This window comes from Elaeis guineensis, chromosome 1 (genome assembly GCF_000442705.2).
Source record: "Elaeis guineensis isolate ETL-2024a chromosome 1, EG11, whole genome shotgun sequence".
Classification (NCBI taxonomy): domain Eukaryota; kingdom Viridiplantae; phylum Streptophyta; class Magnoliopsida; order Arecales; family Arecaceae; genus Elaeis; species Elaeis guineensis.
In genome coordinates, this window is record NC_025993.2 from 133,692,300 (window position 1) to 133,836,478 (window position 144,179).

The following is a 144,179-nucleotide window of genomic DNA, read 5'->3' on the forward strand; positions in this document are numbered from 1 at the left end:
CAGAGAGGAAGAACCAAATCTTTCCCAATATGGTAAATGTCATGTTAGTCTATTCTAGCCTACCGAATAATTTTTTTTTTTGGTGGGGGGCATTGTTAACAACCTGTAAAATTTTGAATTGGATTCCTTGTAAGAATTTTGATAAGTCTTCTTATGAGTTGTGAAAAAAATCAAAAGCCTAATCTTAACTTTTTTAGAGTGTGGGGGTACCTTGCGAAAGTAGGGGTACCACCTACTAAGAAGAAAAGTTAGAATCTAAAATACTTGATTGTGTATTTATAGGCTATGCACAATATAGTATACCTGATAGATTTTTTATAATAAAATATGAAATAAATAGATTTGATAATAATATTATAATTGAATCTGAGGAAGCCATTTTTTAAAAAAATATCTGTCCTTTGAAAGATAAAATTAATCAAATACCTACATACTTATTTACCATCCAATCATATAGGATCTAAGAGAAGTAAAAAAGGTAAAATTAAAAAGAAGTTTAGTAATGATTACATTACTTTTCATATAGAAAATAGTCTATTAACCTGTAGAGATGCTCTATCCTCTATAGGTGCTGAACTTTGGCTTAAAGCCATAGAGAGTAAAATGGACTTAGTAATTAAGAATAAAATATGGATTGAAATGGACTCAATAATTAAGAATAAAATTTAAATTCTAATAGACTTATCTCCTAGAAATAAACCTATAGAATGCAAATAGATTTTTATAAGAACATTGAATTTAGATGGCACAGTTGATAAGTATAAGGATAGACTTATAACTAAAGGATATGCACAAAAAAAAGGATTTAACTATTTTAACACATGCCACTATTGCTAGAATTACCACCATCTGAGTACTTCTAAAACAAGCATCCATATATAATCTTGATATACATTAAATGAATGTTAAAACTATCTTCTTAAGCAGCAAGTTAGAAGAAGAAATATATATGAATCAACCTAAAGGATTTGTGGTTCGTGGATTAAAAAAAAAAGATTTGTAAATTAGTCCAATCACTCTATGACTTTAAATAAGCCTCTAAGCAATGGCATGAGCAATTTAATAAAACTATAACGACCTTTGATTTTAGTGTTACTGAAATAGATAAATGTATATATTGTAAAATCCATAATAGCCAAACAATAATTTTTAGCTTGTATATGGATGATATCCTAACATTTGGCTTTAACACTGAAATTATAGTTGAAACCAAATAGTTTTTATCTAAACACTTTGATACAAAAGACTTAGGTATTACAAATATTATATTAGAAATCAAGATTAATAAATCTTCAAATAACTTTGAGATCTCTCAATCACACTATATTGAGAAAGTCTGAAAAGATTTGATCATATTGATTGCAAACCTACGAGTACTCCTTATGACCCTAGTATAAATTTAAGAAAAAATAAAAAAATAAAATTTTATAATTAAAATATGTTCAAATAATTGGCTGTTTCAGACATCTAACACTGTTGGAATTCGAATTTGGTGCATGCATATGTATTTCAAAACTTTATTTTCTAAACACCATAGCGAAGAATAAGATTAAAACACTTTTAATCTGAATTATGCATGCATGAAAACATAAAATCACATAGATCTATCTCATATGTTAAATTGATATATGCTGAATTTAGATTGTGATCAAATCACATATCTATTTTGCAAACTTTTTCTTCGAATCTGGATCTGAAAAAGAAGAGGTTCTCTCTCAACCACACAAGTATCCGACCTCTACGAGTATCCACTTAGGATCAACCTGGAACAGTCCTCTTTAATCTGAATTTTAGTTCTTCAAAATTCAGTCTACTGAATCTGAATGAAGCCTGGATCACGATCAACGCTTGATCTTTCTCCTTGATCTTCTTCTTCTCCTCTTCTCTAGAGTTTCTCCTTGCTTTGTGCTGCTATAAAACACCAGCAACCAGCTAATTATGGGATGCCCAACACCTTGGATGTGGAACTCCTTGGGACTCGCATCCCAAGGGATGGGCGTGTAGAACGCCTAAGAGAAGAGAAAGGGAGAGGAAGAGAGGGCATGGGGAGAGCCTTTAGGCATGAGGGGCTATTGGTTTAGATGCTCTAGGGACCTTAGGAGAGGTCTCTTTAAATAGGCATGAGGATTGAATCATATTTAATCTCATAATATAAGTTCTACTTGCATTAGAATTCCTATTAACTTAAGTTATCCAACTTACATTAGGAAGTCCATGGGGTGCCACCAATTAGAGCCCTTACATCTATAATTATGTGGGGAAATTCAGTGCAGGGGTAAAATGATAATTTTAAAATCTTTTCAAAATTATGATTTTACAGTAGAAAAATATTAATTAATCTAATTAATTAATATAAATTTACCCTACACTAGGATCTAAATATGATATATGGCATGCATGCATTTAAATTTAAATTCAATTTAACAATAAATACTTTATTGTAATGTGTTCAGAACACAATACCTTTATACGGATAGTAGATCGCCGCAATCTGATCACCGTCGGAAAAGTCTGATCATCCGACGTAGCACACAGCGTGTCTGACCTCTACGGATCGTTTACATGAAGCTTTCGATCTGATCGACTCCTCACGAGTGCTAGCTCGTTGTAGAGCCCTTTTGACGGCCGATGCTGATCAAACTCCTTCGATCGATGTCTGTCAATTCTTCGGATGCTCTAGATCATCAACAGATGTGCTTGAGAGGATGTTGAAGATCTCTCTAGATTTTGTGAGCTCACGACACTTGTAGCTCACTTTCTCACTTCCCGAACCCCAGACTAAAACTCTAGGAAACTCACCAGAAATCTTGCACCCACTTTTCTTTCTTTTCTTTCTTTTTCTCTTGCAAGGATATGGACTTCCTTCTTACGCACAAGACTTCTCACGCCCCATAATTTTTTCCAAAAATCTTCTTCTTGCACGCCCCATTCTTCTCCTCCTTTTATAACAACGTCAAACATCTTATCCAAAAGAAAGGATAAAGATGAGTAATTGCACATTTGAATTCAAATCAAATTTTGAATTCAAATAGATACCAACTCATCCCTTATCCACTAAAGGCATGAGGTGTGGCTTAAATTGTGCATGAGTGACTTCATGAGAAACCTTTTCTCATGTAATAAATGGGACGTAAAAAAAGGGATAAGGTGCAAAGATTGATTGCCCATTCAAATTCAAACTTTATTTTGAATTTGAATGGCCAACCAATCATCCTTATCCATTCATTTGGCACATTAAAGTGGGCATGGAGAGGACTTGGCGTGAGGAAATAATTCATGAGAAGTTCCTTCTCATGAATTCAAATGGGTGCAATGGAAGTGAGGTGGCGCATGGAGATTGGATCAAGGTGGTTTCATTATTTAAACCAACCTAATTGAACCAAATAAGTTAGGTCCAATTAGACTAATTTAAACTAACTTAATTAGGCTTAATTAGGCTAATAAAATCTTAATCAAATCAAAAATTGACTAAGCCCAACCCCTGATCAAATCAGGGACCAAACCATCTCGATGATTAGGTCAACTCTTAATATAATGGGTCAAACCCAACTGAATCCAATTCAATTGGACTTGATCTAAAAATAATTACGTAATCAAATTGAGTTAGTTAGCGATCAAATCACTAATTAAATCTCTCATAAATATTGAGTCCAAATCTGATGGGCAATCGAGCATCAGAATTCATCGATATGTAATCCTGATCGAAAAATTCCAACCAGTGAGACTCTTGACCCCGTAACCATAATGTGTGGAACTCGTGATCAGAGAATCCTGATTCTCGATCACTGAGTCCCAAACATGTAGAATTCTATACCAGTCATCAGATCAGATAGGAACCTCTAATGTGTGTGACCCTGCAGGTTCGAACCTAAGCCGATAGCATAGGAACCAATTCTGTACTAATCGAAGTGACCATCTAGCAATGGTACCTGACGTCCAGATAGGTCAAAGAGTCGCAATCGCAACACTCAGAACCTACATGAATATGGTTACTGTATAATTCATCCTTTTGACCCCTGTGTTTAGGATGACTCAGGGTTAAACTATCAACCCTGATCCGATCATCCGAATCGTGCTCAACTCAAACAGTCCTGTGACTCCTCACAAGGACTACCCTGGCCAAAGTTTTGCTAAATTGAAATACGACTGTACACAGCTCCTAAACTGGAGTGGTCAAACCCATCTTGACACACGCATCGACAAGTCAAGTACTTGACTACACCCAGCAGTCTTCCATCACTGAATTAAAATTCAGATAGTCCAGTGCCTAAGTGCAGTGAGTTGCTTGCAAGTCACCGTGGCGGTCTCAGGTCAGAGAGACATTTATACCCATATTCCATCGGAAAAAATTTTGACAGTAGAAATAGCTCCAGAGTCGGTCACGTTCAGTGCAGATGTACCCTTACATCTCACCTGTATGCCATACCAGTGTCTCCACACTCATTGATTAAGAGGACAACCAACCTATATGGCACACAATGACCTATGCTTGATAAACATTATCGTCCTTGGTAACAACGTATCATTTGGTCATGAACAGATTTAAGAACTAAACGACAAATCCTCCTTTGTCGAGTCTAAATAGTCCTAAGGACTTCACCACAACATAAGAGTTCATTAGAAGATGAAACATTTTGTGTTGAAAAATACTAAAATAATTTTTATTAATTCATAATTCATGTATAAATATAAAAATGAGCACAACCATCAACAGGCTGATGATTGGCTTTGGGATACTATTCCCAACAATCTTCCACTTGGCCTAAAGCCAATCGGTGCAGTATCTAATACCCATCTTCGACTTGTAGTTATCGAACTCCTTCACCGCAATGGCTTTAGTGAATGGGTCAGCCAGGTTCTCCTTCCCATCGATCTTCTAAAGATCGACGTCACCTCGATCCATAATTTCTGGATGAGATGGTAGCAGCGCAGAATATGCTTCATCTGCTGGTGTGCCTTTGGTTCCTTCGCCTGAGCAATGACTCCAGAGCTGTCACAGTAGAGCAGAATTGGACCAACAAGGGAGGGTGCTACTCCGAGCTCTGTAATAAATTTTCTCAGCCACACCGCTTCTTTGACAGCATCTGATGCGGCGACATACTCCGCCTCACAAACTGAATCAGCCACTGTGTGCTGCTTGGAACTTTTTCAACAGACAGCCCCACCATTAAGGGTAAAAATAAATTCTGATACACTTTTGCTGTCATCGTGATCAGACTGGAAACTAGAGTCTGTAAACCCTATAAGTCTCAAGTCTGATTCACCATAAACAAGCCACTGATCCTTAGTATTTCTTAAATACTTCAGGATGGTTTTAACAATCTTCCAGTGATTCTCCCCTGGATCAGATTAGTATCTACTCACTACCCCTAGTGAGTATGCCACATCTGGTCGTGTACATGTCATGACGTACATGATAGATCCCACTGCCGAAGCATATGGAATCCTATCCATACGCTCTCTCTCTTCAGGTGTTGTCGGACAATCCCTCTTCGAGAGAGAAATTCCATGGCCTATAGGAAGATAGCCTTTCTTGGAATTCTCCATACTGAACCTCTTCAGCATAGGATTAGTGTACGTGGACTGAGATAAACCAAGCAACCTTTTAGATCTATCCCTATAGATCCTCATCTCTAGGATGTAGGAAGCTTCTCCCAGATCCTTCATGGAGAACTGTGATGACAGTCAAATCTTTATTCCCTATAATGCAGGGATATCATTCTCGATTAAGAGAATGTCATCCACATACAATACAAGAAATACTACTACTGGACCATTAGCTCACTTATAAATGCATGGCTCTTCTCCATTCTTAACGAAGCCATACGTCTTGATCGTCTTATCAAAACGTATGTTCCAACTCCGTGATGCCTGCTTAAGTCCATAAATGGACCTCTGTAGCCTACACACCTTAGACTCATATGTGGATGTGAATCCTTCAGGTTGTATCATATACACCTCTTCATCCAGCTCTCCATTTAGGAAATCTGTCTTCACATCCATCTACCAGATTTCATAGTCCAGATGGGCAACTATCGCAAGCATAATCCGAATGGATTTGAGCATTGCCACAGAAGAAAATATCTCGTCATAGTCTATACCATAATGTTGACGATATTCCTTGGCAACCAGACGAACTTTATAGGTTTCCACCTTTTCGTCTGCACCTCTCTTCCTCTTGAAGACCCACTTACACCCTATGGGTTTTACTCCTTCGGGTGGGTCAACCAATGTCCACACATCGTTGACCTTCATGGACTCTATTTTGGATTTCATGGCTTCTAGCCATTTTTCAGAGTCGGATCTCTGCATTGCATCCATGTAGGTGATCGGATCCTCATCGTTTTCATCAAGTTCGATAGGATCATCGTCCCGGACCAAGAAACCATAGTATTTGTCCGGTTGACGTGGTACTCTACCAGATCGCCTTAAGGGTGCTTGAACAATGGGCTCTGGATCTGATCTAATCAAATCCGGTTCAGGTTCAGCAACTTGTGTCGATTTTTCCACCTGTCGAACTTCGTCAAGTTCGATCTTAGAGGCAACAGTCCCTTCACCAAGGAACTCCTTTTTCCAAAAAGATTGCCTTAAGGCTGACAAACACTTTTTGCTCATCAGCTAGGTAGAAGTAATACCCTTTGGTCTCTTTTGGGTACCCTATAAAATTACACTTGTCAGACCTAGGTCCAAGCTTGTCCGTAATTAAACGTTTAACATAAGTCGGACACCCCCAAACCCTAAGGTGCGAGAGTACTGGCTTACGTTCTATCCATATCTCATATGGCATTTTGGTTACAGACTTACTCAGAACTCTATTTAGAAGGTAACAAGCCGATTCGAGTGCATATCCCCAGAGGAAGATCGACAGACCAGCAAACCCCATCATGGATCGAACCATGTCCAACAAGATCCGATTCCTCCTTTCAGATACACCATTATGTTGTGGTGTTCCAGGAGGAGTCCACTGAGAGAGAATCTCATTCTCCCCAAGATATGTCAGAAAATCATTGGAAATGTATTCACCTTCTCGATCAGATTGAAGAGTTTTAATACACTTTTCAGTTTGTTTTTCTACCTCATTTCAGAATAGTTTGAACATTTCAAACGACTCCGATTTATGCTTTATTAAATAGATATATCGATACCTCGATAGGTCGTCTGTGAAGGTTATGAAATAGAAATATCCACCTCTTGCATTTGAACTCATGGGTCCATATACATCAGAATATACCAGACCCAAGAGTTCACTGGCTCGCTCACCTTTTCCAGTAAAAGGTGACTTGGTCATTTTACCAAGAAGACAGGACTCACAGGTTGAAAGTGATTCACAATCACCTACTTCAAGAATTCCTTCTTGAGCCAACCTGTTTATCCTGTTTTTATTGATATGACCTAGCCTACAGTGCCAAAGGTAGACTTCTGACACATAATCTATTCTAGGACATTTACCGAAGGTTTGAACCACATTAACAGGTTGTGACAGAAAGTAAATTCCATTATTAAGTTGTCCAACAAACATTGTAACACCATTCAAAATGATATTGCAAACGTTTCTTTTATTAAAAATTGATAACCGTTCATAGCCAAAAGGCCTACAGAAATAATATTTAATAAAAAGCTTGACAATAGTGACATTCACTCAGAATTATGTTTCGAGAATTGATTACAAGGTTCATGATTCTTAATGCTAGAACTGGAACTTTGCTTCCATCTCCAACGTTCAGGAATCTCTCGCCTTCATCAAATCTCCTACTGACCTGCAGACCCTGCGTCGAATTGTAAATATGATAAGGGCTTCCGGTATCCAATACCCAAGCAGTAGTATCACAAATGAAAAAGTTGCAAGGTGTTATCATATAAGTACCTTGCTTCTTCTTCGACCTGTTCGGGTCCAGGGAGGCAATGTATAGAGGACAGTTCCTCTTCAGTGCCCCTGCTTCTTGCAAAAGAAGCACTCCGCCTGACTCTGGTCAGGCTTGCGCTTCTTGGTCTGACCCTGTGCAGACGTCCCAACATGCAGCTGCACCTTCTTATTCTTCTTCTTCTTGTTCTTCTTCTTCCCTTTCTTAAAGGATCGATGACCAGAAGAAGACCCTCCCACAACATTCACCGACTCCTTATGGAGCTGGTGATCCTTCTCAAAGTTCTGCAGCAACCCCAACAAGCCATGGTAGTTCACTGCAGGCTTTATCATCCGAAAATGAGTAAGGAATGGGAGGAAGACTTGGGCAATGAATTAAGGATCGCATCCTTACCGAGCTACTCGTGCTGGGAAAGCTCAGTTTACTTAGTCGCTCAATCATTTCGATCATGTACAGTACATGATCAGTGACTGAGGCTCCATCCCTCATCCGAGCATTGAAAATGGCACAACTAGTTTTGTGCCTTTCAACATCGTTAGGCATGCCAAAGAAGTCGTTCAACATTTGAAGCATCTCCTGTGGTTGGGCATTCTCAAACCTGCGGCTGAACTTATCATTCATTGCCGCCAGCATAATGCACCGAATGGTGGTGCGGTCGTTGAACCACTTCTGATAAGTGTCTCGGACCGTCCCTCTAACGTTTGGGGCTGGCTCTCAGGTGCCGGATATGTTACTACATAAAGATCCGCTCATGCTCAAGATGATTTTTAATTTTCGATACCAGCTATCAAAATTAGTCCCATGAGCTTGTCATTATCTAATAATGACCGGAGGGATAGGGCAGTGGCCATAGCTGCATAAAAGAAAATCAGACCTCTATTAGTACATAAATTATAAATACTAAAGACTTGGACTTTAGTCTAAAGTTTCTCCCATATTTTTACGAACTGGTAGCCTCAACCTCCAATTCGAGAAATTACTTTAATTCCTTAGTGGGTACTAGAATCCACACAGACTACACACGAGCCCAACTTTGGTTGGTCAACCCATGTGCATCTATGGGTAGGTTCATAACCAGTTGTTTCTCTAAACAACTTCTAGTAATTGGTTTTGCCCCAGAACCTAATCAGTAGGTTTTGGCCTCCACTGAAAAGATCTGTTAGGTCCAACCATTAACATGATTTGATTTGGTGAATCGGATCAATAAATGATCAGGCCCGACTTTGGCCGGCCAACCTGATCACCATCAGAAAGACTCAAACCAAATTATCATATTATGAATGATAATTCTATTAGTCAATAAGCACTAGGCCTTTGGCCTCCAATGATTATTAAACTAATGGACTCATTATCACTCACTTAATGGAGGCTATGACTTAGTTATCAATATAACTTAATCATTTTTAGGGACTAATAATTTTTGAGCATTTTATTAAAGGATAGATGAGAAGAAAATATCCAGCCAATTTCAATCCCCACTGACTTCACCAAGTCAGATTAAAAAAGATTTAATTAAAGCTAGCATTAGGAGCACCTAAATCAGTCAAACTGATTTATCTAATGACATGGGTGAGCCCTAATCACCAAATGATCTAATCAAAACCTAATTCATCAGATTGGTCAGGTAAGTGAGATCAGTGGTGGGGATAAGCCATTAACTCGTCAGAGATCGAATCACTGCGAGTAGCTCCCGCTTAAAAATGATCGGTCAAACTGCCAAACTTACCTTAGACACCAACCGGTTCATTAGTTTTAATTTGATCAACTTAGTAAATAGGGTTCCACCACGTAGCCATGAATTAAGTCCATCTTGGTCTAGTTAAAGACATGGACCCATTCAACTACAACTATTGGAGTTGAGTCTAGAGTATCCTTGACCTAATCTAATTCAACTTTTGATTAGATTTGATCAATTACTTTAATTTAGTCCATTTCTTTTAGCTAACCTTCGGTCTAACCCAATTATGGACCTAATCCATCTAACCCATTGATCCACAAGTTTATGTAATTATCTTAGGTCTTAATTCACAATTCTAGACCTATTAGACAACACTTAATTCTTTTAATTAAGTATTTGGACTGAGGGGTCAGGGTTTGGCATTTCGAAAATAATTTTTAAATTTAAAAGATTTTATTTTCTGTTCACCAAATATGTTGACTCATTTCATAGATAGATCAGCACATTTCATAAATAGCAATCCTATTACTAATTACATAACAGAAAATAACTCCATCAAAATAAATCATGAATATTCCTTTAGATCTAATCTAACGCATTCATAATAAATTTCACAATTGAACCTATACAATTAATTCCTTTCGCTACTTCATCTGTATGGGATATAATTGCAGTGACACCCCTACCGCCATAGGAGACCCCATCGAATGGGAGGAGAGGGCCTTTAAACCCTACTTTTTCCTATGACTAGACGGCCATGGCAACCAACCCAATTCGATTACTTGCTACTTGGATCAAGTATATCTAAATATACCAATTTCAAAATTTAAATTTAAATTTTAAATTTTAAATTTTGAATTTCAAATTTCAAATAAATTTCAAATTTCAAATTTTTGAATTTTAAATTTTGATTTTTAAATTTTAAATTTCAAATTTGAAATTTTAACCAAATTTCAAATTTCAAATTTCAAATTTTGAATTTTAAATTTTTGAATTTGAATTTCAAATTTTAAATTTCAAATTTTAAATTTTGAATTTCAAATTTCTTTGAATTTTGAATTTCGAACAACTTTCAAAATTTAAATTTTAAATTTTAAATTTTAAATTTAAACTTTTAGATTATAACTTAATCTATGCATGCAAATATATATATCATATCTAAGAACCCGCTCTGATACCATTTGTGAGAAAATTCAGTGCAGGGGTAAAATGATAATTTTAAAATTTTTCAAAATTATGATTTTACAGTGAAAAAATATTAATTAATTTAATTAATTAATATAATTTATCCTACACTAAGATCTAAATATGATATATAGCATGCATGCATTTAAATTTGAAATTCAAATTTGAACAATAAACACTTTATTGTAATGTGTTCAGAACACAATACCTTTGTGCGGGTAGTAGATGGCCGCAATCTGATTACCATTGGGAGAATCTGATCATCCGATGCAGCCACACAGCGTGTCTGACCTCTACGAATCATCCACACGAAGCTCCCGGTCTGATTGACTCCTCAGAGTGCTAGCTCGTTGTAGAGCCCTTTTGACGGTCGATGCTGATTGAACTCCTTCGATCGATGTCTGTCGATTCTTTAGATCTTGGATCATCAACAGACATGCTTGAGAGGATGTTAAAGATCTCCTGAGATTTTGTGGGCTCACGACATTCGTAGCTCACTTTTTCACTTCCCAAACCCCAGGCTAAACTCTAGAAAACTCATCGGAAACCTTGCACCCACTTTTCTTTCTTTTCTTTTTTTTCTCTTGGAAGGATATGGACTTCCTTCTCATGCACAAGACTTCTCACACCCCAAAATTTTTCTCCAAAAATCTTCTTCTTGCATGCCCCACTCTTCTCCTCTTTTTATAACAACGTCAAACGTCTTATCCAAAAGATAGGATAAAGATGAGTAATTGTACATTTGAATTCAAATCAAATTTTGAATTCAAATAGACACCAACTCATCCCTTATCCACTAAAGGCTTGAGGCGTGGCTTAAATTGTGCATGGAGTGACTTCATGAGAAATCTTTTCTCATGTAATAAATGGGGCGTAAAAAAAGAGATAAAATGCAAAGATTGATTGCCCATTCAAATTCAAACTTTATTTTGAATTTGAATGGCCAACCAATCATCTTTATCCATTCATTTGGCACATTAAAGTGGGGCTGGAGAGGGCTTGGCGTGAGAAATAATTCATGAGAAGTTCCTTCTCATGAATTCAAATGGGTGCAATGGAAGTGAGGTGGCGCATGGAGATTGGGTCAAGGTGGTTTCATTATTTAAACCAACCTAATTGAACCAAATAAGTTAGGTCCAATTAGACTAATTTAAACCTAACTTAATTAGGTTTAATTAGGCTCAATAAAATCTTCATCAAATCAAAAATTGACTAAGTCCAACCCCTGATCAAATCAGGGATCAAACCATCTCGACGATTAGGTCAACTCTTAACCTAATCAGATCAAACCCAACTGAATCCAATTCAATTGGACTTGATCCAAAAATAATTACTCTATCAAATTGAGTTAATTAGTGATCAAATTACTAATTAAACCTCTCATAAATACTGAGTCCAAATTGATGGGCAATCGGGCATCAGAATTCATCGATATGTAACCCTGATCAAAAAATCCAACCAGTGAGACTCTTGACCCCGATACCCATAATGTGTGGAACTCATGATCAGAGAATCCTGATTCTCGATCACTGAGTCTCAAATATATAGGATCTACACCACCATCAGTTCAGATAGGAACCTCTAATGTGTGTGACCACGCAGGTTCGAACCTAAGCCGTAGCACAGGAACCAATTTCTGTACTAATCGAAGTGACCATCTAGTAATGGTACCCGACATCCGGATAGGTTGAAAAGTCGTAATCATAACACTCAGAACCTACATGAATATGGTTACTGTATAATTCATCTTTTTGACCCCTGTGTTTAGGATGACTAGGGTTAAACTGTCAACCCTGATCAGATCATCCGAATCGTGCTCAACTCAAACAGTCCTGTGACTCCTCACAAGGACTACCCTAGCCAAGGTTTTGCTAAATTGAAACACGACTGTACACAGCTCCTAAACTGGAGTGGTCAATCCCATCTTGACACATGCACCGACAGTCAAGTACTTGACTACACCCAGCAGCCTTCTGTCACTGAATTAAAAATTCAGGTAGTCCAGTGCCTAAGTGCAGTGAGTTACTTACAAGTCACCATGGCGGTCTCAATCGGAGGGACATTTATACCCATATTCCATCGGAGCAAATCTTGACAGTAGAAATAGTTTGGAGTCGGTCACATTCAATGCAGATGTACCCTTACATCTCACCTGTATGCCATACCAGTGTCTCCACACTCATTGGTTAAGAGGACAACCAACCTATATGGCACACAACGACCTATGCTTGATAAATATTATCGTCCTTGATAACAACGTATCATTTGGTCGCGAACAGATTTAAGGACTAAACGACAAATCCTCCTTTGTCGAGTCTAAATAGTCCTAAGAACTTCCCCACAACATAGGAGTTCATTAGAAGATGAAATATTTTGTGATGAAAAATGCCAAAATAATTTTTATTAATTCATAATTCATGTACAATACAAAAATGAGCACAACCGTCAATAGGCTGACGATTGGCTTTGGGACACTATTTCCAACAAATTAGACATCCCAAAATACACCCAAGAGACACCCCATAAGAGAACTAAAAGCTCTCTAATCAATAGACATGCCCAACTTGATCAAATCAAGGTGGCGCCCCAGAATAACTATCAAAAAAACTAATTAGGGACTTGCATCCTTAATTAATATGATCCATAACCTTAAACAACACCCAACAATTAGAGTCTTATGAATCTAATTCATATAGATTATTAGCAGATAATTAAGTTAGAATTATCTTATCAAATAAGTAATCCCAATAGAAAGAAGAATTGGATCTAACTATGTGCTAGCAAGGTTATCATAACCCAATAAATTTCTCTAAACCCAATTCATACTTCAAAAGCTCAATTACTTATTTCAAGACTAATCCCTTATTGTATAACCCATAGATTTAATTCTATTTGGTAGTGAGATATACAATGATTTCTATCATTGTATCATTGAAACTCTTTTCAATGGGTTAAAACAATTCTACTTCTAACTCAGCAAGGATTGTCGATCTAGAACGATCCAGTGAGCTCTCACAATCCATCAATGATACCTAGCAGTATATAGTGGCAACCCAATAGAACTGAAATGAACCTCTAGGTATAGCTAACGTGTGATTCAGTCTCTCTATCGTGAGTTTCGACTAGATGGTAGGTCATGGATAAATCGTCAAACCTCAACATCAGTTATATGATAGATTCGATTAGCTCAAGTCCAGTTGTGACTTGTATGGAAACTCCTTTCTATCAATCACACTACTATGATCATTGTTGGATATAAAATACCCCCAGCTGAAGTTTGTAAAAGACCGACCCTTTCAGGGCTTTTTTGGCTTCCGACCTTGTGTAGCGTCTCTCTGAACCCCCTCGACCGTCCGAGCTTCCGGACTTCTCGACAATGAGCTTCTCCATCCATCTACCGGGCCGCTCCAAAGGCTCTCTAGGCCTCACTATCAGCCGACCTTCTATAGTGATCAACTATTCTCCGAACTTCTTTCGAACTTTATCAATATCCGAGCTTCTTCGACAATGAGATTTCTACAGTAATCAGACTCCATCCAAGCTTCTACGACGGTCGACCGCCTTTGGGATTCCAATCGAGCTCCTGCGAGAACCGAACTTCTACTACGAGCGGTCTACTCCGAACTTCTACTACGAGCGATCTACTCCGAACTCCCGCAGTAGGTGGTCTACCCCAGATATCTATTGTAAGCAAATTTTATTCGAGCCTTACTGTAAACATATTTCTTCCGAACTTCTATTACAGGTAGACTTCAGCCGAGCTTCTTCGTAGCCAGATCCCAGACGAGCCTCTATGATGGGATAGGACCCACCGGCCAAGCCGCTACTCCGAGCTCCCACGACAACCGATCTTCGACCAAGCTTCTACCATAAGCGGTCTCCTTTCAGCCTTCTATAAGAACCAAATTCCATCCGAACTTCCATAATGGATGGATATCGGACGAGCTTCTATGACGGACGGACTCCGACAGCTAATTTCTACAACGACCGATCACCTTCGGTGTCTGTCGAACCTCCCCAATGCCATCCGAAGTCCACCGCCGGCCGGCCCTCCACCAGATTCTTTACGAAATTGGACTTTTTCGATGGATAATCTTCAGATGAGCTTCCACATCAGGCGAATTCCAGATGGATTTCTCTAGCAATCGGACTCCTACCGGACTTCACCAACGAAAAGTCTCCATCTGAGCTTCTACAGCAGATGACTCCAACCTGTGGCATCAGCGCTTGAGGCATCGATAATAGTAGACTCGTCAGCAGCCTTAAAAATATCCGAGCTTCTCCTAGATCGACGGGATAGAGAGTCATTCCACTCCATCAGACATCCCAGCCGAGCTCCAACCGATAGATCTGAGCTCTCCGATAAGTCACGACAACAGCCACTACCCTACTCCACTCTCTGCAACAGATTCTGCGTGGCTCCACCACTCTCTGGCAAGTCACGATAATGGACACCACTCCACTTTCTGTAACAAACTCCACGTGGCCCTGAACGACCCTGACGCCACTACTCTCCGTAACAAACTCCGTGCTCTGACGATCCTACCAGGGTAGATGTCGCTATCAATCGATTACGCTCTCCATCTATAAAAAGGGACCCCCAAATACTTCTTCTCTAAGCTCTAAACTCTATCCCAAAACTCTGCTAAAATTTTACTCGAGCACTCTATTTCTGTTGAGGCAGAGTACTGACTTGAGCATCGGAGGTCTTATCGGAGCACCCCCAACTCTATTTAGACTTCCCTTGCAGGTTCCGATGGCTATCGCGGTCATCTCAACTCCAGCAACTCTGGCTTCGGGGAATTCTACACCAACATAATTGGCGCTAGAGGAAGGAGGCTGTGTCTTCGCAGTACCCTTGTTCTTAAAGGAGTGCTCAACGGGACTGTCTCCGATCATCTTCTCTGACATCCTCTTCTCCTTCTCCTATTAGATCTCCACCAGATGCCTCCTCGAAAGGCATCCATCAGGTGATCCACGGCCTCCGCGGCCAGATCTCAGGCTCCGACCTCGCCTCCATTTTCCAGGCTCCTCCTCCCCGGCAACGGTGGTCGGTATGGAGCAGTTCGACCTACTGGTTCAGCGGGTCAGAGGCCTCACCGAAGCAGTGCAGGCCATGCAGCAGCAGCAACAGCCGCAGGCATCAGTGCGGTTGGAAAGAGCATCGTCGGGTTCCAAGATCTGGTAGTAGGGCGGGCCACCTGGGCCAGTCGTCCTGTCTTCCCCGGAAAGGAGAATCCGAGGGTGGAGAGTCCTCAGTCTGATCACGATTCCACTCCCGGAGGATCCTACCTCCACTTTACCGGAAGACCCTCGAGACTCGCAACCGAGAGGACCTCCTGGATCGAAGGCTCCAGGAGATGAACCAGTAATCGAAGAGCTCTGCCATTCTCCCCTTAATTATGGTAAGGATATCTGTACTGACCCTTCTTTCTCTCAAATGACCATCAACACCATCTCTGAAGGGCCCCGAAAGGGAGCGGTCGGTGGATCGACCGAACCGCTCAAGCGGTAAAGAACTGAAGGATCTATAACCTTTACTGAAGAAGATGCCCGGGAGATCCAATTCTCCCATAATGATACGGTTGTAGTTTCTTTAAATATTGCTGATTATGATGTACGCCATATTCTTGTTGATAGTGGAAGCTCGATCGATATTTTGTTTTATGATGTATTCTCAAAAATGTCCATCCTTGATGGTCGGTTAGGGCCGATTAGCTCCCCATTGGTAGGGTTTACTGATGATGCAGTGCCAGTGGAAGGAGTAATAACCTTGACTTTAGTTGCAGGTCGGTATCCAAAACAATCTAGAGCGCTGGTGGATTTTCTAGTAGTGAGGGCGTGGTCTGCCTACAACGCAATCCTCGGCTGACCTAGCCTCAATGCCCTCCGAGCTGTAGTATCGACCTACCATTTGAAGTTAAAATTTTCTACTAGCCAGGGGGTCAGAGAAGTCAGAGAAGATCAAGCCCTGGCAAGACATTGCTACAACATAGCCCTTCAGAGAAAGGGACAATCCGACCCCTACCCGGTTGATGGATTTGACACTCGCGACGATCTTGCTGAAGAAAGGGGTAAGCCAATTGAAGATCTTGTCTCAATTCTTTTGAACGATGGGAATGAAGAGCACGTGGTGAAAATCGGCTCCAACTTGGGGGAAGAGGTACAGACACAGCTTATCAACTTTTTACAAAAGAATACGGATGTTTTTGCTTGGGCTCCGACGGACATGCCATGGATCGATGCTGAAGTTATGGAACACCGTCTAGCTGTTGATCCCGAACACCAGCCAACGAAAGAAAAAGTTTGAAGTCATGCACCGGAAAGGCAGATGGCAATAGCTGAGGAGTTGATAAACTCTTGAAAGTCGGGTTCATCAGAGAGGTCAACTATCCAAGCTGGGTTTCCAATGTGGTCTTGGTTAAGAAGGCGAACGGTAAATGGAGGATGTGCATAGACTTCAAAAAGCTAAATAAAGCCTGCCCGAAGGACAGTTACCCTCTGCCCAGAATCGACCAATTGGTGGATGCAACCTCGGGCCACGAGCTTCTCACTTTTATGGATGCATTCTCCGGCTACAATCAAATTCGGATGGTGCCAGAGGATGAAGAAAAAACTACTTTTATTACTAACCGTGGCCTTTATTGTTACAGGGTCATGCCTTTTGGCCTCAAAAATGCAGGGGCGACTTATCAACGGTTGGTAAACAAGATCTTCAAAGAGCAGATCGACCGCAACATGGAGGTCTACGTGGATGATATACTCATAAAAAGCAAATCCTTGATGAACCACGTCGTCGATCTTGAGGAGACCTTCAGCGCCCTCCGAAAATACAAGATGAAGCTGAACCCAGCCAAGTGTGTTTTTGGAGTAACCTCAGGAAAATTTCTAGGCTTTATGGTATCGGGGTGCGAGATCGAAGCAAATCCAAAAAAGATTTGCGCCATCCAGGAAATGACCGCCCGAAGTCAATAAAGAAAGTTCAGCGCCTTACTGGGAGAGTAGCGGCCCTAAATCTCTTCATCTCAAGATCGGCCGAACGGTGCCTGCCTTTCTTTCAAACTCTCAAGCAGCCGAAGAACTTCTGTAGGACCCTGGATGTCAGCAAGCATTCGAAGAGCTGAAGAACTATCTCGGCTCATCTCCACTATTGGCAAAGCCCAAGCCAGGAGAGGAGTTGTTCTGTACCTAGTGGTCTCCCCCGTGGCCCTTGCAGCAGTTCTGATTAAGGAAGAAGCAAAAGTTCAATGGTCGATCTACTACATAAGCGAGTATTGAGAGACGCCAAAACCAGGTATACTAAGTTAAAGAAACTAACTTACACCTTATTGGTTGCAGCTCAGAGGCTCCGACCTTACTTTCAGGGACACACCATAATACTGCTCACCGACCAGCCGATCAAGGGGTTTTGCATCGAGCGGATGCCTCTGGGAGGATAGTGAAGTGGGAAGTCGAGCTCACGGAGTTCGACATCGACTATCGACCTCGGCCAGCAATAAAAGTCCAGATATTAGCAGACTTCATGGTGAAATGCACTATCCCGAAAGAGGCCGAACTTGGACGAGATGAAGCCGACAACCCAGGGCTTCAGCCGAACTCCCTTGAAGAAAGAACAGATCTCCCTAATGGTTTTTGGGCCCTCTACATGGACGGTTCTTCCAACATGTCAGGTGTAGGGCAGGCCTGGTCTTGGTCAATCCAGATGGAATTATCGCGGAGTATGCACTGCACTTCAATTCCTGCGATAAATAATGGAGCAGAATATGAAGCTCTGATTGCAGGACTAAGGATCGCCAAAGAGTTAGAGGTAGATCGGCTTCAAGCCTACAGTGACTCCCAATTAGTAGTGGGACAGGTCAGCAAAATTATGAAGCTGGAGAACAGTATGGCCAAGTATCTAGAAAAGTAAGGGAGATCATCCCTACCTTCGGCAGCTTTAATATCAGGCAATCCCAAGAGCAAAAAATATCAGGGCCAACCTTCTCTCCAAGTTGGCTACACTGGCCCTGGCCAAACTGCCTAGGGAAGTCTTCTTCGAAGTTCTGACGTGCCCAAGTAGGGAGAATCACAGCTTGTGATGGAGATCAGTCATGAACCCAGTTGGATCGACCCACTGGTTGCATACCTCAAGGACGGGGTTCTTCCTCCTGGTGCAAAAGAAGCTCAAAAGCTTAGGAACCAAGCCTCTCGATATATCCTTTACGAAGGCAAGCTATACAAGAGGTCTACTCTTTGCCCCTCCTGAAATGCTTCCGGCCTTCTGAAGCCAACTTCACCTTGAGGGAGGTACATGAGGGAGTCTGTGAAAGTCACCTGGGGGCCAGATCTTTATCCCACAAACTACTCCGACAAGGTTATTACTGGCCTACCATGTACCATGACTCCGTTGAATATGTCAAAAGGTGTGATCGGTATCAGAGATATGCAAATATCCAAAGACAACCTGCCTCCGAGCTTACACCATTGAGTGCCCCATGGCCGTTTGCACAATGGGGGATGGATATCCTCAACCTTTTCTCATGAATTCAGGCAGCGGAAGTTCCTTCTGGTGGCAATAGACTATTTCACCAAGTGGGTGAAGCTGAGCCTTTGGCAAAAATCACAGAAGCTAAAGTGCAGAACTTCGTCTGGAAGTCAATTGTCTGTAGGTTCGGCTACCCAGAACCCTCATTACTGATAATGGGTGGCAATTTACTGGAGCAGGGTTCGTTGAATTTTGTGAGGACCTAAATATCTCCCATAACTTCACTTCGGTAGTGCATCCGTAGGCAAACGACGAGGCCGAGGTGACTAACAGGACTCTGTTGCAAGGAATCAAAGCGAGACTTGAAAAAGCAAAGGGAACTTGGGCAGATGAGCTTTATCATGTGCTGTGGGCATACCGAACCACCCAAAGATTGCCCACGGGGGAGACCCCCTTTGCCTTGACCTTCGGGATAGAGACCGTGATCCTGATTGAACTCAAGCTTCCATCGGTGCGAGTCGTGGCATTCGATGAGTAGCATAATCCACAGGACCTCAAGGCCAACCTCGACTTGTTAGAAGAAAAGTGGGAGACAGCTCAAGTTCGGATGGTGGCTTACAAGCAGAAAGTAGCTCGCTACTATAATTTTCAGGTCAAAAGCAAAGCTTTCAGAGCGGGGGACCTAGTACTTCGGCGAGCCGCTGTCTCACAACCTCAGAATCAAGAAAACTCACCCCGAACTGGGAAGGCCCGTATGAAGTTAAGGAGGTAGTTCGGCCCGGAACATACTATCTAAAAGAGCTTGGGGGAGTGGAGCTTCCGCGACCATGAAATTCAAAAAATCTATGGATGTATTACCAATAACTTTGCCTTCAATAAAATTTTATATTTGCATATTATCCTTTTAGCATGAGCTTATAACGATAGGAAGTAACTCCCTCATTCAGTCGAAGTTAAGCGTGTTAGGAATAGGAGGAGAACCTCGTCCTAACACGAGCAAAGTCGAAAGCCTGATTACTTAAAGATCGGATGGGGGGAGAGGCCCTCGCAACGGCCCTTATGTGCCCCCACAGTCTTATTAAGAATAGGAGGAGAACCTTGTCTAACATGAACAAAGTCGAAGGCCCGGTTACTTAAAGACCGTATGGGGGGAGAGGCCCTCGCAACGGCCCTTATGCGCCCCCACAGCCATGTTAGGAACAGGAGGAGAACCTCGTCCTAACATGAGCAAAGTCGAAGGCCCGATTACTTAAAGATCGGATGGGGGGAGAGGCCCTCGCAACGGCCCTTATGTGCTCCCACAGCCATGTTAGGAATAGGAGGAGAACCTCATCCTAACATGAGCAAAGTCGAAGATCCGGTTACTTAATGATCGGATGGGGGAGAGGTCCTCACAACGGTCCTTATGTGCCCCCACAGCCTTGTTAGGAACAGGAGAAGAACCTTTCCTAACATGAGCAAAGTCGAAGGCCCGATTACTTAAATATCGGATGGGGGAGAGGCCCTCGCAACGGCCCTTACGCGCCCCACAGCCCTGATAGAAACAAAGGAGAACCTCATCCTAACATGAGCTGAAACTGATTGTCGGGAACAAGAGGAGAACCTCATCCTGACACAAACAAAGACCCGATCGATCAAGATCGGATGAGGAGGGAAGCCTCCTCAATGGCTCCTCTACACTCTCATGACCCCGTTAAGAGCAGAGAAAAATCCTCACTCGAATACAAAAAAAAATAAAAAAAGGGGGGAGATGAAAAGAAAAAGCGACAAGCTACACCAGCGATAAGTGAAAAACAAACTACATCGAAGACCCGAGGGACCTCGTCTCAACAAGGAAGGATACTCCTATCAAAAATCCCTCAGCCACTAAAAGAGAACTCGGCACAGGCCGAGGAGAAATCGACTTCCTCAAAGTAACGAGAAGTTCGGGTCCCCAAGCTCGAGCACCGGGAGGAAGCATCAAACTCAAATGGCCTCGAAAAGACCTACGATCACGAATAAAAAAGGCAAATCAACGTGGCGACGATCGAAAACCTTCAAACAATGTTGGCATCGAACAAGACAAAAGATAAAAGAAGTTCGGTAAACAATGACTCAAAGCAAGAATAGATGAGGAATCACAAACAACGCCGATGCCAAACAAGATGGAAGACAAAAGAAGTTCGGCAAACAACAATTTAATACAAGAATGGACAAGATAATGGAAAATTTTCTTTTCATTTCATTAGTGAAGTGTACATTACAAAGCCTTGAAGGCCAAAGAGAGAAACAACAAGAAAAAAGGAATACAAGGTGAAAGAGCTCCAAGGAAGCTCGGTACCATCAGACTTCGAACTCTTGATTTCAACCATCGTCAAGGATTGCTTTAAGTACCCGACTTCTTCTTCCAACTCCCCTTTGGATTAGCAATTACTCTAGCATTATCTTCGAAGTACATGTAGATGCCGTCCTTTTTGCGCCATGGCATCCGCTGCCTCACAATGACGGCGGGCATGACCTTCTTCCTGAGATCGGGTTCTCCCTTCTTTCTGACTTCTTCTTCCATCCCCCTTTGGCTTCCCCCCTCCGCAGGATCGGAAAGTACTCGTGCTCGAGGATGTGTCACAAATGCGGGCTCTGGGTGATCAAGGCGAAATGTGGTCGGATTTGTCTCTTCTACCCTCGCCTTCTTCGCCAACCCAGAAGCTATAGTGCCTTCCCTCTTGTGGGCTTTGGGACTCTTGGCTGACATCCAAGCCGCATCCGCATCCATGTCGGCAACGAAGGAGGGACCAAAGGAACTCCCATGCAAAGTGAGATCCCCGAAGGGGGGAGACGGGTTTAAATAGGCGATGGGATCTGGTGCAATAATGACTGCAGGACTCCTCTAGCCAGTCTATAACCGCCGCGTGGCCCACTCACTGTGGCAAGTGGCTGGAGGTGGCTGACAGTTGGTAAAACAATTATTGCACCGTACCTGGGGCAGCGCTCCAGCAAAAATTTCAAAAAAAAAATCTTTTCTGAAGAGGCTCCAGTACCAGTGTGCCGAACGTCAAAATATCTGGCAACCACCGAGTGCAAAAATCGAGGGGGCAACTTCGGTCGTGAGAATTTCTCTGTACTTCCTTCATTCAGAATCCGAACTCAGAAGTAGGGGGACTGGTTTGGGTATAAAATACCTCCTGATCGAAGTTTGTAAAAGACCGACCCTTCCAGGGCTTTTCCAGCTTCCGACCTTGTGTAGCGTCTCTCTGACCCCCTCGACCGTCCGAGCTTCCGGACTTCTCTGACAATGAGCTTCTCCATCCATCTACCGGGTCACTCCAAAGGCTCTCTAGGCCTCACTATCAGCCGACCTTCTACAGTGATCAACTATTCTCCGAACTTCTTCCGGACTTCGTCAATATCCGAGCTTCTTCGATAATGAGATTTCTATAGTAATCAGACTCCATCCAAGCTTCTACGGCAGTTGACCACCTTCGAGATTCCAACCGAGCTTTTGCGAGAGCCGAACTTCTACTATGAGCGGTCTACTCTGAACTTCTACTACGAGTGGTCTACTCCGAACTCTCACAGCGGGCGGTCTACCCCGGATATCTACTGTAAGTAAATTCCATTCGAGCCTCTACTGTAAACATATTTCTTTCAAACTTCTATTACAGATAGACTTCAGCCGAGCTTCTTCGTAGCCGGATCCCAAACGAGCCTCTACGATGGGACAGGACCCATCGGCCAGGCTGCTACTCGAGCTCCCACGACAACCGATCTTCGACGAGCTTCTACCATAAGCGGTCTCCTTTCAGCCTTCTATAAGAACCAGATTCTGTCCGAACTTCCATAGCGGATGGATATCGGATGAGCTTCTACGACAGACGGACTCCGACAGCTAGATTTCTACAACGATCGATCACCTCCGGTGTCTGCCGAACCTCCCCAACGCCATCCGAAGTCCACCGTCGGCCAGCCCTCCACCAGATTCTTCACGAAATCGGACTTCTCCGATGGATAATCTTCAAATGAGCTTCCACATCAGGCAAATCCAGACGATTTCTCTAGCAATCGGACTCCTACCAAACTTCACCAATGAAAAGTCTCCATCCGAGCTTCTACAGCAGATGACTCCCACCTGTGGCATCAGCGCTTAGGCATCCGACAACAGTAGACTCGTCAGCAACTTTGAAAACATCCGAGCTTCTCCTAGATCGACGGATAGAGAGCCATTCCGCTCCATCAGACATCCCAGCCGAGCTCCAGTCGATAGATCCAAACTCTCCGCAAGTCACGACAACGGCCACACCCTACTCCACTCTCTGCAACAGATTCCGCGTGGCTCCACCACTCTCTGGCAAGTCACGACAACGGACACCACTCCACTTTCTGTAACAAACTCCACATGACCCTGAACGACCCCTAACGCCACTACTCTCTGTAACAAACTCCGTGCGGCTCTGAACGGCCCACTACCAGGCGGTTACAGACGTCGCTGTCAATCGGTTACGCTCTCCATCTATAAAAAGGGACCCCCAGATATGTTCTTCTTTAAGCTCTAAACTCTATCCTAAAACTCTGCTAAAATTTTCACTCGAGCACTTCATTTTTGTTAAGGCAGAGTACTGACTTGAGCATCGGAAGGTCTTACCGGAGCACCCCCAACTCCAGTTTAGACTTTCCTTGCAGGTCCCGACGGCGATCGCGGTCATCTCAACTCTAGCAACTCCGGCTTCAGTGAAATTCTGCACTAACAGTCATAAATTTTTAGACTTAACCTTTCAAATTTCATAGGACTACTCCTCTCTATCAAGATCGATAAATCCTATCTTGATGCGCACACCACTTCTATGTGGACCAACTGTCGCCAACATTCACTAAAGGGCTCATTGAGATCCATGTTTATGTGTCAGTCAAACTTCAGCAGTCTCACTGTGAGTAGCAGTACCATCTCAAGTCAAAGGACTAGTCATACAACTATAGCATTAAGACAATCACTAATGATTGAATAAAAATCCAAGTGATCTCTCGTATGGTCACACTCAGTACTAGTTATTTTCTAACAACCATTTACACTCATCACCCTGTGTCTCTACACAGTAGATCAGAGACTCATCTATCATGAAGGAAGTAATTTGTACACTAGTCTATCCATATCTATCACCGTCCTCATGATGATCCTATGATCGAAGTATTTAGAATTAAATATATATCTTAATTCTCAATATTTTGAGAATATGTATCCAAACTAATTTCATGGACGATTCAAAGACACATCACACTTGAATAACAAAGAAATTATCATTTTATTGATCATATCAATATATTAAGTATAAAATTGTATCCTAGAATTATTACAATGTGTCAGCCATATTGACTTCTAGGACATACATCTAACAATCTTCTACTTGGACTAAAGTCAATTGGCCACAAATCTAAGTCTCATCTTCTCAAGGTGGACTTCTATTTTCGGTGGCTCAACTGCTTAATTAGCAGGTCTGTCATGTTGTCCACGGAGTCTACTCTTCGCACCTCGACATGTTTCTTTTCGAGGTAGTTGCGTATAATATAAAAATGCCGCTCGATGTGCTTAGATTTTTTATGAGACTCAGCTCCTTAACAAGTGCTATAGCTCCATTATTGTCGCAATACAGCAGTATGGCATCTGATGTCATAACCCTAAATTCTGCAACAAACTTTTTGAACCAGAAGTATTTCTTTGCAGCATCCAAAGCAGCGACATACTCAGCCTCCGTGGTCGAATCCGCTATGATGGGTTGCTTGAAACTCTTCCAGCTAACTGCATCATTTTTCAAATAAACACATACCCTGACGTAGACTTTCTATCATCAGGATCAAACATGAAGTCTGAGTCAGTATAGCCCTTGACTCACAACTCAAAATCACCTCCAAAGACCAAGAACAGATCCTTAGTCCTTCTTAAGTACTTAAGGATATTCTTCACAGCTATCCAATACTTCTCATCTTGATTTGACTGATACCTACTCGTGACATTCACGACAAAGATAATATCAAATCGAGTACATAGCATAGTGTATATAAGGATTCCTATCATCGAAGCATAAGAAATCCTACTCATGCACTGTACCTCCTCAGATGTGGTCGGACACATCATCTTGGAGAGACTAATACCATGCCTAAGAGGTAAGAGACCTCTCTTGGAGTTTTTCATACTGAACCTCTTCAGCATCTTCTCTATGCACAACTTTTGTGATAGGTCAAGTATCCATTTAGGTCTATCCCAATAGACCTTTATTCTGAGAATATAGGATGATTTTTCTAGGTCTTTCATGAAGAATTTCTTAGACAACCATCTTTTGATCATGGTCAGCATGGGAATGTCATTCTTAATAAGGAGAATATCATCCATGTACAATACGAGGAAGATGATCGCACTCCCACTGACCCTCTTGTATACACAAGGTTCCTCTTCATTTTTGATGAAATCAAACGATTTGATTGCCTCATCAAAATGATAGTTCCAACTCCAAGAAATTTACTTTAATCTATAAATGGACTTTTGCAGCTTGCAGACTCTATGATCACCATCACTGGATGTGAAACCCATAGGCTGCTCCATATAGATATCTTCCTTAAGATATCCATTCAGAAAATAGTTTTCACATCTATCTATCAGATTTCATAATCATAGAAGCTGCAACAGCAAGCAAAGTGTGGATGGATTTCAGCATGGCTATGGGTGAGAAAATTTTTTGATAGTCAATGCCCTCGCGCTGACTATAATCTTTTGCTACAAGCCTAGCTTTATAGGTCTCTACCTTACCATCAGACCTATCTTCCTTTTATAGATCCATTTACACCCAATGGGTATGATACCCTCAGGTGGATCCACTAAAGTTTAGACTTAATTCGAGTGCATCGAGTTAATTTCTGACTTCATAGCATCTAACCATGTCTCAAAATCGATGTCAGACATCACCTCATCAAAGGTATTAAGGTCATCACTATGACCTTATCTCCATAAGGAATATTTTCTTTACTTCTTCCGTAAGCATACCCATGTACCTTTTTGGAGGTCAGAAGATCCTGCTAGATCTATGAGGTGGTAGAGGAACATCAACTAAAGGCTCATGGACTACGAGTTCTTGAGGATCTATAGCTCTAGGCTCTTCAGAGACTTTCTCTTCGAGCTTCACTAACCTCCCACTGCCGCCATCCTGGATAAACTATTTTTCTAGAATATATGTTTTGACTCATAATCACATTGTGATCTTGTGAAAAGTAGAAGTAGTATCCCATGGATTCTTTTGAATATCCTATAAAGTGAGTTATAATAGATCTATCCTCTAGCTTATCTATCATTTGTCTCTTGACATAGGTCGGACATCCCCAAGTCTTGAGATGACCCAGCCTCAGCTTCTTATCGAACCATATCTCATACGGTTGGTAGGAATGGACTCTGATGGAACTCTATTCAACAAGTAAATGGCAGTTAACAAGGCATGTCCCCAAAAAAATAAGGGTAGATCAGTGAAGCTCATTATGGACGGACCATATCCAATAGGGTCATGTTCCTCCTTTCGAATACTCCATTGAGCTAAGACGTTCTAGGAGGGGTCCACTAAGAGACTATTCCGTTGTCTTTAAGATATCTCAAAAATTTTCAACTAAAGTATTCACCTCTTCGATCAGATCAAAAAACCTTAACAGATTTGTTGTCTGCTTTTATACTTCATACCTGAATTTTTTGAACTTTTCAAAGGCCTCAGACTTGTGTTTCATAAGATACACATATCCATACCTAGACACATCATCGATAAAGATAATGAAGTAGGTATAACTATCCTGACCTGCACATCAAATGACTCACACACGTCGGTGTGTACCCTAGTAGCTCTGTGGCTTTTTCCCCATGTCCCACAAAGGGCAACTTGGCCATCTTTCCTCAAAGACAGGATTCGCAAGCTGGATATAGTTCTGGGTTAAGAGAGCCAAAGATCCTATCCTTCTCCAGTCTGTTTATCCTGTCCTCTCCAATATGGCCTAGTTTACGGTGCCACAAGTACTTCTAGTTTATTCCATATCTGGGTCTCTTTTGGCCTACGTACTCACTATTTACTCATTTAGGTTCATATTCGCATCAACATGCAGGTGATAAAGACTGTCAATTAAAAAATTTTATGCAATCAATTTATTTCTTAAATAAATAAATAAAAATCTTTATTGAAATAAATTTCAAAATTTTTCTGTGCTAGCATAGACACGGAAATCAAATTTCGACTAGCTATAGGAACATAATAACAGTCTTTTAAATCTAATCTAACATCAGATGGTAATCGAAGAAGGTAAGTGCCAACAGTCTTTGTAGCAACTTTTACTCCATTATCGATCTGAAGGATCATGTCACTTTCCCTCAACCTCCTACTTTCTATCAGACCCTGCATTGAGGTACATATATAAGCACTCGAGTCAGAGTCCAAGACCCAACTAGAAGTAGAAGAAATCATAAAGTTAGATTCAATTACGAGCATACCTTCAGAAGGCTTATCACTCTTTTTGGTCTTTAGTTTTTTCAGGTATTTAGGATAGTTTCTCCTCCAGTGGCCTTCAGCATGACAGTGGAAACACTTTTTCTTTGCCTCGACCGCTTTGGACCATCCTTCTTCGGCTTGCTCTCTTTCTTCTGCTTCTTCGTGGATTTAACCTTCTTCCTTTCAGTAGACTTTCTCTTGGAGGAAGAGATCCGCTCCACAGCGAGAACAGTGCTCTTAAACTCTTCAAGGTACCTTCTGTAGTGACCAACATATTGACGAGTTCGAAAATAGTGCAATCAAATTTGTTCATATGAAAATTCACAATGAATTGACTATATGAACTAGTAAGAGATTGAAGGATCAGATCCATCTATAATTTTTTTGTATTTTTAGTCTGTGCTTCTCAAGCCCCTCAATGTCCTTGATCACTGTCATACAGTGCTCATAAACAGACTGCCCTTTGTTCATCTTCAGATTGAAGAGTCCCTTGGATACTTTGAAGCGCACAGTACGGCTCTGCTCACCATACACTCTTGTAGGTGAGTGATCATGGCTCGAGCAGTGGGCATATGCTCATGCTGGCTTTGCAACTTATTTGACATAGATGCCAGCACATAACACTTGATCTGACTGTCTTTATCTGTCCACTTCTCAAAAGTAGCTCTTTGCTTAGCAGTAGGATAGTTTGGTAGCACTATGGGATCCTGATCGAGAATATGGCTTAATTTTCTAAGATCAGGACAATCTTGAGGTTTTTGAGTCAGTCTTTGTAATTGGTACCAGTTAAACGATTGGTTTCAAAGATGCAGGCTAGAGGGTTTGAGGCTGACATTGTGGATTAACTGCGAGAGTAGAGATTCAAGTTAGACTTTTGTACTTAATATTTATATTTGCTTCTAGAAACTTTAAGATGCAAACAATGGCTCCCATTAATTTATCGAATCCCTCCACTCTTCGAAAAGAAACAAAACTCTAATGTGACAAAAGATTCCTCATGGATGTTGCGATCCCACCGATGATATGCACCTCACCTAACAGTTATTGGTAACATACACACCGATGCGTAGGCAACTCTTTGCCCAGATGCTTCACTAAGCAAGTTGTAGCAACTTGGTCTCTAAGTCATGTGGGCTCACCTAACAGTTATTACCCATACTTCTTAGTTAAGCCTGACCATCATTCACAAGCAGGTGCAAGGCCATTATTGGGTCCCTCATCTAACAGTTATTGGGCCCAACCCCATCCTTATCCTGGAGCAACTCTTTGCTAATAGAATGATTGCATGTTTTCGATACAACTAAACTACTGTAACCAGCCAAGAACAATCAACGTCGGTAGCACGCTCACACATCTACAACGGTAGAAGACTATGGACTTAATATTTGTGAGGAGGTTAGATTTAGTCTTATTTAATCAGTCATCATATGATCGATCTAACTGGCATGGGCTAAACTAGATCGCTAAGCAACCTAATTCAAGATCCAATCTTCCAAATTGATCAGGTAAGTGGAGATCGGTAGGGTCCCCCCGTTGCCTTCCTAAGACACCAATAAATTGATCAGATCAGCTAACAGAACTAATTAAATAATCATATCTCATTAACTTATCTTAGACACCAATAGGTCAATTGATCAGAATTGATTAGCTCAAACGAATCGGGCTTAAACTAATGAGCCAAATTAGATCCTTAGGTTAATCGATTCTACATATGAGATTCAATCGATTTGATCAACAATAATTATATGATCATTAACTTAATTGATCTAATCTTTATTAACACTTGACTTGGTTTGATCAATTACTTAATCGAGTTAGACCCATATGACTCAAATCAAAAATCTTAAATGCAATTCTATTACATGACCTAATTTATGATTTTTTCATAACCAAAATCCTCATGCACAAACACAAATTTCAGATTCTAAAATCATATTTTAGATCTAAATTTATTGTATGAAAGTAAGTTTTAAAATATAAAAATAATTTTTAAATTTTGTCATACAAACATATATCACATATATGCATGTAAAAATATATCTAAACCAAATTTCAGATCTAAGCATGATATCATACATCTCATATACTAATCATAGATCAAATTAAAAATAAATTTATGATCTAGATATATAATTATATATCACATATATGAATCAAAATTTAGATCATATAAAAATTTTAGATTTTATGCATGCATCTATATATCACATGAATATGAACTAGAACTCTTTCTATATCAAAATTCAGATCTATGCATGCAATTATATATCAACTATATATTCTAAAATTAAACATAAAATTAAATTTTAGATTAGAAGATCTATCTATACATCTCATATATCAAAAAAAATTTGATTTTAAAATCTTTTCAAAAATATATATATCAAAATTTAGCATATGAAAATCCATGACTCTGATACCACTGTTGGAATTCAGAGTTTGGTGCATACATATATATTTTAAAATTTTATTTTTTAAATATCATAGTAAAAAATAAGATTAAAATATTTTTAATCTAAATTATGTATATATGAAAATATAAAATCATATGGATCTATCTCATATACTAAAATTGATATATGCTGAATTCAAATTATGATCAAATCACATATCTATTTCGCAATCCTTTTCTTTGAATCTGGATCTGAAAGAGAAGAGATTCTCTCTTAGCCATACAAGTATCCAGTCTCTACGAGTATTCACTCGAGATCAGTCTGGAATAGCCCTCTTTAATTTGAATTTTGATTCTCCAAAATTCAGCTTGCTGAATCTGAACGAAGCTTGGATCATGATTAACGCTTGATCTTTCTCCTTGATCTTCTTCTTCTTCTCTTCTCTAGAGTTTCTCCTTACTTTGTGCTGCTACAAAATACTAGCAACCAGTAAATTATGGGCTGCCCAACATCTTGGGCATGGAACTCCTTGGGACTCGCTCCCAAAGGATGGGCGTGTAGAACGCCCAAGAGAAGAGAAAGGAAGAGGAAGAGAGGGCGTAAGGAGAACCTTTGGGTATGAGGGCTGCTGGTTTGGATGCTCTAGGGACCTTAGGGGAGGTCCTTTTAAATAGACATGAGAATTTATTCAATCTCATAATATAAGTCCTATTTACATTAAGATTTCTATTAACTTAAGTTATCCAACTTACATTAGGAAGCCCATTGGGTGCTAACAATTGGAGCTCTTGCACCCATAATTAGACATCCCAAAACACACCCAAGAGACCTCCCATAAGAGAACTAAAAGCCCTCTAATCAATGGACATGTCCAACTTGATCAAATCAAGGTGGCGCCCAAAAATAACTATCAAAAAAATTAATTAAGGACTTGCACCCTTAATTAAAATGATCCATAATCTTATACACCCAACAATTGAAGTCTCATGAATCTAATTTATATAGATTATTAGTAGATAATTAAGTTAAAATTATCTTATCAAATAAGTAATCTCAATGAAAAGAAGAATTAGTTTCAACCATGTGCTAGCAAGGTTATCATGAACCCAATAGATTTTTTTAAACTTAATTGACACTTCATAAGCTTAATTACTTATTTCAAACCTAATCTCTTTATTGTGTGACCCCATAGGTTCAATTCTATCTGGTAGTGAGATATACAATGATCTCTATCATTGTATCATTGAAACTCTTTTCAATGGATCGAAATAATTTATTTCTAACTCAGCAAAAATTATCGATCCAGAACGATCCTAGTGAGCTCTCACAATCTACCAGTGACATCTAGCAGTATGTAGTGACAACTCATAGAACTGAAATGAACCTCTAGGTGTAGTTAACATGTGATTCAGTCTCTCTATCATGAGTTTCGACTAGATGGCAGGTCATGAATAAATCATCAAATCTTAACATCAGTCATATGATAGATTCGATTAGCTTAAGTCCAGTTGTGACTTTTATGAAAATTTTTTCTATCAATCACACTACTATGGCCATAGATTCTTGAACTTAGCCTTTCAAATCTCATAGGACTACTTCTTTCTATCAAGATCAATAGATCCTATCTTGATCGCACTTCACTCCTACAGTGGATCAACTGTCGCCAACATCCACTAAATGACTCATTGAGACCCATATTTATATGTCAGTCAAACTTCAGCAGTCTCACTACGAGTAGCAGTACCATCTCATGTCAAAGAATCAGTCATATAACTACAACATCGAGATAATCACTGACGATTGAATAGAAATCTAAGTGATCTCTTGTATGGTCATGCTCAGTACTAGTTGTTCTCTAACAACCACCGCACTCATCGTCCTGTGTCTCTACACAGCAGACCAAAGACTCATCTATCCTGAAAGAAATGATTTGTGCGTCAGTCTATCTGGATCTATCACTATCCTCATGATGATCCTATAATCGGAAGTATTTAGAAATTAAATATATGTCTCTAATTCTCAATACTTTGAGAATATGTATCAAAACTAATTTCATAGATGATTCAAGGACACATCACACTTGAATGAAAAAGAAATTATCCTTTTATTGATCATATCAATATATTAAGTATAAAATTATGTCCTAAAATTATTACAATGTGTCAGCCATATTGACTTCTAGGACATACATCTAATACTAACAAATAATTCTAAACCAAATATAGTATATGTGGTCGAAAGACTTGGTAGATATACCAATCGGCCTGACCAAACTCATTAGAGTGCACTTATCAGAGTGCTTAGATATATGAAGGAAATCATTAACTATATAATTTCCATTATACTAGATATCCTATTGTCCTAGAAGGATACAGCAATGCAAATTAGATTTTTGATAGTGATCAAACTAAAGTAATGAGTGGTTATGTCTTCACTTTGGGTGGAGCTGCAGTCACTTGAAGATCATCCAAGCAGACATTGATAACTCATTTAACTATAGAAATAGAGCTACTTGCCCTAGGAAGCTATCAAAGAAGTTGAATGGCTAAGGAGTCTACTATTAGACATTCTTCTAATGAAAAAGTCAACATCGGCTATATCTATTCATTATGATAGCCAGGCAACTATAATGAGGGTACACAGCAAGAAGTACAATATCAAAATATTAAGATTCATACAAGTCAGATTAAAATGATCAAAGATCATGAAAAGAATAGCATTGTATTACTCAATTTTGTTAAGTCTATGAAAAAGCTTACTGACTATTTCATTAAAGTCTCTCTAGAGCTTTAGTAATAGATACATCAAGGAAGATGGGACAAGCCTGTAGATTAGATTATCTTCAGTGACAACCCATCTATATCAGTGGAGATCCCATGAAATAGGTTCAATAAATAAAAATAAAATTGAGTAATCAGAAGGAGCATTTGAGGACATATCTCTCGGGCCTATCCTATTGATATTAGTGCTCATTATTGCAACTATCGAGATTGAGTCCAATTCTTAATGAGATCAAAGCCATAAATATAGTAGGATATATTGTTGAAGATATCCTTGGAGATGCCTATATGAGTATAGTTGTCAGATCACAATCGATGAGAATTAAGGCTTATTCTCTATCGCACTCATGAAATGAGATATAAGCACATGGCCATAACACGCACCCTGATTGAACTTGCATATTGTCTATGCAATGTGTGCTTTAAGTTGAGATTGTGATATAAAGATCCTAAGTTCAAAGTTTCAACTATTGTAAGATTCTTATAAGCAAAATTTGACACCACTAAGTGTAGGTTCAAGTCCAAAAGACATCTTTGCCTATTACAGTGAACAAGTTACTTAGATAAAAATTTATTTATATATTTTTCTTATTTTAAAAAATCTTTGAATCTTGTGGGTGATTGTTATATATGGAATAAAAAATTTAAAAAATTTTGACTATTTTTGACCATTTCAAATATTTAATATATGTTAAATACTTTAATTGTTATATTTTCTTAAATTATATTTTTAAAATTTTGACCCATGTTTTGACCGTTGGAAGAGAGTTATTGGGCTGATTTTATTGCTAGATGGTAATGGATCTTAATAGACCTATATAGAGGTCACACCTTTAGATGTTTATAAAAAAAACCCTAACTAGGCTATTGGACATAACATCCTCTTCTTCTTCTATCTAAAGTAGCTCGAGAAAAAGAAACTACTTTTTCCTCTACTCTCTCAACTGTATTCTCTCCCTTTTCTATCTCTTTATCTGGATAATTTCTGACCAACTATGAGTTCATTGAGGATTTATCAGAGTCATAGCACCTTTAGTAGATCAGATCTATTATATCTTAGACAGAAATCGAGCTTGAAGTCCATGCTAAAAGGAGGATGGCTAAAATTTCTCTAAAGGTCAATATCTAGTATGCCTTGGATCCTGTCAAGATAGTGATCGGATTATTTTGCAGTATTCTGATAATAAAATTTTATCATTATTTTATTATTTATTTCTAACAATTACAATAGTAGCTTGCCAAACTATATATATGGATGCATTATATATTAGTTAGCCTGAAACATTAACAAATAGAGGTGACAACGAATCAGCTATTGTAATTACAAAAAATCTAATATGTCATCACTACATAAAAAATATTAAGATTCAACCCCACTTTATTAGAGAGTAGACTGCTAATGAAAACATTTAGTTGATTTGCTGCACGACCGATGAGCGCTTCCTAGACATCCTTACAAAACTTTTGTCACTAGAAAAATTTGTGCTTTACTCTGACAACCTTGGTGTGAAGGATGTCAGCATTGTGATGGTGTTGAAGATAATGCCGATGAAAAGTCCTCCAAGCATGCTATCAAGCTTTTGTTGAACTTGAGTTCCCACACATGAGCAGATGTGTCAAGTATTAGAGTCCAGTTCCCACACATGAGTAGATGTGTCGAGTATTAGAGTCCATGCTCCACAAAAACAGTCCAGTTTCATGTTTAACATCAGAGTCAGCAATGCTTCTCGTTAGGTGAAGACCAACTTTATGAAGTTGTTGAACATAAATTGTTAAGGTATTAGAATATTATATTATATTATATTATATTATAGAAAAATCTAGTCAAAAGATAGTCTCGAGAGGGCTCCCACATACTTCGGGTACCTTTAGAATTAGTTGCCTGTGCTATAGTAAAAGTCAAATTCTTATCTCTTTTTACACTAGTCTTAAGAGTGTCTGTTCATATACGAGTGATATATTATATTTATGGGTGAATAAACTTTATATACATCTTCCACCATGAGTCCAACAAGAGGCATCCCCCCCTCTCTCTCTCTCTCTCTCTCTCTCTCTCTCTATATATATATATATATATATATATATATATAGGGGCAGACTTAGGATGGGTTGATCAGATTTAGGCTCAGATCCGATCAGATCAAAATTGGATAATGAGGGTCCTATATCGATGATTCAAACTGTTAGATGTGATCTACTATTTCAAAATTATTTGTACGCTAAAAATCATATAATTTAAAAACCCTAGTCTATGCATCAAGTGATCAGAAAATATATCTAATTCAACTTTATTTAGGCTGTCCAATTTTTAACTAATTGATGCATAAGCTAAGGATCTCCAAATCATATAATTTTTTATGTGCAAGCAGTTTTAAGATAGTAAATTATATTCAACGGCTTGAATCATTAATGTAGAACTTCTATTATAGAATTTTGATCTAATCGGATTTGAATCCAAATCCAATCGATCTGGCTCTAGCTTGGCTCTATATATGCGCGCGCGCGCATACGTTGGGTATTAATTTTTTTGTTAGTCTTGCACATAATAGCCGGTGTATCATGACATCTTATTATTGATCCAGTCTTAACAATCACATGATGGAGATCTTGTGATAGCTGAATAGTCCTTGGGCTTTTAATTTGGGATGGATTGAGGCCTAGCAAATCTATATGATAGACTCCCAGTAAGGATTAGGTAAATGACATCTTTTACTCAATAAATATAGCATACTCATGCTTGCTAAAAAGGAGAATGGATCCTTTGCGGTACTCAAAAGGTACCGTAGGATATTGTGCATGCTTTGGAGACATCCATCAAAAGATGAGTGGTCGCGCGCTTATGCACGGGGTTAAAATACTAAGAAAAGAAAAATGGATAAATTCTAGGGATATTTGAATAATTTAGATAAATATCACATAACCGTTCTTTTTTTTATGGATATTTAATATGTGCACAGCATCGTACGGTACTTTTTGAGTATCGTAGAGGATCCGTTCCGCTAAAAAGATCCATAGTTTGCTTTGACTATTTCACGTGGAGATGATTTGTACATAGGATGGCCACAGTCCGGTGCTAGATTTAGCCAATTAGGTGATAAAAGGCACCCAGCATCCCATCCTTCATTTGATTTGCAATTTATGTTTAGCCTAAGCATGATTAGTATTTTGTATTTGTCTATATAGTTTGGGCTTATATTTTCTATAAAATTATACTTGTTATTGTGAACAATTATCACTAGGCCAAGATTAAATATATATTGAACATTGGAACCAATAACCAGATATAAAAAATTTTGATCTAATAGGGATAAAATGTAAAATATCAATGTAATTTTTGACCAAGAAGATATTGATGTAATTAAGCTAGAGATTGAACTTGATCTCACAAAACAAACCTAAAATAACCATAGAAAAGGGAATTTTGTAGGTATTATCTGAAAATTCGTTAAACTAAATGGGTAAGATAAATCTAATTGGTCGAAGTTCAAGAATAAAGCAGATTAGCAAACAGACAGGGGCATGATGCAACAGGGACCAAGCAATTAAGATTTGCTAGCCATTTTGACCTTTTCTTCATGAAAGCATTGAAGGCACGCAATCCTACCTAGTAGGGCTAGCTAGGTTGATATATTCCCGTTGTCTGGAAGACCACTTCTTTTAGCTACATTCCATTCCCTTCTCATTAATTGGACGGTTAAAAGATCACGGATCCGAGGCCTTTTCAGACAAGAAAAATAGAGCAGACTTTAAGTAGAGTAAATAGACAGTGTACTCAGTGGAGGCAGGACAAGGTCTCATTATAACTCTCTCCATACTTCCCTTGAAGCGTTCCCTTTGCAACAAGAAAACAATTTGAATCGGTTCCTCCTGTATCCAACATTACTCTTATATATTCATTGCAAACCATAAATGGATCCCCCTTAAAGGGAGGCACTCCTTAACCACAGCAGCAAGAGTGCTGACATAATTTGAAAGACAAGTTAGTGGATACGGTCAAGTAATATTATTCTTATTGAAATAACTAAAGCGTAACTTTCTTGAGAATATAGCGAGAATGTACACTAGCAATCATACAATGGAGAGCACACAACGGCAACCTCTAAATTGGAGGACTGCAGAATGGTCTCAAGCAAAAGGTGATGGGACCTCATCCGTTTCAGATCTTTTTGTACCTCTATACACAGCGTTGAAATGATACCCCTTCACTGTAATGCACTATGTCCTATTTTTTCTCAAGGAAATATAAAGCTGTACCAAAAAAATAGTGGTACGAAAAAAAGGGAAAATATAAAGGCAAACGAAACAAAAGGATGAGATAAGACCCCTTCCTTTCTCGTATTTTTGGCAGCACCAAAACCCACGCACGGGCTTGTGGATCTAACTTTTTCCTCGAGAGAGCAAATGCAGAAAGCTAGCGAAGTGCTAAGCCGTATGCACAAGCCTAATGCGGCACCTATTCCGCATGGCTACTGATGGGACTTGACCTGTTTCTTTTCGTTCTTATGTGTTGTGATTAGAATCCCATCTATCAAACAGCATCCATTTGATCTTTCCCATGTAGCCTTGAAAAAAGGGCTGATGATGGGGGTGACACTCTCTGTCTGTCTCTCTCTCTCTCTCCCCCCCGGGGAACCTAGAGAGTAGCGCACCATCACCGTCATGAACACCAAAAGATATGCATCCGGAAACCCCATTCTATTTCACGCTAACCATTCCAAGCAAAAAAAATATGTCATCAATTTCAACTCAAACTGTAGCCATCCCTACTACCTGCCTACGTACCCCTCTACATGCACTACTGCATGCATGTGTACGTACGAAAACGCAAACATCCATCTGCTGTATGTATGAACCTTCTTATGTGCCTCCGCATATATATACATATATATATATAATATATATATATATATATATATATATATATTGTGAAAAAGATTGCTTCCAACAAGTACTTATGGCAATTATTAAACTTCTGCCATGAATCTAAATGCCCAGCATCTATCACAGGATAAAGATAGATAGATGCATAGAGAGAGAAGAAAGAATCTTATTAAAAGATCAAATGGCAGTCATCTTCTGGTGTTATAGTACGACTTCCATTTGGTCGTAATGATTTTGGACCCACCATATTTAGGTTCTACATCAGCTTTGGGCGTGTTATGCCGCAAGGTCTGAACTTTTATAAATACGATTTTTTTTTTTTTTTCTAAATTTTTGCTTTTTCTTCTCTATTTTTATTTATTTATTTATTTATTTTTGTTTGTGTGTGTAGCCCTCTTCCGGTACTTTCCTACCATGTTAAAGACCTATCTCCGACATCTTTAACCACACCATTCCATCCCACCAAATGCCAACAAGAAAAGTCTCACTCCTTTCTTTCCCTCTGCATCTTGTCAGCATGTGGCCTCCCACATGACAGTACACCGCAATTCCCACCACCACAAAAAAAAATAATGAAAATAAAGAAAACAAAACATGATAAGATGTTTGAGTTCAGAGCAACTGATCCTGTTTCTCTGCAGAACATAATTTTCATAGAAGATCTTGTGGACCACGTCTCCTACCATTCTCGTCAACCATGCTTTCTACAACGACACATCACTATAGCTGTTTTGTGGGACTCTTTTTATTTTTTTAAATTACAACCCCCCTTTGTGTTGGATCATTTGGGGACTATAAACATATTAGGTTTTAGGAGTACTTTCTGCTACTGACTTTATCTGCGCTGGATCATTTGGGGACTATAGACATTATGTTTTAGTAGTATTTTCTGTTACTACTAACCCTTCTTCCTCTTCTTCTTTGGTTATTACTATATATAGGTAGGCTCGTGGCCTTAGCAGACTGGAAGCAGTAGTATTACCGGCCATCCTCACATGAGAATGATGCCCTTGCTATTGGTCAGACAATTTCACAGGAGCAGTACATGAGTGTTTGGTTTGAATTTTGATTTCTGATGCAAAATGTAAAAAGGTTTCTTTTTCCATCTTCTTCAGTCGCAATGATGATTGCTTGCAATGATCCACATAGAATATAAATCCATCTGACCTCTACACAGACACACAGAGAAAGAGAGAGAGAGAGAGCAGTGACAAGACATAGCTGACCTAAGATCAATCTGCAAAAAACGTCTTATGCAATAAGAAATGTGAAATGTCTGCTTGCCTTGAGGTTTTTATGTGCATGATCATTGTGTCTCACGTTGGTGTCTGCAAGTAGTAGGTTATCATGAATGGTAAGGATTGGTTATTGTATTTTTGTTTGTGAGGTTGAAGGGAATACATGTTGCGCATCATTCTTTTTGTGGCCTTACAGAGATTGTGCTTCTTCACAAACAAATGCCGCGGGAAGTACCCTTCGTCTCAAAAAGCAGCAGTAAAATAGTATTTTGTTAGTGGTCATGTTAGACGAATTTAAAAAAAATAAAAATAAAAAATTTTAAAAATTTCTCTCAAAATATTTTAATTTTATTTTTAAATTTTATTATTTAAATATTTTAATCTCTTCATTATCATAATTTTAATTTTTTAACCGTTGAACTCCTAATTACAAATTTTAATGGACCAATAAAAATCCGAACAGTTGCATGTAATCTTATTTTTATTATCTTACTGTTAAGTTTTTTATTAAATATTCTGACTATTAGACTCTTTATTAAAGATCTTAATATATCAATAAAAACTTAAATGGTCATAAACAATCATATTGGACGGCAAGAAAAGGACTAATTTTTTTATAAAAAAAGAAAGTAACAAACTGTATAAAAGGTCCATCTTGAGATTTGATTTTACACATCTCATCTAAGCCTTTTCCTTTCTTCTTCTAATTTTTTCTCTTCAAATCTTTTTTCATTGTGATTATTTTTCTGGATACTGAAAGAATCTCTATCAACTTCCTCCATAATCATGCTCACAAATGGAGGATCTCGACCTTATCTCAGAGTAGTTTTTCTAGATTTTCCAACATGAGGAATGGGAATAGATCTCAAGACAGTGTCCAACACGTTTCCAGATTTGATTATTTTTATTTCTTGTTGTTTTATAACTCATTTATAATTTTTCTACAATAAAATTTTTAGTTTTGTTTATTATTTTAAATCACATCAGGAATTCTTTAAGTCATGTTCCAATAGGCATGGTTGAGAAGGGTTAGTCTTACCTTAATGCTCTCAATTAATTATGCATATATGGACTAAATTACAGTACCACCTCAAATTTAGTGTGTGAACGTTTTGAAGGTCTGGTTCTTAATAGGAAAGAATTGTTGAGTTTGACGTCTCGAATTCGATCTTGATTGGTTAATAAAAGTTCAAGACTCAAGAATAAATAGAGAAATCATAAGCTTGAGCTCAATTGGATTTGAATCAAAGGTGAACCAGTCAATTTGAAAGTGAATCGATGAAGAACCAATAATAAATCGACTAAACTAGTGCAGAATTAGTTGAAAATCAATTGAACTGATCCTAAATCAGATTGAATCGGTTGAGCCAGGCTGAACCAGCCTGAATTAGTGCTGAACCGACTACTGGACTAGTTATGGCATCCAGAACCGACCACCGGACAACATTTGTGGCGGGAGGCTTTTGAACCTTTCGATTAGTGCAATCAAATAGCTGGCGATTGGGGCACACTATGGAGACGGATCGATGCATAGGCCAGCAGAAAAAATACGGCAATCAATGGTATTCGCGCATCAAAATGGTGATCAGATGGCTAAGAGTTATTTCGATTCAAATGAGCATAACTTGGTGGTTTCTTATCCATTTAGGTATTCTTGGGCTCTGTAAAAAGCTTGGGATGAGCTCTATGATTTGATGGTGGAGTATACAATGACTGGTGTTGGAAAATATATCCGAATGCTAATCGTCAGCCTGTTGACGGTTGAGCAATCAAGTATTTAATTGATTTGTTAATAAATAAAATATATTTTTGATATTTTCATCACAAGTTTTCATCTTCTAATGAACTCCGTTGTTGTGATGAAATCCTTAAGACTATTTAGGATCGATAAAGAGAAGATTTATCGATTAGTCTTAAAACTGTTCACGACCAAATGATAGGCTGTTAATAAGGACGACAGCTTCTATCGAGCATAGGTCGCTGTAGGCCATATGGTTGGTTGTCCTCTTAACCAAGAAGTGTGGAGACACTGGTATGGCATACAGGTGAGATATAAGGGTACATTGTCATTGAACATGACCAACTCCAGAGTATTCTCTGTAGAGAATATCTTTGATGGAATATAAGTATAAGTATCCCTTAGACTTGAGATCACCTCAGTGACTTGTAAGCAACTTACTGTGCATTGATACTGGACTAACTGAATTTCTAATTCAGTGATGGAAGGCTTCTGGACACAGTCAAGTACTTGTGAAGTCAAAATGTGATCGAGATGGGATTGACCACTCCAAAAGTTGGAGAAGAATGAGTCACTGTATTTCAATTTAATAAAATCTTGATCAGGATAATCCATCAGATGGATTTGATATTTTAAAATATAATATGGACAACTTGATCAGAATTGACAGTTGAACTTTGAGGTGTCCTATGAGTATTTTGATCAAGGGGATGAATTATATGGAAACTATATCCATATGGGTTCTAAGGATGTTGTTCTACATTTCGACCTATCCGATCGTCGGATACCATTGCTAGATGGTCACTTCGATTGGTACAAAATTTATTCCTGTGCTACCGACTTAGGTTCGGACCTATGAGATCATACACATTAGAGTTCACGATCTAATTGGATGGTTGATCAACGATTAAGAATCATTCTAGGATTAACGATCAATACGATTGACATTTAACCTAGTGCAAGTGTTGCAGGAGGATCGATTAGCAATTCGATTGCTAATTGACTTGATTTGATTAAGCCAAAGGGCTGAGATTAAGTCTAATTAAATATGATTTAATTAGATTTGATTTGGACTTGATTGAATCAAGTCCAATCAATTTATTGGATAAGCCAAGTGCAAGAAAAAACTAGTCCTAGTTCAAATAGGACTTAGGTCAACCTAATTTCTAATTTGATTAAAAAATTAAATCAGATTTGAATCTAATTTAATCTGATTAAATTAGACTCTTAATTGGGTTAAGGCCTATTTTAATTAGGTTGATTTGGTTTTGGTTTAATTTAGTTTGAGAATCCAAATTTGAACAAGTGATAGATTGAATCCTAGTAAGACTAGGATTCCACCTTGCACCACCTTAGCCCCCCATGCCCACTCTCTCTTATGTTGTATGACAAAACCCTCTCTCCCAGGTCTTCACGCATGCCCAAAACTTTCTTCTCTTTTCTCTTACATGGAATGTGGTTGTGGATCAAGTCAAAGTAGGAATTAGTTTGGATTTTAAATTCTATGAGATAGAGTTTTAGAAAATCAAAACTCTTTCCTTATGGTATTGATTTTATCCAGATTTTTTTTAAAATTTTTATGACTTTTATGGCACATAATATGACCCTTTGTTGGTGTCCATGACAGAAAAAGAAAGAGGGGACACTCAAGAGTTGGGCGCCCCTTGTCTTGCCTTGTTTGGATAATCTTTGACTAGGTATTTGACCTAGACAAGGACTCTTCATATCTCTCTATTTAAAATAATTTTTTTCATAAAATTTTTGTGGAACACAGAGCATTGAGAGACCTTTCGGGTGTCCAAAATCAAGGAGAAAGAGTCTTAGGGCATGGAGATCTAATAGACACAAAACTAGGTGTCTGGTTAGAGCAAAGAGAAAAAGAAGATGGTCTTCTTCTAGAGTTGCTGGGTTCATCTCTTCCCTTCCTCCATCTGTAAGTTTTCTGAGAATGTCTCATCTAAAACTTCTTCTCCTACTTCTCATCTTTGCTGGAGCCCAAATAAAAAAAAAGAGGTATCTGATCGACCATCGAAGAAGGATCAGCGCAGTACTAGTATACTGTGCTGATTTTCTGGACCAGAACTTCTGATCGTGATTCGTAGGCTCGTGTGGACACTCCTAGAGATCAGATGCATGTGCGGCTCACAACATTATTCTCAAGTCTGAATCAGCAAAGTTAAAATGTCTAACTTATAAGGTAATAGATCCGATCTATTATATTTACATACATTAGATGCAGTATAGAAACATGTTGATATGATCAATATGTAGTTCTTGCTCTTTATATTTTAATTTTTAATTTAATACCATATAATAATCATGTAATAGGATCTTAGATCTAAAATTTTCTAATTTTATAAGATAAATTTTGATTTATTTTAGTTTTTCGCTGTCTGATCTTGAAAAGTTTGAAGATCTAACCCTGAAATCCTAGATCTGATTCCTTCAATTGATATCAGAGCCTAGGTTATTTATTACATGATTATTTATACATGCTTAGATCATTTCTTAGATTAGATCTAATTCATAATCTGATTGTTAAATCTGAAATTAAAATTTTTAGATCAATCATGAACTATAGGTTGTCCTGCTGTAAGGTTTACCCCTTATAGTGCAAAGGTTGTCCTAGTTCGTGTAGATCTATTTTTAATCATAAATTTGTTAGATGTGATCTAGATTAAATTTATAATTTATTAGATTTAAAAAATATTTAAATCTAAAATAAAATCTCTATGTTAATAATTTTTGTGTAAAAAACCATCATATATTTATCTGAAAAATTTGTGCAGTTTAAAGTTGAAATTGTTTCAATTACATAAACCTGTTTAGATTAGATCTAAAGTAGTTTCATGCTTTTTTTTTATTTGCATTTTGATTATGAATCAAACATGCAACTTGGTTGGTAGAACCATGTTGTAAAAATATTTTACAAACATGAAAATTATTTTCGAAAAATCAAACCCCAACCCTCAGCCCAAAACTTAATTGAGAATTAAGAAGTTATTTGATTAGGTTCTAGGATTGTGAATTGAAGAACCTAAGACACAAACTATAACACATTGGGTTAATGGGTTAGTAAAATTAGGTCCATTAATTGGGTTAGACCTAAGGTTAGTTAAAGATGGACTTAATTAGAGAATTGACTAAATCTAATCAATTGTTGTCTTAGATTAGGTCAAGAATTCTCTAGATCAATTACAATAGTTGTAGTTGGTCAATCCATATCTTTAACGAGAACCAAATGGATTTGATTTTTGGCTAAGCGGTTTAGCACGAACTGTTAGGTTGATCTAATCGGAACTAATTAAACTAGTTGGTGTCTAAGGTAAACCAGATCAGTGGTTTTTAATTGGTAGCCCGCTTATCTGGCCATTTCTGATGGTGTCTAAGGTAAGCTTTGGCAGATCCTCTCACCGATCGAACTTACCTGGCCTCTTGTGAAATTATATTTTGATCGGATCACTTGACTATTCGAGCTGACCCATATCAGCTAGATAAATCAGTGTGACTGATTTAGGTGCTCCTAGACCAGCCCTTTTAATGATCTCCCTTAAGCTGACTTGGTGAAGCCAGTGGGAGGATCATGATAAGCTGGTTCATCTGACCTCCTCCTCTAAATTAATTAAATCTTCTAAAATTATTAGATCCTTAAAATAAAATAGTTATGGTGATAACTAGATCATAGCCTCCCATTAAGTAGATGATAATGGGTCCATCAGTTGGATAATCATTGAAGGCCCAAAGGCCTAGTGCTTATCGGCTGATGGAATTATCATTCATAATATGATTTCTTGACTGCATCTTTTTAAATGGTAGTTAGGTTAGCCAACCAAAATTGGGCATAATCATTCATTGGCTAGATGGGTCAAGTATGGTCATGTTAATGGTTGGACTTAACCAGACCTTTTCAGTGGAGGCCAAAGCCTACTGATTAGAGACTGGGGCAAAAAAAATAAATTACTAGAAATTATTTAGAGAAATAATTGGTTATGAACCTACCTTAGATATACATGGGTTGGCCAACCAAAGTTGGGCTTATGTGCAGTCTAAGTGGATTCTAGTACCCACTAAGAAATTAGGATAATTTCTCAAATTGAAGATAGAGGCTACCAATTCAAATAAAATAGTGGGAGAAACCTTTTGATTAAAGTCTAAATCTTTAGGTTTAATGAATCAATTACTAATTATGTTATGATTTTTTTTTGTGCAGATATGGCCACTTCTCTATCGCTCCGATAATTGTTGGACAATGATAAGTTGGTGGGATCCAACTTCGGTAGCTGGTATCGAAAATTGAAGATAGTCTTGGAGCATAAATGGATCCTATATATGATAATGGATCCTGCACTTGAGGAGCCAGCTGTCAATGTACGTGGAACAGTCAAAGATACTTACCAGAAGTGGCTCTGTGATCGGACCACGGTATGCTGCATCATGCCGGCTGCCATGAGTGATGAGTTCAGTCGCAGATTTGAGATGACTCAGCTAAAGGACATGCTTCAAGTGTTGGATGATGCCTTTGTCACACCCAATGATGTGGAGAGGCACAAGACTAGTTATACCATCTTCAATGCCAAAATGTGGGATGGTGCCTCTGTCACTGATCATGTATTGTACATGATCGAGCTGATGGAGCATTTGCGCAAGCTCGACTTTCCCTTGCATGAGCAACTTGGGAAAGATGCAATACTGAACTCACTACCCAAGTCTTATCTCCCATTCCTCACTCATTATAGAATGACAAAGCTTGAAGTAAACTACCACAGGTTACTGAGGTTGCTTTAGAACTTTGAGAAGGATCACCAACTCCATAAGGAGTCGGTGAACTTAGTAGGAGGTTCGTCTTCTGGTTCTCGACCCTTTAAGAAAGGAAAGAAGAACAAGAAGAAGAAAGTGAAGAAGGTGCAAGTTCAGGCTGGGACATCTGTGCAGGGCCAGACCAGAAAGATCAAGCTCGATAAGAGTCAAGCTGAATGCTTCTTTTGCAAGAAGTGAGGGCACTGAAAAAGAACTGTCATCAGTACATTGCCTCCCTGGATCCGAATAGCAGAGAAAGAAGCAAGCTGTTGCTGGACAAGGTATTTATATGATAACTCCTTACAATTTTTCTATTTGTGATATAACTGACTGGGTATTGGATACCGGTAGCCCTTACCATATTTGCAATTCATTGCAGGGGTTGCAGGTCAGTAGGAGATTCGAGCAAGGTGAGAGGTTCCTGAATGTTGGAGATGGAAGACCAGTTCCAGTTCTAGCATTAGGAATCTTAAAACTTATATTTGAGTCCCATACCGTTGTTCTTAATGATTGTCATTTATGTACCAGTTTCTTTTTAAATGTCATTTCTGTAGGTCTTCTGGCCAAAAATGATTATGAAATTTCAATAAAAAAATAAGTTTGTAATACTATTATGAATGGTGTTACTATTTTTTATGGACATTTGAACAATGGTGTGTATATTTATCACAACCTGTTAACGTAGTCTATTCTACTAGCAAGTACCCTAAATTAGATAGTGTATCAAATATCTACTTATGGCACTGTAGGCTAGGTTATATAAATAAGAACAGGATAAACAGGTTGACTCAAGAGGAAATCTTCGAAGTCAGTGATTGTGAATCACTTCCAACCTGTGAGTCCTGTCTTCTTGATAAAATAACCAAGTCACCTTTTACTGAAAAAGGTGAGAGAGCTACTGAGCTCTTGGGCCTAGTACATACTGATGTATGCGGTCCATAAGCACAAGTGCTGGAGGTGGATATTTCTACTTCATCACTTTCACGGATGATCTATCCAGATATGGATATATCTATCTGATGAAACATAAGTCGGATTCATTTGAAATGTTCAAACGATTCTGAAATAAAATAGAAAAATAAACTGGGAAGAGTATTAAAACTCTTCGTCTGACCGAGGAGGGAATACCTTTTTGATGAGTTTCTCACATATCTAGGAGAGAATAGGATTCTTTCCCAATGAACTCCTCCAGAAACACCACAGCATAATGGTGTGTCTGAAAAAAAAATCGGACTCTGTTAGATATGGTCCGATCCATGATGGATTTTGCCAGCTTGTCGATATCCTTCTGGGATATGCACTCGAATCGACCTGTTATCTGTTAAATAGGGTTCCAAGTAAGTCTGTAATTAAGACTCCATATGAGATATGGACAGGGCGTAAGCTAGCACTTTCACATCTTAGATCTGGGGGTGCCCGACCTATGTCAAACGGTTAGTTACAGATAAACTTGGACCTAGATCTGATAAATACACATTCATAGGATACCCCAAAGAGATCAAAAGTTATTTTTTCTACCATGCTGATGAACAAAAGTGTTCGTCAGTCTTAAGGCAACCTTTTTAGAAAAGGAGTTCCTTAGTGAAGGAATCATTACCTCTAAGGTTAAACTTGATGAAGTTCAATAGGTAGAAGGACCGACACCAATAGCTGAACCTGAGTCGGATTTGATTAGATCAGATCGAAGCTCAATGTACCTGCACCATTAAGGCGATTCGATAGAATACCGCATCAGTCAGACAGATACTATATTTCTTGGTCCGAGACGGTGATCCCATTGAACTCGATGAGAACGATGAGGATCCGATCACCTCTATAGATGCAATGCAGAGACCTAATTTTGAGAAATGGCTTGAAGCCATGAAATCCGAAATGGAGTCCATGAAGGTCAACGATGTATGGACATTGGTTGATCCACCTGAATGGGTTAAACCCATTGGGTGTAAATGGATCTTCAAAAGAAGAGGGGCGCAGACGGAAAGGTGGAAACCTATAAAGCCGTCTAGTTGCCAAGAGGTATCGTCAACGTATGGTATTAACTATGACGAGACATTCTCCCCTGTGGTAATGCTCAAATCCATTCAGATAATGCTTGCAATAGCTGCCTATCTGGATTATGAGATCTGGCAGATGGATGTAAAATAGCTTTTCTAAATGGAGAGCTGACCGAAGAGGTGTATATGATACAACCTGAGGGGTTTACATCACAGATGAGTTCAAGGTGTACAAGCTTCAGAGATCCATTTATGGATTGAAGCAAGCTTCTCGAAGTTGGAACATGATTTTGATAAGGTAATTAAAATGTATGGCTTCATTAAGAACGGAGAAGAGCCCTGCATCTATAAATGGGCAAATGATCCAGTTGTGGTATTTCTTATCTTGTACGTGATGATATTCTCTTAATCAGAAATGACATCCCCGCACTACAGGGAATAAAAGTTTGGTTGACATCGCAGTTCTCTATAAAGGACTTGGTGAAGCATCCTACATCCTAGGGATTAAGATCTATAGGGATAGATCTAAAAGGATGCTTGGATTATCCCAGTCTACGTACATAGACACTGTACTGAAGAGGTTCAGCATGAAGAATTTCAAGAAGACCTATCTATCGATAAGTCATAGAATTTCTCTCTCTAAGAAGATTGTCTGACAACTCCTGAAGAGAGAAAGTATATGAGTAGAGTCCCATATGCTTCGATCGTGGGATCTATTATGTATGCCATGACATGTACAAGGCCAGATGTGGTATACTCATTAGGAGTAGTGAGTAGATACCAATTGATCCTGGAGAAAATCACTGAAAAGTGGTTAAAGCCATCCTTAAGTATTTGAGAAATACTAAGGACCAATGGTTGGTTTATGATGAGTCAGATCTGAAACTTGTGGGGTTCACAGACTCTAACTTTCAATCTGACCATGATGACAACAGAAGCATGTCGGGTTATATCTTTACTCTGAATGGTGGAGCCATCTGTTAGAAGAGTTCCAAGCAGCATATCGTGGTAGACTTTGTTTGTGAGGTGGAGTACATCGTAGCATCGAATGCAGTGAAGAAAGCTGTGTGGCTGAGAAAATTATCACCGAGCTCGAAGTAGCACCCTCCCTCGTTGGTCCGATTCTGCTCTACTGCGATAGCACTGGTGCCATAGCTCAGGCAAAAAAATCCAAAGCACACCAACAGACGAAGCACATTTTACGCCACTTTCACCTGGTCTGGGAGATCGTGGATCTAGTGACGTCGACCTTCAGAAGATCGACGGAAAGGAGAACCTGACCGACCTCTTCACTAAAATCCTGACAATAAAGGAGTTCGACAACTACAAGTCGAAGATGGGTATTAGATACTGTGCCGAGTGGCTTTAGGACAAGGAGAGTTGTTGGAAAATATGTCCTAAATACTAATCGTCAGCTTGTTGACGGTTGAGCAACCAAATATTGTAATTGATTTGTTAATAAATAAAATATATTTTTAGTATTTTCATCATAAGTTTTCATCTTCTAATGAACTCCATTGTTGTGATGAAGTTTTTAGGACTATTTAGGTTCGATAAAAAGAAAATTTATCAATGAGTCTTTAAAACTGTTCACGACCAAATGATAGGCTGTTAATAAGAACGACAGCTTCTATCGAGCATAAGTCGTGTAGGCCATATGGGTTGGTTGTCTTCTTAACCAAAGAGTGTGGAGATACTGGTATGGTATACAGATGAGATGTAAGGGTACATCATCATTGAATGTGACCAACTCCAGAGTATTTTGCTGTCGAGAATGTCTCTGATGGGATATAGGTATAAGTGTCCCTTAGACCTGAGATCACCTCAGTGACTTGCAAGCAACTCACTGTGCTTTGATACTGGACTAACTAAATTTTTAATTCAGTGATGGAAGGCTTCTGGGCATAGTCAAGTACTTGCGAAATCAAAGTGTGATCGAGATGGGATTGACCACTTCAACAGTTGGAGAAGAATGAGTCGCTATATTTTAATTTAGCAAAACTTTGGCCAAGATAATCCATCAGATGGATTTGATATTTTAAAATATAATGTGGACTACCTGATCAGAATTGACAGTTGAATCTAAGGTGTCCTATGAGCATTTTGGTCAAGGGGATGAATTATATGAAAACTATATCCACATGGGTTCTAAGGATGTTATTCTACACATTCGACCTATCCGACCGTCTGGTACTATTGCTAGATGGTCACTTCGATTGGTATAAAAATTTATTCCTATAGTACCAGCTTAGGTTCGGACCTATGAGGTCACACATATTAGAATTCATGATCCGATCGGATGGTTGATCAACGATAAAGAATCGTTCTAGGGTTAAACGATCAATATGATTGACATTTAACCTAGTGCAAGTATTGCAAGAGGATCGATTAGCAATTCGATTGCTAATTGGCTTAATTTGATTAAGTCAAAGGGTTGAGATTAAGTCTAATTAAATATCATTTAATTAGATTTAGTTTGGGCTTGATTGGATCAAGTCTAATTGGTTTATTGGATAAGACAAGTATAAAAAAAAACTAGTCCTAGTTCAAATAGGACTTAGGTCAACCTAATTTCTAATTTGATTAAAAAATTAAATCAGATTTTAATCTAATTTAATTTGATTAAATTAGACTTTTAATTGGGTTAAGATCTATTTTATTAGGTTGATTTGATTTTGGTTTGATTTGATTTGAAAAATCAAATTTGAACAAGTCATAGATTGAATCCTGGTAAGACTAGGATTCCACCTTGCGTCACCTTAACCCCCACACCCACTCTCTCTTATCCCATGCCCACTCTCTCTTATTTTGTGCGATAAAACCCTCTCTCCAGGTCTTCACGCACTTTCAAAATTTTTTTCTCTTTCTCTCTTACATGGAATGTGGTTGTGGATCAAGTCAAAGTAGGAATTAGTTTAGATTTCAAATTTTATGAGATAGAGTTTTAGGAAATCAAAACTCTTTCCTTATGGCACTGATTTTATTCATTTTTTTTTGAGATTTTTATGATTTTTATGGCACATAATATGTGCCCTTTGCTAGTGGTTCATGGCAGAAAAAGAAGGAGGGGATGCCCAAGAGTTGGGCGCCCCTTGTCTTGCCTTGTTTGGATAATCCTTGACTAGGTATTTGACCTAGACAAAGACTTTTCATATCTCTCTATTTAAAAAGAATTTCTTCATAAACTTTTTGTGAAACATAGAGCATTGAGAGACCTTTGGGGCTTCCAAAAATCAAGGAGAAAGAGTCTTAGGGCATGGAGATCTAATAGACACAAAATTAGGTGTCTGGATTAGAGCAAAGAGAAGAAGAAGAGGGTCTTCTTTTAGAGTTGCTGGGTTCATCTCTTCCTTCCTCCATCTGTAAGTTTTCTGAGAGTGTCTCATCTAAAACTCTTCTCTTACTTTTCATCTTTGCTGGAGCCCAAATCAAGAAGAAGGAGGTATCTGATCGACCATCGAAGAAGGATCAGCATAGTACTAGCATACTGTGCTGATTTCCTAGATCAAGACTTCTAATCATGATTCGTGGACTCGTGTGGATGACTCCTAAAGATCGGACGTATGTGCGGCTCACAACATCATCCTTAAATCCGAATCAGCAAAGTTAGAACATCTAACTTGCAAGGTAATAGATCTGATCTATTATATTTTACATACATTAGATGCAGTATAGAAATATATTGATATGATCAACATATGGTTCTTACTCTTTATATTTTAATTTTTGATTTAATATCATGTAATAATCATATAATAGGATCCTAGATCTAGAGATTCTCTGATTTTATAAGATAAATTTTGATTTATTTTAGTCTTCCGTTGCCTGATCTTGAAAAAGTTTCAAGATCTAACCCTGAAATCCTAGATTTGGTTCCTTCAACTGGAGTATCTCTTTAAGAGTTTTGAGAGTTTTTGTGAGGAATGTGTGTTTCTTGTTGAGAGATTAGTATATAAGAATTGAGTTTGTGATCTTCTCTTGTTTTATTAATTTCTCTCATAGTGAAGTTTGCATATCCCATAGAGGTAGTCTTAAGTCAATCCATATTATTTAATTATAGTTTGTATATTTTTCTTTATCCTTCCTCTTGTGGTATTGACATCATCATCAATGTTGCATTCTTAGGCAAGGATCTATATTCCATACTCATCAGAAATTTTTTAACAAGTTATATCAGAGCATGGGGTTGTTCGGATTGTGGCGGTATTGATCGAGGTTAGAGAAGATGGAGAAGACAGGCTCGATCAAGATAAAGATTAATCAGTTTGATGGAAAGAGCAATTTCTTCATATGATAAGTGAGAGTAAAAGATGTGCTCATCCAATAAGAGTTGATTGATGCTCTTTTGTATGAGGAGAAGCCGACTACTATGGAGAAGAACTATTGGAAGCACCTCCAGATGCAGACAGTGAGTACAATTTACTTATACTTGATGGATGATGTGCTGATTCATATGCTTAGTGAGATTTTTTGATGATGATGTGGTCGAAGCTCGAGAAGATGTATATGACGAAAATTTTTACCAATGTTCTCTTCCTCTGAAAATAGTTCTACCAGTTGCTGACGAACAAGGGACAGAGCATACAGAAATATCTCAGCAACCTCCAGAAGATCCTCACTAATATCCTCAGTATTAATGAGAAGATGAGAAGAAGATCAGGACATTGATCTTGCTTTCATTGCTTCTCCTTTTATATGAGTCTTTGGTGACTATTCTTCTTATGGAAAGAATACCATCAAGATAAATTAGATCACTTCTGTACTTCTCCAAAATGAGATTCTCAAATGAGAGAATCAAGCCTCGAGTTTCGACAGTGACTTGACTTGGACGGTGACTGAAGGTGGTGGTGGTAAAGGATGAAACGATAAAGAATCACATGGTGGGCGGTCTAGATCCAAGTTGAAGGACTTGAGCAAGATCAGATGCTATCGGTATGATGAATTGAGATATTGACTTAAAGATTACCTACAACTCAAAGATCGGATGAAGGCTACTATGGTGGTGGTCTATAGTAACAACATTGATGAGATTGATGATTTATATATAATCTTTAATGAGGTATCTATTTTTTTTCTTCCGTGAATTTTAGATTTAACTTGCTCGAATCATGTTTGTTGTAAAAAAAGCTATTTGATTCTCTAGAGAGTAGTAAGAGTACTGTTCATTTGTTGGATAGATCGAACTATGCGATCAAAACATTAGGACAGTCTGCTTATAGATACATGATGGAGCAGTAAAAAAATTGGGTGAGGTCCAATATATATCCAGTTTCAGAAGTAATCTGATTTTACTGAGCAGACTGGATTTAAGTAGCTATAGATAGAAAACAAATGCTAGAGTCCTGAAGGTTGTGCATGGCAGTAGGATTGTCTTGAAGGAAAAGAAATATAGAGGATACTATCTCTTGGTAGAAAGTTCAGCATGAGGAGCTTCAAGTGCAGGTGGATTGGATGTGAGATGAAAAACTCAGAAGAATGACAGACGATATTGTAGAGTGAAGTTCTTATTGCCGCAAAAGGCTACCCCGAGTAGGTCTCTGGTTAGATGAGTCACAACACATGATAAAGATGGGATTAAGCGATCTGGCTCAACTTCTATATCTGCCCATTTATGAGCAACCAAGCATTTACCCCAGGAATATAGGAGTGAGATCATTCACAAGCTCTCAAATCTATGTGAAAGCTGAATGTTGAGTCAAGGAGAAGATTTGTTGAGTTTGACACATCGAATTCGATCTTGATTGATTTATAGAAGCCTAAAACTCAAGGATAAGTGGAGAAATCATAAGATTGAGCTCAATTGGATTCGATCCGAAGGTAAATCGGTGAAGAACCAGCAGTAAACCGATTGAACCAGTGAAGAACTAACTAAAAACCAATTGAACCGATCTTGAATCGGGCTGAACCAATCTGAATTGGTGCTGAACCGACCGCTAGACTGATTAGGGCACCCTAAACAAGCCGCTGGACCAACATTTATGGTGGGAGGCTTTTGGACTATCTGATCAACGTTATCAGATGGCTGGCGATTGAGGTGCGCTAGAGCTATGTGAAGACATGGATCTAGTGCACTAGCCAGCAGAAAAAAATATGGCGATCAATTGTATCTGTGTATCAGAACGGCAATCCGATGGCTGAAGCTGTGTCGGTTCAAATAAACATAACTTGGTAGTTTCTTATTTGTTTTAGGTATTCTTAGGCTTTATAAAAGGCTTGCAACAAGCTTTACGATTTGGTAGTAGAGTTTGTGGTGGCTAAAGTATCTCTTTGAGGATTTTGAGAGTTTTTGTGAGGGATGTGTGCTTCATATTGAGAGATTGGTATATGAGAGTTAAGAGTTTGTAATCTTAATTCTCTTATATTTATGGATTTCTCTCATAGTAAAGTTTGCATATCCCATGGAGGTAGGACTTGAGCTAATCTACATTATTTGATTGTGGTTTGTACTTTTTTCTTCATCTTTTCTCTTGTAGTATCGACATCATCATTAATATTGCTTCTTAAATAAGGATCTGTATTCCGCACTCATAAGGCATTCTCTAACAAGAATTACCCTAGGTCTCTGAAGGTAATGAGCAAAGTGCATTTTTGCAGCTCACTATCTAGATGAACGTTGGTCAAGTATGCCTTGATCCATCGCACTCTATCAGCTTATAATAGCCCCAACTAAAAGTGATTCACTTGTCTAAGTGTCTAGAAAATTCAATATAGTAATGCCCAACCATGCTAGTTCTCAACTTGATGGCATGAGGAGATTGGTACAATTCACATGTTGGTGCTATTAGAAAGTTCTACTTAAAGTTTGTAATCTTTTAATTTAAGATTGCTATTTAGCCTTGATTCTTTTATAAATAGTTATACACACACACACACACAACATACATTAATAGATTAAGTTATACATGTTATTCGATAAGAGGTAAGTTATAAAGACGCTCTTCTTAGGGTAGAATTCATCTTGCTTGGAAGCTTAATATTCTTCTTGAAATGCATTCTAACAAAGAAGAATCAAGGTCAAACCTAAGCCAACTAAATTCAGATGTGGTGACAATTAGCAAATAGATTTAAGAAATCTCTCTCAATCCTCTTTTATATGGGTACAATCATCTTTTCTCAAATGCTTAAAAAGTGCATTTGAGTTCATTACTTTAGCACTTAATTTACTATCGCAATTCTCCTTTAGGCTTGCTTGTATTGTGTTATTTAGCTTAATGGGAATGATAATCTCTTTCTTATTTATAGATGTTAAAAGGTGAGTACCAACAATATTTAAATATCTTTTCATTGGATGTATCTTTTTACCACATGATATCCATCCAATCATCAAGTGTTAAGTCCCTTGAAGTCATTATTTGAATGAATGTATCAAGATGCATCTTTTTGTGAGAATGCCTCTCTTCATGATAAAAATTAAACCTTATCTACTTAAACAACCAAGCTATTTGGTGTCTAAGATAAGGATCTATATATTAAGTAGATTTTGTTTAGTTTTATATCCAATATATGGAACTGTGCTTAAAACCTCAAAATTTTGAATTAGATATTGGATAATAAACTAACAGGTGCGATGCATGATTGGTTTGTGATATAACATTCCAACCTCTCATAACACATGGAATGGATTTTTTTTTCTTTTTCTTTGAAAAAGATCATGGGTGTTGCGGCCAACTCCTCGTCGTCTGTCGTCGAGAATGAACACCTGCAAAATAGCATCCGCACAGATCGAATTTATGTCCGGTGGAGACCCTCGATGCTTTAGTCAGAGAAAAAAGTTGGTGAACAGAAGTTGAATGTAAATAGTAGCAGAGTTTTGGCCCAGCATAAGCTTACCAGCCATGTACCCTTACCCCCTTTTTATAGATGAGATTGTCGTAACCATCAACATGGTCCCGTATTTTATGACACTAAATCATCGAGCCATAATCATGTAGTGGATCATTAATTCTCACTGATCATGTTGTGATATGCATCCAGTAACCGTTCGTAATGGTTATGGCATGTTGAGCAGATTATTCGATCATATATCGGTAGAACCGACCATATATCGATAAAATTCATGCGTGATCGTTGACTAGTAGTTCTGTTATACCGATGGTCTTAGTCATCCACTGTTGATTAATAGTAGTCGAATCATTAGTCGGTTAGCCAGCATAAGTCGGTGCGGTTCGCTTAGTTGATTGATGAAGAGTCAGAACTACATATTTAGCCAATGTAAAGTTGGGGTTGTATGTCTGGTCCGTCGGCTTTGGTTGAATCGAAGTCAGTAGTTGGTTGACTTGAGTCGGGAGTCGATTGACTTATCCCAACAGTTGCCCCTCACTCCCAAGTTCAAGGTGAGTTGACGTGTATATTATCACGTGGTTTGTCACGTTGGATAAAGAGAGTTATTTTTTATCACATCGAGTCTCAATTTTGATGCCATTTTCTTTGAGATATGGATAATCGGCTATTTTGTCATCTTGGCAGGTATAACCGTCTGTCATACTGATCAAACGATTCGGTATCAATTGTCAGTGTCAGCATCATTTCAAAAAATCGATTTGATATCTGACGATATGATTCTGACAAGTAAATTTATTCCATATTGGATCAAAATTATTGATACGAATAGAGGTGACGTGGCTCAATCTGGGGCAGGTGCGTCGAACCATCCGATCGATGGTCGGTTCAGATGTTACCACATATCATCATATGGTAGATCTTCGATTTGATCACCTTCATCTTGACCATTGAGAGATCCTATATATATAGGGTCACTCTCAGTCAAATTTTTACTTTTCACTTCTTTTGGTGCTGAGACTCTGCTGGATTATTGCACCAATGTCCAAGGTTATCGCTCCCAGCTTTCAGGTTAACTTTGCCTTTCTTTCGAGTCCTTTCTTCTTTCCTCTAAAGTCTTTTATCATCTTCAGAGTTATTCTCATGGCTAGAGCTTCTCCTTCTCGGAAGATCGATTAGAGAATCTGACTGATGAATCCAGTCAAGTCCAGATGTGGAGTCCTCTTCACTTTCGGGATCGAATGTCAACGGCTCCGAGAGCAGTTTTGTATCTCGGAGCAGTTTTAACTTTTCATCCCTGGGGCCGATGGTCAGGTGAATAACCCACCTTCATGCCAGGTGCCTTCTATGTCGAAGATCTTCAGGTGGGTCTTTGATTTTTGATTTCAATGTTTATCTAGAATATTTTAGATTATTACAGACTTTGCCCAGCTCAGCTGGCACCGAACTCGGTCCGACTGATAATTAGCTTTGCTTTGCTATATCGGATGTTGCCGATCATGCCCCATCCTTCTCTTTTTCGAGCCTTCTTTATCTCCGACTTCATCCGAAGGCCTAAGGGTGGTGGTTCTTCAACCTCCGAAAAGGCCTTTCCTTTATTATTGATCTTCCATCGTCCATTCATGGATGGAAGAATCAATTTTTTTTGCTTCTTATTCCCTTCTTTGGGATTTTTCTTCTCGTTGGGGCGATCATCGAACCGATCCTAACAACAACAGCCGAGTAGAGGTTGACGATCAGGAGGACTTTCACCAATTGAAGGACATGTCGATGCCGAAGCAGAAAGAGCTTGTAACCGAACAGACCCTTTATGATGTTGGCCTTAGTTTAGTTCCTCGTATAAGTATAGTATAGTTGGTCGGTTATTTCTGATTTTTCTTTTACTTGCTAAATTGTGCTAATCTCCATTATAATTGCAGCCATGCAGCAGAGGGTGCATGTGTCGAAAGCCAACATTCGTCTGTATGCTGTCAAGAAGAGGACAGCATCTGAGGCTAGGCCATCGCGACCACCGAAGAGGCATCAAGCACCAGCTCTAGTTGGTGTTTCGACGTCAATCGTGAAACCTGATGCCCCATCGGCATCGATTTTTGAACCAGTCTTGGCACTATCAGCTCCGATAGTGCTCCCTGCTGCATCATTCGAGGAAAGGATGGTGAGGAAAACCACCAAAACAACATCAGTAGTTTCGTCACCTGAGGTTCGGGCCGAGGCAAAAGAGCCCAAACAATCTGTGGCTGCGTCAATTGCTCCTTCAATTGGGGTGCAGTCAAGCTTAAGCTTCCCCTCGCTTTCAAATATGGGGCCACCGACAATAGATCGAGGGAAAGCTCTGGTGGCAACGGCGGATGATGCAATATCGGAGGGTCACATAATGCACTTCGACCTCCAAGTGCCATCGATGAATCGGCTCTGGCTAATTCTGTACTGGCCAAGTGACTGTGCCAGGCGACTCTCCTTCTGATTGATCGAGAGCATCGGAGGAAACGATCGGTGGTCGAAATATTTTTGTCCTTTTATCCGACCATCATCTGGGTAAGTCTCTTTGATAAATTTTTTTTTCTTCTTTTTTTTTAACCTGACTTATCCTCTGTCTGCAATTGATCCATGACATATCTGATCTAGAGGTCGGCTACACGAAGTTCGTCGATATTCACAGTGCGTGGAAGAATAAGGTGGTAGCCGGCGATGCTGAGAAAGTGATTGTACTTGAACAACTCAAGTTGGCAGTGGAGCGGGAAGCCAAACTTTAGGAGGAGATTTCCCGACTCACTGACGACTTGGCATCCTCGGGGGCCAAACTTACGTCGGATCATGGGATAATTTCAGCTCTTGAATCACGGGTCAAGAGCAAGAAGCATTCTATCCACCGACTTTGATGAGAGTGAGATGGATGCATCGAAGAACTCGAAGCCGAATGTGAACGTCATCGGGCCAGCCTGGAAAGGTTGACACTGGCCAAAGAAGAATTGTCCTCTGCTTGAGCCGATGTTGATTTGGCTAAGGCGAAGCAGAGTCGGCAAGAGAAGCACTGGGTCGAACAGTCGAGGATTTTTGAGGTTCGAAAGAATATAGAGAAGAGATCCTCGAAAATGACTTCGCTTCGTACTGCATCGGGTATGAAGATAGTCGAGATGCGGTCAAAAAACTATGCCCTGAACCTCGACTTGAGCAGCATTGTCCCTCCAAGATCAGAAGATGGAGTTGCTAAAGAAGAAGCCACTCTGATTCAAGAAGAAGCACCGACTGAGTCCGAAATCGTTCAAGTTGAGGATGCTACACTCGAGTAAAGTAACGATGATGAAATTTAGTCGATGTATTTTGCTTTTTTTTTTTGTAATCAGATATCTGTAATCGGACTTTAGTCTAATTTTGTAACTTTTTGTTTTGGCAATGAATGAAAGTATTTTTCTTCTAAGTTTGAACTTTGTTCGTTTGGAATATTGTCTGCAATGTTTGTGATGTAAAGTAGTCACCGAATATTAATCGGTGATCCGATTATTTGGTAGGACTTATAAAATATCCGTTAGTCATGTAGTCATTTTGACGTACTTGATAAAAATTAAGATAACGATTGTAAGTCGAATATCCCATTTTGACATTTGATCGGATTTGTACGTCGAATTATCTGATAATCGATGATAAGCCGAATATCTCTCGACTGACCGTAGCCTAGTCGGTATGGTTCCAATCCAACCTTGGTCATTTTGACATTTCATTCCACTTAGTTAGAACTTAGTCAGCATATTGTCTTTCGATTGTGATTAGCTTTTATAGTGAAAAGTTGACATTCTGAACCGAGATATAATCGATATTATGACTTTTGTGGTGAAAGCCTGTGTAGTTGATGTCGGTTGAAATTATAGTCGGTATGTTAATTTTTGCATGAGAACTGAAATACAGTCATCACCGAAGCAGTTGATTCTTTGATTTTTATAGTGGAGGCTGAGATGAACTTCATGTCAAAGTATAGTAGATAGCTCGGCTTTGGCAATGAAAGCCAACATATAGCCAGTAGTTGATAAAACTTGTCAAAGCTTGTGATTCTGAAATTTTGATTGTATTTTAAATAATATACATATTGACACCTTTATTGATAATACATCTTCAGATTGTCGGCATTCCATGTTCGGAGAATCACCGACCTTTCGAGAGTTTCTAGTCGATATGTGCTCGGTCTAAGAGTTTTCGATATTTTGTAAGGTCCTTCCTAGTTCGGAGATAATTTTTCTCGATCCAGAAGTTTTGAGACTTCTGCTTTTCTTAAAACTAAATCTCTTGGTCGAAAGATCTTCGGTTTGACTTTTGCATTGTAATACCAGGCTATCCTTTGTCGATATGCAGCCATCCGAATTTGAGTTTGCTATCGAAGTTCTGGAAGGAGATCTAAGTCAGCTCTCCAACATTTAGAGTTGCTCGGCTCACTATATTACTCCACTCTTGTTGACGGCAATCCGATCTCAAGCGGTATCATTGCTTCTGTCCCATAAGTTAAGTTGAAAGGAGATTCTCCAGTTGGTATGCGGAGAGTCATTCGATATGTCCATAAGATCGAATATAATTTTTCTATCCAGAGGCCTTTGGCTTCATTTAGTCAGGTTTATAGCCCGTGTAGATTTGTTCGGTTGGTTACTTCCACCTCACCGTTTGACTGTGGATGACCGACCGATATGAGTTTGTGCATAATATGAAACTTCACACAAAACTCTCTAAAATTTTGATTGTCAAATTATCGATCATTGTCGGTGATGATGGTGTGTGATAAATCAAATCTGTAAATGATGAATTTCTGAATGAAATCTTCTATCTTGCTTTTAGTGATTTACGCCAGAAGTTTGGCTTCTACCCATTTGGTAAAATAGTCGATGGCGATCACTATAAATTTTTTTATCCAGATGCTGGAGGAAAAGGGACAAGTATGTCAATCCTCCACTGTACGAAGGATTATGGTACTACAATTGATGTCAGCTGACTAACCGGTTGATGTTGTATATTTGCATACTTTTGACATGGTTCACACCTTCGGACGAGTTCAGCTGCGTCTTTTTTCATGGTGGACTAGTAATATCCTTGTCGTAGAACTTTATAAGCTAGGAACTTGCTTTCCAAGTAGTTTCCTCATATCCTTTCGTGCACTTCTCTAAGTGCATAGTGGGCATCCGTGGTCCTAAACACTTCAACAAGGGAAGAGAGAAAGACCTTTTGTAGAGATGACCATTCATTATTACATATTGAGAGGCCGTCCATCAGAGTCGTTTAACCTCTGAGGAGTTCACGGGAAGGATCTCATCGGTTAGGTATTGAATGATTGGATCCATCCAGCTTGGTTCGATAGTGAGCTGCAATACCACCTCGACTTTATCAATACTCGACTGTTCGAGGCATTCAACAAATATCCGACCCAGCGAGTTGAAAGTGGTAGTGGCCAGTCGTAAAAGTACGTCGGTCTGAGGATTTTTGATTCTGAGAATATGAAAGATCTTGAAATATTTCAAGTTTGCCATAAAATCTTTCACCTTCTGAAGGTACTTCATCATAATGGGGTCGCGGGCCTCAAATTCGTCTTTGACCTGTCCAGCGATCAGTTGTGAGTCGGTGAAGTCCTTCAAATTATAAATCTCAAGCTCCTTGGCTATCTTCAAGCCGGCCAAAAGTGCTTCATATTTGGCTTGATTATTTGAGGCTTTAAAGTTGAATCAAAGGGCGTACTCGGTGACTACCCCTTAAGAGTTCGTGAGTATGAGGCCAGCTTCACTTTCTTATGCATTTGATGCTCCATCAATGTGCAGTACTTAGATTGACTTTAAGTCGGATTTGGGAGTCGTAGGCTCTATTATTGTGTTGTCATCTATATCTTCTGGCTTATTGTCAAACATGGTACATTCAGTGATAAAATCGGCTAGGACTTGCACCTTCATAAATTATCATGGATGATATTGAATATCGAACTCGCCAAGCTTCACTGCCCACTTTGCCATCCGATCTGACATGTCAAGTTGATGTAAGATTGCCTTCAGTGGCTGATCTATCAGAACTATAATCAGATGGGCTTGAAAGTACGGATGAAGTCGTTGTGCCGATGTGATTAGGGTGTAGATCATTTTCTCCACCCTTGAGTACTGGACTTTGGTATTATGAAGTACCTTGTTGGTGTAGTAGATTGATCGATGAATTCAGTTCTCATCTTTCTGGACGAGCACTGAACTAACCACTTCCACTGAAGTTGCCAAATAGAGATACAATGTCTCTCCGATCTTTGGTTTTGTGAGTAAAGGTGGAGAAGCCAATATTGTTTCAAATCTTCGAAGAATTATCGGTATTCATCCGACCATCAAAAATTCTTCATCTATCGTAAAGTTTTGAAGAATAGCAAGCATCTCTCGACCGACCTAGAAATAAATCGACTGAGCGCGGTAATCCTTTCATTGAGTTGCTGTATCTCTTTCTTTGAGCTTGGGTGCTTCATGCTGATAATGGCCTTGATTTTTTTGAGATTAGTCTCGATTCCTCGTTGTGAAACAAAAAATTCGAAAAATTTTTTGGAGGTTACCCCAAATGCATACTTAGTCGGATTTAATTTTATCTGATGCCATTGGAGTGTGTCAAAAGTTTCCTCCAAATCCGAACATGATCTACAGTTTGAAAACTCTTCACCAGCATGTTGTCCACATATACTTTCATGTTTCATCCGATCTGTATCTTGAATATCTTATTGACAAGCCATTGTTAGGTAGCGCCGGTATTTTTCAGATCGAAAGATATTACTTTGTAGCAGTATATACCTTTGTCGATCACAAAAGTCGTGTGCTCTTCATCTTCTGGTGCCATGCAGATTTGATTATATCTAGTGAAGGCATCCATGAAACTTAGAAGTCGGTGGTCAGAAGTCGCATCAACCAATTGGTCAATCTTCGACAACAAAAAGTTATCCTTCGGATGCTACATTCAGATCAGTATAATCGATGCAAATCCTTCACTTCTCATTAGCTTTTTTTACCATTACCACGTTGGCAAGCCAGTCAAAAAATGTAGCTTCTCTGATGAAGCCTGCCGCGAGGAGTTTGTCAACTTCTTCATAAATGACCTTTAGTCTTTCAGGAGCAAAATGTCACTTCTTCTGTCTCACCAACTTAACAATTGGGTTGATGTTAAGTTGTTGAGTTATTATTTCTAAAGGAATCCCAAGCATGTCGGTGGCCGACCAAACAAAAATATCGACGTTGGCTTGAGTAATTTTATTAATTATTGCCGCTCTGAATCGGGTAATTGTGATCCAATTCAGATCATTTTCTCGGGATCTTCTTTTTTAAACGTGATGGAGACTAGTTGTTCAGTCGATTCACCCCTTTCCTGATTTTTTCTTTGGTCTAATTTATCAACAGGCAAAGAGTCTTCAGGTTTGTTATTTTAGGTGGAGACAAGGAAGCAACGTTGGATGAGTTGTTGATCTCCACATATTTCTCCGACTCTATATCTCATTGGAATCAGACTAACAGATGGTATGTTGAAACCACTGCTCTCAGAGCATTAAGCCCAGATCGTCTAAATATGGCATTGTAAGCCGAAGATACTCGAACTACCATGAACGTTATGAAAATAGTGCTCTATTGTGGTTCGATCCCAGCGATTAAGGGGAGAGAAATTTTTTCCTCCACTATGACAGCATCTCCTATTAAGCCGACCAGTAGCATCGAGATTCTTCTGAGTCAGTCAATCAACAGTCGCATTCGGAAGAAAGTCGAATAAAATAAAAGTCGGTTGAACTTTCATTATCTACAAAAATTTATTTTACATCATAGTTTGCTATTGTTGCCGAAACAACAACAGCATCATCATAGGAAGTCTGAATTCTTCGTATCAGTGGGGGTGTCGTAGATATTTCGCTCCTTCGATCTCCATAAGGATCTGTGTACGAAGAGCAAAAAGAGAAGTATAGGAGTCATACTTGCCGTAACTCAACCTTGGACTCCGTCATTAGGGCAAAGCTCGCTTATTGGATGGTGGCCGACTTGATTCAACTGAGCTCCCTCCTTCTTTTGTTTCTTCTTCTTCTAACTTTTGCCTTCTGTTTGGTGCCAGTTAGAAGCTCCTTCATCTGCACGCATATATTTGTATGCACACTCTAGAAGTTCAGCATAAGTCCGAGGGAGAATTTTATCCAGAAAATATGTAAATCGATATCCCCTCAGACCTCTTTTCATGGCAATATATATATTTTTATTGAGGTCTTTGACCTCAAGCGTGGCCGCATTAAAACGAGCCACAAAATCTTGAAGTGTTTCAGTCTCTCCTTGCTTAATCGAGAAGAGACTATCAGAAGTGCATGACGGCCTTCGACTGATGCTGAAGTGAGCCACGAAAGAATGTTCTAGCTGTCCGAAAGAATATATGCTTCCGACTGAAGTCCAGAGTACCAGGCTCGAGCAGCTTTCCGTAGAGTTGTCGGAAAGTCAATGCATAAGAGGACGTCGGTGGCCCTTGAATCGTCATGAGAGCCTTATAGCTCTCAAAGTGGTCAATCGGATCGGTGGATCCGTCGTATGGCTCCACCTGAGACATCTTGAACTGAGATGGGATCGGTTGGTCTAAGATGTACCAAGAAAATGGCTGGGTGGTGTGAAAGTCATAGTCATTGGAGGACTCTGACCTTCCATTTGAAGCTGAGCAAGTTGGCGATTGATCTCTTGAAATTTACGTTCATAATCATCAAGTCATCGTTGGAAAACTCCAAGGGTTGAACCTCCCGATGAGTTAGAGGAGGAAGCAGACGGTGTTCATAGTCGCTTTTCCTTGTTCGATTCAACTGAGAAGGAGAGAGACGTCATGAATGGTGGGTGGTGCATCGAGAGTGCCGAGTGCCGCTGCTCGTCCCTATAAGAGACCGAGAAAGCCGCTCTGGTAAAGGAGACTGTGATCACCGTGGATGACGGTAGCTGTGTCTAGATGGTACCGACTGTGCCACTGATTGCTCTGCTAGTGGCTGTGGTGGTTGGATCTGCTGCTACTGGAGGCTTCTGACCGCCTTCGTAAGAACAGTCATCTGCTGCACGAGTGTAGCGATCTGGACGTCCGTGGTGACAGGATGTGAGGAACTAGGCTCTGCTACTGGAGGAGAGGGAGGAACCTTTTTCCGACGGGAAGAGTGTCTCGCTGATCTGGTTGCAGTCAAGCATTGGGCTCTGATTTTCATCATTGCAAGTTATTTTTCTCCCCTAGCTGGCGCACCAATGTATTGCGGCCAACTCCCCATCGCCTATCGTCGGGAATGAACACCTACAAAACAGCGTCCGCACAGACTGGATTTGTGTCCGACGAGGACTCTTTGATGCTTAAGTCAGAGAGAAAAATTGTGAATAGGAGTTGAATGTAAACAGTAGCAGAGTTTTAGTCCAGTGTAAGCTTACCAGCCCTGTTTTCTTACCTCTTTTTATAGATGAGGTTGTCGTAACCGTCGGATGTGGTCCCATATTTTATGGCACTAAATTATCAGACCATAATCATGTAGTAGATCATTAATTTTCACTGATCGCGCCGTGATATGCGGCCGGTAACCATTCGTGATGGTTATGGCATGTTGAGCAGATTAGCTGATCATATGTCAGTAGAACCAACCATATGTCGGTAGAATCCATGCGTGACCGTCGACTAGTAGTTCTGTTATGCCGATGGTCTAAGTCGTCTGCTGTTGATTGGTAGTAGTCGAATCATTAGTCGGTCAGCCGGCGATAAGTCGGTGCAGTTCGCTCAGTTGGTTGATGAAGAGTCAGAAGCACATATTTAGCTGATGTAGAGTCAGGGTTGTATGTTTGATCGGTCGGCTTTGGTTGAATCGAAGTTAGTAGTTGGTTAACTTGAGTCAGAGGTCGATTGACTTATTCCAACAATGGGCTATTAAGTATTTCTCAATTCATGAATAATGGCTTATTTAGGCACCCAATATCCATTGCCTATCATCACCTCTTGTAGGAGAGGCTTGAGAAAGAAAGTAGGAAGATCAATAAAATTCCATCGTGCCAAATTTTTTAGGATACAGAAAATCACCTTATCTTTGAATTATATTATTTTAAAATTAAGGAAGATACCATAATGATATATTATTGAACATCGAAACAGACCCTCGACATGCTGGTAATTCAACAGGGTGGATCACCCGTGATCTGCATGCACAGTGATAGGTAAAGTAGGTTACATATGCTCTTATAAATATTGGACTAAGACTATGAATGTTATTGTTGTGATTCTAATAATGTAGAGGATATCAATAATCTCATATCGATTGTGAGTCAAGAAAGACTCACGCTTATAAGAAAAAAAAATCTTTCCTATATGAGGTACCTTTTAAAAAAAAAAATATGAGGTCCATGGTCAAAACGGACAATACCTCACATGACGGATCCAGCCCAATCAAAAAGGACTCCAATGTGTACAGTCCGAGGAGCCTTATAGTCAGTCGAGGTAAATCTCGATCTCAAAAAATCGAGATGGACCTCGATCCCTTCCTAGCGCGTCATTGTTGCGGACAAGGGCTCGGTCCATCACGTGAAATATTATCCGTTCAGATCCATGGGCCTCACGATTTTGTCCTTTAAAAGGTACCTTACGTGGGAAAATTTTTTTCTCCTTATAAGCACGAGTCTCCCTTGACTCACAATCAATATAGGACTATTAATACCCTCTACATTATTAGAACTACAACAGTTATCATGCCAAACATATGGATTACAATGTATCATGGAACACCGATAATGTTTCTTTCGGCCTAATTTTTACGGCTAAGACAACATATATGTTATACACTTATTATTCATTTCAAGGGCTAATTGATGCATACATAAGAACCATCCAGCATTATGATGGTTATTTCTGTATATAATTTTACATTACTGAATCTTTTTTTACAAGGTACCTCTGTGTGACACACACCGATATAAAAGGTTGGTTACGATCTGAGAAAAGACTGCCGAGCCACACACTTTCTGTTAGGTCACTATTTTCAACTTCCTATGGCAAGATAATTTGGGTAATGGAAAACCAAATAACTACATGTCTTTCTTTTACATGGTTACAGTTTCTGGTGATCACTTTGATGGGTTTCGTAAACTGGCTTCTCGTACATCATCTGTCCGACGTGCTAGTAAGAAGTAACTATCGGTCATTCATGTTATTATTCTCTATATGACAGAAACTTCGACTTTTGCCTGTCCAAGAATCTTTTCCATCATCAATTTCTCGCCGCTCGTAATATGCTAGTTTTGTAACGTTAATTTGATAAGATGCTTCAAATTGTGAGTTCACTATTGACCTTTTGCACGTCGCATGTCATAGTCGCTGCTTAATATTGAAGTAATAAAACTTTCTTTTTGAGAATAAGCAAAACAATAGATATCCTACATAAATTTAGTTTCTCTCTCTCTCTCTCTCTCTCTCTCTCTATATATATATATATATATATATGTGTGTACCATTACATCCCTTTGCAACCAAGTATCGTAGGACTTATTTAATCCACAAGAATCATAAGTATATACATGTAGATATATACACTTGAAAAAACAAATAAAGCTGTCGGTAACTTCTGATGGTTTATGGTCTATTTCTTTTCTTTATTTTTTTTTTTTATTCAACATTAATCAACTCATTTTAGGAAACCTCATGTAAAAATTATTCAGTAAAAATCTGGAAAGACATCTCTTTATGGTTTTGACTCAAGATTCTTCTGCAAATAGTGGGAAAGGGCAACCACCAGACCATAATACTGTTTGCAAGAAAATCTCGCTCTTTCGAGGAACCTAAGTTTGTTGTCTCGCCAAAAGCATCCAAACCTATCTGAAGTATAATCTTTGCATTAACACATACGGTAACAATTATCAGTAAAATTTAACTAAAAAAAATACATCGAAACCCCAAACCACAACAGGATCGTATCAATTTGATCCCAAGTTGGCGCCAAGAACGTTTTTTTTTTTCCTTTTGCCGAGGACCGACATCCTAAACAAGTAAACAACTATGGAATCTACTCCATATTATAATCTTAAGTTCATAACAACAATAATATAGCGTCACCTAAAAATGACCAACAATAATATATTGGAGTTTAAGAAGAAGAACAATAATATATTGAACGAGGAAAAGCTAATGATGTGTGTAACAGAAAAATAATTTATTATTGTGTTGGCGGGTCCCACCTGCCCCCCACCATGAAGCCTGGCTCTGCACGCGCGGTCAGGAGTTGGCCATGGGTCCCACAAACTTCCCCTCGCCCACGTCCATGCAAAGCGTGGAATTCCCTTGGCCCACCCGTGGCGGGAATATACCGGCGGACGTACGCAACCCGCCGCCAACCCTACCACTTGGCTACCCAAAACAATACCCCTGCTAAGATACCCGTGCGTCCCAGCAGCTGCATGTGGGATGGTGCTTTCAAGAGTTGGGTCACATTTTTCAGTTTCATCTTTCTGTGGCTGTAAAATAAGATTTTCTACTGTATGGGCTTTCATGATATTCCTATGTATCATCACTTCAACTCAGACCTTTTCAGGCCAACATGTGTATCAACCGGGCTCCCCTTTGCAAAGTGCAGCTCACGCTTACCTTGGTTGTAGTAAACTTCTGATCAAAACTAGTGCCAATTTGACTGTATTTCTTCTACACTATTTGCTATGCTCTAATGATTTTGTTTTCTAGGCAAGTATTTGCACATGTATGTACATTTGATTAGAAAATTAATTTGATGGGTTTCCACTTTTCAAAAGAGGAGATTTTTTGGCTTCTTAATTAGTGCAAATGATGGGCTTTTCCCTTTGCTTAGATGATTCTATTGTCTTTAGGTGCCGCATCAAAGCTTATAGAATTGGTTGTTTTGGCTGTTTTAATTGGGGCTAAAGTGCAGACTTTTGGTGGATCACTTTACAATTGCAACTTTTTTTGGATAATAATTACTTAATTAGCTTTAAGGCAAATAAGAACAAAAGATCCAATCATAACCCACAAAAAGAATTCTACTAACTTAGGGATACCTCTTTCCATTTGTTTATATTTTTTATGCTAATTAATTAAAAAGGGGATTAATGAATATGCACACAACTATCTTTTTCATAGATGCTCTCTTTTTCAAAGGGAGAGTGCCCGTTGATTACCTAAAATTATTATTTGGCCTAGTCATGATGGGGGAGTGGTGATGTTTGAGTTATAAGGATTCAAAGGGAGGAAGGAAAGGCAGGGAACATTTCAGGGGCAGTGGCATGCAAATTAAAGGGACCTCATGCATGTTTCTATTTGTTTATTCATCTACCTATGTGTGACTATTTTAATATACATTACTTAGACATTAATATAGTATAATATCTAACATTTAAGTATAAAAATATTTGAATTTTAAGTTTATTCTTTTGATGAGAGCCCATGGTCTCTGATGGTGAAAACTAGGGAGTGTGGATTTGAAAGGAGAGAGCTTTTTCCGTTGCTATAATTATTAATAAATTTTGAACCTATCAGAACGACACATGTAATGCAGGAATGCACAAAGGAGAAGCCTATCCCGAGGGAAAGTTGGCTTCCTTTTCCTTTTTATATGAGCTTGGAATGATCACACCTTTCTTCTTTCCACCACCTTTCTCACCGCCCACTGGTCAGTAGCCATGCTAAGACTGTCCAACATGCTCAGAAAAGGTTTCTTACCATCCACTATCCATTACATTATAGTTTGGGAGACAATACATGCCCTAAAAGATCAGCCACTTTCCCAAGGCAATGTATAATATCTTGAAGAAGAATCGAGACCCCGAGAGTGTGCTGTGCCTGTGGTGTGTAGTGGGAAGGATAAAAGCTTTGCTGCGAGAATGTTATAAAGCTCATCACCAAGGTTGTTGACACAATGAAACTAAAGAAGGTTGGTAGCATCTTAAATGGTTGCGTTGAGCAAACCTAAAAAAATTTACATTCTCAGCAATAAAACTTTGGATGTGATCAATAAGAAATGGAAGCTGAAAAATTATGCTCCAGTTGCGCTCGGTTGGTCCAGCAAGGAAGAGTATCAACCAAGTGGGCCAACACCTCGGACGTTATACCTTGACCCAGCTTTGGCCCACTACTTGCATTCGAGACCATGCATCTTTCAATTGCAACTCTCTACAAAGTTTTGGCGTGACCTTTTCAGCTTGACCCAGGCCGATATTTTGGGCTAAATCTATGTTCCCCAAAAGTAGGGGACAACAATTGCAATGAACAAGATAGCCCTATCACACAGAGAGAGAGAGAGAGAGCAAACTAGATGCTTAAGGGACTTGGGTACGTCAGTTGGCCTTCCTCTCAGCTGATGCATTTGGGAAGTTTCAAGTATCCAGATAGTGACATTCCCACTTTATTTTTCATAAACAAAGAACTGTCTTTGTTCTAATTTAATCTAATAGCAATATTTAAGATAACTGCATCCACTGCGAAAAAAAAGTGAATTTATTTTCAGCAAATGGATTTAGAAAGTTTGTGGACCATGAGATCTTGGATGGAACAATTTATAATCTGGATGATGGATCGGCCATCGTTTTTGCCCCTTTAGACACAGCACATCCATCAAGACTAGGTTGCACTATTCCTGCTGCAGTAGTTTCAAGATTGTGTGTCTGGATTCCATCAACCAACAACTTATGACGCATACTTACCAAAGAAATATTACTCTCTTGAAATTAAAGTGCCATCAGTAATATTTCCAATCCTATGCATCATGATTGGAGACAATTCATATATATATTAATATCAGTATCTTCTTTTTTTGGTCAAACAATTTCGGGCATGGTCATGGGAAATGAAATGGCAATACGAGAAATCGCGGACAACAAAAATATTAGAAGAACGTCTGGATAATGGAAACACTAGTGATGGACGATACAAGCCTAATCTCCATGTGCACTCATGTAGAAGTTTAACTTCAATATGCCGCTTTCGATTATTCGTGAAAAGGAACTTCAACCAAACAAATGATGCCGACATATATGAAGTCATCAATCAGATGGCTTTTAATGTAGCCTAAAGCTATCACTTTCTGTGAAGTTGAAAATTTGGGCTAGGATCTTAAATGGCAAATGCTCAAACATACAACTTGAGATTCACTTCCAAGAACGAGGGTAGGTAAGAGAGTGCTTCATAAGGAAGCATAGCTACCAGAGAGTATCAACTGATTTGTAATGAAGAAGCAGCCATGTTTTCAAATCAGCATACCCGAAAATAAAGAAAAAGAAGGTTGAAAAGAAGAAAAACGAAACAAAGCAGAACATTTATAAATTATTGGATAATGCTTGTGTACCTCTTAGGTCAATATTAGTTGCCTTTACCCTCGCACTTCGGTCTCGATATTGACTTCAGTCACAGAAATGCAGTTAAAACATCTTGGCATGTAACTATCAGAAAAGATGTTAGAAGACTAATTGTTATGACTTTCAAGCGATGATATATTGATTAGTGCTACAATAAATGTTTTTCTAGTAAAATATATGTAGGTGACCCATCCAATCCAAACTCTTGACTTTGTTCTACTAGAAATTATTCTCTATGCTATCATAAACACTACAGTGGTACATACAATACGGCAAAAGGGCTCACAAAACATTTTCTGACTGCAGTGTCACATTTAAAATAACTATAAAGGAAGATATTTCAAATCAAGATATCAAAGATCTTGGTTTCATACTTAGAGGTGGAGTTTGATGGCAAACAGATTCTCAGGTTGTGACAAACCATATTGAAAGCACTCCTAGCTTAACTAGTTTTTCGAAAAGACACGGCATGTATATTTCAATACGCGGGCTAATGAACATTATGTTGACCTGGACTTGGTAATGATCATGATTAGAATATTTTGCGTGGTTAATTTATGTGCAATGGACAAGAAATTGTTAATAGGTTTATGATTAAAGTTGCAGAATTAATTTGGTATGGTCTGTTGGAAATATTTAAACTTAATTGTGCATGGATCTTAGAGTCCAAGTATGATAAAATCAAGGGATGCTACTTGCTAGTCAAAGAGTTTTTTGTGTTTTCAAGAGACCTTATTTCAAAAAAGGGTGTTGGAATTAGTAAATCAAATTAATATTATCTTATTATTAGCAATGACCTTAATTTAGTATTTTATATGAAATTCACTTAGAATTTCTCTCCATGTATAAAACCAAAGTATTGCTTATAAATATGGCTCTTGATATTTTGTGTAGAAGGTAGTTGAAGGGTTGTAAAACCCTCTATATAAAAAGATGCACTTGTATCATTTTGTATCAAGTGAGTTGAAGGAATATCAAATAAAGTTAAAGTTCTCTTCTTCTAATATGTCTACTTTCTTCATCTTTTGTGTGAGAAATACTACAAAACTCCTCTCCTCCTCTATCCACCATAATAAAGTGGTATCAGAATTATGGCTAATGTAGGGAGGCTTTCACAATTATCTCTTCCTTATCTCACCAATACCAACTATGAGAATTGAAGTATCCAAATGAAGGTATTACTTGGATCTCAAAATATTTAAGACATAGTCGAAAGAGGTTATGAAGAAGCCGTAGAAGGAGATATTCTCACGATGCAACAACGAGAGATCCTGCAGGATAAGAGGAAGAAAGATAAGAAGGCCCTCTATTTGATCTACCAAGCCATAGATGAGTGGACTTTTGAGAAGATTGTTGCGGCCACCACCACCAAAGAAGCATAGGAGATTCTTCAAAATGCATATAAAGGAGTTGAGAAAGTGAAGAAAATTCACTTTCAAGCTCTTGGAGGCGAATTTGAAGCCCTACAAATGAAGGAGTCTGAATCCATCTCAGATTTATTTACTGATATCTCGCGATGTTGTCGTTAAGATACTAGATTATCAGTTTAAATCTAATTTTAAAAAAAATTAAAAAGATATAGAAAGCAATGAATCGGATCAATTCCACAGAGAAGGCAGTGCTGATTTAAATCTTTGATTTATAAAAGAAAAAGAAAGATGCAAAGAAATAATTAAAATCAAAAATTAAAAATTAAAAATATGAAAAAAAAATTTAGTACTAAGGTCTACTATCTAAATCTTAGCTTTTACTTGCAATAAAATAAAGAACAGAAATTTAAGTGCATAAAATTAACTTGATACTAAGATCTATTATCTAGATCTTAGCATTTACTTGCAATAAAAATAAATGACAGAAATTTAAAAGAGCATAAAAATAAATTTTATATTAATTAAAATAAAATATAATTATAAAAAATTTAAAAGATTAAGTAAATAAAATAAAAACTGTAACAAAGATTCTGTAGTTGATTGGTGCAGCCTTGCTAAGAAGTGGTTGATGATCTCTCCTTCTTCCTTCAAACTCCTCAGAGTATGCTGGGTTTCCTCTTCTTCTTCCTCTTTGGATCTTGAACTCAGATTGGTATTGGCATAGAGATGGCATTGGAGATAAAATTCTTCTTCTCAGTACCTCTTGCCTTGAAGTAGCCTTCAACCCAAGCTTGCCGCCCATCCTCTTTTTCTTTGTGCTGCCCCCTCTCTCAAATGATTTTTCTATTCTCTCTGGGATCATTTTTATAGCCTTCATAGCCTCCTCGTATCAAAACTCCTTGCTGCCCATGGATTACATCACGTAATAAGTCTCCTGGATAGGTTAAACCTCTCAAATTGCATCCAAAATGCGTGTCCCAAGTGAAACAGGTTTCTAACTATCAGATCACCATCAAATGCATGAGATCAGCCAAAAAATCATGATCCAACACCTGATCACAGTCGGAATGAATTTTAGCCATTGGATTAAGCCTTAGATTTGCTTTGGATCGTTGGATGGTGCATAGGATTGCTTTGGATCAGTTCACCTTTGCAAATCATTACCAGCCATCGGATCGCGCTCAAAGCAGTGGGCCACCACCGCTTGATATGAGATGGAGCTCTGTTGGCCATCCAATCAGATGTTTCAACATCTCTCAACCGTCAATCAGCGCACAAAGCCAAGGCTACCCCATGCACCGCATTAATAGACCGGCGATCCTGTGTTGTGGACCGCGACCCAGATGCTGTGGACTGGTCGGTCAGTCCATCGTACATCGGCTGCTTTAAAATTGATTTTGGATTGATTTTTCATTAATTTTTGGGCTGATTTTTGGCTAATTTTTTTGGACCTCTTATCTTATTCTCCATTTTCAATATTTCTTTCTATGTATGTGATGAAATTGAGTTTGAATTTGGGCTTAATTGGGCTTGATGTGATTAAATCTTCATGACTAATAATTTTTAAAAAAAATATAACAAGTATCAAATATAAAATAATAGAGATTAAATATCAAATATTTTAATATTTTTATGTCATATTTAATGTGCTGATCACACTCTCCAACTTGATTTTTGCTCATCTTCGAGTAAAGAAAGGATATAGAGTTAGATACCTTTTAATTTAGAGTTTCGAAGTTTATCAGGTAATTTTCAGAAGTATCATTAATATTGAGTAGAGTGTGAGTAAGGTATGTCATTGGGGTATTAGTACTAATCAATGTGAAAATTAAGTGAAGAATATTAAATATTTTTTGAATTTTTTTTTAAATTATCACTACTTTTATCTCTAAATCATCCATCTTTCATATGGTGACTGATTATTACTTCCATCCTTCATTTATTATAAAAATATCTTCATATTATCCACTTTTTGATGCAAATCACAATGTTTATTTAGACGAAGGGGTCCAGTTACTCGATGGGAGATCAATGTTTAGACTTTACTCTTCTTTATTTTTTTAACATTGTACTGCTATTGAGTGTCTTAACCTATTAAGCTTTCTATCTGACCCATATAGCGAGTTTTTAGCCAACGACTCTCAAATCAGATGACTTTAGGATACTAAGTATAAAATATCCTTCAGACTTACTTGCTCGAATCAAACAGGCTACAAGTTAAAACTAGTTTTACAACAAAACTTCTTTACCTTTCATACCTTTTGATGCGAAACTCAATACTTGCTTAGGTAAAGAGGCTTGATTACTCGATATGAAATACTTGAAAACCTTTTTTTATTTTATAAAATAATTTATTTTATAAAAAAATATATAGTTATCTTATACAAGTCCATAGGAAGTAAACTCTTCTTTGATGCTAGTAAGAGGAATTAGAAGTATTCCAAAAAAATATTTATATTCTAAACTTAACTCTTTATTGAGTTTTCTTAATACTTGATCCTTTGGTATCTCATAAACTCTCTGAGCTGTGCATCAATTTACTTTTAAAAAAAATACTTGGTTCAACTCGATTTTTAAGCGTAATCAGATGCCTAAATGCTAAATACTAACTTATTCGAGGACTTAAATTTTTTTTTATTATTCTCTCTCCCAACTTAATCGATATTGTCCTCAATAGAGTAAAAAAAATAGAAATATCATCTAACCTAGATGTGTATTTGGTTTGGCCTTCATGATTCCACTCAAAGTACTTTCAAAATTGATTCTCCCCCAACTTAGTCCTAAACTCAAAAAAAAAAAACTAAAAATAAAAAGAAGATTCAAATATAAAAATTGAGTTACCTCCCAATAAGTGCTAAATTTACCGTCTTTAGTCAGACACGAGTCAGATTTCTAAATAAACTGAAAAAAAATAAAAATAAAATACAAGGATCTGGGTTGCCTCTCAGGAATGCTAAGTTTAAATTCTTCAGCCAGACTATGTTGATTTTCTCTATCCCATGTCGAATATTGGATTGATAAATTTCAATAATTTTGGATTGCCAATCTTAGAAAGATGGCCTACGATCTCTTTATTAATAAATGTCAGTATTTTGTTGTCAATCTTCAAAAAATAGTTCATGACCCCATTCTTAGTCAGTTTTATCTTTCTAATTTTAAGAAGATGATTTATGAACCCATTCACAAATCCTTGTTGGTTGAAAATTTCTCCTATTTATTTTTCTAAAATACTCATAAATTGAGTTTTTGGGTTAGAAGTTGAATCCGATGCAATAGGTACCAAAAGGATGTCATTTGATTCTAAACATGCGTACTCTAGTGTGATCAATTTTTCATAAATCGAGGTTAGAAGTAGATTCACACTAGCTCCTAAATCTAACAGAACTTGATCAAAGGTGATGCCTCCTATAACATATGAAATCAAAGGAGCATTGGAGTCTTTCATTTTCTGAGGCAATGGATTCAATAGGACTGCACTTACATCCTCAGATAGTATAATTCTCTTTGTGGTTTGCGACTCATGCTTTGGGTGCAAAATTTTTTAAGAAATTTAGCATAAGCTAGAACTTGCTAAATCGCATCGAGGAGGGATAAATTAATATGAACTTACTTAAATAATTTTGTTAGCTTCTCGTTGCATGCTCCTTATTGTTTATGGGAAGAACCGACTTTTAGGACTGAAAAAAATGGGACTTTAAGTCTATATGTCTCAGATAATTCATCTGTTCTCTTTTTCCTTTATCACTCTTACTCAGATTGAAACTAGTAAAAGTATCAGTTTCAGACTCAAATTCTTCTATGCAGTTAGTCTCAGTACTCACCTCTTTTTTTAAGTTCATATTTTGGCTAGCATCAGTACTAGCCTCTCTCACTTGGTCTTGATATGGATCCTTAAGAATTCTACCACTTTTAAGCTCAGAAATTACTTTGGCATTTTCGAATTAAAGATTTTTAGGTGGGATATTGGATTGATGACTAGGTCCGGATGGTTGGTGGACATTGGGTGGATTCCTCCTAGGATTCGGTATTGGTTGGCTTGGCAATTGATCTAGTTCTCTACTCATGGTGGACTCAGTTAACTGTTCTATTTATGCTTCTAGCCTGATGATAGATTACTATTGGGTCATAATCAGTTATTGAAGTTGATTGAACCTATCATTGGCTAGATTGGTCTGTTGAGGAGGTTAGTATAATGGCTAATTATGATATGGTAGCTGGGTAGGCTGATTAGACTGACCTCTATTATAGACATAATTTTGGTATTGAGGTTTATTTTGAAAGTTTTGTATAGGAGAAATTTAGGTCTGAGCCTAAGTCTGTTGGAGTTTCCAAGAAAAAATAGGATGGTTCCTCCAACTTGGATTATATGTGTTTGTGAATATGGATCATTAATCGGCTTGGAGTAGCCTTATACAACTTGAATTTGTTCTTGGATAAAACATGAAAACTATACAGTTGTGGGATATTTACTCATATGATAGATTGGACTAGTACAGATAGAACAAATCTCTTGATAATTAGAGGGTGATGTGTATTGCACAGGAGATTATTGACCTACGACTAAGACTTGATCTAACTTCTAGGTAAGATGGTCCACTTTATCTAATTTCTGAGCTATCAGGTTCAAATTAGCCTTAGAACTAGAGTTTGAATATTTGATCTTGAAGATTTCTATCTATTTTTAGTGAGGAATCAATTTTTCATAGGAAGATAATGAAACATGGTTGATCAAATTTTCACTCAAGATTTTAAACAAGATATAGGCTTCATCCTCACTCTTGCTCATGAATGCACCTCCATAAGATGCATCTACTATCTATCTATATTGGTCTCCTAAACCCTCATAGAAAGCTTGAACAATTTGTCACTTAGATAGACTATGGTGTGGGTATTTTCTAAAAATTTCTTAAGTCTCCCCCATGACTCATGAATTTGTTCTCCTAGAAACTGAGCAAATCTAATGATGGCTTGCCTCATAGTGTTGGTTTGACCTATGGGATAAAATCTTTTAAGAAATTCATGTTGCATTTCAACTTAAGTTTGAATTGGTCTTCCTATTATGCCAAGCCAGTGCTTGACTTTATCCTTTAGTGAAAAAGAAAATAAGGTCAGTCCAAGTGCATCATCAGTAAAATTTTAGATCTTCACCATGAAACAGATTTATAAGAACTCATCTAGATGCTTGTAAGGATCTTCATTGATATTTTCCTAGAAAGATGGAAGCATCTGAATTATGATCGACTTGATCTCATAATGGCTTGCGGGAATATCTGATAAGTGGATACAAGTCGATGGGTTATAATGTTGGAAAATATATTTCAAAGCCAATCGTCAGCCTGTTGACAATTGTGCTCACAATTATAATTGTATATGAATATTTATTAATAAAAATTATTTAATTTTTTCATCATAATTTTGTTCATCTTATTTGAACTCCTGTATTGTGATGAAGTCTTTAGGACTATATTTAATCGACAAAGGAGGATTTGTCGCTTAGTCCTTAAAACATGTTCGCGATCCAATAATATGCTGTTAATAGGATGATAGCAATATAGAGTATAGATCATTGTATGCTATATAAATTGGTTGTTCTCTTAACCAAAGAGTGTGGAGAGACTGCTATGGCATGCAGATGGAATGTAGGAGTACATTCGCACCAAACATGACCATTTGTCGATTATTTTACTGTCAAGAGTGGCTCGTGAAGGGTATGGATATAAGTATCCCTCCAATCTGAGAACACCATGGTGACTTATAAGCAACTCATTGTACTTTAGTGTCAGACCATCTGAATTTCTAATTCAATGACGAAAGGTTACTGGATGTAGTCAAGTACTTATCAAGTCGGTGAATGAGTCAAGATAGAATTGACCCCTCTGAATTAGTAGGAGATATGTATTAATGTACTTTAATTTAGTAAAACTTTGGTCAGGATAATCCATGTGATGGATTTGAAAGGTTGAAATACAATGTGGTCGACTATGTTAGGGTTGACGATCAAACCTTAAGTCACCTTGAGTATTAGGGTCAAAGGGATGAATTATACGGTAACCATATGTCAGTAGGTTCTAGAATGTTACTTTACAATCTTCAGCCTATCCGGACGTTAGGTCTCATTGCTAGATGGTTGCATTGATTAGTATAAGAAGTTGTTCTATGCTATCAGTTTAGGTTTGAACCTATGGGATCATACACATTAAAAGATTCGATCAGATCTAATGGCTGAAGAGTTCAATTGAAGTGTGACTTTGGTGAAGAGTCCCACTGGAACTGAAACTCTGGAAGAGAGTCCCACTAGACTGAAACTCTACTATTAATAGAAAATTAATTAAAATTAGATTACTAATTGACTCAATTTGATTGAACAAAGAGCTTTGGATCAAGTCTGATTGAATTAGATTCAGTTTGACTTAGTTTGGGTTTGATTTGATCAAGCCTGATTGCAAGAAAATTTGATCTTAATTTGATCAGTACTTGAGCTTAGCTAATTCTTAATTGGATTAGAAATTTATTGAGATGATTGAGCTTCTAATTAGATTAGATTCATTCCTATCATTGGGTTCAAACCAAATTTGATTTGGTTTAGAATCAAATTAAAAATAAAGAGTCCCAGTCGGCAGAGACTTTATCTCTTTATCCTTGCACCACCCTTGGTCCCACCTCTTCTTCTCAATGCCAAATTAGATTTGGCTTGAGATTTTTGGCATGATAGGATAAGGCTCAATGAAAGTGGGTGGCAAAGCATGATGAGTCATGATCATATCTCCTGCCTAGTTTGAATATGATCCGAATTAGAGATACGGAGATAAGAAGGAAAGATTTTTTATACTTGAAAAGAAGGGTGGCACCTAGGGTTTTTTTTCTTAAATCTTTTGAAGAATTTTTTAGCATAAAAAATTCTTGATTCTTCCCTCATGCCAACACTAATTTTTGAATTTTTTTGGATGCCAAAATTGGTGGTTGGCATAGAGATATTGGCGCCCTCCCCTTTGACCCAAGAACCCTAGCCCTTGTTATTTAAAGGGGTCTCCAATTGTGGATGCCCCATCTTGGTTCCTTTGCTGATTTTATTTTTTCTTCAGAGCTTTCTCTCTTCTCCTCTTTCTTCTCTAGATCTTCTCTTCCTTTGGAGCATCCAAGAATTTTGAAGAAGGAAGACATCAACCTTGAAGATCCTTGCAGACTAGCACTTTCAAGGAGCCTGATCTGCATCGATCTTCATGTGGATGTTCTATAGAAGTCGAACATCTTCGTGCAGCTACAAGAAACCTGAAGGAGCATCTATCCAAGTGTTGGACTAACAAAGATTAGTAACTTTCAATTCGATAATGGTTCCTGAACTTGCTTGATTGTTTATGATAGATCTAAAGATTAGATCTAGATTGCAGCATCGATTAGATCGATGTAGTTTTTATTATCATATCTTAAAATGCATGTTAAATCATATTATAGGTCTTGGAATGGTAGTCTAGATTAAATCTTTTACATATAAATTTAATTAAATTATTTAAACTAATAGATCCGCTATATAAAATTTTAAAATTACATGCATAGCACTGTGTACTTTTTTTCAATTGGTATCAGAGCTAGATTTCTTATGTTATAATTTAATATGATTTTAGATCTGATTATATACTATTTGATCTGATTATTTATTATTTAGATTAAATCTAAATATATTTTATTTTTAGATCTAATTTTTATTCAATCTTTATATGATAGATTAAATGATCTGAATAGCAAAATACTCGGATTGGATAATCACCAGGTCGTCTGGTCATAGAAGCAAGTAGGGTTACATGACCTTCTCCTCCATTCAATGGGGTGCTCTTCATGGCGTGTAGAGGTGCTACTGTAAGGTCCCATGAAAAAGAAAATAAAAAAAAAACTTATTTTTTTATAAAACCCTAAATCTTGAAATCTTAAGATTTGTTGTATGTGATGCAAGTTGCAAAGAAAAGTAATTGCATCTAATCTTAATAATCAAAATTATTTTAATTTAAAATTATAAAAATTTAGATATGATCTAAAAATATTTTATGATTTAATGTAAGATATTTATATGAGAAATTGTTTCAAAATCTAAACCATGTTGATGCTAAACTTAATTAAGAATTAAGTGTTGAATCGATTAGATCTAGAATTGTGATTTAAGATCTAATGACGTTGCATAAAACATGAAACATGGGTTAGCTCAAATCAGATCCTCTTAATTGGATTAGACCTAAGGTTAGAATCAAAAAGTTAAGAAATTGATTAAATCTAATCAAATATTAAATTAGATTAAATCAAAATTTTTCTAATACAATAGTTATAGATGGTCAAGTCCATATCTTTGATTAGACCAAATGGACCTTGATTGTAACTCAGTGGTTGAATCTGAATTATTAGGTTGGTCAAATCGAAACTAATTAATCAATTAGTGTCTAAGATAAGTTTGACATTTTGATTGATGATTTTTAATTGAAAGTGGCTTACCTGACCATTTTGATGGTGTCTAAGGCAAGCTTAGCGGACCCTTCCATCGATCTTACTTACCTAGCCAATTTGGTGAATTATATTTTGATTAGATCACTAAGTGATTCGAGTTAACCCATGCCATTAAGGTTGATCAGTGTGACTGATTTAGGTACCATTTCAACCAGCATGATCCTAATTTGATTCAATGATTTGGTGAAGTCAGTGAGAGGATTGTAGTTTACTGGTTGATCTCTTCTTTTTTCTTCTCTTAATTCATAAATCAAATTCTCTAAATTATTAAGTCCATAAAATGAGCTGGTTATGGTGATAACTAGATCATAGCCTCCCATTAAGGTAAATGGTAATGAGTCCATTATTTTTGATTAACATTGCAAGCACCATCCATCTGGTGTTTCTCTGAATGATGGAATTATCATTCATCATATGATGACTCTGATGTACTATCTGATGAATGGTTGGATTGGTCGAGCCATACTCAGACCTGATCATTCATTAGTTAGAATCACCGAGTAGGTTCATGTTAATGATTTGACCTAATTGAGACTTTCAGTGGAGGCCCATCACCTACTAAATAAACTTGAGATAAAATTAATTATTAAAAATTATTTAAAAAATAATTGGTTGAGAATCTACCATAGATATATATGAGTTGGCTGAGCCATACTCGGGCCTGTATGTAGTCTGTGTGGATTCTAGTATCTGCTAAGAAATTAAGGTAATTCCTTAAATTGGAGGTAGAGGCTACTATTGAAAAATGTATCCTAAAGCTAATTGTTTGACGATTGTGCTAATTGTATATGAATTGATAAATAATAAAAGTTATTTGGCCTTATTCATTACAAAATTACATCTTCTAACAACTCCTATATTATGATGAAGTCTTAAGATTACTTTGATCGATAAAGGAGGATTTATTACGTAATCTTTAAATTATTCGTGATCAAATGATACGCTATTACTAAGACGATAGCGATATCAAGTATAGGTCATTGTGTGCCATATGCGTTGATTGTCTTCGTAATCAAATAGTGTGGAGACACTGGTATGACATGCAAGTGAGATATAGGAGTACATCATCACTAAACGTGACCAACTACGAAGCACTCTGCTATCAAGGGTAGCTTGCGAAGGATATGGATGTAAGTGTCCCTCCGACCTGAGATCATCACGGTGACTTGCAAGCAACTCATTGTACTTTGGTGCCAGACTAACTGAGTTTTTAATTTACTAATGAAAGATTTCTAGATGCAGTCAAGTACTTGTTAAGTTGGTGCATGAGTCAAGATGGGATTGATCCTCTGAATTAGTAGAAGTTAATGTATCAATGTATTTAATTTAGCAAAATCTGAGCCCGAATAATTCATGTGATGGATTTAAAAAAGATTAAAATATAATGTGGATGACTTATCTAGGATTGATAGTTAAATCTAGGTCGTCCTTGAGCATTAGAGTCAAAAAGATAAATTATACGATAACCATACGCCAATAGGTTCTTGAATGTTGTTTTGCCTTCATTCGACCTATCCGAACGTCGGGTCACCATTGCTAGATGATTACATCGATTGATTCAAGAAGTTATTTTATGCTACCAATTTAGGTTCGATCCTATGGGGTCATATTCAAAAAAATTTCTGATTGATCATGTAGCTGATCAACGATTGAGAATCGTTCAAGGGCTTGATCATCAATTCGATTGATGGTTAACCTTATGCAAAAATTTGAATAAATTAATTCATCAAGTGTTAATAAATTGATAAAGATTAATTAATAATTAGACTACTAATTAGCTTAATTTGATTGAATAAAGAGATTAAATAAAATCTAATTGAATTAGATTCAATTAATTTGATCCTATTAGGTTATGAGATGACCTAATCGCTAAGAGAGAATTATCCCTGATTTGATTAGGACTTTGGTTCAATCAATTTTTAATTTGATTAAGATTTGATTAAAAATTTATAAATTTAGTTAGATTGGATTTCATATATTTTATTTACTAAAACAGATATGATTTGGTTTGGATTCAAATAAGAAAATTAAGAGTCCTTATTGGAAGAGGACTCTTCTTCCATGCACCTCCCACTTTGACATTATATATCCTCACACATAAATAATTTTTACATGAGATTTTTTCATGTCAGAGAGTTCTTCCCCTCTCTATCTCGCATCCAAATCTGATTTAGTTTTGAAAAAAGAAAAGTTTTAAAATTAAATTTAAAATATTCCTTTTCAAGAGAGTCTGTTCTTATCCAAATCAACCTTTCCATGCTAAATTATTTTTTTCTCCTTATATGTGCAACATTTTAGAAGATTTTTTATGAAAAATTAGTTAGAGAACTGAGTTATCATAAAAAAATATAGAAAGAGATGTCTCATATTTTTTTAGCATGCTTTGGCATAAATTTTTGAGTAGGGGCGACAATACATCGAGAGTCTATGATCTCTTGGACTTTTCACCCCACCTCCTTACATGCCTATAAAAGGGGCTTTTGTGATTTTTTTTATATGTGTAAGGTACCAGAAGAAGAGTTCTTCATGTGAAGGGGCTTGGAGCATTGGTTTATGGTGTGAAAAAGAGAGAAGAGTCCTCTCTCTTTGGGTTATCACAAAAGCTGAATTCTAGATTTTGGTCCTCAGGATTTGAAAAGAGAGAAAAATATGAGGAAAAATTATTTTCTCTCTTTCTTCATTCACATCCTCATACCCTCCAAAAGTTATCTTCAACCTCTAAAAAAATTCAGAGATTTGAAGAAAGAATTCAGATCAGCCAAGAAGAAGGTCTTCATGTAAGCTAGCACTTCGAGAAGATCGATCAGATCGAGACTTCAAGAAGAGGTCGGATGTATGTGTGACTACAAGCAACTAGTGAGGACCCTCTCTATTATATCTCTCAGTAGTGGTGATCATCGATCTGTGCAAAAGTATTGAGTTTTGAACTAAAATTAGAAGTAGATGTGATCTACTGCTCACATGCATGCATGATGATTTTATCTTCAATATTTTTCAAATTTTATATGTAACATATCATGTCATATATCCTAGAGTAGGTTAATTTGATGATTAAATTATATGTATATTAGATTAATTTGATTAATCTAATTATCTTTCGCTGTAATATATTTAAAAAAATTTTAAAATATATGCATGAATCATTTATATTCACCAACAGCCACCAATTCATATAAAATAGTGGAAGAACCTTTAGACTAAAGTCATATCTTTAGGCTTGATCAATTCATATACTAATTAGGTCTGTGTTTTTTTTCTTTTAAAAAATGGCTAGTAATTTATCGCTCCACTCACTGTTTGATAGTGATGAGCTTATTAGACCCAATTTTGATAGCTAGTATCAGAAGTTGAACATTGGTCTTAAGCCCAATCTAGCTAAAAATTTAGAGTTAAACCGAGTCAAGCAGACTATGACCTAAATAGGCTAAAGAGAAATGAGTAATTAGTTGCTGGTCAAGGTGCTTATATGATAATGCTTTGTAATTTTTTATATTGATATACTATTTAGATATTGATACCAGAAGTTCAGTTACATATGTAATTCATTAAAGACTTAAGTTAGTAGAAAATTTGAAAGATGAGAGATTCCTAAATATGGAAGATGAAAGTCAAGTTTAATCTTGGCTTAGGAGTCGTCGAGCTTGTTTTTAAGCTAATAGTATCATTTTAAGTGATTGTTACTATTGTCTATCTTTTTGATGAATATAATCTCTATTGACCTTTTGACTAAAGATAGTTATAGTTTATCAATAAAAAATGATTATTGTGATATCATTATGAATGATGTTACAGTAATGCGAGGATAATTAAGAAATGATATCTATATTTTATCACAGTCTGTGAGTGTAATGTGCACTCCAAATAAACGTCCAAAGTTAGATAATGTCACAGATACCTACCTTTGGCATTGCAGGCTTGATCACATTAACAAGAGCAGGATAAACAGATTAGCATAAGAGGATATCTTCAATATCAATGATTGTGAATTATTGCTGACTTATGAGTTTTGTCTTCTTGGGAAGATGACTAAGTCACCTTTTACTGGAAAAAATGAACGAGCTAGTGAAATTCTAGGTCTAACACATACTGATGTATGTGGACCTATGAACATTAGTGCCAGAGGAGGGTATAGCTATTTCATTACATTCATAGATGACCTATCTAGGTATGGATATGTCTACTTAATGAAATATAAGTTCGAATCATTTGAAATGTTCAAACGATTTCGTAATGAAGTAGAGAAATAAACTGAAAAAAATATTAAAACTCTTCAGTCTGATCGAGGGGGTGAATACCTTTCTGATGAATTTCTGACATATCTAGAAGAGAATGAGATTCTCTTATAATGGATCCTTTCAAGGACACCACAGCATAATGACATTTCAGAAAGGAGAATCGAAGCTTGTAGGATATGGTTCGGTCCATGATGGGGTTTGCAAATCTGCCGATCTTTTTTTGGAGATATGCACTTGAGACAACCTATTTTTACTCAATAATATTTGAGCAAGGCAGTTAGTAAAAACCATATGAGATATGGTCAGGGCATAGGCCAAACCTCATTACTTTAAAGTCTGGGGGTGTCCGATTTATGTTAAATATTACAAACCATAAGCTCGAACTTAGATCTGATAAGTGTAATTTCATAGGATACCCAAAGAAATGAGAAGTATTACTTTTATCTCCCTGCTGAACAAAAGGTATTTATCAGTAGTAAGGCACACTTTTTGAAAAAGAAGTTTCTTAGTAAAAGAATAAGTGCCTCTAAAATCGAGCTTGATGAAGTTGACAGTAGAAGAACCGATGTTAGTGACTGAATCTGAACTAAATTTGATAAGATCAAACTTAGAGCTCAATATACAAACATCCTTACGGGATCCAGTAGAGTACCACATCAATCGGATAAATACTTAGGTTTCTTGGTCCGAGATGGAGATCATGTTGAGCTCGATGAGAACAATAAGGATCCAATTACCTACATGGATGCGATGCAGAGATTCAACTTGAGAAATGGCTTGAAACCATAAAATCTGAAATAGAGTCCATAAGATCAATAAGTATGGATATTAGTTGATCCACCTGAAGGGTAAAATTATAGATGTAAATGGGTCTTCAAAAGAAAAAAGGATGTAGACAAAAGGTGAAGAACTGTAAAGTCTCTCTGGTTGCCAAGGGTATAATCAGCATTATGTATTGATATGATGAGATATTTTCTCCTGTGACAATGCTCAATCCATTGGATTATGCTTGCAATAGCAGCATATTTGGATGATGAAATTTAGCAAATGGATATGAAGAAGCTTTCTAAATGGAGAGTTGAATGAAAGATGTACATAATACAATCTGAAGGGTTAAATCCACAAATGAGTCCAAGATGTGCAAGCTTCAGAGATCCATTTATGGATTGAAGCAAGCATCTTGGAGTTGGAACATACATTTTGATAAGATGATCAAAAGTAAGGCTTCGTTAAAAATGGAGGAACGTTGCATATATAAGCGGGCTATGGTTCCGTAATTATATTTTTATTTTGTATATGATAATATTCTCTTAATCAAAAATGATGTCCTGCATTACAGAGAATAAAAATATGACTGTCGTCATAATTCTCCATGAAGGATCTGAGAGAAGCAGCTTAATCCTAGGATGAAGATCTATAGGGATAGATCTAAGAGGCTGCTCGACTCTCCCAATCTATGTATATAGATACCATGGTAAAATGATTCAGCATAAAAAATTTCAAAAAAGGCTATCTTCCGATAGGTCATGAAATTTTTCTCTCGAAAAAGGATTGTCCGACAACTCCTCAAGAGAGAGAGATATGAGTAGAATTTTATATGCTTCGATAGTGGATTTTATAATGTACGCATAATATGTACAAGACCAGACATGGTATACTCACTAGGGGTAGTGAGTAGATACTAGTCTGATCTAGAGAGAACCATTGGAAGGTCGTAAAGATCATTCTTAAGTATTTAAGAAATACTAAAGATCAATAGCTGTTTATGGTGAAACTGACTTGAACTAGTGGGGTTCACCGACTCAACTTTCAGTTAGACCATGACGATAGTAAGAGTTTGTTGGATTATATTTTTATCCTAATGATGGAGCAATTTGCTGAAAAAATTTCAAATAGCACACCATGGCTGACTCTGTTTACGAAGCAAAGTATATCACAGCATCTGATGCTGCGAAGGAAGTTGTATGATTGGAAAGTTCATCGATGAGCTTGGAGTAGCACCCTCCATCGATGGTCCTGTCCTATTATACTATAACAACACTGACATCATTGCTCAAGCCAAAGAGCTGAAGTCCATCAGCATATCAAACATATTTGTGTCGCTACCACCTTATCCGAAAAATCATGGATTGAGGTGATGTCGACCTTCAGAAGATCGACGAAAAAAAAAACCTAACCGACCATTTACTAAAGCTCCCAGAATCAAGGAGTTCAATGATCATAAGTTGAAGATGGTATACGATACTATATCGATTGGCTTTAGTCCAAATGGAAGTTATTGAAAAATATGTCCCAAAGTCAACATCAGTCTGTTGATGATTGTGCTCATAATTATAATTATATATAAATTTTTATTAATAAAAATTATTTAACTTTTTTGTCATAATTTTGTCCATCTTATTTGAACTTCTGTATTGTGACGAAGTCCTTAGGATATATTTAATCGATAAAGGAGGATTTGTTGCTTAGTCCTTAAACGTATTCACGACTAAATGATATACTGTTAATAGATGATAGCAATATCAAGTATAGATCATTGTATACCATATAAGTTGGTTGTCCTCTTAATCAAGAAGTATGGAGACACTGGTATGTCATGCAGATGGAATGTAGGAGTACATTCGCACCGAATGTGACATTTGTTGAGCACTTTACTATCAAGAGTGGCTCATGAAGGATATGGATATAAGTATCCTCTGATCTAAGATCACCATGTAATTTGTAAGCAACTCATTATTTTATTATCAAATCATTGAATTTTAATTCAGTGATAAAAGTTACTGGGTGCAGTCAATACTTATCAAGTCGGTGTATGAGTCAAGATGGAATTGACCCCTCTGAATTAGTAGGAGATATGCATCAGTATATTTCAATTTAGTAAAATCTTAACCAGAATAATCCATGTGATGGATTTGAAAGATTGAAATACAATGTGGTCGACTATATTAGGGTTGACGATTAAACTTTAGGTCACTTTGAGTATTAGGGTCAAAGAGATGAATTATACGGTAACTATACGCCAGTAGGTTCTAAAATTTGCTTTGCAATCTTTCGACCTATCTGAATATCGAATTCTATTGCTAGATGGTTACATCAATTAGTATAGAAAGTTGTTCCTATACTACCGACTTAGATTCGTACCTATGGATCACATACATTAGAAGATTCGATCAGATCTGATGGCTGAAGAGTCCAATTAGATTGTGACTTTGATGAAGAGTCCCACTAGGACTGGGACTCTAGAAGAGAGTTCTACTGGATTAAATTTTACTATTAATAAAAAATTTATTAGTAATTATATTGTTAATTGATTCAATTTAATTGAGCAAAGAGCTTTGAATCAAGTCTGATTGAATTAGATTCAATTTGACTTAGTTTGGATTTAATTTGATCAAACTGATTGCAAGAGAAATTTGATCCTGATTTGATCAGGATTTGGACTCAGCTAATTCCTAATTGGGTTAAAAATTTATTGAGATGATTGGCTCCTAATTAGATTAGGTTCATTCCTATCATTGGGTTCAAATCAAATTTGATTTGACTTAGAATCAAATTAAAAATGAAGAGTCCTAATCGGCTGGGATTCTATCTCTTTATCCTTGCACACCCTTGGTCCCACCTCTTATTCTCAATGCCAAATTGGATTTGGCTTGAGATTTTTGGTGTGATGGGAGAAGGCTCAATAAGAGTGGGTAGCAAAGCATGATGAGTCATGATCATATCTCCTACCTAGTTTGAATGCAATCCGAATTAGAGATAAGGAGATAAGAAGAAAAAAAAATTTATATGTGGAAAGAAGGGTGGCGCCTAAGGATTTTTTCCTTAAATCTTTTGAAAAGTTTTTTGGCATAAAAAATTCCTAATTCCTTCCTCACACCAACACCAATTTTTGGATTTTTTCGGACATCAAAATTGATGGTTGGCATGGAGATATTGGTGCCCTCCCCTTTGACCCAAAAACCCTAGCCCTTGTTATTTAAAGGGGTCTCCAATTGTGGATGCCCCATCTTGGTTCCCTTGCTGGTTTTATTTTTTCTCCAGAGCTTTCTTTCTTCTCCTCTTCCTCCTCTAGATCTTCTCTTTCTTTGGAGTGTCTAAGAATTTTGAAGAAGAAGGAGACATCAGCCTTGAAGATCCTTGCAGGCTAGCACTTCCAAGGAGCTTGATCTATGTCGGTCTTCATGTGGATGTTCTATAGAGATCGGACGTCTTCATGCGACTGCGAGCAACATGAAGGAGCATCTATCCAAGTGTTGAACCAGCAAATATTAGCAACTTTCAGTTCGGTAATAGTTCTCAACTTGCTTGATTGTTTATGATAGATCTAAGGGTTAGATCTAGATGCAACATCAATTAGATCGATGCAATTTTTATTTTCAGATCTTAAAGTATATATTAAATCATATTATAAATCTTGATATGATAGTCTAGATTAGATCTTATGCATATAAATTAGATTAAATTATTTAATCTAATAGATCCGCTGCATAAAATTTTAAAATTACATGCATAGCACTGTTACTTTTCCTTCATATAGGTCAAAAGAATAAAGTATTTCTTCATCTGTCTATGTAGTTCGCCATTTGATTGTCAGGTTTAACATGGATCAGCTGTTCAATTTTAGAATTGGGTTCAACTAGATCAGAAAAAAAAGATCTCCTATCGTGCATGTACCAGTGCGAACCCTAAGGTATGTGGTTCAGATTATTATTATTATTATTATTATTATTTAACTAAGAGGGAGAGAGGAAGAAGAAGAGAAGAGGAAAAAGAGAGAAGTTCTAAAGATGAGAATCCTAAGAGAGTCTTAGATCTAGAGACGATAGATGAGAAGAATTAGTTATGGTTAGATGTTAATTACAGTCAAGTTAGTACAAAGTGAACTCTCTATCCTGAGATTATCCTAAATTAAGACAGCTCCTAATTATTTTAAGTATACCGTTAAGCACTCCAAGTACAAACTTAACCACCAACTGGTCAGATAACTGTAAGGTTGGTGAGGATCTCCGTTGCTTTCCTTAGATACCAACTAAGTTGTCAGTAAGCAAATGAAACAATTAAATAACCACCTTCCTTCAGAATATAGTCTCTGAACTACTTTTCTAGATATCAATTGATAAACTAGGCCTGATCCAGTTCAATTTTGACGTCACTTATTCTATTGAGCTCGAGTTCCTTAGGGGTTGACATCTAGTTAGTTTTAATTAAGCTTAGGTTTATAAGGAATGCTGGTTGGTTGTTTTTGGACTAAAGAAGGATGATAAAATTTTTATCTTATCTTATTAATGAGTATTGTCTTTAAGTTAATTTAAGATGAATATACACAATTAATTTCAAACAAGAGATTATATGCAACTATATTAGATACATGAAACTGATTAAATTTGAGATGCTCACCTTATCTCCAGCAATCACCGAAAAGTAAATCTAAATGATGGATGCTCTAAGCAATTAGGATTTTCACTATTGTCATAAAGTTTTGATTAGATTTAAGTGGGTTATTTTTAAATTAATTTGAAAAAAAAAATTCTAAAAGGAAAGAGGTCTAGAGTTGGGATTGATCTCACCAAGCAAAGTTGGCAACCTTCTATCTCTTTATTATTTTTTTTCTATTTTTCTACAAAAAAATTAAAAAAATTAGTAATCTATATTTATAAAAAAAATCAAAGAAATCAAAAATTTAGCACTGTGCCTTCCCCGACAACGACGTCAAAATTGATATCTCGTGATGTTGTCGTTAGGACACCATGATTATCAATTTAAATCTGACTTAAAAAAATAAAATACATAAAAAATAATGAGTCAGGTTGATTCCACAGAGAAGGCTGATTTGAAATCTTTGACTTATAAAAGAAAAAGAAAGATACAAAAAGTAATGAAATCAAAAAATAGAAATTAAAAGTATAAAAAAAAAATTGATACTAAGATCTATTATCTAGATCTTAGCTTTATTTGTAATAAAATAAAGAATAAAAATTTAAAGTGTATAAAAATAACTTGATACTAAGATCTACTATCTATATCTTAGATCTATTTACAATAAAAATAAATAATAAAAATTTAAAAGAGCATAAAAATAATTTTACATTAATTAAAAATAGAATTAATACAATAAATTTAAAAAATAAGTAAATAAAATAAAAATGATAACAAAAATTTGTAGTTGCTTGATGCAGTTCATCGGAAGATAGTTGATGATCTCTCTTTGTTCTTTTAAACTCCTCAGAACATGTAGGCTTCTTCTTCTTCTTCCTCTTTGGATCTTGATCTCAGATGGTGTTGGTGTGGAGATAGTATAGGAGACAAAACTCTTCTTCTCAGCACTTCTTGCCTCGAAGAACCTTCAACCCAAGCCTTGCCGCTCACCCTCTCTTTCTTTGTGCCGCCCTCTCTCAATGATTTTTTATTCTCTCTGGGGTTCTCTTTATAGCCTTCATAGCCTCCTCGTATCAAAACTCCTTGCTGCCCACAGATACATCACGTAACAGGTCTCTTGGATAGGTTAAACCTCTCAAATCGCATCCAAAATATGTGTCCCAAGTGAAACAGATTTCTAACCATCAGATCACTATCAAATGCATGAGATCAGCCAAAAAATCATAGCCCAGTGCCTAATATCAGTCGAAATCAATGTCAGCCATTAGATTAAGCCTTAGATTTGCTCTGAATCGTCAGATGGTGCATAAGATTGCTTTGGATCAGTTTTCCCAACTGCAGCGAACACCAACCATCGGATCACCCTTGAAAATCACTACCAGCCATCGGATCAGGTCAAAGTAGTGGGCCACCACCGCTTGATATGGGATGGAGCTCTACTGGCTGTCTGATTGGATGTTTCAGCATCTCTCAGCCGTCGATCAGCACATAAAGCCAGGGCCGCCCCATGCACCGTGATAATAGATCGGTAGTCCTATGCTGTGGGCTGCAATCCAGATGCTGTGGATCGGTCGGTCAGTCCACCATACACCGACTGCTTTAAAATTGATTTTGGACTGATTTTTATTTATTTTTGGGCTGATTTTTAGCTGATTTTTTGGGCCTCTTGTGTTGTTCTTTGTTTTCAATATTTCTTGCTATGTACGTGGCAAATTGAGCTTGGATTTGGGCTTAATTGGGCTTGATGTAATTAAACTTTATAACTAATAATTTCTAAAAGAGCATAATAAGTATCAAATATAAAATAATAAAGATTAAATATCAAATATTTTGATACTTTTTATATCATATTTAATGCATTGATCATTTACAAGAGTCTTAACCGTCGCCAACCAATTGAGAAGAACAGCAAGATCTTATGTGGTACATGAGTAGTAGAGAAAATTCTATACTCAGTTTGCTGTCAAGTTTGACTATATTGTAGTTGATATTGAAGAATCAAAAGACTTGGAGGCCATGACAATTAATAAACTCATGGGTTCCTTACAAGCCTATGAACAAAGGCTTAATAAGAAGAAACAAGATTCTTTGGAGCAAGCTCTTCTATCTAAGTTCACTCTGAAGAAAAGAAAAGAACTCCAAGAGTGAAAGGTGTCAAAGAGGACAAGGATGAGGCCATGGCTAATGGAGAGGCCATGGACGTGGCCATGAACGTGGAGGCTACAACAACAAAGAGGAGATAAGCCAAAGTCCAAAAGGAGGGTGTGGACAAGAAGGCTCATCTAGAGGTCGAAGGTATGATAATTTCAAAATTCATTGTTTCATTTATAATAAACTCAATCATTATACTTCGAATTGTTGATATAATGATGCTAACCAAGTTGAAGAGAAGGCTCATTATATAAAGAAAAAAAAAGAAGATGGTAATGATGTCTTGTTGCTAGCTTACAAAGAAGATGACACTAGTGAGCAAAATATGTAGTACTTGGACACCGATGCAAGTAATCATATGTGTGGCTATAAAAATATGTTCACAAAATTTGATGAATCGATGAATGGATATGTGTCTTTTAGTGACTCCTGACTCCTCCAAAGTAAACATGAAGGACAAAGGTAACATCCTTATTCAATTAAAAGATGGAAGTCATGAATTTATCTCTAATATTTATTATATACCGAAGATGAAGAACAATATTTTGAGTTAGGGCAACTTTTAGAGAAAAGATATGATGTGCATATGAAAAATAAAAGTCTATTTTTGAGAGATCAAAAGAATAATTTGATGGCCCATATTCAAATGACAAAAAATAGAATGTTTATGTTCAACATCAAATATGTCAATATTCAATGTTTGAATGCAAGTGTGAATGACAGTTCATGACTTTGGCACTTGAGGTTTAGACATCTTCACTTTGATGGCCTCAAGCCACTATCAAGCAAAAAGATGGTGAAGGACTTACCACATTTTGATTCTCCAGAATAATTTTGTGAAAGATGTGTTCTTAGTAAGCAATCGAGGAGGACTTTCCCAGAGAAGCTTCCTATCATGCAATGAAGCCACTTGAACTCATCCATATCGACATATGCAGGCTAATTTCTCCATGCCTTAATTTTCTTCACTTTTAGAGCCATTATCTAGTTTCTCCTTAATTTTTCTTTTCTTTGATTTGATTGATTATAAAATCCCTCTTGATTAATTCTTGATCCACCGAATTCATTTGAATATCTTTCTCAATCTTTAATTTGGTTACCTTTTGATCCTTATTCAATTTGTGCCAATTTCCTTTGGATCATCTAAACTCCTTAAACTATTTTCTGCTTTAAGGAGTTGACTCTTGGATCTACAGAGTCGACTCATGATTTCAAGAGGAGAACAGTTCTACAAGGTGCTGGCTTTTAGTTTTACTGAAGTTGACCCCTCTTTAGGAGTCGACTCTTAATTTAGCATAGTCAACCCCTATGTCTAGAATGGATTTCTTAATTAAAATGTCTCAGGATTCTATCATTTTATTTTTAATTTTTTTGAACCATAATTACTTTCAAACCCGATCTCCTACTAAATTCAAAATTCTCCTTTCTATTTCTATTCAATTCTTATGGTTTTCATTCTTTAATAGCACCTTACAAGCAATCATCCAAAGGAAGATGAAGTCCTATGCAAAAATTCAAGAATTCAGGACTTCTCCAAGTCATTCTCCATGCAAGAAAGAAGGACCAAGAATTGAAACAATCTTTGAGTTACTGGAGTAAAAAAGAATTTTAATTGGACAAGAAATCAAGAGACTGGACTAAGAAATTCAGTGTTCTTTCGAATCCCTTGATCTACTAGAAATCAGTTCAAGAATTCTTTGAAAGTCTAAATTTCAAAGTGAAAGTCGTGCATATTGAGATGCATCAGACGCACACTACAAACAAAACCAATGGGAGCACCTCGAATCATCTCGAGCAGTGACACATCAGATTGAGATTTATATTGGATCAAGATGATGTTGAGGGTATCAAGGATATTAGTGCCAGCACTCAAGTTATAGCAGATGATGATGATGAGACTCATACAATAGAATCTATTATAGTAGATATTAAAATTGAGGAGCCCGTAGAGCAGCATGAGAGATCGCTTTTCCTTCACAGACTAGTCATCTAAAAAGTTCAAATTATCTACTTGATAGACTGGATAAGGATTCATTTATTGAGAGTTTCCACTAGGATCATCACTTTAGTTCATGCCGAGCTTTAGAGATATACTTCAAAGGCACAATAGGTGAGATGAGATCTAATGGAAGTACTATCATTGGTCAGAAAGAAGTCAACATGATTGATCCAGACTATCACTTCAGCAAAAAAGGTTATTCATGATTGGGCCTAATCATCTAGAGACATCAGACCGCCCTCTCCTTCTACCTAGCCTGGACTATCATCTTAGGATTATTCTGATCTATACTTCATTAGAATGGTAGGATCCTTTTATAGAGCATTAGTGATCCTAGCAATCCATTATTAACACCGATATAGGAATTAGCTCTCATATATTTTGTATGTTATCATGTTTTCAACATTTTTTGTATTCATATTTGGCTAATCAATGAAATTTGATCTTTTATGACATTTAAATGTACTTGATCGAATATTTACTTTGTTTATAAAACTAAAAGAAAGAAAAATATATTCTTGCAAAGCTTATTTCTTTAAAATTGAATAGATATATATATTTTGAAAGAAAAAGGAAGAGAATTAAAAGAAAATAATTTTTTAATATTAACTATTAAAAAAAGAGGAAGAATTTAGAAAATTAAGTTTTTTAGTATATATTATGAAAAATAGGAGGAGAAAATATTATTGGAATATTAAAAGAGAAATCTTTCTTGAAACTTAATAAGAGAAATCAATTTGAAACCTAATAAAAATAAAAATTATTGATTATCATTTATCCTGATCTATTTGTACACTATTGTTATTCTATTTATTTGATTTATTTTAGAAAATTATTATTATTTTTGAACATTTGTTCTTTGATTTGAGCAATCATATGTTTTTGATCATTTGATTTGTCCATCCATACTTTGCACGGTTTGATTGTATTATCAATTTGACAATGAATTGGTATTTAAAAAATATCTTGCATCGATTGATCAATTTTGAAAAATATTTTTCATTATTAGTATCAAGCTAAATTTGAAATATATTTTCTTATTTTATTCAGTTTGACCTTTTTCAAAGAATGAACTGAAAAGTTGATTTTCTTTAATCTTTAAGTGGTATCAAATTTTCAAAAAAATCATGATTTAGTCTAAATTTTAGTTTAACTAGTATCTCAAAATCCTTTCAAAGAAGTTACATTTTGGGTTTCAAAATAATTGGTATAAAAGAATTATGTTTACAATTGGTATCAAATAATTTTCTTCTCAAGCATATTTTACTCTGATATCATATTTTACTTTGATCCATTTTTGTCTCAAATCTGATCTTGTGTAGCAAATATGATATTGTTTGAAATAAATTTGAAAAATTTATATCTTTTTTTTAACTTAATTGAGTGATATTTCTTAGGAAAAAGAAGATCTAAATTTGAACAAAAATCTCTTTATGATTTGTTCTGCATAATTTATTGGTATCAATTTAAAATGATTTGGCAAAATAATTTTATCTAAATTTAATTTTGATCAAAAACTAAAATAATTGGTATCAAATTTTATTGTCTTGTACTCTATTTACTTATTTTTGGTAAAAAAAAAAATATTTTGTCTCAAACCTATTTCGCTTTGCTATGTCTTTGTCTTTGAGCTAAAATTGATACCTTATGCATCAAATTGATTGTACTTATCAAGAAAAAGAAGAGATGATCCTTGAAAAACTAAACACATCTTATAATTTATTTTGAATGATATATTTAATTTTTTTAGTCTTGAAAAGCTTTATCCTTTTGGAATCCTTAAAGCTAAAAAAAATTTGTAACTAAATTTGAAAATTTATTTGATGCATCTATTTTATTCAGAAAAGGAGAAATGTGCTTTTAAATCTATATTAGTTAAAAGAGAAAAAAATATTTTGAATCTATGTTCTTGAAAAAGAGGAGAAGTATTATTAAGTTTATATTGTTCATAAACAGAATTCAAAAAGTGGAGAAGTTATCCAAAAGGAGATAGTGTCACAAGCTAGAAAATCTGAATTTGAATATTGCATGTGCGTATATTTAAACTTGATTTGATTTTGATAATATTTTTTATTTCTCCTTGCATCTTTTGATGCTATCAAAAAGGAGGAGAATATATTGTATTGAGTATATGTTTGAAATGCTTAGATTGATCACATGATTCATTATGTTTGAGATACTCATTTGCTTACTTGAAATAATCATATGAAATGGGCATATGTATGCATTTATTTGAATTTATGATAAATCTATCAAAACATTCATGATTTATATGCTTACATATGCTTAGTTTATCACTTCATAATTATCTTGATAGATTAATTGAAATATATTATATTTTTATTGTATATATACTCAAAATTTTATCATTATCAAAAAGGAGAAGATTGTTAACCCCATGATTGATTTTAATGGATAATAAAATATTTGAGTATATAATAGAACTAATGATTTGATAAAGTTAATATTTTAAGATAATTCCAAAGTATCAAAAGCATGGATCTAAATGTCTAAATAAATAGTTTTTGGAGGTTTACATATTGTCAAAGACATATAAATAAAGATGAAAAAGACACTCAAAAGTTGAAGTCAAAAAGTCACTTTTGTCGAAAAATATTTAAAAAATTTAGCTGGTAGATATTTGAGTCAACTCAAAACTATTCAAGTTAATTGATTAGAAGAACGAAGAAAGCAGTATTTTGGCATGCTAAAGTTTCAGCTAGTACCCACTCGAGTCGACTTGAATTCCACCCAAGTTGACTCCATGTGAAAGGTAGAAAATATTTTTTAGCATCACAAATTCAAGTGGACTCACAAAAATCTGAGTGAACTCATAGACAACTCGAGTTGATTCAAATTATCTGAGTCAAGTTCTCAGAGAAAGATAGAAAATCACGTTTTTGTGAAAATGGACTCGAGTGGACTCACAATTGGCCAAGTAGACTCGAATGGTATTTGAGTCGACTCAAATTTGTTTGAACCGACTCAAAATCCAACGGCTAGTTTTGCAGAAATTCAAATTTGATCTGTAACCGCTATTTCTTCACTCCAACGGCTAATTCGAGCCTCTTAACAGTCAAAACTCCTTCTCCAGCTACTTCTAAGCTTACCAAAGGTTAGAGAATTATTTGGAAAGCAAAAGAAGAGGATTGAAGAGAGAAATACAAAGTGAGCCAATATTGAATATCCTTTAGAAGAGAAAGAGAGGAAGTTTTGGGGCAAAAGATTTCAGTGTGATTTTAAGAGTGATCTTCACCTTCATCAACTAAATCCTCTCAAGTTTCAAAAAAAAAAAGCCAAGCTTAAAAGAGCCATCTTTTAGCATCTTCTTAGAGCTTCAAGAGTTTTTCTTTTATCCTTATATTTATATTGAATTTTTTATCTCTTATATTTTGGGTTTCTTTATAAGTTTCTTTGAGGTGAAAAAAATTTGGGATTAGGTTCGTCCAAGCCTGGAATTGAACATTATAGGTTTTGGTTGGTAAGTTCAAAAAATCAACTAGATTAATTGTGAATCTGAAAAATAATTGATGTATAGTTTTGGTTGATATTTAAAAAACTAACTGAATTTATTTGTGATTTTGGATAAATAAATATACTATAATCAGACTGATTATAGTAGAATTCTCAAAGGAGCTTGGAGAGTGGATGTAGGTACGAGATTGCACCAAATCACTATAAATTTTTTTTATTTGTGTGGTGCCTTATTTCGTCCTTACTTTATTGTCTTACTTTTTTTACTTACTTTTAATTCTTTCCTATTATTTCAATATCTTAACTCTACTGTAGCACCTTGAGTTCACTTCATAATCACATAAGTTAGATTAATTTGAAGCACTTACTTGTTTAGATTGTAAATTTAGGTAAAATTTTTAAAAAATCTAATTCATCCTTCTTCTTGGGTTGCTAATCCTTCTGAACAATAAAAAATTCTGCATTCATTAAAGAAGCATGACGAGAAATTGTTATCAACAAAAAAGAAAAGTAAGAAGAGAAATTCAACTCCAACAAATGTCTTCTTATGAATTAAAGCATTCTTTTAAGAAAAAGAAGAGAATATTCATTGCACTTCAATGACACATCATCTGCTCATTAAAGAGCTTGAGTTTGTGTCAAATTTTTTGTACACTATTTTTTTGTGTAACAACTTTTAATTAGGATTGAAACTTGGGATTAGCTCATCCAAGTCTGGAATTAGATTTGTACGAGCTTAGGAGTGGCTTGGGGATAGATTTTGATGGTGAGCCTACAAAACCAGTTGGATTAAGATTGTGATCCTGAAAAATAATCTTGCTTTAATCAAATGATTATAGTGAAATTTTCAAAAAAATTGCTTGAAAGTAGATGTAGGTGTTGAGCTGAATACCGAATCACTATAAAATTGATTGCTTGTGTGTATGTGGATTTGTCTTTCACTTTCTTACATTATCGCTTTAAATTTTTGCTCATCATTTCATTGCTTCTATTACATGCACACTTAACTTATCTAAGTTTTAAATCAAAAAAAAATTTTGAAAATCCAATTCACATCCCCCACCCCTCGGATTGTATCTCTAGGCAACACTCCACTTTAGTTTCTTTTAAGCAAGCCACCTAGTAGTGAGAATCCTAAACAATTTGCTATCACTTCCTTTTTATTACTTTGACTCAACACCCAAACATTCTAAGATAAAATCATTATGACAAAAAGCTAGAGGTGAAAGTGGATTGGATAACATCCATCCAATCTATTTTCATATCTAAATCTATCTAAATATAGATAGAAATTTGAGCATTCGATTATATCCATATTCACATCCATATCTGTTAAAAAAAATAGATATAAATATACATGAATAAATAACAATCCGATCCATTTCTGAATATGTGATTCTATTTTAATCTTATTTAATTTATATAGTATTCATGATTTTTAAAGAAAATATATAATCATATTAACATACTATTAATTAGATTTATTATCCATGTAGGAATATCTTTAGTTTTGTGGGCATAAAGTTTTATTATCTAATTTATATCGGTACTTTAAGTATCTAACTTATATCCATATTCGTTGACAATAAATATGGATATGAACTTTTGCATCCAGCTACATTCATCAAATAAAACAAATATGAATGTAGACATACTGGTGTCCAATCTATATTCAAACTGAGTTCAGCCCTACGGTGCACAAAAACAGTAACAAAACGATGCCCAAAAGAAATAGTGAAAACTCCCAACTCCTATTTAACACAGGACAACATAAAACAATTCCCAACTCTATTACAAAGAAATAGTTTCAAGCCCAGCAGCCGACTTTTCTGTAGCAGGCGTTCCTCATGGATTGGCCCTAGAGGAGAAGTTGAGAGGAGGCCCACGTTACACACTAGGCCCATTGGATAGCATTTAACCCTACAATTGCCGAAGAACAGGTCTAAATTCAATCTTCTCCTGCAAGGAAGCATACCTCAAGCCCCATGTGTCCTTTTCCAGCATCACTGTGGATTTCAGGCGGCACCCAAGGGGCATAAAGGGCCTTCACCTGAGATTTTTCTTCGTATTCTCCTCATTCCTTAATGATGAAATGACCATTCTTCATTCTCATTTAATGCTGAGCTGAACATAAGATGATGTCCTAATGCTGCCGTTCTCAAGTGCCGGGCCAACCATTAGAGGGGATTTGAATTTGAGCCCTAAACCAGCTCCTGAACTGGGTTTTAAGGTAGGGCACTCTAGTGCAACCCTGGATGGAGCTCTATATGGACAGGTTGGGGCTTAGGTGACCCCACGACCTCCACCTTCCCGAATGAGACCTTCCGCTATCGTCCATGTCCAGCTGCCGAGCATGCTTTGTCATGACAAGCATAGGCAACCCTATTTGAGGCAGTATGATCACATCCCGAGGAGCCCCCCATGAGGACGACCTACTTTGAAAGAGCCATTTTTGGCGTATCAGGATCAATGAATGGGTCCTTCAAAAGTGTTCAAGTGTCATCTAGATTCTATGGTGGTCCAACATCTGGCGGCTCTTGCTCCAGCATCTATCTAACAATATCAAGTCAAGCTTGAGCCGGTGTAAATTTGGACCAGTAGTAAGCTTCACAAGAGAATGTAGGTCTTCACAGTAGAACTCAGACTCAAACTCTTTGATCTTAAACTGTAATACCCAAAAAGAGGGGAAGCTAGCATGTGTGCTGGGAAATTATTTGGCAGGACTCTCAAAGAAGTCGTCTTCCTCCTCTATTTCGATTAAGAAGTCCAATTTCCACTCAAAATTGAACACCGAAAGTTCTCCAAAACCTTGGTTCCTCCTCTATTAAACCAGTCTTGGATTTTCTTGTCTCCACCTCCGATCTTTGTTCCTCAGAGCCGTTCAATCCCATCACCTTTCTCCCTTGTTTTCATCTCAAATAGAGTCTGTCCCCATCCTTGTATTCATTGGAAAAAGCCACTGGATCATCGCCAAAATGAGGTAAAAAGTTCCTATTCCTCTAATTAATCTTTCTTTCCATCTTATTCAGCCCTAAGATTTTAGTTCTCAACTGGTGAGTCGCCGGATTTGATCAAGAAAGTGGATGCTCTATTTTTTCTATTTTCCAGCTATTACCGGTAAAGATGGCTATGGACTTGGCTCAGGCCATTGGTCCCAACCACCAAGCCTCCTCTCTCATTAGAGTTAGATCTAGATGCTGAAAGCTGTGATTAACAGTGGATCCATCCTTAAGATGATTCAAGATGTTGGGGTTTAAGACTTTATATTCTCCTTGTTTTGACTCCTATTTGAGTGTCGTTGGCTACGAGTTCCATTATGCCGAATGATGGATTTCTGATTGCGGAAGACCACTGCCACCACCCACTCCATTACCTTCTTCCTCTCTCTCTCTCTCCCCCCTCCTCCTCCCGCACCACCACCCCCCCTCTCTCTCTCTCCCTCTCCCCCCCTCCTCCTCCCCACCACCAACCCCCCCCCAAGATGAAGGTCCAAGCCCCTTCCTCTGTTTTGCCAAGAAAAACTAAAGAAGAAAAAAAAAAAAAAAAAAAAGATTGAGATTCTCTCTCTTTCCTCTCTCCCTTCACGTGTTTCTACTATTTTCTCTGTACAAAGTTTTACTTTCTCTCACCAATTTTTCTCTCTATAATATTTTCTCTCAAAAATTATCTCTCTATATGAAGTTTTCTCTCTCTAAGATTAGTCCAACAAAGGACTTTATTTGGATGATTTTGATTGAGCTTAGTGAAAGAATCTTGATCTACAGTCACTAGACAATATGTCGGTATCCATCTTGGTCAGACTCAGATATTATTAGATTTGATCATCCATGATTTTTGTTGAACCATTCATATACTAATTTAGTCATGATTTGATAAAATCATCTTATTTGGATTAATCAGGATGTCAGACGGTGTTGCCTGATCGATCATGTTCTATCTTATTAATTTCTCTCTCTATATGATTTATGAACCTAGTGAACATGTCCTAATGCTTTGAATCCGAATTGATTTCGATAGAGAAGTCTTGATCTGCTCTATCAGTCAGACAATATACCCACACCATTTAAGCTTTTATTGAGCATCACATGATCTGATCCTCATTAATCTCTATTAAATCATTATATTTTAATAATCTTGATTAGATGAAGCTACTTGATCAAATTGACTCTTGACTACCAATTGGTGTACCAAGCTTCATTTTGATTTTTGTTGGACATTAACAGATTTGATCATCATTGATCTTTATTAAACAATCTATTTTCTATTTTAATCGTGATTAGATAAAATTATCTTGATTGACCAATTAGGAAGTTGGATACTACCACTTTTGTTAGCCTTGTGAGGGTGTTGGAATTTAGGATTTTTATTAGTTATAGCTTAAGACGGATAGAAGAATATATTTTGAAAATAGGTTCTAAAGAATACTCTCAAGATTGATTGAATCTGTCCATTTAGTATTATGCAAAGGTGAGTAATGAATTATCCTCTCAAGATATTTTATAATTTATTTTGAAAGTAAATAATTAGTCTTTGATTTATGTATGATTTATGAAATTTATTTTGAATGAAAAGTGATTTAAAAATTTAAGATTCCTAGAATATTATGATTTATTGATTTGTTATAGAACATACATTTGTTAACTTAAATTATGATATATATATATTATCTTGCAAAATATTTTTATATGGATCAGATTTAAGCTCTCAACCTAACTATGTTCTGGATTTTGCTAATGGAGATTATATATTGATACTCTAAACTCTACCAATGGATGTTATAAGTTGGTATTCTAGATCTTGCTAATGGAATTTATGCATTGGTACTCAGAACCCTACAAATGGGGGTTATGCATTGGTTTTCTAGATCCTGCTAATGGGGATTGTACATTGATTCTCTGAATCCTACTCATGAGGTTCATTTGTTGGCACTCTGATTGAGCTCACTATTTCTATTTTGGTCCGAGCATAGGGTATAATTAAGTATGGTTATAGTTAATGCTATTGAGTTATATATTATTTATTTCGAATCAGATTTATGATTTACTTAATAAGCATAAAATATGTACTTATATTTATTCATGATGTTTGTTTTCAAATATCATATCTTACTACAATATCTAAAATATCTAGTTAAGATATTCATTATTTACTGAGCTATTGAGCTCATTACCTCTTCTTTCTTTTCAAATTTAGATTCTTAATTAGGGATATAGATACTACTTTGCGAGTGGGTTTAGGGGGAAGAGTCGATAGAGTCAATTGAGTTTAGATATAAATTTATTATTGTATTTTATAGGATTATTATTTGAGATTTAATTAATGTGAAAATTTTTTAATATTGTTGAAATTTTGTAAGAGATTAAAGTTGATTTTAGTTAGTTAAAGTTTGAACTTAATTTATTATTAATTCTACCATAATGCATTGATATCATATTTAGAATATCTTGTATACTTGTGGAGAAAGTTTTATATGAGTATGCGGTGGTTGTCATGATCCTTAGCTCATAAAATCTCGGATCAAGATTATGACAATTTATATTGTATCAGAGACAGATCAAAAAAAATTATAGATCATAGAGTTTGACATTGATGAGTGTAGATGAATAGACTATAGAGAATCAAGGTATACATATATGATGATTGCAGTATAAATTGTCTTCATGATTTTTAACTAAATTTTATGATTATGAGTGAAAAGATCACTTAGGAATCATGATTCAGATAAATTGATATATGATGGATAATCTATATGGATCATATTATGATTAGTTAGATTTTGATCTAAAGTGATTACAATAGAATTGATCATGAAATTTTATCATGCATTATGATTATTAATTTAATCATTAATTATTTGATTGAATTGCAAGCTCAAATTTGATATGAGAGAATACTGTGATGTTGCTCTTGATTTTGAAATTAATTATTTAGTGATAAGATAAAAATTTATTCATAAAATATTATTTTAGGTTAGATTAAGAAGATCTTTTATGATATTTGATTGAAATATTCTTTAAGGTTTATACTGGAATGTGGATCATGTATGAAGCTTGCTTTGAGAAATAAAAAAAAAATTAGAGATATTATAAAGAAGTCTATTTTTATCAAAAAAATTGATTATGAGATTGTAGAATATTCTTTTGGTGGAATCTTTAATTGTCATTTTTGAATCCAAATGATAGATCTTATGTATGTCTATTGAAGACTATATGGTATATATATAGAACTTTAATTTAAAGATTATGTATATAAGTTGATCAAAGGATTTTCTGCAATTATTGTTAAGGTTGCTAGTGAAATTCTCGATAGCTATCTTTGGATCAAGATAAAAGATCCTATTTATATCTATTCAAGATTTTGAGACACGTGTAAACTTATAATTCAAAATTTTAGATTTAGGAACTGATCTGAAATTTCTTTTTCATTGTTATTGAGGTTGGTGTTAAGATCTAGTATGGCAGGAAGAATTTGATTTTGAAATATTGGCATGATTACTATGAAAAATATTTGATAGATATTAAAGATCTCGATGAAAGAAACTTTAAAAGAGATAATTGAGTCAGTTTTATTTATATGTTTTGATTTAAGTTGTAACTTGGCAGAGCATCGAAAGATTTTTTTTATTGATTTTATTTACAGAATTTTGATTTAAAATTATCTAAATGAATTGATAAGAAAATTAAGATTTAATTCATTTTGGCTTATAGTAAATCTATATGATGGTTTTGAATGTGATATTGGATTTTGGGTTAATAAATTAGGGATGAAAATTGAAAGTTTATCGTTAGTTTTAATTAGAATTTAAAATTTTAAATTTTTTTTCATCTACAGTATAGAGTAATATTTTGGTCAAAATTATTTCATAAACCTAAAAAATTTTGATGGTTTAAATCACAATGCATAGTAAAAATATGGTGATCTGGATTATTTTGAGCTAGTTAGCAATATTGAATCTTTGAGTTAAAAATTTATAAAAGATGATCTCATTTGATTTTTCTTACAGAGGATTTCACTAATAATGAAAAAAATAATATTTTTTGATTCTGGATTATTATGGATGTCGCGATATGATTTTCATAAGTAAATCTCCTATCTATCATGCTAAGAAAATTTTTGACATCTTGAGTATAGGATGAGTGGACCATCGATTCTTGATCCTAGATTTAGAATATTATTGATAAATTTTTTTCTCCTAGAATTGAAGCTTATGCTTATTATCTATTAAAAAGAATATAAAGATTGCTTATCGATCTTAGATATTATACTTGAATGTTCATCTTTTGAGAGTATAGTAAAGTTCGTTTATGATCTTGTGATAGAACAATCAAGTCAAGAGCAGTTAATATTTTTGGCAAAAAAATTGATATCCTTATCTAAAATTAAGATACCAATTTTGATTATAAGAAATAAATAGTTCTAATTCAGATCAAGCTTTTGTGATATTGACCTTTCACTTATGAAATAATTTTATGATAAAACTGAATTGAGAATTAGAATATTAAAAAGTTCAAAGATAAGATTAGTACCATGAGTCCCAACTTTTTGAAAGCATAGGTACAAAAAATTTTGAGGACAAAATTTATTTTAAGGGAGAGAATATAATATCCAAATTTTAAACTAGCAAAAAAATGGGGGAAACTAGCATGTGCTAGGAAATACATGGAAGGACTCCCAAAGAGAGTCGTCTTCCTCCTCAATTTCAATTAAGAAGTCTGATTTTTACTCAAAATTAAACACCAAAAGTTCTCCAAAACCTCGATTCCTCCTCTATTAAACCAATCTGGGATTTCTTAGTCTCTACCTCCGATCTTTGGTCCTCAGCGATGATCAATCCCATCTTCTTACTATCTTATTTTCATCTCAAACATAGTCTGTCCCTACCTGTGTATTCGTTGAAAAAGCCTACTAAATCATTGCCAACATGAGGTAAAAAGTCCCTACTCTTCTAATTAATTTTTCTTTCCATCTTATTCAGCCCTAAGATATTAGTTCTCGATCGATGAGTTACCAGATTTGATCAAGAAAGCAGATGCTTTGTTTTTTTCTATTTCCTACTATCGTTGGTAATGATGGCTTTAGACTTGGCTTAGGCCATTGGTCCCCAACTATCAAGCCTTCCTCTCTCGTTGGAGTTAGCTCTAGAGGCTGTATGCTATGATTAACAATGGATCCATCTTTAAGATGATCCCAGATGTTGGGGATTAAGGCTCTATTTTCTCCTTGTTTTGACTCCTATTTGAGTGTCATTGGCTACCAGTTTCATTATGCCGGATGATGGATTTCTAGCCATGGAAGATCACTGCCACCATCCATCCTCCATCGCCTCCTTCCTCTCTCTCTTTTCTAGATGAAGGTCTAAGTCCCTTCCTTTGTTTTGCCATGGAAAACCAAAGATGAAAAGAAGAGAGAGAAAAAGAGGAGAAGAGAAAAAAGGAGAGGAAGATTCTCTCTATTCCCTCTCTCCTTTCTCTCTCTTCATATACTTTCACTATTTTCTCTCTAAAAAATTTTACTTTCTCTCTATAATTTTTCACTCTATAGTATTTTCTCTCTCTAAGATTAGTCCAATAAAAATCTTTCTTTAGATGATTTTGATCGAGCTTAATGAAAGGATCCTGATTCATGTTGTCGGATAGCGTACCGACACCCACCTTAGCGAAACTCGAATATTATTAGATTTGATTATCCATAATTTTTATCGTATCATTTGTACACTGGTTTAATTATGATTTGATGAAATCATCTTGCAAGGATCAATCGAGATGTCGAATGGTGTTGTCTAATCGATCATGTTCTATCTTATCAATTTCTCTCTTTACACGATTTATGAACCTAGTGATCCTATCCTATTGCTTTGAATTTGAGTTGACTCCTATATAGGGGTCTTAATCTGCTCTATTAATCAGGCAATATGCCTAGACTATCCGAGCTTTTGTTGAGCATCACATAATCTGGTTCATATTAATCTCTATTAAATCATTATATTTTAATAATCCTATTTAAATGAAGCTACTTAATCAAATTGATCCTTATCAATTGGTGTACCAACTTCTACTTTGATTTTTATTAGTTGTAGCTTAAGATTGATAGAAAAATATATTTTAAATAATAGGTTCTTAAGAATGCTCTTAGGATTAATTAAATCTATCCATTCAGCATTCTATAGATGCAAGTAATGAACAATCTTCTTAAGATATTTCATAATTTATTTTGAAAGTAAATAATTAATTTTGATTTGTACATAATTTATGAAACTATATTTTTTTTAAAAAAAGTGAATTTTAAATTTTTAAAATATTATAGTTTATTGATATGTTATGGAATATGCACTTGTTGACTTGGATTATAATATAGTTGTTACCTTGTGAAAAGTATTTTCATGAGGATTGGATTTGAGCTCTCAGTCTAACTATATTCTAAATTCTGCCAATGGAAGTTATACATTGATACTTTGAACCCTACAAATAGGGGTTATATGTTGGTACTCTATACCCGACAAATAGGGGTTATATATTGGTTCTCTGGAATATTGTGCCAATGGAGGTTATAATTGGTTCTCTAGATCTTACTAATGAGGATTATATATTGGCACTCTAATTGAACTCACTATTTTTATTCTGACCCTATCATTAGGATATAAGTGTAGTCATAATTAAGGCTATTGAGTTATATGTTATTTATGTAGAATCAAATTTGTATTTATGTATGTATATAAATATTTAAAAATATTTGATTTGCTTAAATAAATATATTTTTATATTTGTTCATGGTATTTTTCTTAAACATCATATTTTATGATAATATCTAAAATATCTAGTTGAGATATTCATTACTTATTGGACTATTAAGCTCATTACCTCTCAGATTTAGATTCAGATTCTTAATTATAGACTTGGATACTACTTCGAGAGTGAGTTTAGAGGCAATAGTCGATAGTATCAGTCAAATTTAGACATAGATTTATTATTATATTTTTCAAGATTATTATTTGAAGTTTAATTGATGTAAGATCTTTTTAACATTATTGAAATTTTATGAGAGATTAAAGTTGATTTTAGTTAGTTAAATTTTAAACTTAATTTATTATTTATTCCACTGTAATGCATTGATATCGTATTTGGAATACTTTACATGCTTGTGGAGAAAGTTCTCCATCACTGTACAGTGGTTGTCACGACTCCTGGCTCACAAATCTTGGATCGGGGGTGTGACATAAATCATATATTATAATCAAAGCTTGCAGAAAACAACACTTCAAACCCCTTAGTGAGATCCACCACACTTCGATGGAAGATCCTTCACCATTGCCTAGACCCAAAAGAACAATCGATATAGGGAAGCTCCAACCTTGGTAGACCATGGGAAGAAGGTTAAACCGAAGTTAAGCTTGATAGGTCCCTGCAATGAGCAAGGATTCCTCATATTCAACACTTGGATAGATCATTAGAAACAAATCGTCATCTCTTGCCCTTAAAACTCACTCTTCTTTGTTACTTTATGCTCTAGCCAAGGCAATCACCATTATCGAATTAATAGGATCAAGATTTGTTATTTTGGTATTGGATCCCATATTGGTACCATATTATTATAGAATCGATATGTCTAGCATGGAGGCTGGTTTGGCATGCCAAGCATCAGTACATCTTTTTACCATAATATCAATTAAGTACTGAAATGATATGGTATAATTAGTATGTACCAATATCGATTGGTACATATATATTGAATGGGACCACGTGCTTCCATGAGCACCCTTCTCCTCAAAAGAATAAAAATGAATACGCATCTCATTGTTGATAGGCAAGAAACAAGAGATCATACCTTCATTTTGCACCACTTTCATCTCTTCACTCTGATGGGCTTTTGGATCTTGCTTGCAAATGGAACTTGTGCGACCATCTCCACCAGAACACGTGCATTTTAGGCTATTACTGCAATTTGATTTATATTGACCCTCCCACCCCCCCCACATCTGTCACAAACACTAATGGGAAAATGACAGGGAGGGGAAGGGGCTTTGAGAGTGGAAGGGTTATCAACATTTGGGAAAGAAGCTTGAGTGAGGCCTTTAATGTTTTAATAGCCGCATCCCTGGTTGGCGGAGGACCACCACCCTGTGATTTCTTCTCTGGGCCCTGAGTAATCAAGGGGAGAAGGAGAATAGATGGAGGCAGATAGGACATATCTCCTTGTCTGTGTGTGTCTGTGGCTAGGCGAACAAGTCGGAGAAGAGAAAAGCTTCTTCACCAGAAAGGATGAGTGCGAATCTCTAAATAAGGAGCATGGAAGAAGGAGAAGGAGAGAGCCTCTAGTTTACTTGCCTCTGGCATTTGGGCAAGTGATTGCTAATGCTATATAATTAGAGGGAATTGATGGTTGATTATTGTGGATAGTTTAATGTGAAGATTGAAGCCTGACCGGATTGACTATTATAATAAAATAAAAAAATGAACTGTGGAGAATGAATTCTTTTCGGATGCATGAACATTTGCATAATTGAGGTGGGAAAATGGCTGAATGGAATGAAAATATTGTAAAGATATAGATCAAGAAGTATATTTATCAGAGTTGATAAATGCTGATCTTTCTAATTTCATATTTGTAGAGGATCCGGATATATCAAAATGGTGGGTCTGCAGAATTCAGAGTGAAATTCTAGAGTAAACGTTCTCCTTATCCAACTTTCCAGTCGTCTACATCCATCTAAGCTGCCAAATTTTTGTATGGTAAAGATAAAATCAGTGAATGAAGAGATTTACAGTGTCTTTCATATATTTGGTAGTGTTATTGATACTGTTGTCATCAGTCAGAGATGAAACTATGAATATATTTCTTTGGTACGTTAGATTGAAGGATAGAAGCTTAAGTTACCAAAAGGATAGAAGCAATAAGGAATGTAACCTATTAGTACCTTGGCTTTTATTGTAGAATGTATTTATGGCATTTCTGTGTCTTAATTTTAAAATATCTGTTTTCTTTTTTTTTTTTTTTTTGAGTGAGCACATAATGATTAAAAAGATCTAATATTGAGAATCATGTTTATCAAGTCTCGATAAATTTAGCCTTTCAAACATGCTGTTTGATCTCATCTTCTCCTGCTTGATGTTAATCCTCACTTTATATTGCTTCTGGATTACCTGGATTTCACCTCATACGTCATGTTTCTTGCCAGATATTCTTTTCCCTTCTTTCTGTTTGAACCTTTTCATTTTTTTCAGATTTTAGTGAATCCTGTTGTAAGGGATTGATGCACCAGTATCCTACTTCTGTTTGGTTGTCTTGTATTTAAGTAGATTATTTTGGCACTACTGAATCCAAATCAGAAAAGATTAAATGGATAGGATGAGGTTTTGTGTATTTTAGAATGCATGACTGTGAAGTTAAAATTTGAATTGAATTCACCAACCAGCCTTAGCTCAACTGGTTGGCAGCCCCCTCCACTTTGGAGAGGTCCAAGGTTCAAACCATGGTGGTGGCATCCCCACTGTACTTCTCAAATAAAACTGAATTGAGTTCGGATGCTTCATTTATGGCTAAGATGGCTAAGAGACACTATAATGTGACTATGTGTCATCTTAGATCTATCACTGAATAGCAGGTAAATAGACAAAGGTATATTCAGAGGAGTTAGAATATGATGGTGTTAAGATGAAAAGATGCTTTTGAAGAGTTAAATGTTCATTATGTATATTTGAGACTTAAAAAGAATTCCATAAAATATTGTAGGGTCTATGTCATCAATCATAATGCTGGGAAATGAAGAATGTTGAGCCACTTAAGAGCACAAGAGAGATAATATAGATGAAATAAACATGTATAATAGAACAGCAAGCATATTTTTGTAAGTGTGTACTTTAAGAAGCATACAATTTGCTATGGTTGAGCATAAAGTGGTGAGGGATTTGGTTGAGAACATGGGGATAGAGTAGTGAGGGATTTGGAGGTGTCCTGGTAGTCAGATTTCAGAGTGTAAGTCAGCAAAGAGGTGGAGAATGCTAGAAGTCATCATGGACAGAAGCAGTAGAGTGGAGGTTGGTAGCTTTGCAGTAACAAAGGATGTAGTCCTTCAAAAGAACAAGAGGTGAAGATGGCAATCTTCATTTCATATTCTCAGGAAATGAATAGATGCGATATCTCTATCTTTATTCCAAGGGGTGAAGAAGGGTTTGGGTCCTCTTTTGTGTTGAGTGTGGTTTGAATTTGATCTAACGCAAGGCACAAATCCAGTCTATTTTGGACTTTATTGGTCCGCTTAAATATTTTGATCGTTTCTCTTTGTTTTAGGGTTTGATGACTATATCTATATTATAACCACATCTCTTTTGTTATTGAGGTACTACCTTTTGTTATTTGAGCCACCGTATACTCTTTATACTTCATCTTTTGTGATATAGTAAAATCTCTCCCCATCTTCGCCCGTGGATGTAGGCAAAAGGCTGAACCACGTAAATGTTGTGTTCTATTTTTTCTGTATGTGATTATTTGTTATTATCACACTAATTAACATATAATCTTGCAACAAATTGGTATCAAAACCCAAGTTTCAGATTTGTTTAGGTTTGTTCGTTAGATCTATTTTGGATTTTGATTATCTTGCCACGAAAAAAAAATACCACAGCAGCCCCTATACTCATTGCAGCAGAATCTTAGCTCATCTAAGTATAGAAGAAGCATAGCAGAGTTCAAAAAGATAGCTCCTTCAGCCTTTAAGGATACTACATATCCTCATGATGCTGAGGCTTAGATAGATGAGATGGAGAAATTCTTTAGGGCAATAAAGTTTGCTGATGAAGAGGAAGTCAGATTTGCTACTTATGTACTTCACGATGGTACTCATCACTGATGGAAATTGGTGGAATATATACTAACCTTTTGTTATGGACCAATTACTTGGCAGAGATTTCATAGTGCCTTCTATTCTAAGTGACTAACAGAATTGGAAAGGGAATTTCTTAACTTATCTCAACGAGAAATGATTGTGGATAAGTATGAGACTGAATTTGATAGATTGTCCCACTATGCTCCCACCCTAATCACAGATGATAAGTCTAGAATGAGGATGTTCAAGGAAAGATTAAAACCATACATTTGGAGGAGTTTGGCTATGGTACATTCAACAAATTATGATGATCTAGTGGATAGGGCTAAGAACCTAGAAATTATTTGGAAAGAAATTCAAGATATAAAAGAAGGAAATCAAAAGAAAAGGATCAGAGATTTTGAACTTGTAATGGTTAGCATGGATAGAGTTCTAAGAGACTTGCAACATTTCAAGCAAGTAGGAGTTTTATTTCTAAGTTTTCCTAACAAAAAAAAATGAGAATCTTGTGGTGGGGCCTATCAGCAAGAAGAGGATCAAGTTGATGAAGTCCATAAGTGATCCTGCAAAAAAAGTTCTAAAACTGGTGGGTTACCCTCCTATTTAGAATCCTCCAATATTTAAGTCACCTAGAGCCTTAAGAACAGATAGTGAAAAAAAGGAGAAGCAGCAAGCAAGGAGAGTAAAATGGAGTAGGAAGAACTTAGATTTTCTTCAGTGGGAGAATTGAAAAGAGTTCAGTAGAGTCTTGACTCTATAAGTGATTATTTATCTTTTGGAGATACCCCTACCCCTCTTTATATAGAAGAGCTTGCTCAGGCTATTGAGAAAGTTTGTTAGACCATTATGGATAATCTACATAATTTGTTAGGAGTTTGTTATAACAGAATAGCCAATTGCAAAGAGGCTATAAGTTGTCCCACATGGAGAGTAATTGTAATATAACTGTAGTATAGCTGTAAAATAACTGACTTGAAGCCTTACTAGCTAAAAGAGAGTCGGTTAGAAGCGATATTCTGCTAATATAATCTGAGCAGAAGGTAGGCTGCTATAGTACCAAGTTGGTAACTAACCGATCTGGTCTTAGTTAACCAATGTGGTTCAATATTTGACTTGCAATCGGTAAGAGATCGATGTCTTTTGATGATGCCATGTGTCAGAGATCGATTAGGTGTACCAACATATTGCCCCCAACTTTCTAAATCCGAAGTGACATTCTCTACATTAGGTGTGGAAAATAGTCCAAGAGACATTCCCCGATCTCTGCTGCCAACAATAAATGTGCTGTATGGTGATTTCGACTATATTAATTATTTAAGGATTCAAAGCAACATGTCATTTTTTGAAAATGACTCATCAGATTCCTTAGCAATTATGAGTGCTTAGAGAATCAAGAGATCATTGTTACCTGGGAGGTGCTCTTTTGCCATTTGTTAGTATATCATTGGTCACTACAACCATCATATGGATCAAGCTTGCATGGCTTAATCTATGAGTGGTGTGTCGAACCATCCTATTTTAGGACCTGTTCTTTTGTGAGTAAAAGATTTATCTAGAAAATTATATTTTTCTGGATAAACTATATTTTTTTGGATAAATATTTTTTAGACAATATTTAGATAGAAAAATAATTTATCCATATTCTTTTGTGCATTGAAAAATAGCTCCAAAATCTGTTACCCAGGTTCTTTTGTATTACTATTGTCTTGGATAAGTTGCTATGATCTATCCATATTTCTCATAATATCTTTTATTATATAAATATTATTATATATTATATTATATTATTATAATATAATATAATAGTATATTATATTATATTAATATACTATATTAGTATAATATAGTATGATATATTATATAATATTAATATATACTATTATATATAAAATATATTATATTATTATATAAATATATATAATATAATATAATATATATTATTATATATAATAATATATTATATAAATATATATTATATTATTTATTATATATTATATTATAATATATATTATAATGTAGTATTATAATATTATAATATTAATATATTAATTATTTTTATTATATATTATTATAATATAATATATTATTATATATAATAATATAGTATAATATATTAAAAATATATAATATATTATATTATTTGATTGTTATATATTATTATATTATTATGATATATTATAGTATATTATAATGTATGATATTATTATATTATATTATATTATTATATTATATTATATTATATTATTAAGTTAAGGATATATTAGAAATGAATTAAAAAGATTATTTTTTCAATTGATAAAAAAATGATTTAGCCACCTTCTATATGGATAAAATTTTTCTCTATTTGATGGGTAAATACCATCCATAGAAAAATAACTTATTTATCTTGAAAAGTATGAGAACATGGGTAAGTTGGTTAATAAAATAATTAATTAATTTTTTTATAATATTTATCTATAAAAGAACAGGCCTTTAAGGTCATCATATTGCCAACAAATATTGTAAATCCAATAGTGGGCTAGATTGATCTGAACCATTGACTACCTCTATAAATAGAGCAGCCTTTATCCTAAGGTTAGTTTACAGTTTTTTCATGCGGAAGCGCTGTCAAAATTTTTTTTTCAAAGAAAAAGTTTCTAGCTTTTGCGACTATAAGTACCACCAAAACCGAAAAAGAGGGTCCTGAAGCCGAAGGAGAAAGCTTTCAACACCAGCAAAGCCAAAAAAAGAATCCTCATTCCCACTTCTTAGGTAGGTTTTCAGTTCTTCTCCTTTTCTTCCTCCATATCTTTAGGTTTCTAGTTTTTCTGTTCACTTTCCTTTAGTAGGTTTCCCATCCTTTTCCACTCATTTTTCTTTGTCAACCCATTTACTTCCTTTTCTCCATATTTTTGTTACAAAAATATCTTCTGGCAGTGATGAGATGAGGAGAGAAATAGTCGGGATGACTGAGTGCCTCAGTCAACCCAATCCCAAATCGAGCTTGAGGTGGAAATACCACTTCGGGCTATCATCGAGGTAGGTACTTTGGGTCAAGATGATCCAAAATTCCTTGTGCAGGGGTTTTTGTGTGACATTGTTCTTGATGCTAAAGAGTCTGTCATCATAGAATCCGACCTCCAAACTCTTAGAGACTAATATCATATTCCAGAAGAATTCTAATTAATAATTCTAGGTCAGGATGGATGAGTAACTAAACCTCCAGAATAATGTGTCGCATTTTATAATGAGGCACTCTGATCTGGACTTTAGTTTTCTCTTCATCCTTTTATTAATAATGTGTTAGATTTTTCTAGAGTTCACCAAACCTAAATAACTTTGAATGTCATTGGGATGATCATTATGTTCATACTTCTCTATAGATTCATAGGTATAGAGCTTAGGATCTCCTCTTTAGGGCACTATTCTTCCTTAAGAAACATCCATATGAAAAAAACTAGTAGTACTTTTCACCTCAGCTAAAATGTAAATTCAGCCCATCCCTTCCTTCATCTATCCATAGTTGGAAAAAGTAGTTTCTTTTTTGTTTTTTCTAGCATTTCATAGGGATTCAGTTGTAGCTGGGGTAAATTGAGCTCAAATGAAACTCCAATATCGAAGTCCTTCTTGAGGATGAGGAGGCTTTTGTGGAGTTTCTTGATATGAAGGTACCCAAACTCAATCAACTAATGAACGACTAGTCCTTGTATGACTCAGGTATCAGCCAAATCTCTCCTCGAGATAAATCCATTGTCAAATTCTTCTTTTGCTTTTCCCTTCTTTTTCCTTCTTTTCTTTTAGCATAATGTTCTCTTTGTTATAGCAGCAATAATGAAGTTTGACCCGAAGAGAATGATGGAGATGAAAAAAGGAAGAAGGATCCGATTAACATACTTGCTGCAAAGAAAAGTCAAAATGTGGCGAGTTTGAAGTCAGCTCCTTCTGCTCCCTGAGCTTCTCCAGCTCCCACTACGTCAACAACTCCATCAGCTCCCATTACCATTGCTGAGCTGGTGTCAAGAGTTCTGCATCGGCAAAACTCTGAAGTCACTATCCGCCCACCTCCAAAGGAGATGGCCCATTCCAGGCAAAGTTCTTTGCTTGCGTCTCCGACATTGGCAAGACCAGCTTGGTCGTTGGAGCAACAATTGAAGCAATCAGAGACTATTCTGCCCTCTTTGTCAACTGAGAGGACCGATGTCTCCCTGATGCCCTTGTTCAAGACACCACAACTCGACAGGGATCGGTTAAGCACAATCATGCCAAAGAAAGATTTGGAGGCACGTCGGTGGGATTGCTCTATGGAAGAAATCCTGAACCATGGCTATGCTGGCCTCATTGATGTAATTTTTAATTTAATTTTTTATCCTTTGTGCTTCTTCTTCTTCTTTTTTACTTTAGTTTTTTTATCGATCTCATTTATTTTTTCTTCTCTCTTTTTCCAGATGGCCCTAGATTTTAAGTTGCTCCATGAGCACCTGGTCTGGTTCTTTGAAAATAAAAAATCCTTGGAGGAAGGACTTAAAGCTGAACAGAAAGGAAAGAAAGTGACTGAAGAAAAGATAACCAAGGAGGCCAAGATTGCTGAAGGCTTGAAGAAGCAACTTTAAGATAAAATGACATCACTAAAAGAGAAGAACCTGAAAGAAATGCCATCACATGACGACATGTATACATCCAGAAATTTAAAAATTTTTATACAGTGGAAAAAAAGATTTCAAATCTAATTTTTTAAATCTAATTAGATCTAATCTAATCTAGCATACATAGAGATCATATCTTATATCTAGAATCATTACATATACAAGATTAAGATCTAATCTGTTAAAGATCTGAAATTTACCTTTGTGCAGGTAGATTTTGACTATGATCTAAAATTTATGGATATCTTTTGAGATTTCTTATAGCGCACACGCATCTGACTTTTATAGGTATCCACATAAGATTGATCTTGATCAGAAAAATTTAAAATCATCGGGGTGCCAGCTTCCTTGCAGATCTCTTTCCCTTCAAACTAATTTCAGCCTTCTTCTTTCTATTCTTCTCAAGAAACCAAGAAGAAAATGATGAATGAGAGGATGGAAGAGGAAGGAAGAACAAGGTCTTCCTCCTGGGTGGCACCAAAAAGAGGAGAAGCTCTTCTTTTTGGCAACAAGATGAGGAGAGAGAGTGATGAAAAATCAATCACTTCAAGCTTGGATTTGCCCCTTATTTATAACCCCATGCCCCACCCTTATCTAGGTTTGAAGTTTTGAATCCAATTCAAACTTTAAAAACATAGATAAGGATAAAGGATAAGAGAGACAGGAGAAAGACTCTCTGGGATGCACATCCCAACCCTGGATCGTGCATCCCAAATCTTGGATGCACCCTTCTTGATGCGTGGGATGAGAGAGAGTCCCAGTCCAACTAAGATCTCAAATCCTAACCCTAGTCTTCTTTGGTCAAAACCAAATTCAATTAGGTTTAATCAAATCCTCATTTGACTAGGACTAGACCCAATTATAACCAAATTAAATCCAATTTAATTTATATCAAGCCAATATTTAATTAAATGATCAAATCAAATAATTAATGATTAATTCAATAATAATTGCTAATTGTTCTTCCATAACTAACTAACCTTTAACAAGTTCTCTCTTGTAACTTTTATAACTTAGTCCAATCATCAATCAAATTGATAATTTTGTCCATCTACAAATCAAATTTATAATTTAGTTATTTGATCAAGTCAAAATTTTTTTGTGTGTGACTCCATAGATTCTATTCTATCTGATAGTAAGATATATCATGATCTCCATCATTGATATCATTGAAACTTTTTTCAATAAATTAAAATAATTTTAGCTTACCCAATAAGAATTATTATCATCAATTAATTCTCACAGATCACAATCCATCAGTGATGTTTAGCAGTATGTAGTGGCAATCCAGCAGAATGAAAGAGTCTAACCTCTAGGTGTAGTTAATGTGTGATTCAATTCTTCTATCATGAGTCTCAATATCATGAAGGTTATGAAAACTCATCAAATCTCATGGTCTGTCATATGTAAGATTTTATTAGCTTGAGTCTAAGTCATGATGTCTTATGAAAATTTTTTTTCATTAATCACATCATCATGACCACGATCTTAAGAACTCAGCTTCATAAATCATATAAAATTACTCCTTAACTACTAAGATCGATAGATCTCATCTAAATATATATCCTACTCCTACAGCAAACCTACTGCAACCAACATACATCGTAAGGATCTATATAACTAGGAGACCAAGGAATGTGCATTCAAACTACTGCAACCTCATTATGAATAGTCGAGACACTGAAGTCAAAAACTATTTATATAACTACAGTATTAAAAAGTCACTGACGAGTGAGTAGACATTCAAGTGATTTCTCATTTGATTATGCTCAATATCAATATTCTCTAACAACCACCTGCACTCTCGTTCAGTATCTCTACATTATAGATTCAAGACTCATCTATCCAAAAAGAAGTGATCTACATACCAATCTTACTAGATCAATCACCATCTCTATGATGATCTATCGATCAGAAGTATTTTAGAAATTAACCATCAATGACACATGTCTCAAATTTTTAACTCTTAAGAATATATGTCATCATCTTATTAATTTTTTGGATAACTCAAGGACATATAACATAAAAATGGTATAGAAAATTATTCAATTTATTAATAAATAAATGAGTCAAGTATAAATTTATATCTTAGAAAAATATAATGTATCAAGCAGATTGATTTTTAGGGCATATATCTAATAGAACAAAAATCTGCTGGACCAGCAGCAAAAAATAAATAACTATGAAGATGAGCTCGGTAAACTGGATAAGGAGGTGGAGAGAATCTCCAAGCTGGAAGCTAAACTGAGGGAGGCTGAAAAGACTGTAGAAAAGCGTGACAAGAGGCTCCTCATATTTCAATGGTAGGCTGAAAAGGAGAAAGAAAAAGCTGTGAAGGTGGTCAAAGACTTCAAGACTTTGGAGGCATTTCAAGATGAAGTCACCAAAGCTTCTGAGGGTGCGTTCCAATATGGGTTCAAGATTTGTAAAGACTTGGTCAAGAATGTTGGAGACTGATACCACTTATTACAATAGAAAGAAAGAAGAAATAAAAGAGACACAATCAAATATATGGATTAGACCAAGGTCTATCTCAATGGGACATGCAAAGGCTTCACTATAAGAAAAAATAACAAGTATAAGAGGAGTTCACATGCTCTCAATTCTCATATATAAATCTCTCTCAATAAGAAGTACTCGCTCTCACAAAAGCTCTCACAAAATCTCACAAAAAGACCCTCTTACAGGCTTGTCGAGCCACGATCCTCGATGCCCTTGGATGCTTCCTATGATGCTCTCAGCCGCTACATCATATTGCAGTCTCTGTCCCTACACTCATGGTCATTCCCATGATCATTTCGAGATATTCTCGACTGGTCTACCTGTTGCTTAGGCCAAGCTGCTCCTCAGCCATTCTCTATCGCTACTGTTGATGCTTTGGATGCTCTCAATCACTCATGGTCTCTCTCAGACTCTCATTGAGATGCATTGAGAGCGCTCCTCTCCACAGGCGGTTAGACTTCCTTTATAGAGCCAAAATTTAATTCAGATCGAAATCATAGTCCTGATCAAACTTCAAAAATATCTAGACCATCTTATCACTTCTGCATGTTTCTTTGAATCACTCGATCATGCTTTTGCCCATCGGATCATGCCCACTCACCACTAGAACTGTCAGATCATGCCTATGATGCTTTCCATCATTGGATCGTGCACAAATGTGCATACGCCATGATAAATCATGTCTGGACTGCGGCGATCCATGGTAGGGCATGTGGACCGCATCTCCCCATGCGGCCCACAATGGACCGCACCAAATTCCCACTCTGGGCCATGCGCGTGCACCTGCACACGTTCTGGGCCGCGTGTCTGCTTGCTCGTGCTAGGCCTCATGCCTGGCTGGGCCGTGCGTGCATGCTACACTCTCATGTTGGGCGCACGTGTAGCAGGCCTAGCTAGGTCGCATGCTACAGAGGCCTAGGCCTGTCTTCGGCCTGCATGCTATAGGCCCTGCTGTGCCGTATTTTTGGAGTCCTCGCATCGTGCGCTGCACGTTGGGCTTCTCTGCATCTAGCCTTCACTACTGTGGGTCAAATTTGAGGCATCAAATCCCAACAAAAAGGCTCTTTGCTAACCTTAATATTAGCAAGTTGACCTCCGAAGTAGCTATCAACACATCAACCAAGGTGGCTTCTGAACCCACCATTGATGTAGCTCCTCAGCCTCAAGCTAAAGTTTACTATTGCTGAGATAGATCCTCAGTTGGGTGCCTAGGTGACTCCTCAACCTCAAGCTGAAGTGGCCCCCTAGACAACTGTTGAGGTACCTACGATTGAGATCATATCGATCGAGTCTCCTACAACTGAAGCTTTCAAGGATCTAACCCTTCCTTCTAGTAGTCCTTAATCTAATGCCTGAATTTTGTGTCTTCTCTTTTTCTTTTCTTAAATTTATGTACCAACCTGGTATGGGCTATTTTTTGTAATACATTTCATATTAATGAAGAACTTTTCTAAGTATATGTGTTCTTTCTCTCTCTCTCTCTCTTTCTCTTTTTTTATATATAAATCTTGCTGACCTCTCATAATCTGATATGAATTTACTGATCCTATATAAGACTTAGATAATTATATAATAAACACCATTTGATCTTGATTGGATCAATCATGAAGCTGATATGGCTTAATATAATAAGTAAACCTCATAATATAAGAAATAATGACTTTAAGAACTAGATTGGTTAATTAAGGACAGATCGATCTTAATAAATTGAATGTAATTAAGGTTTAAGAAATACCTCTGTCTGATATCGTTATGGGTAGATTGAGTCCCCCATGCATTAGAAGTTCTATCTTGAGATGCTTTATCTCTTCCTTTTCTAGAGCACATCACCTTAGAGTTTAAGTCAGAACTTAAGCCTTCTCGAATGGATAATTATAAAGCTTAACCTATAGATCAATCATATCTTATAGGATATCTGTGAGGTCTAGTCTGAAGATTGGGTATCCCATGTTACATATTTATGAAATCCAATATGAAGATTAGGTGTTTCACATTAGATATTTATGAGGTCAAATCTGAAGATCGGGTGTCTCATGTTAAGTTGTCCTAGTTTAGTTGGAATTCTCATAGCCTGAGTTTGACTTTTTTTGACCTCATTTGGACAAGCTTAGTTATCATTTTGTCCTCATTTGGTCAAACTACATGACCTCATTTGGACATTCTTTGAACTATCCTCATTTGGTCAGACAGCATAACCTCATTTGGATAGATATATTATATTATCCTCATTCCATCAACTTTTACCGATCTTATTTGGATAGTCTTCATATCATCCTCGTTTGATTAGTTTTCGTCGGTCTTGTTTGGATGATGGATTATTCATCTCATCTTGATTTGATTGTAGGAATCCGATCTTATTTGGATGAGAATTGAGTCATGGAAGAAAATTTTATTGAAGGATAATTGATAGTACATTTTTAGATTTTCAGTATTCTAAGTTCGTGGAATGGTTGAGCCATCCAAATTTTTGATTCTATAAGCTCCAGATCAAATTACTTCGGTAATTTTGTAAGGTCCTTCCCAATTGCGAGCAAGCTTTTTCTGTTGTGAGAGCTTTGAGACTTCAGCTCGATGGAGGACAAGATCTCCTCAGTGAAAGAGTTTTGACTTGACCTGAGCATTGTAGTATCTAGCTACCTTTATTTATAAGTTGCCAAATAGATCTAAGCTCTTTCTCTAGTCTCCTCCAGTAAATCTAGATTGCTTCTCAACCAATCTGAATTACTTTTTTCATTGAAATTTTCCAAGCCGATTTACAATGGGATTACTGCCTCGGCTCCAAAAGTGAGCCTGAAAGGTGTCTCCCTAGTTGGTTCCTAAGGTATAGTTCGGTATGCCTAGAGGATACTATAAAGCTCATTTGCCCAAAGTTCCTTTGCTTCTATGAGCCTTATTTTTAGACTTTGAAGAAATAGTCTGATTGGTTACTTCCGCTTTCCCGTTTGATTATGGATGTCCCACTGAGGTAAGTATGTGATCAATATGAAGTTGGGAGTAGAATTTTTTGAACTTTGGATTGTCAAATTGTCACCTATTATCAGTGATCATAATCTCAGATAGACCAAAATGATAAATAATTGACTTTCAGATAAAATCTTGCATTTTTTCTCAATAATCTGTGCCATAGACTCTGCTTCTATCCATTTGGTGAAATGATCAATGGCTATCATTAAGAATTTTTTTTATCCAGCTGTCATTGGAAAAGGTTCAAAGATGTCCATTCCCCATATAGTAAAAGATCAAGATGCTGTAATAGGAACAAGTTCGACAGTGGATTGATGCTGTATGTTAGCATACCTCTGGCACTGGTCATATTTATTAACAAGGTCAGCTGCATCCTTTTGAATAGTCAGCTAATAATAATCATGCCTAATGACTTTGTATGCCAGCAATTTACCCTCTAAGTGATTACCATAAATTTCTTCATGGACTTCTCGAAGAGCATAGTTAGCTTCTGATGGTCATAGACACCGAAGTAAAGGAAAAGAGTATTATCTTTTATATAATTAATTTTTTTAAAGAACATACCATGGAGCTTATCTTTTAATTTTTCTTACTTCAAGAGAGTCAGTTCGTAAGACTCCATTGGTAATGTAGTCGACTAATGGATCAATCTAGCTTAGCTCATGGCTCATCTGCATGACTGGAAGAGCTTTGATGCTGAATTTTTAAGATAGTTAATAAGAACCTTTCGATTGAGCTTGCGAAAACTCAATATACCAAGATGTGATAATGCATCAGCTTGGGCATTTTCCAATCTCCATATTTGTATGACTTTCAGATCTTCAAAGTTTTTCATAACTCTTTTATATTCTATAAATATTGAGATATTATAAAATATCTAGCTTCAAATTGACCTCATACCTGTCCAACGACAAGCTGGGAGTCTGTGAAGACTTTGAGCTTTTAATTTAAAGTTCTTTTGCCATCTTAAGTCTAGCAGATAGTGCTTCATACTCAACACCATTATTCAAGATATCAAATTTAATTCTTAAGGCATGTTCAGTGACAACACCTTCTAGACTGGCTAGGATCAAACCAGCTCCACTTCCTTTAGAGTTTGAGGCTCCATCAACATATAATACGTAATAAGAATCTTCAATGATCTCTTTTGGGCTTTCTGAGGTTGGCTTTTCATCAGGAATGGAACACTCCATGATAAAATTAGCTAACTCCTGAGACTTTAATGAAGATCGAGGTTGGTAATGGATATCACACTTGTTGAGTTCAATAGCCCATTTTGCTACTCAACCTAAGGTATCAAGTCATTGTAGGACCAACTTCAGAGCTTGATCAATTAAGATGACAATCGAATGAGCTTGGAAACAAGGCCAAGGTCACTGGACTGATATGATAAGAGTATAGATCATTTTCTCTACTTTAGTATATCAGGTTTCATCATTTCACAATAATTTGCTAGTATAATAAATCAGCCTTTGTGTTCCTGCATCATCTCAGACTAAAATCAAGCTAACAACATTAGGTGAGATAGACAAATATATATATAACTCCTCACCTTCAATTGATTTTGATAATAGTGGATGTGAGCTGAGGTACTTCTTAAGATCATCAAAGGTAATTCAGCATTCATCCGTCCACCTGAAGTCTTTAATTTACCTCAAGATTTTAAAGAAGGAGAGACATTTTTGAGCTGATTTAGAGATGAATTGACTGAGTGATGCCATCCATTCAGCAAGTCATTGTACCTTTTTTATTCTACTCGGATGCTTCATTTCAAGTAATGCTTGGATTTTCTCAGGATTGACTTCTAATCCTCTTTGACTCACAAAAAAAAATAAAATTTTTTTGACATTACTCCAAAAGCACATTTATTCCAAGAATTTTTTGATGTTACTCCAAAAGCACATTTATGTTGGGTTCCGGCCACACAATGGAAAGTGATTTATGTTGGGTTCCGACCACTCAAGCAACACTTGCTGAAAATCTCACTACCCTTCTTGTAACTTTTGCCACTCAAATTCTTCTTTTTCTTTTCTCAAATTTTTTTAAAATTTTTTCTATATTTACCACATCCCTTTTTTCTGATTTTAGCCAAAAATCTTAGAAGGAAACTATGTGGGGCATCTCCTGTAAATAGGGGACCAAGGGACGTCACATAGGATGAAGGGGCGCCAACCTATGGCACTCCAACTTTCCACGTGCCAAATAAATTCACCAAGTGAATTTTTAGCTTTCCAGATACTTGCAGCAGATCTTCCTTCTCTATGTGCTATAAAAAATCTAATTAATTTTGGCATCAAAACATAGGAGATCTGGTTGGAAAATTATGGCAACGCATAAAAATTAAGAGCCTTCTTTAAGGAGGACTCTTCCTTTCACACGCCAAAAATAAAGGGGGTGGCATTTATTTTATGCATGGATTCTGGTGGGACAGAGGAGTCCTTCTCCATTTGAAACTAGTTCAAGTTGGATAAGGATCTGATCCAAATTGACCCAATCCATTAGGTCAAAGGCAACTGGTCTAGGTTAGCTCAAACAATTTGGTTTAAACCAATTTAGGAACTTGGGTTAATATAATGTACTAACATATCAAATTAACCCATAGAATTTATATTAAACTCTAATTAAATCAGATCAAGATCAAATCTCAAAGTGTGTGACCCATTGGGTTCCAAATCTAGCCAGCAGTGGACCAAAACTGTCGACGTAATCCTAATCCGATGAGATTAGATTATCTGAAGAGTCCCAAGCAACTTGGACTCTTTCAAATTGACTCCAGAATTAAACTCTTTTAATTTTGATAAATCCACAAGTCAAGATTGATGTCTAGCAACTGGTCATGATATCCAAAAGATTTAAAATTTTGATGAAAAATTATCAAAATACCATTCAGTGGTAAGTTCCTATGTAATTCAATCCTTCAGTCAAACAACATCTCAGATGAGCTGTAGGTATAAAATATGTCTGATCCAATCCTTATTATTATGTATCTCAAACTGAAGGTGTTGATTCAGTAGATGATATATTAGAAATTCTTTTCTAATTATCATCCTGCTTTGGCCAAAGACTTCTGAATCAACGACCTATGAGATCACATAGGATGTTCGCTCCCCTTATTAGGAGTGATTGATCCCTTATCGATCACTCACAACTCCATGCACTCTTCATCATATCCAGAACACCCCACATAAGGATCAGAGAATCAAATTGGTAGTGAATCAAAACATGGATCCAAGTATATAGGGTACCATAGTGACCTCAGGTCTAAAGATCACATATACAACTCCCACTAGAGAAACATCAGTTGACATATAAATAAGACTCCATCTATATTCTCTCGCAGGTCAATTCAGTGAACTCATTCTCTAACAAGTATCCATATCCTTATATTAGTGTCATCAAACAAGTGGTTGTGAGATCAACCACCCTCATTTCTGAGTATACATAGGACATGTCAGTCTTACTGGTATCATTGATCCCTGACTCAATGTATCAATGACTAGAAATATTTTAGGTTAGGGCTATTAAGAAACTAGATCTCACTGACGTGATCTCATCACGGCCCTAAAATTATTACTAAACCTATGAGGTTCATTATAATCTTAAAATAAATAAGATACAGTATATAATAAAATAAAAAATATTTTATTTTATTAATCATAAATGTCAATTACATGAGTCTGGAAGATAAATTACAATAAACACTCTATCGCATCCCATATGCGATGGCTTGTAAGGCATTATTCTTTCAATCTCTCACTTGCACTTAAAGCCAATCGCCCATATACTTGATACCTATGCTATCAAGATAGCGGTAAAACTACTGTACTGATAAGGCCTTAGTGAATGAATCTCCTATATTATTCTTGATGTCAACTCGCTTCACGATCACATCACATCTTTCCACTATCTTCCGAACGAGGTGGAACCATCTTAGGATGTGCTTAGATTTATGGTGAAACCTTGATTCTTTGGCTTGAGCAACTACTCCAGTATTATCATAATAAAGGGGCACTGGTTGTTCAACCCTTGAAACCACACCCAACTCTGTGATAAATTTTTCATCCAAACGATGTCCTTAGCAGCCTCACTTGTAGCAATATACTCAACCTCAGTGACCAAGTCAGCAACAGTTTACTGTTTAAAACTTTTCCAACTTACTGCTGTTGGGAATAGTGTCCCAAAGCCAATCGTCAGTCTGTTGACGGTTGTGCTCATTTTTTATTTGTACATGAATTATGAATTAATAAAAATTATTTGATATTTTTCATCAAAAATATTTCATCTTCTAATGAACTCCTATGTTTGGTGAAGTCCTTAAGACTATTTAGACTCGACAAAGGAGGATTTATCGTTTAGTCCTTAAATCTGTTCGCGACCAAATGATACGTTGTTACCAAGGACGACAAGTTTATCAAGCATAGGTCGTTGTGTGCCATATAGGTTGGTTGTCCTCTTAACCAATGAGTGTGGAGACACTGGTATGGCATACAAGTGAGATTAAGGGTACATCTGCACTGAACGTGACCGACTCCGGAGCTATTTCTGTTATCAAGATTTGCTCCGATGGAATATGGTATAAATATCCCTCCGACTGAGATCGCCACGTGACTTGCAAGCAACTCACTGCACTTAGGCACTGGACTACCTGAATTTCTAATTCAGTGATGGAAGGCTGCTGGGTGTAGTCAAGTACTTGACTTGTCGGTGTATGTGTCAAGATGGATTGACCACTCCAGTTTAGGAGCTGTGTACAATCATGTTTCAATTTAGCAAAATCTTGGCTAGGGTAGTCCTTGTGAGGAGTCACAGGACTGTTTGAGTTGAGCACGATTCGGATGATCCGATCAGGGTTGACAGTTTAACCCTGAGTCGTCCTAAACACAAGGGTCAAAAGGATGAATTATACAGTAACCATATTTATGTAGGTTCTCAGTGTTGTGATTGCGACTCTTCGACTATCCGAATGTCGGGTACCATTGCTAGATGGTCACTTCGATTAGTACAGGAATTGGTTCCTGTGCTACCGGCTTAGGTTCGAACCTGCGGGGTCACACACATTAGAGGTTCCTATCTGATCTGATGGCTGATGTAGAATCCTACATGTTTGAGACTCAGTGATCGAGAATCAAGATTCTTGATCATGAGTTCCACACATTATGGGTACCGGGGTCAAGAGTCCCACTGGTTGGGACTTTTCGATCAGGGTTACATATCGATGAATTCTGATGCCTGATTGCCATCGATTTGGACTCAGTATTTATGAGAGATTTAATTAGTGATTTGATCATTAATTAACTCAATTTGATTGAGTAATTATTTTTGGATCAAGTCCAATTGAATTGGATTCAGTTGGGTTTGACCCGATTAGGTTAAGAGTTGACCTAATTGTCAAGATGGTTTGGTCCCTGATTTGATCAGGGTTGGGCTTAGTCAATTCTGATTTGATTAAGATTTTATTGAACCTAATTAAGCCTAATTAAGTTGGTTTAAATTAGTCTAATTGGACCTAACTTATTTAGTTCAATTAGGTTGGTTTAAATAATTAAACCACCTTGACCCAATCTCCATGCGCCACCTCACTTCCATTGCACCCATTTGAATTCATGAGAAGAACTTCTCATGAATTTTTTCCTCACGCCAAGCCCTCTCCACGCTCCATTTAATGTGCCATATGAATGGATAAGGATGATTGGTTGGCCATTCAAATTCAAAATAAAGTTTGAATTTGAATGGGCAATCAATCTTTGCACCTTATCCCTTTTTTTACGTCCCATTTATTACATGAGAAAAAGTTTCTCATGAAATCACTCCATGCACAATTTAAGCCATTCCTCATCCTTTAGTGGATAAGGGATGAGTTGGTGTTCATTTGAATTCAAAATTTGATTTGAATTCAAATGTGCAATTACTCATCTTTATCCTTTCTTTTGGATAAGACGTTTGACGTTGTTATAAAAGGAGGAGAAGAGTGGGGCGTGCAAGAAGAAGATTTTTGGAGAAAAATTTTGGACATGAGAAGTCTTGTGCGTGAGAAGGAAGTCCATATCCTTCCAAGAGAAAAGAAAAAGAAAGAAAAGTGGGTGCAAGGTTTCCGGTGAGTTCCCTAGAGTTTTAGCCTGGGGTTCGGAAGTGAGAAAGTGAGCTACGAGTATCGTGAGCCACAAAATCTCAAGAATCTTCAACATCCTCTCAAGCACGTCTGTTGATGATCGGAGTATCCAAAGAATCGACAGACATCGATCGAAGGAGTTCGATCAGCATCGGCCGTCAAAAGGGTCTACAACGAGCTAGCACTCGTGAGGAGTCGATCAGATTGGGAGCTTCGTGTGGACGATCCGCAGAGGCCAGACACGCTGTGTGGATGCATCGTGATGATCAGACTCTCCGACGGTGATCAGATTACGGCGATCTACTACCTGCACAAAATATTGTGTTCTGAACACATTACAATAAAGTATTTATTGTTTAAATTCGAATTTCAAATTTAAATGCATGCATGCTATATATCATATTTAGATCCTAGTGTAGGATAAATTTATATTAATTAATTAGATTAATTAATATTTTTTATTAAAATCATAATTTTAAAAAGTTTTAAAATTATCATTTTACCCTACACTGAATTTCCCACATACGGTATCAGAGCGGGTTCTTAGATATGATATATATATTTGCATGCGTAGATTAAGTTGTAATCTAAAAGTTTAAAATTTAAAATTTAAATTTGAAAGTTTTCAAAATTCAAAATTCAAAAATTTGAAATTCAAAATTTAAAATTTGAATTTTAAAATTTAAAATTTGAAATTCAAAATTCAAAAATTTGAAATTCAAAATTTAAATTTAAATTTGAAATTTAAAATTCAAAATTCAAAATTTAAAATTCAAATTTGAAATTTGAAATTTGATTAAATTTAAATTTAAAATTCAAATTTAAAATTTAAAATTTAAATTCAAAATTTAAAATTCAAAATTTGAAATTTGTTTGAAATTTGAAATTCAAAATTTAAAATTTGAAATTTAAAATTTGAAATTTAAATTTTGAAATTGGTATACAAAGATATACTTGATCAAGTAGCAAGTAATCGAATTGGGTTGGTTGCCATGGCCGTCCGTCATAGGAGAAAAGTAGGATTTAAAGCCCTCTCCTCCCATTCAATGGGTCTCCTATGGCGGTAGGGGTGCCGCTGCAATTATATCCCATGCAGATGAAGCAGCGAAAAGAATTAAGATGTAAATGTTCAATTGTGAAATTTATCATGAATGTGTTAGATTAGATCTAAAGGAATATTCATGATTTATTTTGATTGAGTTATTTTCTGTTATGTAATTAGCAATAGGGTTGCTATTTATGAAATGTGCTGATCTATTTGTGAAATGAGTCAACATATTTGGTGAACAAAAAATAAAATCTTTCAAATTTAAAAATTATTTTCGAAATGCCAAACCCTGACCCATCAGCCCAAATACTTAATTAAAAGAATTAAGTGTTGTCTAGTAGGTCTAGAATTGTGAATTAAGACCTAAGACAATTACATAAACTTGTGGGTCAATGGGTTAGATGGATTAGATCCATAATTGGATTAGACCTAAGGTTAGCTTAAAGAAATGGACTAAATTAGAGTAATTGGTCAAATCTAATCAAAAGTTGAATTAGATTAGGTCAAGGATACTCTAGACTCAACTCCAATAGTTGTAGTTGAATGGGTCCATGTTTTTAACTAGACCAAGATGGACTTAATTCATGGCTACACGTGGAACCCAATTTACTAAGTTGATCAAATTAAAACTAATGAACAGGTTGGTTCTAAGGTAAGTTTGACAGTTTGACCAGTGGTTTTTAACGGGAGCTACTCACAGTGATTCGATCTCTGACGAGTTAATGGCATATCCCCACCACTGATCTCACTTACCTGGCCAACCTGGTGAATTAGATTTTGATTAGATCACTTGTGATTAGGGCTCACCCATGTCATTAGGTAAATCAGTTGACTGATTTAGGTGCTCCTAATGCCAGCTTTAATTAAATTTTTTTAATCTGACTTGGTGAAGTCAGTGGGAGGATTGAAATTGGCTGGATATTTTTTCTCATCTATCCTTTAATAAAATCCTCAAAAATTATTAGATCCCTAAAAATGATTAAGTTATATTGATAACTAAGTCATAGCCTCCCATTAAGTGAGTGATAATGAGTCCATTAGTTTAATAATCATTAGAGGCCCAAAGGCCTGTGCTTATTGACTAATGGAATTATCATTCATAATATGATAATTTGGTTTGAGTCTTTCTGATGGTGATCAGGTTGGCCGGCCAAAATCGGGCCTGATCATTTATTGGTCCGATTCACCAAATCAAATCATGTTAATGGTTGGACCTAATCAGATCTTTTCAGTGGAGGCCAAAGCCTACTGATTAGGTTCTGGGGCAAAATCAATTACTAGAAGTTGTTTAGAGAAACAACTGGTTATGAACCTACCCATAGATGCACATGGGTTGACCAACCAAAGTTGGGCTCGTGTGTAGTCTGTGTGGATTCTAGCACCCACTAAGGAATTAAAGTAATTTCTCGAATTGGAGGTTGAGGCTACCAGTTGTAAAAATACTGGAGAAACTTTAGACTAAAGTCCAAGTCTTTAGTATTTATAATTTATGTACTAATAGAGGTCTGGTTTTTCTTTATGCAGCTATGGCCACTACCCTATCCCTCCGGTCATTATTAGATAATGACAAGCTCATGGGACCTGATTTCGATAGCTGGTATCAAAAATTAAAAATCGTCCTTGAGCATGAACGGATCCTTTATGTAGTAACGGATCTGGCACCTGAGGAGCCAGCCCCGAATGTTAGAGGGACGATCCGAGACACTTATCAGAAGTGGTTCAACAACCGCACCACCGTTCGGTGCATTATGCTGGCGGCAATGAATGATGAGTTCAGCCACAGGTTCGAGAATGCCCAACCACAGGAGATGCTTCAAATGTTGAACGACTCCTTTGGCACGCCTGACGATGTTGAAAGGCACAAAACTAGTTATGCCATTTTCAATGCTCGGATGAGGGATGGAGCCTCAGTCACTGATCATGTACTGTACATGATCGAAATGATTGAGCGCCTAAGTAAACTGGGCTTTCCCCTGCACGAGCAGCTCGATAAGGATGCGATCCTTAATTCTCTGCCCAAGTCCTTCCTTCCCTTCCTTACTCATTTTCGAATGACAAAGCCTGTAGTGAACTATCACGGCTTGTTGGGGTTGCTGCAGAACTTTGAGAAGGATCACCAGCTCCATAAGGAGTCGGTGAATGTTGTGGGAGGGTCTTCTTCTGGTCGTCGACCCTTTAAGAAAGGGAAGAAGAACAAGAAGAAGAAGAATAAGAAAGTGCAGCTGCATGCTGGGACGTCTGCACAGGGTCAGACCAAGAAGTGCAAGCCCAACCAGAGCCAGGCAGAGTGCTTCTTTTGCAAGAAGCAGGGGCACTGGAAGAGGAACTGTCCTCTATACATTGCCTCCCTGGACCCGAACAAGCCGAAGAAGAAGCAAGGTACTTATATGATAACATCTTGCAACTTTTTCATTTATGATACTACTGCCTGGATATTGGATACCGGAAGCCCTTATCATATTTGCAATTCGATGCAGGGTCTGTAGGTCAGTAGGAGATTTGATGAAGGTGATAGATTCCTGAACGTTGGAGATGGAAGCAAAGTTCCAATTCTAGCATTAGGAATCATGAACCTTATAATCAATTCTCGAAATATAATTCTGAGTGAATGTCATATTGTCCAAGCTTTTTATTAAATATTATTTCTGTAGGCCTTTTGGCTATGAACGGTTATCAATTTTTAATAAAAGGAAACATTTGCAATATCATTTTGAATGGTGTTACAATGTTTGTTGGACAACTTAATAATGGAATTTACTTTCTATCACAACATATTAATGTGGTTCAAACCTCCGATAAATATCCTAGAATAGATAATGTGTCAGAAGTCTACCTTTGGCACTGTAGGCTAGGTCATATCAATAAGAATAGGATAAACAGGTTGGCTCAAGAAGGAATTCTTGAAGTAGGTGATTGTGAATCACTTCCAACCTGTGAGTCCTGTCTTCTTGGTAAAATGACCAAATCACCTTTTACTGAAAAAGGTGAGCGAGCCAGTGAACTCTTAGGTTTGGTACATTCTGATGTATGTGGACCTATGAGCTCAAGTGCAAGAGGTGGATATTTCTACTTCATAACCTTCACAGACGACCTATCGAGGTATGGGTATATCTATTTAATGAAGCATAAGTTGGAGTCGTTTGAAATGTTCAAACTATTCTGAAATGAGATAGAAAAACAAACTGAAAAGTGTATTAAAACTCTTCGATCTGATCGAGGAGGTGAATACCTTTCCAATGATTTTCTGACATATCTTGGGGAGAATGGGATTCTCTCTCAGTGGACTCCTCCTGGAATACCACAACATAATGGTATATCTGAAAGGAGAAATCGGATCTTGTTGGACATGGTTCGATCCATGATGGGGTTTGCTGGTCTGTCGATCTTTCTCTGGAGATATGCGCTCGAATCGGCTTGTTACCTTCTAAATAGAGTTCCGAGTAAGTCTGTAACCAAAATACCATATGAGATATGGATAGGACGTAAGCCAGTACTCTCGCACCTTAGGTTTGGGGGTGTCCGACTTATGTTAAACATTTAATTACGGACAAGCTTGGACCTAGGTCTGACAAGTGTAATTTTATAGGGTACCCAAAAGTGACCAAAGGATATTACTTCTACCTAGATGATGAGCAAAAAGTGTTTGTCAGCCTTAAGGCAATCTTTTTGGAAAAGGAGTTCCTTGGTGAAGGGACTGTCACCTCTAAGATCGAACTTGACGAAGTTCGGCAGGTGAAAAAATCGATACAAGTTGCTGAACCTGAATCGAATTTGGTTAGATCAGATCCAGAGCCCATTGTTCAAGCACCCTTAAGGCGATCTGGTAGAGTACCACATCAACCGGACAGATACTATGGTTTTTGGTCTGGAATGGCGATCCTATCGAACTTGATGAAAATGATGAGGATCCGATCACCTACATGGATGCAATGCAGAGACCCGACTCTGAGAAATGGCTGGAGGCTATGAAATCCGAAATGGAGTCCATGAAGGTCAACGATGTGTGACATTGGTTGACCCACCCGAAGGAGTAAAACCCATAGGATGTAAGTGGGTCTTCAAGAGGAAGAGAGGCGCAGACAGAAAGGTGGAAACCTATAAAGCCCATCTGGTTGTCAAGGGATATCGTCAATGTTATGGTATAGACTATGACGAGACATTTTCTTCTGTGGCAATGCTCAAATCTATTCGGATTATGCTTGCGATAGCTGCTCATCTGGACTATGAAATCTGGCAGATGGATGTGAAGACAGCTTTTCTAAACGGAGAACTGGATGAAGAGGTGTATATGATACAACCTGAAGGATTCACATCCACAGATGAGTCTAAGGTGTGCAGGCTACAGAGGTCCATTTCTGGACTTAAGCAGGCATCACGGAGTTAGAACATACATTTTGATAAGACGATCAAGACGTATGGCTTCGTTAAGAACGGAGAAGAGCCATGCATTTATAAGTGGACTAATGGTCCAGTAGTAGTATTTCTTGTATTGTATGTGGATGACATTCTCTTAATCGAGAATGATGTCCCTGCATTACAGGGAATAAAGATTTGGCTGTTGTCACAGTTCTCCATGAAGGATCTGGGAGAAGCTTCCTACATCCTAGGGATGAAGATCTATAGGGATAGATCTAAAATGTTGCTTGATTTATCTCAGCCACGTACATTGATACTATGCTGAAGAGGTTCAGCATGGAGAATTCCAAGAAAGGCTATCTTTCGATAGACCATGGAATTTCTCTCTCAAAGAGAGATTGTCCGACAACACCTCAAGAGAGAGAGCGTATGGGTAGGATTCCATATGCTTCGACAGTGGGATCTATCACGTACACCATGACATGTACACGATCAGATGTGGCATACTCACTAAGGGTAGTGAGTAGATACCAATCTAATCCAGGGGAGAATCACTGAAAGGTTGTTAAAACCATCCTGAAGTATTTAAGAAATACTAAGGACCAGTGGCTTATTTATGTTGAATCAGACTTGAGACTTATAGGGTTTATAGACTCTAGTTTCCAGTCTGATCACGATGACAGCAAAAGTGTGTCGAGATTTATTTTTACCCTTAATGGTGGAGCTATCTGCTGAAAAAGTTTCAAGCAGCACACAGTGGCTGATTCAGTTTGCGAGGTGGAGTATGTCGCCGCATCAGATGCTGCCAAAGAAGTGGTGTACCTAAGGACATTCATCACCGAGCTCGGAGTAGCACCCTCCCTTGTTGGTCCAGTTCTGCTCTACTGTGACAGCTCTGGAGCCATTGCTCAGGCGAAGGAACCAAAAGCACACTAGCGGACGAAGCATATTCTGCGCCGCTACCATCTCATCTAGAAAATTATGGATCGAGGTGACGTCGGTCTTCAGAAGATCGATGGGAAGAAGAACCTAGCTGACCCATTCACTAAAGCCATTGCGGTGAAGGAGTTCGACAACTACAAGTCGAAGATGGGTATTAGATACTGCACCGATTGGCTTTAGGCCAAGTGAGAGATTGTTGGGAATAGTGTCCCAAAGTCAATCATCAGTCTATTAACGGCTGTGCTCATTTTTATATTTGTACATGAATTATGAATTAATAAAAATTAATTTGGTATTTTTCATCATAAAATATTTCATCTTCTAATGAACTCCTATGTTGTGGTGAAGTCCTTAGGACTATTTAGACTCGACAAAGGAGGATTTCTGGTTTAGTCCTTAAATCTGTTCGTGACCAAATGATACGTTGTTACCAAGGACGACAATGTTTATCAAGCATAGGTCGTTGTGTGCTATATAGGTTGGTTGTCCTCTTAACCAATGAGTGTGGAGACACTGGTATGGCATACAAGTGAGATGTAAGGGTACATCTGCACTAAACGTGACCGACTCTGGAGCTATTTCTGCTGACAAGATTTGCTCTAATGGAATATGGGTATAAATGTCCCTCCGACCTGAGACCGCCATGGTGACTTGCAAGCAACTCACTGCACTTAGGCACTGGACTACCTGAATTTCTAATTCAGTGACGGAAGGCTGCTGGGTGTAGTCAAGTACTTGACTTGTCGGTGCGTGTGTCAAGATGGGATTGACCACTCTAGTTTAGGAGCTGTGTACAGTCGTGTTTCAATTTAGCAAAACCTTGGCCAGGGTAGTTCTTGTGAGGAGTCACAGGACTGTTTGAGTTGAGCACGATTCGGATGATGCGATCAAGGTTGACAGTTTAACTCTGAGTCGTCCTAAACACAGGGGTCAAAAGGATGAATTATACAGTAACCATATTCATGTAGGTTCTAAGTGTTACGATTGTGACTCTTCGACCTATCCGAACATCAGGTACCATTGCTAGATGGTCACTTCGATTAGTACAGGAATTGGTTCCTGTGCTACCGGCTTAGGTTCGAACCTGCGGGGTTACACACATTAGAGGTTCCTATCTGATCTGATGGCTGATGTAGAATCCTACATGTTTGGGACTCAGTGATTGAGAATCAGGATTCTCTGATCATGAGTTCCATACATTATGGGTACCGGGGTCAAGAGTCCCACTGGTTGGGACTTTTCGATCAGGGTTACATATTGATGAATTCTGATGCTTGATTGCCCATCGGATTTGGATTCAGTATTTATGAGAGGTTTAATTAGTGATTTGATCACTAATTAACTCAATTTGATTGAGTAATTATTTTTGGATCAAATCCAATTAAATTGGATTCAGTTGGGTTTGACCCGATTAGGTTAAGAGTTGACCTAATCGTCAAGATGGTTTGGTCCCTGATTTGATCAGGGGTTGGACTTAGTCAATTTCTGATTTGATTAGAATTTTATTGAACCTAATTAAATCTAATTAAGTTGGGTTTAAATTAGTCTAATTGGACCTAACTTATTTGGTTCAATTAGGTTGGTTTAAATAATTAAACCACCTTGACCCAATCTCCATGCGCCACCTCACTTCCATTGCACCCATTTGAATTCATGAGAAGGAACTTCTCATTAATTTTTTTCTCACGCCAAGCCCTCTCCACGCCCCACTTTAATGTGTCATATGAATGGATAAGGATGATTGGTTGGCCATTCAAATTCAAAATAAAGTTTGAATTTGAATGGGCAATCAATCTTTGCACCTTATCCCTTTTTTTACGCCTCATTTTTTACATGAGAAAAAGTGTTGCCCAGCTATGCAACCCAAGAGGGAGGGGTGAATTGGGTTTTAAAGAATTTAAGCTTAACTAATTACTTATGAAAAGTATTTGTTAAAAGCTTGATGAATGAGGAGAAAGACTTTAGTTCAAGATTAATTACCTAAAGCAAGAATGCAAGGATATAATAAAGAAATAAAGAGAAACAATAAAGCACACCACAAACATAAGGATTTATAGTGGTTCGGTGCCAACCTTGCACCTACATCCACTCCCCAAGCTCCTACTTGGGAATTTCAATCCACTATACTTGTATTCAACCCGAATACAAACGTCGGAACCTCCGACACTAGCTATCCCAAGCTAGTCCACTTATTTTTCGGGTACAAGCCAACCCAATACACTCCGATTTCAGGTTCGGATCAACCTTCCCTTATTTTGGAAATCCTCCAAAAATAAGAACAATTACTCACAAAGAGTAAGACAGTTTAGAGCATAAATAAGTACAAGAATAGCTCCTTAAATGAGCGAATATAACATTAAATGCACTTTACTCAAATGAAGAATCCCCTTTTGGATTTCCTCAAGGTGGATGAAGAGTTGAATGAATGCTTGAGGAATAGGTGAGCTTTGATTGAAGGCTTCTTGAAGGCTTTGAAAGAGCTCTTGATCAAGGTTGAAAAGTTGGCTTGAAAAACCTTCTCTTTGAATGCTCTTGAATGCCCTTTTGAACGCTCTTGCTTTTCTCTTTCAAAACCTCTCGTATGTCTCTTGTGTATATTGTAGATCTCTTGTATCTCTCGTCTATATTGTGGATCCCCTTTTTTTTTTTCACCTTTGAAATCTTTTATAGCTTTAAGAAACAAGGAAAAATATTTTAGGCAGAAAAAAAGCCGTTAGAGCATTTAAAGTGAGCATTAAAGGCAACTAAAATAGGCAAAAAACTAGCCGTTGCGGACAATTCCCGTTGCAGGGGTCGACTCATGCTTCAGGGGTCGACTCATGAGTCGACCTCTGTTGCAAAGACCAGAGATTTGGGTTTCTGGATATTTTGGCCCAAAACAGCAGAAGTCGACTCATGAGTCAACTCATGCCTTGTGGGTCGACTCATGAGCCGACTCACAGGTCGTGCCAAGCAAAAAAACCAGCGTGCCAAGGGAAATTTTAGCGTGCCAAGCAGCTCATTTTGCCATGAGTTGACTCATGAGTCGACTCATGCACTTCAAACATTCATAACTTCAAAAATATAAGTCCAAAAATAATGAAATTTTCACCAATAGATTACAAATCATTTGTTCTACCAAATGATACTATCAAATCAAGATTTTAGTAAAATTACGATTTTGCCCCTGAAGAGCATAAAGACTTTTTCAAATAAAAATATTTGTATCCCTTCAATCTGCTTTGTAATCATCAAAATCAATCTAGGAGCAACAATCTCTCCCTTTTTGATGATGACAAAACACTTGAACAAAAGCATTTATGTGAATGCATTATAGATTTATATGCTTGAAAAGAGTATGATTCTTTTGGCATGTGATATAAATGGTCATATGCAAGAATAGTTTGCCCATTTGCTTAAAGATTTGAAGATATGCTCATTGGATTATGTGATTTTGGTGTTAGAGCAGAAAACTTATTTTTGTTATCAGATCAAGCTGTATTTTGAAAATTTGCTCATTCTCATTTGATTTTAGTTTTAGCATCAGAGCAAAAAATAATTATGTGCTTTAATTGCTTTTGATACAAAAAATAATTATGTGTGCCAAAGCATGTTTAAGAGTTGATTTGGAAAGTGTATTAGATCATTTTGAGTTTAAGATGTATCAGAGCAAGAGAAAAATAAATTTTGCAATGTATCGGAGCAAGAAAAATAATTTTATAATGTTATCAGAAAAAAAATTTTACAATGTATCAGAGCAAGTTAAAAATTTTAAGATGTATAAGAGTAAGTTAAATTTCTTAAGATGTATCAAGGCAAGTTGAATTTCTTAAGATGTATCAAGGTAAATAAAATTTCAAAAGATGTATCAGAGCAAGTTAGAATTTTGAAGTATATCAGAGCATATTTAAATTTTTAAAGCAAATCAGAGCATATGTAAAGAAGTAATTTAAAAGTTACTTATTTGCATTGTACTTAGCATTGTACTTTTGATATTGTTCTTTAAATTCTCCAATTCATTCATTAATTTCTCATAATTTGTTGTTTTGCTTTTGTTGGGTTGCTTTTTCTTTAATTGCTCATAATTTATGGTTTTGCTTTTGATGGATTGCTTTTTCTTTAATTGCTCATAATTTATGGTTTTGCTTTTGATGGATTGCTTTTTCTTTAATTGCTCATAATTTATGGTTTTGCTTTTGATGGATTTTTTTTGTTTAATTTCTCCCCCTTTTTGACATCATCAAACATGGTTAACTCCTCCTTTTTCTGAAACATTCTTTAATTTCTTCCCCTTTAGAGTTTATCACAGATGTTTGCTCCCCCTTAATACAGCAATTATTAACAGCAAACAACAACAAAGAGATGACAATATTTCAACAAGGAGAATATATATAACCAAAATATGATCGACATCATTACAAAAGGTAGAAATATAAGTAAAAGATGATACCATAAAACCATAATTATTTCAATACATAGTTCAAAATATAAAAGTCAACCAGCTAATTGTCAATACATGGCCCCAAAATACAGATCCTAGAACAAGACACTAACACTTAGGATCTAGTAATGATCAAGACAAATCATGGATCGGAGTCATCAGATATGGGATGAGAAGCTGATGGATCTCGATCAGAAGTGCGTCCTCTACCCCGTCTGCCTCTGGCATGAGCAGGAGAGCGAGATGAACTGGGTGGCTGAGAACGCTAAGAGGCTAAGGACTGAACAGAAAGGGTGAGTCTGATGGAATCAAGTATGTTCAGTGCTCTGAAAACAGACTGAAGTAGAGCAGTGAACTGAGTGGATGCATGCTCACTCGATCCTCGGATCTCTCTCCTCAGTAACTCATATCCACCCTCCAGTACTCTTTTGAGCCTGCCAGCCTCTGTAGTGAGGTCTGTGACCTCAATAGTGGACTCCTGTGGCTGAGGATGGGCCAAAGCAAGGACTTGCCCCTGCAAGTCAAGAACTCTGCCAGTCAGTCTCCAGACGGTGTCCTCAAGCTGCTGAATCCGGATGGACTGATCTGATATCATCTGAAACACAGTGGATATGTGGGGAGTCATGGTCTGATCAGAAGAAGTGGCTCCTGGTGCAAAAGTAGTACTGCTCCATTGACTAGATAGCAAAGAAGCCACACGCTGTGATATTTGCTCGATCTGATCGTCAGCCAGTCTGAACTCTGATTGAGGTGCTCTGCTCTCTGGCTGATACATTGGTGTGGGCATCCTAGTAAACTCTGAAGGGCCAGCCTCTGTATCAGGAATGAACTGGATATTTGGTGATGCTGCCCTGAAGTCATGGATAGGAGATGATGGACCTTCTTCTTCAGCTCTGTCTTCAGTTCTGTCTTCAGCTCTCTCCTCAGCTCTCTCCTCAGCTCTCTCTTCAGAGCCCTTGATCCAACCACCATCAGTCTTTGTAAATCCCATTCGGTGCAGGGTGTGTTGGTTGAAAGTGTCCACATGAGAGAGCTTAGTAGAAGCCTCCCCCTCACAGCTAACTCCAAACCTCCTAAATACTCGAGTAAGGGCCATACCAAAAGGCAAGTGTGCCTTGGATCTGTTCAAAGTCTCTCTCATGGCCTCTATCATAAGTGCAGGGAGGTTCAGGGGGGTCTGAGTGATGACATGAAATATGATACATAAATCTCTGCTGGAAAGTAAATCATGCCTACCACTCCTAGGAAAGAAGAGCTTCGTTACCATCTGATGTAGGATCCTCATCTCAATGGATAAAATCTTTGCTTCCAATTTATTTAAACTCCCTGAATAAGTTCCCCCTAGTATAACACTGATCCCCTCTTCTTTTACTGGGAGTTCCATATAAGAGTAACCCTCACTAGGCAAATGAAGTATTTCTCCCAATATACTAGAATCCAAGCAAATATCAATACCCTTGACTGTTGAAGTCACTGACCCATTTCCATAATGTAGATTCTGGTAGAATTCTCTAACTAGGTCAACATAGGTGACTTCCTTAAGGGAGCAGTAGAAACCCCATCCTTGGTTTTTAATCTTAGTTGCAAATGTAAAATCCTCTTTTTCAAAGAACCGAAAATCTATATTCTTCTCGGTTTCAACTTTTCTATCAGATAGAGGATTCTTACTGGGGCTTAGGGAGGATTGAGAGGGACCTTGAGCAGATACAGAAGCTGGAGTGGGAGCAGTGGAAGACTGAGCAGCTTGCCTTTTCTTTCGGACATTTTTTTCAAGCTCACGGACTGACTTTCTTCTTTGGGGAAGCTTCATCTTCAGAGCCATATTCACTACAGTAGCAAGCAAGGAGACTTGGAGGAACAAGTGAATGAGTGGAGGAGGGATCACAAGAGAGTGAAGAGGGATTTTGGTGGAGAAAAGAGGTGGATTTGGGAAGAACGGTGGAGTGCTAGGGCACGCTCCAACCGTGCCAAACAATGGGAGAAAGCACAAAAATCCCTTTCCAAGGTGGCGATTTTTTTGGTGGAGAGGAGGAGGGAGAAGTGCCTCGAGCTAGATCCTTGGATTTGAAGCAAAAGGAAATGGAGAAGTCGGCTTTTGGAAGGAGGAAGATGAAAGGATGAGTCGGCTCACGAACAGGATCCCGTATATAAACAATGAGCCCATGGGAAGTTTGAGGAAATAACAAGTTTGACATTGAGTCGACTCATGGGGGTCGACTCATGAAGTTCAAAAATTCAAAAAAATGTGAATAAATTCCAGAAAAATTTGAAATTTTGGGAGAAGGAGTTTTGCTCAAAGATAAGTTTTTAGAATGATAAACTTGAGCTTTTGGGATCAGGATAGATGTTGGAAATTGAGCTCTAAGAATTTTTGACATCAATTCTTGGAAATTGAGAAAAATTTAGGCATATGGATCTAGAATTCCTAGATTTCTCCTAATTTCACAGAATCTATCCTCACTAAGGGCCTTTGTAAAGATATCAGCTAATTGATTTTCAGTGCAAACATATTCAAGAATTATATTTTTATTTTGAACATGTTCTCTTATAAAATGATGTCTTATTTCAATATGTTTGGATCTTGAGTGTTGAATTGGATTTTTAGATAGATTTATGACACTTGTGTTGTCACATCTTATTGGTGTTTCATTAAGTTTGATTCCAAAGTCTTCGAGTTGTTGCTTAATCCACAAGATTTGAGCACAACAACTTTCGACTGCAATGTATTCGGCCTCAGCCGTAGACAGTGCCACCGAATTTTGTTTCTTGCTAAACCATGAGATTAGGTTAACTCCAAGAAATTGGCAAGTTCCACTTGTGCTTTTTCTATCTAATTTACATCCAGCAAAATCAGCATATGAATATCCTAATAAATCAATTTGTGAGTCCTTAGAGTACCATAACCCTAGAGTTTGAGTACCATTTAAGTATCTAAGGATTCTTTTAACAGCATTCAAATGAGATTCTTTAGGATTAGATTGATATCTAGCACATAAACAAACACTAAACATGATATGAGGCCTACTTACAGTTAAATATAATAATGAGCCAATCATACCTCTATAGTATTTTAAGTCTACACATTTACCTTCATCATCCTTGTCAAGCTTACATGAGGGACTCATTGGTGTGCCAATTGGTTTGCAGTTCTCCATTCCAAATCTTTTGAGTAGTTCCTTGGTGTACTTGCTTTGGGTGATGGAGATTTTCTCTTTTGATTGTTTGATTTGGAGTCCGAGGAAGAAGGTGAGTTCTCCCATCATGCTCATCTCGAACTCCCCCTGCATAAGCTTAGCAAAGTCTTGACAAAGGGATTCATTAGTAGACCCAAAAATTATGTCATCAACATAAATTTGTATAACTAGCATATCATTTTGATTTCTTTTAATAAAGAGGGTTGTATCTACATTACCTCTTGAAAAATCATTATTTAGTAGAAATTTGCTTAGCCTATCATACCATGCTCTAGGTGCTTGTTTTAATCCATATAAAGCTTTATTTAATCTAAAGACATGATTAGGAAAAGCATGATTTTCAAATCCAGGGAGTTGTTCTACATATACTTCTTCAGCAATATATCCATTTAAAAATGCACTTTTAACATCCATTTGAAATAATTTGAATTTCATAAAGCAAGCATATGCAAGTAGAAGTCTAATAGCTTCTAATCTAGCAACAGGTGTAAAGGTTTCATCAAAATCAATTCCTTCTTCTTGATTATATCCCTTAGCAACCAGTCTTGCTTTATTTCTAATTACATTTCCATGCTCATCTAATTTGTTTCTAAAGACCCATTTTGTGTCAATTTTTGAATAATTTTTAGGTCTTGATACTAAGGTCCAAACATTATTTCTTTCAAATTGATTAAGTTCCTCTTGCATTGCATTAATCCAATTATGATCATTTTCAGCTTCTTCAAAAGTTTTAGGTTCAAGATGAGATACAAAAGCACAATGATTAACTACATCTCTAAGTGAAGAACGAGTTTTTACCCCATGCATAGGATCACCAATAATTAACTCCTTAGGGTGGTTGTGAACATACCTCCATTCCTTGGGTAGGTCATTTGTACCTTGAGGTTGTTCTTGAATTTCTTCACCTCTCTCATCTTGTTTGTCTTCTTGATCCTTGTCTTCTGGAGTTGCTGAATCTTTCAGAGTGATCTCCTTCATACCTTCTATTAGTGGATCTGCATCATCAACACCCTCATTCTTCCTTGAAGGAAGATCGTTAGATTCATCAAAAACAACATGTATGGACTCCTCAACTACTAAAGTTCTTTTGTTGAAAACTCTAAATGCTTTACTAGTAGAGGAGTAATCTAGAAAGATTGCTTCATCTGATTTTGCATCAAATTTACTAAGTCTTTCTTTGCCATTATTTAATACAAAACATCGGCAACCAAAAACATGAAAATATGCAATATTTGGTTTTCTTCCTTTCCAAAGTTCATAGGAGGTTTTCTTTAAAAATTGTCTAATCAAAGCATGATTTAAAATGTAACATGCTGTGTTAATTGCTTCCGCCCAAAAATATCTTGGAAGGTTGCTTTCACAAAGTATGGTACGGGCCATTTCTTCTAAGGTTCTATTTTTCCTTTCAACTACCCCATTCTGTTGGGGTGTCCTAGGAGCAGAGAAGTTATGGCCAATTCCATTTTCATCACAAAAATTTTCAAAGTCTTGATTTTCAAATTCAGTTCCATGATCACTTCTAATATTTTGAATTGAAAACCCTTTTTCATTAGTGACTTTTCGGTAAAATTTAGTGAAAATATGAAAAGTTTCATCTTTGTGTGCCAAAAAGAAAACTCAAGTAAAACGAGAGTAATCATCTATAATTACAAAACCATATCATTTTCCTCCTAAACTAGTGGTTCTAGTTGGTCCAAATAAGTCCATATGCAAGAGCTCTAAAGGTCTAGAAGTTGAAACAATATTTTTGGATTTAAATGAAACTCTAGTTTGTTTACCTAATTGGCATGCATCACAAATTCTATCCTTTTCAAAATTCAGTTTTGGCAAACCAAGAACTAATTCTTTCTTAATTAATTTTGAAAGAGAATGCATGCTAATATGTGCAAGTCTACGATGCCACAGCCAACTAGTCTCATTAACTTTAGCATTCAAGGATACTAGGCATTGCATGTCTAATTTGGCTAAATCATTCAAATCTACCATATAAATATTGCCATGCCTATGTCCTATAAATTTAATGCCATCGTTAATAGGACTAGTCACAATGCAAACAGATGATTCAAAAACAACTTTATACCCTTTATCACAAAATTGACTAATGCTAAGTAAGTTATGCTTTAAACCTTTAACTAACAAAATATTTTTAATGTATTTGGAAGGAGTGATACCAATGTTACCTATCCCGATGATCTTTCCTTTGCCATTATCTCCAAAGGTGACCATCCCTCCATCCTTAGCATCAAGCGTGATGAATTATGATTCATCACCAGTCATGTGTCTCGAGCATCCACTGTCAAGATACCATTTCCTGTTTCCTCCTTGGGATGCTAGACACACCTGCAAGCAAAAGTCAAGTTTCTGTCTTAGGTACCCAAGCTTTCTTGGGTCCTTTTAGGTTAGTCAACATGGTTCCTTTTGGAACCCATATTTTCTTTATAGTTGTGTTTGCAGATTTGTTAATAAGGCATGTGTATGATTTATGTCCTATTCTACCACATTTGAAACAAGTAATATTTGTAGACTTGTTA